This window comes from Python bivittatus, unplaced genomic scaffold (assembly GCF_059951505.1).
Source record: "Python bivittatus isolate LINGU-HERP-01145 unplaced genomic scaffold, Pbiv_v1 ctg000220_np1212, whole genome shotgun sequence".
NCBI lineage: Eukaryota > Metazoa > Chordata > Lepidosauria > Squamata > Pythonidae > Python > Python bivittatus.
This window is the reverse complement of record NW_028277048.1, coordinates 21,592,004-21,736,182: the sequence shown is the minus strand read 5'-3', so window position 1 is coordinate 21,736,182 and position 144,179 is coordinate 21,592,004. Positions and strand designations below refer to the sequence as shown.

Here is a 144,179-nt window from a genome sequence, read left to right as displayed (position 1 = left end):
AACAAGCCGATGCATGGTCAGTACTTGAAGGATATAGATGGAAAAGCCAATAAGAACCCCACATGGAGCTGCTTAAGATCAGGAGTGTTAAAGAAAGAAACTGAAAGCTTTATTTTAGTGGTTCAAGAACAAGCTTTGCCAACTAATTGCATGAAAGCAAAAATTCACCGTGTAACAAACGACAGTAAATGTCACTTCTGTAGTGAAAAGGATGAAGCAATTGACCATTTGATCAGTGGCTGCAGCAAAGGGACTACAAACAGCGTCATGACCGAGTTGCCAAAATTATTCATTGGAAACTTTGCCAGAGGTTTCAATTTGAAAGCAGCGAGAGCCACTGGGACCATCAAGCTGGGAAGGTTTTGGAAAATGAGCAGGTTTTTTGTCTTATAATCTTTTTTTAATCATCTTTATGGGACTTTAAAATCCAAACAGGCAGGCACCTAGTTCATAACATGCCTAATATAACAGTCTTTGAAAAGAAGAAAGTCTGGTGCACTGATGTTGCTATACTGGGTGATGCTAGGATTGAGGAAAAGCAATCGGAAAAAATGACAAAATACTGGGACTTGCAGATCAATGTTTTATGGAAAAAGAAATCCACTGTTATACCAATCGTGACTGGAGCCCTTGGAGTAATACCTAAGGACTCTCTTGATATTTGGAAATTTTGAATTTATCAGACCTGAACTGTAATTTTACAAAAAAATCACTGCTTGGAATATACACTGCTTATATCCTCAGATGCTACCTTAATAATTCTTAGGTCCTTGGTTAGGACTTAAATTATTAAGTTTTCACCAGTCTTTGACTATGAATCTAATCTGGAGACAGAAGAATAGAATTATTATATACCTGGAATATAGAATAGAATAGAATAGAATAGAATAGAATAGAATAGAATAGAATAGAATAGAATAGAATAGAATAGAATAGAATTATTATATACCTGGAGACAGCATAATAGAAGAGAAAGAACTGGAGAAAATCACAGAATACAAAGATCTGCAAATAGAAGTAGAATGACTGTAGCAAAAGAAAGCAAAGGTAGTACCAATACCAATAGGCGCCTTGGGTGCAATCCCAAAACATCTGGAGCACCACTGGAATACCATCAGCATTGACAAAATCACCACCAGTCAATTGCAAAAGGCAGCTTTACTTGGAACAGCTTATATCCTGCGACGATACCTTTAACACCATCAACCAAGAACATCTGCCTATCCCAGGTCCTTGGGAAGGACTCAATAGGTGAATAAAAATGCCAAATTCAATCTAAACATCTGGCTGACTGTGCGACCACCACCACCACCACCACCACCACCACCACTAATAATAATAATAATAATAATAATAATAATAATAATAATAATCTTGTATGTCACCCTATTCTCAACAACTCAGGGCAGCTAGTATCTGACCCAGTGTTAAAGTGAGGTTTTCCATCTTTCCCCAATACAAGCCTGCTAAGTGTCTGGTTTAGGGCACTTGGGCAGTGACTGTGGTGATGACAGTAATCATTTGGGGCTGTTGTGGGCATGCCCCCTCTCCTCAAGTTGCTGACAACTTCCCTTCATGGCCATTTTGACTTGGAGGCATGAGCAGTCAGGCAGCAGGCATCTGATGTGAAGCCATTTGGGGGGCTCCTTATCAACCCCTGTACATAATGGCCCTGATGTGACAGGCAGCTGGCCCAGCAGAGCAGCATTGGCTTAACTGGGAAACGTTGCCAACTGAGAGGCCCCCAGCAGCAGTTTTTAGAACAAAGCAAGATAGTAAACAAGACATTGAGCTTGAGTGAGAGCCACAGAGGGAGCAAGCATAATAGTCTGTGGGAATGGCCCTTGGAGACAGGAGGGAGAGCTGCAGACTGGACAACTGGCATGTAAAAGACATCTCAGCCCACAAAAGGGGGAATGGTGTTGGATACTTTTCAGAAGGGACCCTCCCTAGTTTTCCAGAGAGTAAAAGGAAAGGAGGGGAGAAATACTTTCCATCTTGCAAGATTCTGTTAGCGTAACCTTACAATGAAGATAGAGCTGGTACTCCTGATTGTGCTTCTTGCCTGGACTACCTTGCAGGGCTAACAGCAAGAGAGTGAGTGAGAGAGCGAGAGAGACCAGAGAGCAAAGAGCAAGACAGATGAGCAAGAGATGAGCCAGTGGGGAAACCAATAAAGCAGGGGCTGGGGCAGGCACGAGAGCCAGTGAGGAGCAACCATGGAACAGATGGTAGAGCAGATAACAAAGCAGGGGTGATACAACAGATGATGGAGCAAGTGCCACAGTAAATGATGAGGGTAGATGATAATAGAGCTGATGACAGAGCAGACCCCAGGGCAGCTGATGATACAGCATAGGACAAAGCTACCGATGGAGCCAATGACAGAGAAATGATGGAGCAGGTGGAAGAGTGAGAGAAGGTAATGGAGCAAGTGATAGAATGGGTAGCCAATAGAACAGGCAACATGATGAGTGATGAAGTGATGTGTGTGTGTGTGTGTGTGTGTGAGTTTCCTGGTGGAAAGCATACCCCCCCCCCGTCCCCCTTTACCCCACAGATCAGGTTCTGACAGACAATCTCCTTCCCACACCATGTTAGAGAGCACAATTGATGGATACTTTTCTCACCAGCAGGAATTCCATCCATCACGTTCCTTAACTTGCCCCAGGTTAAAGCAGTCAGGACAGTATCACTTACTGGCCTGTTATTGATGCAAAATAGAAATCATGGAATGGAGGAAAGCTTTAAACTGTTGCCTGGATGCACTCTGACACATAAAGGAAGGTGATCTTATATCCTGGGAATCACAAGAGGGAACCAAGCTCTAGGGAACCATGACTTTATAAACCACTATTCTCTTTTCATGAGCAATGAATCCAGCCCAGTAATACTAATTTAAATACAATCTGCAAGTGGTGTCAACTGGGTGAGATGGACTTTTACTATTCAACTATTCTTAGAGAACACCTTAAGTAACTTAAAGAGATTTTTAAAAGTGAAGAAAAGTGGATTAAGTGGCGAGATCGAGCCTTATAAAAAAAGGGGGGAAAAATTTTTTTCTTTTCAACTTTCCCTTTTTAGTGGAATTGGCAAGATGTTTTTCTCTTAAAAAAAATATATTTTTAACTGGATTGGCTTTTTCTTTTTAATACTCAATAACTCTTTATCTTAAGCCCTTTTTTTGATTAAGATTTCTTTATTGTTATAAGAAATTTATACTTTTTGATTTTGAAATGGGGAAAGTGGAGTTAAGAGAAAGTAAATGAAAGAAAGTTGCACTGCCATCTAGAGGCTCGACATAGTGCTCTTTTTCTTCTATTGTGACGCATGCTCAAGGACCCTGTGCTTTCTAAAAAGATAGTGGGATGTGCATGTTTATACAGGTGCCATCCGTAACTATAAACAAGAAAGTGGAGTTGAAAGCGATTTTGAAAATATTAAGATGGAAAGTTTGAGCTAGTCACAAGAGCCCTGATTAGTGGCAGTAGCTCTTCTTTCTGCTAGAAGCTCTGCTTTGCTCTCCATTCCCCCCTCAGTTGGATTTTTTTAAAGAGACTTAGTCTTTTCCCTCCTCTCCTTTTTTTTTTTTTTCTTATTTTTGGCAAGAACAAAGATAAAGAATCCTTTGACTCAATGAAGGTTTATCAATATAATAAACTATACGAGAAACACAATGCAGAAAAAGATCTTTAAACTATTGAGGATGACTATAAAAAACTGGAAGAAGAGCTGCAGAAATTCCCGCAAAAAAAAAAAGAAAAAAAGATATTAAAGCTAAAATGAACTTAATTAAACATAAAACGGGATCAATGGAAAAGGAAGAAATAGTACAAGAAATCAGAAACATTAAACAGAATTATTGTGAGGCTTATAAACTGAGAATTAAAAGGGTTAATCAACTGATAAATGAAGAGGAACAGACTTGTTCTTGGCACTGAGGGTGAGAAAAAGATTATACAAGATTATAATGGAAAATCGTACTAAGAGAATGCACAAAAAGAAGAAGTAAAACAATATTGAAAGAAACTACTTCAGATGTTTAAAGAAAAACGAGGGGAATACAACAATGATGGAACTGACAGAAGCTTCAAAAAGCAGAATGTTTGAAAGGACATTTATTATTGCTTTCTCTTATCCAATAATATAGAAAAAGGAATAAACAGCTAGATATTTTGGGATATTGAATGAAAAGGGTGAACTCAAAATTATGCAAGTGCTGGAATAAAGTATAAATCTGAGATATATAGTTAAAAATTGTATTTGATTGTAAATGTTTTAAGAGATTAGACTAAAATTTATACATGGTTGAATATAGTAACATATAGATTTTAAACTAGAGATATTTTTGTTGAAACATGTAGTGAAGAATCTGGTTAGAACTGTAACCCGGTTAGAACTGTAACTGATATTGTAACTGATATTGGTTAGAACTGTAACTTTTAAGAACTGGAAAAATTAAAAAGTACTTATGCAGGAGGAAGTTATTGAAAATTATGAAATGTGCAGAGATGAGTTAAATTGAGATTTGAAATTAGAGTAAGAAGATAAGTAACTTGTTTTTATTAATGATTGGATGAGAAAATATAGTAATGTAATGGATTAGGAAACTTTATAATAGAAATTTGATATTAATTATTATATATATACACATATAATCGATAGATGAAAATGTATTACTAATCCTATTGAAAGTTAAAATTTCTTGTAATAAATGATTCTATAGATTAGCTATGAATGATTAATAATTGTTAATTGATAAGTATACAAGTATATTTTGAATAGATGATATGAGAATTTAAGATTATGAAAGGGGCACCAACGAGTTGGTAACTGGTTGACACACGTTATAAAATGGAAGATGCTTTTTTTTAATGCCTTTTTATGGTTTTGTTTGTTCATGTATGTTTTGTGTTTGTTGTAAAAATAAAAAAATATTTAAAAAAAAAAATACAATCTGCAAGTCAAGGTATGCTTTGCACACACATTATTTTTTTTCTTTCTAAGGCAAGCCGGTAATTTAACTGACAACCCTTTTATGACACAGCCTCTCCAAGACCAGCCTCTGAATAACAGGTCTTAAGCGAGCTCCCTCTAGGGGTAATGCTTGAATGTAAGGAGTTAATGTATAATTTTGGCACCAGTTTTAGATCTTTTGTGGGTTCTAGGAAAACCTATTGTAGCTGTCAAGCAGCCATTGCATGGCTGCTGAACTCCAGACAAAATGGCACCATTAGATATTAAAAGTCCTGTGGCTGACCTCCCCTTGCATACATGAAGGCTCTGATAATTTACGCTTTCCAGTGACAACTTCTTGCCAAAATTAGATCTGAGTTAACTAATTAATTAATCCAGTTAATAACTCTTCCCTATGGCCACCATCTAGTTTTCTGGGTTTCTTGACTGCTTCTTCTAATCTTTTAGGAGGCATATGACCAAGGCTTTTACAAATCATAAAATAATCCCAACCCCATCACGTGCTGTGCATTTTTAGGGAGACATCTTCATAAGTGCTGAAAATTCCAAAACTTTCTTTTTAGTTTATTTGGTGGCATGGAAGATATTCCTAATGTTTAATAAGAATATTCTGTAATATCTGTTTACCAGAAAGGAATGTTATCAAATTTCCATCCTATATTCTGAAAAATTAAATACTTTTTCTTAGATGTTTTTCTACTATCCCTGCTACCACAGCCTACGTTTATCCTGCCATAAGCTTTCCTGTTCAGGTGGCATCTGAAGCACAGGTAGGCAGAGAATGCTGAATAAATTAGCCACCCTAGCCATCCTCTTTACTCTGGGCCTCAGGGTAGTGTGTGTTGAGTCTCGAAGACATTCTGGGATAATGACGTTAGCAGCAGTTATTACAATGGCTCGTTTATTGCTTTAGGTCAGAGTGCCAGTTTTTTAAGTTAAAAAAAAAGAGAGAGATGATGACTTCAGCATAAGTGAACCTGCAGAAGGCTTTGGACCCTGTCATTTCTGATACCAGACTGAGTCCGACAAGAGGAAAGGATTTCATGTCATCTGCGTGAATTTTTCCTATATTTCAGACAGATCTCTCCAAAGCCTCGACAAAAACAACCTACAAGCAACCTTGTAGAAGGAACCTTAAGAAGAAGATAAAACCGCGGTACATCCGAGTGAATAGGCCCATGACATCTCCCACAAACATCCCTATTCTGAATCATCAACATCAGACATACAGGACAAACTTGTCTTCACAACACGTGTGGAGGCAGGCAAGGCTAAAGTTGAAGCTGTTGGAAGGACTTCAAGATACAGGGATGCCATTAAAGGTTAGTTATGAGCCAGATGGATGGGCCTTTCCTCTGAAAACACCTCTTCCCTAAATGAGAAGACAGAACAGTGGCGGAAGTTTGGAAGAAAGATTCTGAATAGGGGTTCTTCTCTTCAATCAACAGCCAATACATCCCATGGAATGTTTAGCAGAGAACAGTGGAAGTTATAGTTGGCAGAAGGGAGCGAATGGGGAAGGGAGCAATGAAAACTTTTGACAACTTGATCACAGCGGATGTGTTTATACAAAACAGACCACATTTAGAAACAAGGGAAGAAAATGCCAAGACCAAATACAGAGAACAATCTGAAAAGCAATGAACCTGAACAAAAAGAATATATATTGTGAAGCAACCAATTACAATTAGGCACCCAAGGAAACAATGAAAACTATTCTGATGAGATGAATTTGCCATCTAAATGTAGGAGGATATAATTTATTTATTTGCAATATTTATAGCCCACCCCAATCAACAGGGAGTGACTCTGGGCATGGTACAATAAAATCATACACAAAAGAAGAACAAAGAAATAAAAATACGACATACAATTTTTGATGGAGTTCTCTGGCCCTGGGAAAGAAAATAGATATTTCCAAAGTATTGCAGAACATAATAGAATGGTCCCTTTTATTGTATTAAATGACCTCCCCATTCAACCAAGATTCAGTTAGAAAGAAAATCAAAGGGAAGATTGAATATCCCAATGTACTCACTGATAAATGAGAGCCAAGGTACATATATCCTATTTCTAAGATTTTATAACCTAACCCCTTGCTCCCTGCAGTTGACCTCCTCTTCTGAATCTATGAAAGTCTTGCTTTTTGGTAATAAGCTTGACAGAATTATTAAAAACTCCAGTTAAGAATCAAAAATATAATTAGACACACAGCAGCTTAAAGTATGCTAAGGGCTAGACTGCTGCTGAAACAGGACTGCTGGTAGTCCGGTACCTCTGAGTAAAGAGTGTTCCACAGAATGGGGACCACCATTGGGAAAGTTTGCTAACCTGGACCATGCCCCATGTACTTCCCAAGGAGGAAGAACCCATAACAGGCCTTCTCTTGATGTCTGGGCTGGTTGAACAGATTTGATTCTGGCAAGGCGTTGCCTCGTATATTCCAGTGTTGTGCAGTAAATGGCCTTAAAGATGATTATCAGCATTTTGAATTGGGTCCTGAAGCCTATTGGCAATCAAGGCAGTGACATCAGGATCAGGATTATTCTAACTTGATGGGACTATCTGGTCAAGAGTCTGGTTGCTGCATTTTGTCCCAAAAACAGAGCATTCTTTTTTAATCTGATTATTGCTTTAAAAGGATAACGGATAGTCTATGCTCTGACACAGGAAATATAAATTAGAGCCATGAATTTTGTTTTGCGAAGATTTTCCTTGAGAAACATTAGGGATTCTTTCACAATGTGCTTTACATAATGGAGAGTCACCATACATATCAGTTGTCCTCCTTAACTTCTGATCATGCAATCTTCCACTTGTTCAGTCTCCAAATCATATTTCAATAGCAATTTACATGTAACCTCTAGCAGGTGTCCTGTGTTTTGTGTTATAAGTATTTCAAATCCAGTCAAGTCTCTGAGCATACTACTTTGTTTTTGTAATTCTTCTGGATAGACTGCAAATATTGAAACTACAAAGGCGCTTCTGACCATTCTGAGAAGAGAGTCAGATAAAATCAAATTCTTTGTTACAGGTCAGTGACCCAGACTAAATAAAATTTATTAAATAAAACCTACATATTAGAGCCACAAGGTAGAACATACATAATAAAATAAAGCATACAAGATAAACAATCTACAATCTTACTTGCACCATCTTGTTGTGCAGAGTCTTGAATGATTTCATTTTTGTTTTGTTAACCATTGTTTTGCAAGATGTAAGAGTTTTCTCCCCACTGATTAATTTTTTTTTACCATATTTATCTTCATAAATATATTGTCAGCCTCCCAAGTAAACCAGACAGAAAACATGACCAGATGAACTAATTCTACTTTATTGTAAGCTACGTTAATAGAATCTTGCAAGTCTGAAAGTCCAAATCTCCTCCCATCCCTATTTACTGCCTGATCAGTTAGGGCAGGTCCTTCCTAAGTTTCTTTCTCTGCCCATTACTCACCTGGGGGCTCCTCCCCCTTTTATGTGATCATTCCCTATGCAACATCTCTACCCCCCCATCCCCTTTTTCTAAGGCCATTCTCACATTCCATACATACATACACAAACATACATACATACAAGTACATTCGGAAAGTATCCAGACCCCCTTCACTTTTTTCAATTTTCTTATGTTGCAGCCTGATACTACAATAGTTCAAATTCATGTTTTTTCTCATTAAACTACACTCAGTACCCCATAATGACAAAGTGAAAACAGAAGTTTAGAAATGTCTGTAAATTTATTAAAAAGGAAAAACTGAAATATCACATGTACTTAAGTATTCAGACCCTTTACTCAGTACTTTGTTGAAGCACCTTTGGCAGCAATTACAGCCTCAAGTCTTTTTCGGTATGACACGATAAGCTTTGCACGCCTGGATTGGGGGATTTTCTGCCAATCTTCTTTGCAAATCCTCTCAAGCTCAATCAGGTTGGATGGGGACCATCGGTGGACAGCCATTTTCAGGTCTCTCCAGAGATGTTCAATAGGGTTCAAGTCAGGGCTCTGGCTGGGCCATTCTGGGACATTCACAGAGTTGTCCCTAAGCCATTCCTGTGTTGTCTTGGCTGTGTGCTTAGGATCGTTGTCATGTTGGAAGGTCAACCTTCAGCCCAGTCTGAGGTCCTGAGCGCTGTGGAACAGGTTTTCATTGAGGAGATCTCTGTCCTTTGCTCCATTCAGCTTTCCCTCAACCCTGACCAGTCTCCCAGTCCCTGCTGCTGAAAAACACCCCCACAGCATGATGCTGCCACCACCATGCTTCACTCTTGGGATGGTATTGGGCAGGCGATGAGCGGTGCCTGGTTTCCTCCAGACATAACGTTTAGAATTGAGGCCAAACAGTTCAATCTTGGTTTCATCAGACCAGAGAATCTTGTTCCTCACAGTCTGAGAGTCCTTCAGGTACTTTTTTGCAAACTCCAAGTGGGCTTTCATATGTTTTGCACTGAGGAGAGGCTTCCGTGTAGCCGCTCTGCCATAGAGCTCAGATCGATGGAGGGCTGCAGTGATGGTTGTCCTTCTGGAACTTTGTCCCATCTCCACACAGGATCTCTGGAGCTCAGTCAGAGTGACCATCAGGTTCTTGGTCACCTCTCTTACTGAGGCTCTTCTCCCCTGATTGCTCTGTTTGGCCAGGTAACCAGCTCTTGGAAGAGTCCTGGTTGTGTCAAACTTCTTCCATTTGAGGATTATGGAGGCTACTGTGCCCTTGGGAACCTTCAGTGCAGCAGAATTTTTTTTGTAGCCTTCCCCAGATGTGTGCTTTGCAATAATCCTGTCTCTGACCTCTGCAGGCAGTTCCTTTGACCTCATGGCCTTTGCTCTGATACAGTATGCATTGTCAGCTGTGGGCCTTCTATAGAGAGGTGTGAGCCTTTCCAAATCATGGCCAATCAATTGAATTTACCACAGGTGGACTCCAATCAAGGTGTAGAAAGAGCTCAGCAACGATCAAGAGAAATGGGAGGCACCTGAGCTAAATTTCAAGTGTTGTTGCAAAGGGTCTGAATACTTATGCCAATGTGATATTTCAGTTTTTCCTTTTTAATAAATTTACAGGCATTTCTAAAATTCTGTTTTCACTTTGTCATTATGGGGTACTGAGTGTAGATTAATGAGAAAAAACATGAATTTGAACAATTGTAGTATCAGGCTGCAACATAACAAAATTGAAAAAAGTGAAGGGGGTCTGGATACTTTCCGAATGCACTGTACATACATATACTGTATTTGATATTGAAGCCAGAGTTGTTAAGTCTGGACTTATTCATTAAACTCTGTTGTTCTTAAATATTGTTGTTCTTCTTTGGATAAATTCCATGTAATCATTTGTGTCTTATTCTGTTGATCTGATATCCTGATACCATACTGTACAGTATTCATGATCAACTCTAGAAAATCTCTTGGGTGAGAAATTAGAAACTAAAGTATCATCATATAGTTTTAACTTATGTTATTGACTTGCCATATTAATTCTGAAAATTTACTATTTTAATGGTTCCAAAGCTAATAAAAACAGAGAGGGAGAAAGAGGACAGCCTTATCGTGTCCCTTTTGTGACAAAGTGTGTTTTTGATATGGTTTCATTGCTGTTTGTTCCTGATAAATAGTTTGAACCCATGCTAAAAACTTTGATGAGCCACAGTTCTTTTTTTTCAGCACAGAAAGTATAAAAGACCATCCCAAATTATTAGAAGGTTTTTCTGCATCAAGAAAAATCACCACTGTCTTGTTTTTCTGACTAATAAAAGTAGCCATTCTTTCATACCAGGGAAAATACAAGTGACTGAACAGGGACACCACTGGGTTGTAGATTAAAATTGTTGTGCCCAGTGACTTCAGCCAAACCAAATCTAATCTGTGCATGTCTGTATAGATCCACCCAAATTCTAGCCCCAGGTTGTACTGACATGTAATGGATGTTGGCAGAGCTGGGTGGAATTTTTATTAAAAACACCCCTTCTGCTACAATGGAAGAGGAAAAGCTCCCCACGATCCAGCTGATGAGTGGAGACCACGTAATCTGCTTGAGCCAAGTTTATTGATGTGTGCAGGGGAGAGAATGCAAAGTTCTGCCCACCGGGAGAGTGGGGAGACAAAGCTTACATAATGGTCTTGCTTATAGGAAAAAGGACAATATGATCCTTTAGTGACCTAGCCCACCCAAATCCATATCCATAGCAACCTAACATTTTAAGCCTTTGATTTGTTTAGCCAGCAAGCCTTGAGTAACTGTCAGGGGTCGACAAGGGATCAGCTTCCTCTTCTCCAGTACATAGGCCCTGAGATTGTAGTTTTAGCTCCTTAGTAAGCTATTTGTATTTTATTCTCCAGCATTAGACTACGCATCGAGGCCTTTCTGAAGCCATTTTTGTTAGGCCAAACTGTTCTATTAGTTATATTCTCCTTCACAATGAATGCTGAATGAACGCTAACTATCTTGGATCCATTTTGAGAATTTACGTATATTGTGATGGGAAAATAATAAAATAAAGCTGGAAGCTCTTCCCTCCTCCTCCTTGCCTCTCTTTCTGCCCTCCTCCCCCTTGCCTCTCCTGCAATCTCTTTTCTCCACTTCTTTCTGCCATTATTTGCTTATGCAAAACAGGATCAGCTTCAAGCTATTGCATGACCCAAGAGTGACCATGTTCCACTGCCAAAAATAGCCCTCTTAACACTATCATACTGAAACAATGGGAGGGCCATCACCTGTCTGCTTAAGTGTTTGCTGTGGTTCTTAGAAATAGAAAAACCATTTATTCCCCATTTAACACCTATCCAAACCTATCCTCCAATCAGATCCCCCAGATTTCCCACCTCTCAACCTCAAAAGTGTATAAATCCTATGCTTTTCTATTGTTCAGGGTCCCTCTTTCTTGAAAGCAGGCATCCAAGGATCATTGCAGTCGACATGGTTCTTCTCCTCGGCGTTGTGCTCTTGCCTTTGGCAAAAATTCCACAACAGTATATAAGTTGGTAAGAAAATAGTCACTGCAGATCAACTTTATTTATATCCATAAATGTGAATACTTTTGGAATTGTCAAAAGTTGTGTGTAGCTCTTCTTTCACTAACAGTTGAGTTTTTGTTGTCATAGACTTTAACCACAGCTATTGACACAGAAATTTAGGTAATTCAGGACTTCGGGGGGAGAAATGGCGAACTGAAGACGGCTCTGCTAAAAGCAGAGCTGATGACCATGGCAGAATGAAGAGTCAGCGAGTAGATCAGCTCTTTGTAATTCCTGTCTGGACAAGGAGAGGACTTGAGATCACCCACAAGTGCTCCAAACAGTTGCTCCTTGCGAGGAGACCTGGAGGGCTTAGCACTCTGGGAGACGAAAGAGTAAACATTTTGCTGAAACTGTGGTTGGTGCCTTCAAAGTGATACTGGGTTTGCATACTTCCTTTTCTAATCACTTTCGGAAGTTAACTGCTTTTCAGGTATTAGGAACCTTATATATAAGTTTTCTCTTATATATGATATGAGAGATATAAAATATAATTAATAAATGTATAAACCACATAAAATATTCACTATCTTTTATATAGGAAAGAAAGGGAAAAGAAAGGGAAGGGAAAAAAAGAACAAATAATAGTATTTTTTTTAATTGCAAAATTATTCTTGGGAACGTAGGAGGTGGGTTTATGACATTTAAGAATCAGTCACTTAGTACTGTGTGCAACTTACTTAAATGCCAAAATTAACTTTTTTCCTGAACATGACCCAAGAAACTAGATTTTTGCTCTGATGGACTCTCTTAATAGGTGTTCCACCATCAAAACACTTTTCTCATTATCCAGTCAAGGGGCAGGGAACACACTTAATAGTGGAGGGCGGGTTTCACCCATAATTCGTTCTATTCACATTGGAATAATTTGTGTTCACACTAGAATAGTTTCTGTTCACACTGGAACTATTCAAAGCAATGCATGTAGTTTACAGGAGAAATCTGCTACACTCAATTCTTCTACTCATGTGGGTTTTGTTATTCCTAGAATAACTAACTGAAGAAGATTCAGGCTTTTAAAAAAAATTCCAAGGAAGAAAAATCTCCAAGGAAGGATATTAACTTTCAGATTGTTCACTATATAGGGTTTTCTCAAGGTTTTCCTCCTTCCAATGTAGGTCTTAATTCTATGTAATGATCATTTGCTTCTTGGGACTCCAAAATAGAAAAATTGTTCTTAATCCTTCTACTGAACTCACTCAAGGATTTCTAAGGTCCATTTCATTTCATTTCATTTCATTTCATTTCATATGGAATGTTATGACTCTTTTCCTGAAAGAGAGTGTGTGTAGCATGCATCACCTATGGATGACAGCCAGAACTAGGTAAAAGTAATTCAAGTGTGTCAACTTATAAAGCACTTAGCACTTGTTAGTCATGCTTAGGGTAGGCCCATTGAACTAGATAAGATTTATGTTAATTGAAACCAGTGTGTTTGCTCTAAATAAGACTAAATCTGGATCCAGTCCTGTCTGCAAATGAATGTTCCATGAATGTTCCATCCTTTAAACATCCTTGAATAGCTCAAGAAAAATGGATGCATTGGAGACTGGAGAATCTAAGCCATGCCAGAGTGTAAGAGCATCAAAAGGCAAGAAAAGCTTACTCACTGGAGCAAACAGAGCATAAACAATATTCCTAAGGGATTAATACTAAATAGGCAAATTAAATTAAATATCATTTTAATGAAGGGAGAACACTGACACTGCAGTTGGGTGGAACCTTCAAGGATCACACCCACGCTCTTATTTTAGGACTGTAATTACATGCAAAAGTGCTTTCATAGCATTCTAGCTTTGGAGCTGACCCAATAACAGTTGCTATGGGTCAGAAGTTGCCTAGATAGGAAATTCCGTCAAAAAAAAGGATTACTAGTGATAAAACAGCAGCAATTTTCAGGGAGATCTAACAGGCTTCCTAACAGAAAGTTATGGTTTTTCTGGAGATCTTGTCAAATTGGATTGGTGCCAAATTTCATGAAAGTAAAACTTTCCAGGATGATGTATCTTCTGATTCCAAACATCTATGTATTAAATTTTAAGACTGTAAATCTGCCTTCTTCATTTCTGCTTCTTTTTCACTATCTGCCCAGTAGAGATAGCTGGCTGACCTTGATAGAGTGATCCTTTGGTGCAAGAAATGAAAGGGAGAAAATTGTGGTTCCTCCCAACACAACCCTCTATCCAAGGAAAATTTCCAAACTGTATTCCTCCCACTTCACTATAATATAATTAATGATGAAGCCACCACTGTACAAATGGCAACTGCATCATGTTTTAAAGCTATATTTTCAGTTTCAGGAATGTTATCTTAGATACAAGAGAAATAGACAGAAATGCATGATCATAGCAGGAGAGAATTCAGATCTTGATATTTAAAAGTTGTGATGGTTAAATAATTTGTAATGGAATGAATTGCAAATTTAAGATTGCCTACTGTTTGGAATTGCATATCTAAACAAGGAAATACAGGTAATTAAAGGCACATTTGATGAATTTGATATCACAGTCTTGCAAGGAAATGAAGAGGCAGTCATGGAATGTAAAAGTAATGGGCTTAGATAAATTGATTTGATTTTAACATAGGTATTAAATAAACATTTGTATTTATGAAGCATATTTATTTGGAATGTTCTCCTGAAAGTATTAAAACTGTAGTAAACTTACAAAGGCAGGAAACGATATGACGTTATTAGAGATGAAGACGAATTCCATCACCGATCTTACTTTGAACAGATCTGAGCATTTTGCTGCAGCAAATTCATGGCGGGATAAATACTACCTGAATGGAATTCCTTCCTTGGAAAAATGTCTGTAATGGGCAGATGGGAATTGCATTTACTCAGTGAACTTTTTGAGACAGCCTTGATAGTTAAGATGGGGCTGCTTATAGCTACACTGGGCTTTAGAGATTTTTTTTTCTCTAGTGCTGCCTGGAATTGCAATATGACCATGTAACATTTGTGATGACATAAAGGTTAGATAATGAGGAAGATGTAGAAGGGGAAACAGCATTTTACTTGATCAGTTACCCAGGAAGGTTCATGCAAAAGATTTCAATACATGAGGATTGGGTGACTGGTGTTATCAGGACTACATGCTGTCTGGAAATGTTGGGAATTGCAGGCTTAACATAGAGGGTGCCAGATTGGGAAGAATGAGTTACCTGGAGCAGGATCATTCCCTCTTTACAGTCCTTTTCCTGTTTTATTGTCTGACCCTCAATTTATGAGGCAGATAAGTGAGAGAACCCAGGGAGTCACTTGTTTAAGTGCAGGATCGAGAGGACAGTGCAAAGTCTATCAAAACAACTGTGCAGAAATTTCACTTTGAGCTTTCGAAAGCTGGAAGATGTGCAGGTTTCTCTTGTTTGCCTCCTCAACATATAGGACAAGTAGGATGGGGAGACAACGCTAGAGCAGAAAGACCAATAAAAGCACAGTGCTCACTCACATGTCCTATTTTCCCATCATTTGCTGATTTAAGGAGGCTGCTGGTCTTTCCCAAATACTGGAGCTGGCTCTAGACTTTCATACAGCATGCAGATGATGCATGAACACATTCACAGATGGAGTCAAAAGTCGACACATAAATTGTTGGAAGTACTGACACACCCGTGCTCCTAGTTAATCAAAGTGATGGGAGGATGAAACCTGTTCAGAAGAAATCTGCATTTGATAAAGCTTTATCATATCTCCTCCTGTGAAACAACAACCTGAAGAGTCCTAGTTTTCAGCATATCCTTGATTAAAAGTCATTCGAATATAATCCTTTTATAATTATAGGGATAGATGCTTCCTTGCAAAGTGAAGAGGCAAGAAAGAAATCAAATACCCACACACATATATACACATAAACATATATACATATACATACATTCATACATTCATACATACATACATACATACATACATACATACATACAGGTAGTCCTTATTTAGCGACCACAATTGGGACTGGCAACTTGGTTGTTAAGCAAAGCGGTAGCTAAGTGAAACTGTGACTGTGCTTATGATCTTACTTCAGCTTTCCTTTGCTTTACAGACCTGCGAAGGTCATAAATGTCAGGATTGGTCGTAAAGTTACTTTTTCATCACGGTCATAACTCTGAACAGTTGATAAATGAGGCAGTTGCTAAACAAGGGCTACCTGTACATTCTGGGTAAGGCACTGTACTCAGTGACCCCCACCCTGGCTACAGTCCAGACTATATATTTTCTTTGGTGCCCATTAGCTGAAAGGGTGATTTCTAAACATAACAAATATATCATTTCAGTTACTTGCCGAGTTTCCATTTGAAATCTGAATCCAAATTTTGAATATAGGATCTCTCTTGTGTGTGCAACTTTTAAAACCATCATTTTTCCTAATGAATATAATTATGGGTTATCCTTATAATAATAAAAACACAGTACAGTCCTATAAAGATCTACCAAGACAAAGCTCCATTAACTTGAATGATATATAATTATGGCATAGGAGTGCAGCCTTAGTGTGTCTATTGCCCTTTTGGGCACTGAATACATCCATTATCACTCGAGCAATCTTCTTGGCCAACTTGATTATCATTATAAATTACTGTAGTAGCTTTGTCTGACACTAGCTAATAAATGTGAGGCTGGGGTGACATTTGATTGGGGAATTTCCCATTCACCTTTTCACCATAGTTGGATTAAAGTTTGGAATTTTCAGGACCAGTCCAAGACATTTACGACTGAAGTAAAGGATAAAATGCTACATCCCATGTAGAAGCTGATTCAAATGGCAGTTGAATGGTGCCCTCTGCCACACACAGGTAGAGAGTGTAGGTTAACAGGTGTGGAACAAGCTATCAACCCCCATAGCTTTCTCTTTCAATACCTCATGCTGTCCCGCCATCTGCCACCTGGGGTAGCTGGCTTCCATTACCCAATGGTAGGGCCAACCCTGAGTACCCTTTCCCAGCCACTTCTGATTCTGGATTGAACTGTTTCCAAACATGCCATGGTGTCAAATTTATCTGAAATTGCTTCAGTGCAGTCCAGTTCACCAGAACAGTTCTTGAGGAGAGATTTCTGCTTTACCCTTGCTCCCATCTCCCCTCTGCACTTGTTTAGTCATGGCTGTCATCTAATCTGAAGACTGCCTTGGAAATGGCTGCACTATTTCTGTTGGCTTCCCTAACAGAAGAAGAACAGGAGCCTGTAGGTGGCATTGCTGGAAAATGAAGAACTTGTTTCATGTTGGTGCATGTTAGATATTAAATTACCCAACTACTTATACTATTTTCCTTCCTTCCTTCCTTCCTTCCTTCCTTCCTTCCTTCCTTCCTTCCTTCCTTCCTTCCTTCCTTCCTTCCTTCCTTCCTTCCTTCCTTCCTTCCTTCCTTCCGCACTTGGAGCAGATTACAACCACTTACTGATTTCCTTCCTCTCTTTCAAAGAACGCATCTTCTCTTAAGTGATCTGACAATGACAAACATGTTCCTTTCCCTTCTCCCGTTTTACAGAAAACATCTCATTTCTTGTGTATGCCAGTCAACATTCATTTCTCTGCCTCACATTAAACTAGTTGTTCTGGGCTCTGCAGAAATGGGTACTCCTTCCTATGCTGTGAGAGTCACAAGGAAAGAACCTTTGTTCACTTCAGCCAGGTTCACCTCCAGTTGGATGGTGGAAACAGGGCAGGGCAAGGGGAAAAAAAGGGGGGGAAGGGTTGGAAAGCCAGGGCAAAAATTTGGGTATCTTTGATCTACTGAGCCTAACGCTGCTATATTGTAACCTATATTATAATCTCTGCAATCCTTTTCATCTGTCTAATGCTATATCTATCACCATTAGTTCTATTTAGTCTTTTACAATAAAATCCTCCCAATACAAACCGTTGTAAATCAAAATGTAGTCAATATTATTTAAAAAAAAGAAATGTCTTTGTTGGGAATGGCCTGTGTGGCTGCAAAGGGCCCAGCAAAGCAAAATTTCCATTGCGCCCATTCCTGGACCAGGAGGCTCTGCTCACTGTCACTCATGCCCTCGTGACCACCTGTTTGGACTACTGCAATGCACTCTACATGGGGCTGCCCTTGAAGAGTATTTGGAAGCTTCAGCTGGTACAGAATGCAGCTGCCCAGGTTGCAAATAGTGTCAGCTACTCAGCACATGTAACACCACTGCTTCAAGAGCTACACTGGTTGCCAGTGTGTTTCCGGGTGCAATTCAAGGTGCTGGTTGTCACCTTTAAAGCCCTTCATGGTTTGGGACCAGGTTACCTTAGGGAACATCTTTTCCCAGTTGTTTCTACCCGTCCAATCCGGTCCAGCAGGTTGGACATGCTCCGGGTCCCATCAGCCAAGGAATGTCGGCTGACGAGGACCAGGAGATGTGCCTTTTCTGCTGTGGTGCCTGCCCTCTGGAACATCCTCCCTCCTGAGATTAGGATGGCCCTGACCCTTTTGGCTTTCTGGAAGGCCCTGAAGACCGGGGTTAATGCCCGGGCCTGGGGCCCCGAGCATGGAAAGGGCCCCGTTTCATGGTTGTGCTGATACCAACAGTTTTTAAAGATCTCTTGGCTGCATTTATTTTTATATTTAATTTTTTGTACTGTTTTAAATGTTGACTGTTTTTATTGTTGTTAGTTGCCCAGAATCACTGGTCTGAGATGGGTGGCTATATAACTTAAATAAATAAATAAATAAACAAACAAACAATCAGTGCCCCCTCCCCCCCTTGCCTGCCTTCCTCCTTCTCTTTTAAAGTATCCTTCTGCAGGGCAGTTGGTGTCTGTCCGTGTGTGTGTGTGTGTGTGTGTGTGTGTGAAGACTTCTCAGATGACTGTTGCTGTCTTCCTTTATTTGTCTCCCCCCCCCTTTAAAAAAACCTGTATTTAGCTACTTATGAATACTATTGTACCTGCATCCCACAGACTGGGATGGATACAGGCTAAAGCATACTTATAGTGGACTCACTAAGTCAGCATGATTTCATTTAGTTACAGCTAATTTAAATCCCACAACTGGTCTGTTCTGAGCATGGGATTCAAGAGTGTTTATTCTTTCCTGCCTTTATTGATTAAAACTCTCTCAGCTTTCCTGAGTAGTGCTTTTCCATTCACTGACATTTCATTACGCTTAATGCAACCTATGCAGTGGGATAATAACACACTGGGAGGGGTATTTTACAGGTGCTTCAGGGTCTGCATCTGGCTGGAGAGGGTTCTCCCTCTGTCAGACCCCTAGCATCTCCATGCCCCAAGCTTGCCAGCAAAACTTGCATTCCACGCCCAGGTCCTCCTGGGCTCATGTTTCCTGCTTTGGTGTCATCTTTCCAGGTGCTGACATCTGTTTGGCCAATCTTTTGATGCTAGAACCATATGAGCTGTCAGTATGCTTGTGTTTTTGTTCTTCTGAGAGCAGATGTTGAGAAGGGGACCATGAGCAATTGAAATAAGCTGTCCCACAAAGCTGTTCTTTGTCCCTGGAATAGCATTTCAATTCCTCTCTCTGTGTATGTTTTGCCAAGTTGACTGAAATATGATATAAATTATATAAACCTAACACCTCTCAAACAGTGATGTAAAAGAATTCTACTCCAAACAAAACTGGTGGTGAATTAGGGTGTCCCAATCCTACTTTCTTGTCATCAAATGAAGTCTATAAACCAAGGAATTATAAAAATGTGCATTAAGGGAGTGAAAAAAAGTCTGCCAGTGACATTGCATAGAAGGCTTCTCAGATATTTCTTTAGTGGCAATTTTTTACAATACTGGGAATCAGATTTATCCTCAGTGCCAGCAGACAGAAGAGTTGGAAGAGTTACTTATTGAGGTCTGGGCACTGCTAGTGTTGATGTCATTGCAGTTCAACAGGATCTTTGGAAACAGTCCCACTTTAGATAGGCTAACAGATAATGGATCTAGACTGGTCCTGACTAGGCTATGTCAAAATTAGACTGTACCCTGGAGGATTCTGGGATAATTCTTTACATTAGTGCATCGTAGTTTCACACTGATCTTCTTCAGCAATTTCCATCTCCAAGAGAACAAGGGTTCCTTCTCTCCAAACTTGCCTCCATTGGCTTGTATGCTTGTTTATCTTTAAAATGTTGGGGGAGGGCAGGGGGAGTGGGATGAGCACTTCTGTGAATGTGAAAGATAATGTTCTGCAGATGTGTAATCAGTGCACACATGCAAATTAGAAGGAGGCTGATTAGTATCATCAGAGAGAGTTTACAGTGCATTAGCATCCATTAGTATGAGAGACACACCCCACTCAGTTTATCTCTTAATCTATTTAGGACTCAAAGCATAACAAGATTGGTCAGGATTATATGCAATTTCTCCTTTTCATTTCCTTATATTTGTTGCTAGCAAATATATATTCCTTCCTATGTACTAAGGAATTGGAACTGCTGGTGATGGCTGTAAATCTTTAGAGTAAGAGAAGAGATGGGACAGTTTTTGCTAGAGAACCCTGGAACCTTGGACCAAGTTTTCTAGATCTGTTGTCAGTCCAGATCATTTAGTAATGAAGAGTTGCACAATAAAATGACTTCCAAAAAAGGAAAAGAGTTAGAGTCTCATGCATGAGTTGGTTGTTCCAAATATTCAGCATGGAATGACAGGCTCTCAACCATTCCTATATAACTATAGGTATGTTTACACATCCGTATCATCATTCCTATATACTGTGAAGGAGAAAGAAATCCCCATGGCCCAATTTACAAATGGAGACCACACAAGCTGCTTGAGCAGATTTGAACAGCGCTGGGGACAGACCACCAGGTTCTGCCCACTGAAGGAGGGTACAAACCACCTTTATATAGTTGTATAATAAATGCTAACCAGTGATGATGTCAAATGCCAATCATAACATGGGTTAGATGTTCTGCTTATAGGGACATAAGCTGAATATTAAGTAGAGGTTGACACTAGTCAGTTTTTGTGGTTACTTCCTAGTTCCCACTTAAAAATACTAAAAGTGCTAATTTAAGATAACTCATGAGCCAGCATCTGCAAATGCCTAAGCAAACTATTAAGGAGGCTACTTAGGTTCCAGGGCCTTGGTAATTTGGAGGTTCTGGTATAGGTATTTGTTTTACTCCTTCAACAGGCTGCTCATAGAAGAGAACGAAGAACCCACGGCATTTATATATAACTTCATGTAACTTGGAAATTCTTCCTTGTGAACTCTGGAACACTCAGAAGCTCTACATACCACTTAAAATGTATACATTACTATGTAAGGGCTTTATCATGCCTCAATTCCCTCCCTAATTGTCTTTATCTATCTAGTCTAAATATTATGACAGCAAAAATAAGAATGCTTTGTTCTTCGTGTAGGTATGCCAAGAAAAATGAAGATACTTTGTGACAACAGCATAAATGAAGCATTAGGTTGTTCATTATTTTTAATCAGTGTTATTGCTGTGATGATGTCGATGCTGATTAAAATTTATAATGGACAGTAGCTCATCAGTTCTACAGGTGATGTTCATATGCAAGGACAGGTGTTACCTGTAAGCTATACATTTTAATAACATAATTTCATTCTACTGAGAGAATCTGCATGCCAAGCCCAGGCTCTTTTTCTTGCACAGAGCTGAGTTTCCTAGGTGTTGTCCTTAGTTTTTGTGATAGAATTCTTTGATCAACTTTTACAATCCACCTCTTCATGCTGCTTCTTTGTGGCACAACCCTGCAATTTTCCAGGATTTTCAAACGGCACCTGTCGTTGTTGAAACTTCAAGGGGATGGAGAAAGATGGTTTTCTCTTTGATATAATTTTGTCATTTAGCACCATGTATGGATGGAAATTCCTATTTCCGACTACATGGAATCTAATTATCTGCAGTACCTTCCCCAATCAAATGCCATTCAGCTGTTTTACAATTCCTGCCCCTGACTTGATGTCATTTGTGGTCCTAACATAGGATACAGGGTTGATTTACAGGTATTTTTAAAATTTGCACATACCAGGTTTATTGCTGTTGCTTTCACTTGTGTAGGCAGCATTAAGTTTAGGAGTACTTCTGTGTTTTTTAAGAAGTGAACAGAAGAATGTCACTGACTTCAGCTTTTCCAATCAATAGATAAATCTGTCAGTGTAGATGGCTGAACAGCCCTGTTAAGGGCCCTTGATCTACAGAATAGGTGAGCAAGATCAGAGAAGGAAACATATGAAACTGCTTTATTCCATATTAAACTATAGGCCCTACTAGCTTTGAATTGTTGATTACTTAGCGATAGTCCTCCAAGTTCTCTGAGAACTTCCAAATCATACTTGGAAGTGCCGGGGAATGAACCTGGGTCCTTCTGCATGCAAAGCAGAACACTCTGCTATGGTCCTTTCCCAATTCTGGAGCTTTACTGCAGAAAGCAGTGAGTCCTCCTTCAGTGATGTGAAGGTTTATAGCAACTGTGTGGTGAAGGGGAAATACCAGCCTCCTTGTGAGTAAGCCACAGCTTCTGACCATAAGAGTCTGCAGACTCAGGGTTTGCTAAGCATAAAGGCTGCTCTGAAGAAAGGGCAGATGTGGGAGATTGGAGATAAAGGTGAAGGGGAATGGCAGATACCAGAGGATGACAAAGAGAAGGCTGGGGAGGAAGCACTTGCTGGAATGACCCTTATTGGGCCTAGGGAGAATAAATTATAGCAGATTTTCTATATCTTTGGAGAGTCCAGTGTTTGCTTTCTGTTATTCACTAGCCAGCTGCCCACCTCTCTGTCTTCAAGGGACTCTGCCACAAACTGGCTGAAGAAGGTTGACATCAACCAATTCATCATGAATTTTTTGGGCAGTTCTTAATGTGAGCTTAAAAGTTTCAGAGGAAGGATAAATCCACAAAACCTGAGTACAATATGCATTTCAGAGAGTTGTATTTTGAGAGAGGGAAATGGGGGGCGGAGGGGGGAGGAAGGAGCATTTTGAATAAGGAAAAGTGGCTTCTTTGTTATTCAAGGCACCATTGCTTGGATTATAAATACTTGGGCAATTAGTTTAAAAAAATATCTCCATAAAGCCCATAGGACATAAATATTGGTAGACTGCAGTATATGAGAACCTGGGAAGCCTTGCTGGTGTGTTTTGTATGCTTCCTCCCACTTAAAAAATGGCTGTGGGGCTTTAGAAGGAGAACGGAATAATCAGTGCATAATCAAGTGATATTCGCCTTTCCGCACAGCAAGGAAAAAAATAAATAAAGGTATGCCATATAGTTTTGTGGAAAACAGCTGCACTGTTGGATCCGATGTGATTTCTTTGCAAATCTCTCCGTGTATCAAGTTTGTCATCAGAGCTTCTTTCCCTTGCAGGGTCAGTATGCTTCAAGACAATATTCCACAAAAATCTCCCATGTCTCAGATCTAGGTTCAGGTAAGGTGCCTTCGGTGTATCATGCTGTGGGAGCCGTTTCTCAACGGCTTCGCCCCACGCTGCAGCTATCAAAGGCCTCACACTACCTGAGTGAGATAAGGTTTCCAGGGCCTTCCCACACATGTGTCTCCAGGCAGAGATCCAGGGGACAATCATGGGAAGGATCCATGTGATCAGCTGCACCTTGGGGTTCTTTGCTATGGCACCAGAGTAACACATAAAGGGATTTGAAGACTTGGCTCTGCCATCTGGCCTGGGGCGGGGAAGGAGGATGTCAGAAATGGGGTTGGCTAGCCCCTTAGCGGCCTGGTGTGGCCTCTATTGGCCTCTTGGATCTTTTAATCTTTTTTCTATCTCTGTAAGTGTGGTTCCCTTTTTATAACTTTTAATTATGTATTTATGATTTAATTTGATGTAAACCGCCCAGAGTCCCCCATTGTGGGGAGATGGGCGGGGACAAGTCCACTAAATAAATAAAATAAATAAATAAAGCCCGCCTCTTTGGATGCATGAGGATACCTTAGACTGGCTTAGATGGCTGGTTTCTATTGGCTACATCAATGGCTGATTGATAGCCCTGGGTATACGTGTACAACTTGTTTCATTTTTGTGGGGTCTGAACCAGGCAGACTCCAACTATTCAGCACCAAGATGCTGTGTTGTAAGATATATATGGAAGAGGAGCTGGGGGGAGTTTGCTTCCCTCCTTCCTGCCCAGAAAAAGAAAAAGAAAAAAAGGTTCCTGTGCTTTTTTCCCCTTGCTCCTTTATTCATCATATTACAGGTAGTCCTCACTTAACAATGATAATTGGGACCAGAATTTCCACCACTAAGTGACACGGTCATAAAGCATGATGTCATGTGACTGTGCTTAGCGACAGAAATTCTGACACTTTTGGTTGCTGTTGTTAAGCAAATCACTGCAGGTTGTTAAGTGAGAACTTCACATAGTTGCTGTTTGTGACCTCCTGCTGACTTCCCCATTGACTTGTAGGAAGCCGGCAGAGGTTGCAAATGGTGATCATGTGACCACGGGACACTGCAACTGTCGTAAGTTGTAAGTATCATTAGTTTAGCATCATTGTAAGTTTGAACAGTCACTGAATGGGTAGTCGTTAAGTGAGGACCACCTGTATAACTGTTAGGATGTGAACCTGTGGCAGGTCTTGTCTTAATAATATTTACAGTTTTCTAAGCATTCTGAACTAGAAGGACCCAGAGTGTTTCTGCTGTGATTGGTAGAACCCTTTCCATTCACAAGAAATGGTGAATTTCTGGTGGAGGAAAGTGTATGTGTGAAGAAGATGGTTTTTGTTACTTTCCCCTTTTTCCATGCTCCCTTGTACCATCTCTCACATGCACCAGGACAAACGGACAAAATTAATCCACCATGCTTCCTTGGCAAACTTAGCCTAATAATGAAATTAAAGCTGATGCTAGCAGAATCCCAATTATTACCAACTTGTTAGTATCAGAATATTAGCTGGGATCCATTTGTTGCTCTGCTTTGGAAAAGGAGAAATGGGAGAGAAAATGATTTGAGAACTGGTTTGGGCTTATTTTATATACAGTAGGTGTCCTTCTGTTATTGTTTATGCAGTCTCTTTAGTCTTGCCTCTTTATACAGTGGTACCTCGGGATACGAACTTAATCCGTTCCGTGACTCTGGGCGTATCCCGAGTTGGTCGTAACCCGAAGGAAATTTCCCCATAGGGTTCAATGTAAATCCGGTTAATCCGTTCTGCCCTCTGAATTTGGTCGCACCCCAAGGCAAATTTCCCCATAGGGTTCAATGTAAATCCGGTTAATCCGTTCCGCCCTCCGCCCGAATTTGGTCGCAACCCGAGGCAATTTCCCATAAGGTTCAATGTAATTACCGTTAATCCGTTCTGGCGTCCACGGACCACACGGAAAGCGGCCGGGCGCAGCGTGGTGCGGCGCGAAAATGGCCGGGTGCAGCGCGGCGCGGCGCGAAAATGGCCCAGCGCGGCGCGGCGCGGCGTGAAAACAGCCCGGCGCGGCGCGAAAACGGCCGCGGACCACGCGGCAGGGCCGGAAAAACAGCTGCGGACCACGTGGCACGGGCGGAAAAATGGCCGCGGACCACGTGGCACGGGCAGAAAATGGCCGCGGACCACGTGGCACGGGCGGAAAAATGGCCGCGGACCACGTGGCACGGGCAGAAAATGGCCGCGGACCACGTGGCACGGGCGGAAAATGGCTCGTACCCCGAGGCGGAGTTCGCAAACCGAGGTAAAATTTTGGGGCCAGAGCTGGTCGTAACCCGAAAAATTCGCAAGCAGAGGCGTTCGTATCCCGAGGTATCACTGTATTGTTGCATTTCTGCTGTTGAATCCTGATAGTAAAAACTCTCTTATTTCACAAAAGTATCAAATTCTACCATAATCTCCCAATATTCTGTTCCTCTGTAATGCACATTTGAAGGGATTGCTGGACCAGGCAGGTAAGAGTGGTCAGTCCTCAGTGGGTAAGTCCACTGAAATTGTCAGGCGCAGGTGAGTCCATATCCTGCTAGCGCTCCATCTTCAGAACATATTTTTCCTTTCTCTCACACAGCCAAGTTACTCCTGTAGCAGAGGATGGACACAATCATAGAATTTGAGTTGGAAGAAATCTTGGACATTATCTAGACTCGAGGTAGACAATCTAGTAGCCCAACAGATGTTTTGGGCTATAAATCCCACAGCTGCTTACACTTGCCCATGTTTATTGAGGCTGATATGCAGTGATGTCCAAAAACAGCTCCCTATCTGTATTGATCTACTGTATATTTGTAGTAAGAGCAAAGCCTGCTGTTTATTTATTTATTTATAAATCAAATTTATAAGGCCACAACTCATAGCAATTCTGGGCAGTGTACAAGTTAAAAGCAGACCCAATACAATAAAAGAAAAAAATGTGATAATCTGGGCGTGAACAAAGCCAACACATTCCTACAGTTCCCTCAGAAAGTACATACTGCTCTAACCCAGGCTCTGAGGAAAGCATCAGGCTTTTAGGGCCCATTTAAAGGACACGAGGCTCAAGGCTACTTGAACCTCTGGGGTAATACTATTCCAGAGGGCAGGTCCTGCAACCGAGGAGGCACAATAATAATTTGATGTTATTATCTGCAAGGCCCCAAAATCTTTGTCATAAGTGATGGATATTTTAATTTTGGCTTGATTTCTATTACTAGGACAGCTGAGGGTATATGTAGGGGACACCATCTTTTATGCTTGAGAGAGATAAATAACCTGGTGAAAAAACCTTCATATTTGATGAGATACAAATATATAACCACATGTAAGCAAAGATACTCCTGCCTCTTTTTCATTCCATCCTTCACTTACATGGTGAGGAGATCTCTAGACACAGCGTGCACTCATTCAGACAGGGGATAACAGACCAGGGAATAAGTAGAGATGAACAAATACATAATCTTTTTCATGAGGAAAATTAAAAGTCTTCCAGTCTAAACTCTACTTTGTGACGTTTAGGATATAAGTAAGTGAACAGAAAAGAAAGGCACACCTTTCAAAGGAATTCTTGGCCAAAAACATTCTAATTGGATCATGCTAGTAATTTACTTCATGCTTTTAAAACATAGAGCCCACATTTCTATGGAAGTCCAAGAACGTTCAGTAAAGCTTAAAAGAGATTCAAGAAGGTAAAGAGTCTGCTCTTCACAATTATATTTTGAAATTCATCTCCACCTATATGAGTAAATGATGTTGGCATTCCTGGTCAATTATGACAATATTCCAATAATCATTATTGTGGCTTGATTCTCTTGCAATAAGACTTGATGCATCCACGGAATTGACGAGACTTCTTGCTTAATGCCGTGGTGTGGTGACATCTCCCAAACTCTATCCAGACGTAGCCCAAAGATGCTATCAAACCTTGTTATTAATTCTGCAGCCCTCAATCTTGCCTTTAAACATTTTATACAAGGGATGGTCCATATGGCTAAAAGATCAAAAATACAATGCAGTCATGCAGAAATAAAAGCTAAAAGTGAACCACCTAATACAGCGAATATGATTTGTAGCAGAAAAAGCTTTGTTACATATACGTATTTAGTTTTGATTTTTAAAGATTTTTTCTTCAAGCCAATTTTGGCATGATGGAAATATTTCCTGAATACATCTTTTAATGATCTATTTTGTGCCATTATTTCCCTTGGCTTCCTTCACTGCTTATATTTGCTGACTTGCACACTCTGAATTCTGAGAAATGTTCCATTTTTTTCCATAGCAAGCGCTTTTTCTGAACAAGACCGTTACGTATGTGTGGATATCCCTATAAGGGAGAAGATTTTTCACTTGAATGTCACTCCTTCCATGAGCTCAGGAACCATATTGACTCACGTATCGCATCTCACATCCAGATGGTCCAAGAGAAGGAGGAATAGGAAGGTGATGACACAAGGGTTCACTTAGGGTGTTACAGCTGACTACTTCCTGAACATTTTGATACAGTTTGGGAGATGCCAAAAAGGCCAATTGCAAATGCCTTTCAGTAATGGGAGTGCCACAGTCTTCCTTCAGGCCAGACAAGCATTTTAATGATTACTCAAGGCTAATATTGCCACAGTTGAAAAACACATGAATCAACCAAAAGCTTGGGATAGAACTCCATTTTGCAAAACTTCCCTCACGAATCTGCATCACTCTGGGTCAGTGAGATTTCAGAGTATTCCACTTCTCAAGGAGAAGGTTCTCATTCTGGAAAGATGCCCATTTTGGGCATATGAAGGAAGAGCTCTCAGTGCAACCAAATACATTTGAATGTCTGAGGGAAAGGACAGTGTTTATACACAAAGGCTCAGAAATAAAGTAGGCCAACAAAAACATCCTATTTCCACAGTAGGCAAAGCTGCATCACTAAGAACGGTGGGTTTGATGTTCCTTGGCTTCATTCCAGGTTCTCACTTTTTATTCTTTGTTTTGTAGTGAAGAGCAAACAGTGTTTGTGGAGCTCCAGGCTGAACATCTGGCCTGTTTTCAAATCTTTTCTGACAGGTCACAGAATTTGTGAATAGAAAATTGGATTGAAATCTGCTGAGTCAGTATATTTTAATCCTCTTCAACTTTGTCTCCTAAGATGGCCATAAGACATTATTTTCTGGGATAACTTTAGAAACCCTTCCCCTCCCCATACCTCCTTGCTGCTGCACTGATACAAAACTAGCTTACAGAGTCATACAGTGAAAACTGCCATGCCTAACAATTAAACAATTACCACAAGCATATATTGGGTAACAGCCTATGAAATTATAGGGCAGGTGACAGCAAATGGTGGAAAACCTGTAAGTAACCTCCCTGGGAACGCCCAAAAGTTATTCTTCTCAAATTGGCCAATCAGAATCTAACAGATTCATTCTCTTTTCTTCCAGATGATGACTTATGTAAAAAGACAGACAGCGGCATGGCCTTCTTTAATCTGGAAATGTATAGCAAGCCTAGCAGACAGTATTATCGTCCCCAGTGGTGAGAATGGCAGAGTTGGGTGTGTAGCTTGCAAAGGATGTGGGTTTTTTGGGTGCGATTGCTCTTGGGACCATTTTATTCTTTCTGTTTACACAGTCATAAACCTATTATAAGACGTGAAAATTATATAAACTGAAGAATCAGCCTGTGGTTGAAAGTTTCAGAAAAGAAAACACAAAAGAAAATAAAGCTCAACATCAAAGGCAAGCAGTAACGAGCAATCAAGTTACATGACATCAAATTAAGGAATGGATGCATTTTACAAATCCATACAATGCACGTAGTTGATTTTAGATAAATGTAAGGGATGTTGCCTTTTAAGGGCCTTTAATATCAGTCTGATATTAACGTTGAGGGTAATAGACAATTTACATATCCACAATCAATACTAGCAGCAACTAGTTGCTATTTGTATTATATTTCACTCTGTTTGGTGTATTTGGCTAAGAGAACTGAGTGTCCAGGCCCCCCCCCGGGCCCCCCCCCGGCCCAAAGCACAAGATGCTATTATTCAGTCCTTGAAGAAGCCACATGTATGATTAAAAAAAAAAAAAAAGATTGGTACTTGTCAAACACAAATATTTTTATGCCTATTTGTTCTAGACATGCATTCAGCTTCTTTTAATTTTGGGAACTATCAAACAGTGACAATGTATTTAGAAAAAGGTTATGAAATATATCTGTTTATATACCTGGCGCTATATATGTTCTGTCTTGATTTTTTCTTTTTTAAACATACTAAGGCTGTGGCTCAAGAGACAACATGCTGGATTCCAGATTCAAACTGGTTTATTCTCTATTGATTGCCTGCCTAATCTCTAGTAAATATGCAGCTCTTGCCCCCCAAGCCCCTTTTTTTGACCCTCAGAGTCCATGGTTTCTGCAAACCAACGACACTGTTTTCCGCCATTTCGGGGTAGAAAATGCATAAAAACTGTAACATACACTGTAAAATAGGCAGAAGTTCCCAAAGCTTTCCCCAAACCAGGCTCACCCATATACAGGTGGTCCTTGCTTAACGGCCACTTGTTCAGTGACTGTTCAAACCTACAACGGTGCTGAACGAGTGATACTTACAACCAATCTTTGTACTTGTGACAGCCACAGTGTCCCCATGGTCATGTGATTGCGATCCGGGCGCTTGGCGCTCAGCTTGTAATTATGACGTTGCAGCATCCTGCGGTCACATGATTGCCATTTGCGACCTTCGCGGCTGGCTTCCAACAAGCAAAGTCAGTGGGGAAGCCAGCAGGAGATTGCAAATGGTGACTACGTGACGTCATGCTTAAGGACAGCATGGGATACGCTTAACAACGGCAACTGGAACTGCCAAAACTGCTGTCGCTAAGTGGCATGGTCACGTGACATCGCGCTTTACAACCATGTCACATAACAATGGAAATTCCAGTCCGAATTACCATCATTAAGTGAGGACTTCCTGTATGTAATTTGGTCTCACCCCCTTTACAGCTGGCAGCATCCTGTCCCCAGCAGTAAGCATAATTCTTAGCTCCTGAATGTTTGCCTGCTTCTGCATTAAGAAAAAAGCTTAGCCAACGGGGGTGCTTTTATAGGATTTTAAGACTGCCAATTTCAACTGTATTGGAAAATGAGAGCAGTTAAAAAATTGGGATGGGACTTGAGCGATCTGGATTCAATTGTTACCTCACCAAAAAAGTTTCTTGGGTGATTTGGAGCCAGTTGCTATCTCTCAGCCCAATCTTCCTCACAGAGTTGTCTTGTCTACTTTTGAGAATTGCTGTGGGAATAAACTGAAGGAGACCCCATGCTTTTCATCTAGAGTTCCTAGAAAATGTAAATGTAACAATAATAATTATTATTAATAACAATAATTGCAAAAGGCAGCTTTACGTGGAACAGCTTCTATCCTGCGACGATACCCTTAATACCATCAAACAACCACAACTGCCTATCCCAGGTCCTTGGGAAGGACTCGATAGGTGGATAAAAATGCCAAATCCAGTCTAAACATCTGGCTGACTGGGCGATCAACCATATACAGTGATACCTCTAGTTACGAACACCCATCCTTACGAATTTTTCGAGATACGACCAGCTCCAGCCCCAAAAATTTACCTCAACATGCGAACTCCGCCTCGAGATTCAAACCGGATCCACGCCCATTTTCCCTGCTGCCACGTGGTCGCGGCTTCCTGTGGGCGAGATCGCGGTAGCAAGGAGACGTTCGGTGAGGCTTGTGGTGTGTTTTGTGGCGTTTGGAAGGTTTTTGTGGCGTTTGGAAGGTTTTTGAGGTTTAAAAATAAAATGCATATGTTTCAGAACTGTTTAGCCGTATTTACATTGAACCTTATGGGGGAAGTTTACCTCGGGGTGCGACCAAATTCGGAGGGCGGATTAGCCGTATTTACATTGAACCTTATGGGGAAATTTACCTCGACTTGAGACCAACTCGAGTTGCAACCAGAGTCACGGAACGGATTAAGTTCGTAACTAGAGGTACCACTGTAATAATAATAAATGGGAAAGCTGTTGAAGGGTTCCAACTGACCTGTTCAAATCAGCTCTTGCTGCTTGCTCTGTACCCACGTCAGTTTCCAAGTAGTTTTGAAAAGCTGATCCATATCTAACATCCTGCACTAATGCAATCTGATTGGAAAGGCAGAGCAAGTTACTGGGAATATTCTAAGTTGCATAGTTTGACCATGTTTATCCTCTCTGCCTGGAGACTGGATGTTACTGCTTGCAGATGGATTTTTTCAGTGAATTCAGAGAGGATGACATATCCGTTGTAATGTATAAATACTGCAAATGCATTTACTTCCTAATAATAATTTGTTGCAAAAGGATCCCATTACCTGATACATGGAAGCTGAGAACTGTGGCTTGTCAACACATTCAGTGACAAAATAAACACTACATTTCCCACACATTGCAGTTTTTATGTTTTTACATGCCTTTTCCTATAAGGAGATAATCTCTATAAATGTCATGTCTGAATCAGCTTATACAGTATACACCTAGATACTATTCACTGGTATTTATGTTATGTTCAGAAAAATAATATGCAACTACACCCTAAAAGCTGACTAAATTACATTTCTCTTCATTTGGTTAACTTTTCATCACTTATTTTTTCCAAAATGTGAAATAGATTTTTTAAAGAGAGTAATGTTAGATGAGAATTGGCACAATGGAAACATAATTAATGTTCACAAAAGCTAGAAAATTTATTTTGAAGTAAAATATCTCATGGTATTGAATCAAACAGTGTATACTGTAATTTAATTAATTTAATTTAATTTAATTTAATTTAATTTAATTTAATTTATTATATAAATGCTACCTGACTCCTAGTGACTCTGGGTGGTTTACAAATTGTTAAAACATTTAAAAACAAGTAACAATACAAAAACCACAAAAACACAAAACAAAGCTTCTTCTGAAAACTCTTCTGGATTCCCAGAATGTAAATGATCTGGTTAATGGCAAGCCAGCCCTCTGTCATATCTGTGGGAATGTGAATCCTCATTTGTTCTTAAAAATCCTTCTCTTTCTCTCTTTCTCTCTCAGTCTTAGCTTTCCTAAAAAGGGGGAAAAACACTTTTGATGACTGAAGCTCTTCCCCTTTGAAGGAAGTTTTTGATGCTGTATCCCACTTTTCTTCTGAGATGCTCAAGAAAGCCCTTCTTCATTTTCTCCCTGCTATGAGTTATTTATTTATTTATTTTTCAACTTTATATATGCCACCCATCTCACTGTACAAGTGACTCTTAGACTGAGCATGGAGACCCATGATCACTCAGGGAGCATCTTGCAGTTAGCATTCAGCGAGGACTCATATGCAAGTTTTTCCAGCCAAATCTAGGTTTTTTGGGTTAAATCTTCTTGACCTCACTGGGTGTAATGGGGCTTCTTGTCTGGACTACCTTGAAGGGCTGACCCTGAGTCTCAGGGCTGCATGTCAAGACTGAGCTAGGTGTGAAGCACCTCATAGCCTTAAAGCCTGGCTCATGCAGCTGCTTCAGAGATCATCCCTGCTTTTTCTACAAGTGCATGCACAGTTAACACTTCTGTGGGATGACCAGCAAATTTAACATTCTCTGCAGAGCCTTCCTTTTCAGTGCTTTGTACCCACATGTGCTCCATTCCCACACAGAATTCTTGAAGGCTGAAGAAGCTTCCACCCTCGTTTCAGGATTGCTCTTTCCTGCTTGTAATAAAAGTGGACAAACAACAGTGTCCTCCCTCCCCCCCAGGTCTCCCACACTCCCATTTCACCTCCATCACTCTTAAGCAGGTGATTGTTTGCATCAGGGTCCCCTGACCTTGAGTGTTAACAGCCACCCTTGCAGCAACTTTGAGAGAGCTCTATGAACTCTCCTCCTGGAACATCTGCAACCCCTGGCAGCCTTTTGGGGAGGATGTGTTGACCAGCCATAGAGATCTGCCAGTTGTTGCCAGAGTGGCTCTTTAACTCTCAAGGTCAAAGATCTTTGTTCACCATCAGTTAACGCCAGCAGCACTGACAGCAAAGTAAATGTAACAGTGATAGCCGTGTTGTGAAAATGCTGTCAATAATTCCAGTTTTGCACGTTGGCCCCAAATCTTCCCTGCTCCTGTCCTAGGACAAATCTTGTTCTATCACCGCAATAAGATGAAGATGTAAAAATCCTTGTTTATTGAATCTCTAGAGGTGGAAGGTTGAGTGGATCATACTGTAAACATGGTAAATTGTAAGTTCCTTTTTATGTATTTTTATGCTATTTGTTTGAAAAGCTTAACCTTTCCCACTGATACCAATGCTAATTGAACAGACCTAGAATAATTATTTTGAAAGCGAATGAAAAAAAGAGATGGATGACCATATTAGTTTGTTTTTTTTAAGTGAGAATGAACTGAAATTAAAGAAAAGAACAGGGAAAACCCCAAGAGTCATTCCTCTTGCCCCCATTGACTGACTTAGCATTGAAGGTATTCTTTTATCGAAAAGGGAGAGATGGTTCTGTTTGCTTAAGTAATGATTAGGTTTGTCTGCATTTTTGCAATTCTTTTCCAATAGTGAACTTTTCAACATTTCTCTGAAAATGGGCAGGGTTTGATGTTTTGGGGCTGCATGCAGACATGAGGTGGTAGTATGGATGTATCCATACAGTGAAAAAGTAGAGTGAAAATCTTCAACTGAAGCAGGAAAGAAAAGCAATTGGGCCGTTTGTTTAACGTAAAAGGAATATTGAAGGGTGATAGCCTTTTAAAAGGTTTAGGAGCTCCTAATCAGCTATTTCAAATGAAAAAATGAATACAGTTTAAATTCGAAACACACTACCTTGAATGGAAGATCAAAATCACAATTTATTCCTTGCATACTTAACAAAGAACAAGAATTTCCCAGGCCTGCCTGTTTTCAACAGTTATTAAACTTTTAAAAAAATCTTTACTTACTTTTGATTAAGCCGTGTTACTATCTTCCTGCATCTTGTTTTGGTATCTAGCTATGCATTGTGTCAGTATAAAGCCTGATTAAGCAATCTCATTATGTGAGCTTGTACAGCCCTTGTCTTATGCAAGTGTCCCTGTGGTTAGGTTAACCTTCCCCAGCTGAGTGCCTTTCTAGTGATTGAAGGTGGTGGGAACCTTCGTCCAACACATTTTGGGAACGTCTCACCACAATGGAAGAAGAGGGCTGTATGGGACAGAGGAAGAGTCCAGTAAGAGGAAGGCTGGATACTTTGTGCGCTAATAAAATGGGAAAGCAAGGAGCAGGAATTAGCCAGGAGGACAATAAAGGTCTGTTGGGGCTGTTGGAGATTTTACCCAGAGCCAGTCAGACTGAGTCAGACTGATGGATCCACAGTGCCACGTATCATGAAGCACGCTGAAGGCTGTGCACTTTAAGAGTAGTTAACTCAACTTCCTGGAAATGCTTTTTTGCAAAATTTCCACTTTAAAACACAAAAGAGTTTCTTGCCATTGCTGAATTACATACAGAGCTCAACAGTGATCAAGTCTGAAAAGATACACTACTGAAAGTTGTACACAAACTATTGTACACACTCGAAAAAGTTTTTGACTAGATAAGGGGTGGGATATGGGACGAAGAGATATCTGTTTGTAACCTTATGGAGGTGAAAAGTAACTAAATTTGTCTATACTTGTGATGAAGGTTGGAAGTTGGACTTCTTTTCTTTTTCTTTCTTATATTCTTTCTTTTCCTTCTTTTCTTCTTTTCTTTCTTTTTCTCTTTTCCTGCACTTTTTATTCTTTTTTTCTCTTCTCTTCTCTTTCTGTAAGTTTAGGTTATATTAGTTTTTACTATCGTAATCAAAATAAAAACGATATTAAAAAAAGCTTTTGACAATTTTAACCAAAGTTTTCACATGAAATCTCCCACATTTTGTGAGATGCTTACTGATCTCCAGCAAGGTCGCCTGGGAAAACATTGAAAGCTAGTGAGATTTCAGTGAGATGATGTAAAATTTTGTAATTCTTATGCAAATTCTCAGAAGATTGCCAAATTTCATGAGATTACTTTTACAATCTCATGAGCTACTTTGAATTTAAAATGTCATCTCTTTATTTATTGAAGTGCAAGAGTTTGGGATCTAGTGGATAGACGGGTGTTCATAGGTGTCCCATTGCTCACCATTAGGATATGTCACCTTCCTTTCTGTGGGTACAGTTGGGAGCCTGTGATCCTCAGATCAGCAGAAAATACGCCAGCATAAATTGTACTGCCCCACCTGCTGAACCCTATTATACATTGTGAACCAGGACAGTGATTGGGACAGTCCTTAAAATTTTAATGTAATATAAGTTACAGAAAATGATAAGTGGCTTCTTCTGGCATTATTTCCCCTCTCAGTGTCACCTGCTGATGGGAAACACAATTACCTGTAGAACTCCTTAACATGCCTTGGGACAGAATTCAGTACGTGTGGGTGGGTGCCTATGTTTAGCTACCTGTAATGGCTCATTCCTGGACAGATAAGGTTCAGAAGACTGGCTGGTAAACAACCAACTGGAAGCTCCTTATTATTAGTAAAAAAACATGCCGATTCACTGGTTCACAGGAAGACAGTTAAAAAGGAAAATAAGGAAATCTCTATTCTGATGTCCTTTTGGGATATGTGGTTTTGTTGGAATTCTTGCAATCCCATCCCCATTTCTTTCCCTCAATAAGTCTTGCTAAAGAGACTTTGTGAAAATTGAGCTTGTAAAAGAATCACATTTGGATTTTGACAAATGTCAAAGAGCTTGACACCACCTTTTGAGTTGTCTGAGTGACAAGTCAGAGATGCGGTAGGGCTCTGTGTTTGTGTCCTGTTCCTTGGGATATTTTGGAAATGGGTCTAGCACTGTTTTGCAAGAGCATTAAACCTTCATCCCAAAATTGCCTCACTGACAAGTCACAGATACAGAGGAAGGGTGCAGGAGAAAATAGAGAAAGCTCTACTCAGAATGCTAGTTCTGTATTTCACAAGAATGCTAAGACCCATCTTTAAAAATCAGGCCTATTGATCTTTAAAAAGAGCACTAAACCTGTAGGTATAGGTGTAGATATAGATTTATGAAACCTGCAGAAAACCTGAGAAGTGATTTGGAAAGCACCCATCAGCCATTACTTGGGCAAATGCTTCTGTGGCAGCCAGATGTCTGGTGTCTCCTGTGGCCCAGGCTAAAATGTCCGTGGAGGGAAGTGCCTAGTGGCAGAAGGGGACAGTGTGTGCCTACAGCATCCCAACATCTGGCTGGGTCATCAGGGGTTAATAAATTGTCCTAGATTGTGTCTGTGGCAAAAACTGGGTCAGGAAAAGGAAAACACAACTTTAAAACAGAAACCGCTAAACAGCTAAACAGTTTAAGCTGCCTCCCCTGTGGGTTACGGATCAGACAAAGGCGATGTCATGTAAAAATGGTTAGCGAGGCATGTTCAGTTTGAGAGACATGAGGATAGCCTGTTTCTGTTCTCCTGGCAATTGAAAACCTTCCTTTTTAAACAAACCTTCAATTTTGTTGTTGCTTCATTGATAAATTTTGCTCTTTGTATTTTTGGTAATGTTATGATAATGATAGAGTATTAATTTTAATTTTTCTTGTTTATTTTAAGTATTTTTAGCTGCTATTTTTTAAGAGCAGAAACTCATGGGGCCTATTTTGTATATATAAATAAAGCCTTTAAAACTCCTACTGAATTGTATTGCAACCTAAACCTTGTGTCTCTCCTGAGAGGAATGCAGTGCTGGTTGCAAAAATCATATTTCAACATTTCTTATGGGTACCAGAATCTAACCATCTTGAAGTCAGCTCCTGAGGCTTCTTCACACTCTTCTGTGATCAAGTAGTAAAACTGGAGGGTGGAGTTACAAATATGCTCAGGTGTTAGGATTTTCCTATGAGAATAATAATGATAATATATATATATATTATCATACAGGATTACCTGTACCCTGAGGTTGGATGCCCAGGTTTCTATGGATCTGTGTATATATAGATAAAAATATGGCAGAAATGTACATTGTGTCTCTGTGAATGCTGTGCCACAACTAGAATGTCAACTCTGCTGGGATTGGACCATTAAAGGTCTGGGGGCAGTTCTTCACTTGACTTGACACAAGGCTTACTGGGCTAGTGTTGTGGGGAGCAGTTGGCCCTTCAAAGAACAAACCAGCCTTGTGTGTCCAGAGGGAGTCACCTGACCCTTGACAGCCAATAAAGGAAAAGAAGGGGTTCTCTGGGTGGGAAGAGATTTTGGATTGGGGGCGTTGGCTGGAGTCCTGGATGAGGGGGTGACCTGAGGCAAGGCTGGAAGCTGAGTTGTTTAGCTGAGGTTGGAACTGTGTTAGGATTGTATTTTATCTTTTTTAAAAAAATGTGTATTAGGGCTAGAACCGTATCTTCTTTTGGCATCTTTAACAACGTTGATTTTTGGTTAAATCCTGGGGTTGACTGGTGGCCTTCTAGCACCCGCCTCAGCTATTGATTCCCTGAAGTTTGGTTTGGTTTCCCCTCCCATAATTTAGCCAGACCCAGGGTGGGGTGAGGATATCAGTCTTCTCCGGGTTCCCCGAGGGCTGGTGGGGAAGGGAGAAACTGGCTTATAACGAAGGGGGTGGCGGTGGGGGTGGCAGCAAGAGGACTTTTCCAGCCAGTGCTCCTCTCCAGGTGTGGGTCACCTCAGAGCCAAAGGGCCCCAGAGGAGGGGCTGGTTTGACTTTTCCTTCATTACAGCTAGTTTCTCTCTCTCTCTCTCTCTCTCTCTCTCTCTCTCTCTCTCTCTCTCTCTCTCTCTCTCTCATACACACAGCCTAAATTTCCTCACACAAAGCCTTTGGATTATTTTTCAGTAGTTGTTAGACAGCTTGATTTCTAGTTTTGTTATTTTCATAAAACTCAAATTGTGTACTAAATTTTGGATTGTAACCAACTTGGGACAGGGACATGACTTATGTAAAATGCCATGTATTTTGGTGTTATAAAAATAATAGTAATAATAAGGTCTACATTTTATTTTTACATTCTTTTAATCTGTATAATTTATACTAATAAGTAATGCTGAATGGAAAGGCAGTTCAGGTAGATGGTGGGCTTCTCTTTGCTAGAGATTTTCAAGTGAAGGCACGTAGCACTTAGCAGAAATGTTGATGGAACAAAGTTTCTGCATTGGCAAGGAGTTGGAATAGATACCCCCCAATATTATGATTCTGTAATTAAGATTGTTTGTTGTGATTGATGAAATTGGGATGATCAGGAATGAGGTATGCTACCTTATGCTCCTTGTTGGAAGGGCAGGAGATAAACGTGTTCCCTTATCCTTGATGCATAGTATTGTTTATTTGAATTTGGTGCTGAGAAAGTGTTTTTTCTCCTACTGAGAAATCTGACAGATTGCTGTAGGATTTATTTCTTTTATTTCAAGGAATCCAGAGTGAGTGGTGCAATCATGGGTGTGGATTTTTATCTTTTTTTTAAATTTGAACCAAGCATGTCGGAGGGCTTCTGTTTGGAACCTGCTGAAAAGAACAATCTGCCATCAGGTTTAAGAAGAAGGGAGGGATTAAGAAGTATCTTACAGTATTATTTTCCCTGCAGGGCAAAAGAATGTTAAAGAAACTTGCCAAGCCCTACCATAGAGACAGGAGTCATAGCAGCATCTAGCCTCAGTTGACAGAAGGATGATGCAGGCAATCTGGGGTTGTCTGAAGTTCACAGCCAGGCTGTGGGTTCTTTAGCTCTTTGGGGTGTGTTTTAGGGAAGGTCAGTTTCTGGCACAGTGCAAGAGGGAGGGTTCCAAGCACACCTAAGCCCAGTAATACAATAAAAAATGAGCGCTTGATTTTCCACTCCCCTCTCACCCAGGCCAACTCTCTGAACAGATAAAAAGGTAGATTCTCGCCTTGCTGTGATAGGGGCTCAGTTGCACTCCGAACTGGGAACTCTTTCCTTGAAAAAGTCACTGCCATCCAGCCAGCCACCCCCTAACCATCATGTCTCGCCAGTCTTATGGGATAAGCATATCAGGAGGGAACAAGGGATTCAGCTCCAGCTCAGCTTGCTTCTCAGGTGGACAAAGAATGAGCTTCAACAGCGCCTCCACAACCCGTGGATGTTCTGTCCGTGGTGGAAGCGGAGGGGGTGCTTTTGGCAGCAGAAGCCTATATAATGTTAATCAAGGGGGCAACAAGAGAATCTCCTTTGGTGGAATTGGTGGCAGTGGCTTTGGTGCAGGTTTTGGTGGTTGTGGCCAAGGGGGTGGAAGCTTTGGAGCTGGTGGCTTTGGTGGTGGCTTTGGAGCTGGTGGTGGCTTTGGAGCTGGTGGTGGCTTTGGTGGTGCATTTCCAGTTTGCCCACCTGGAGGCATTAAGGAGGTGACTATCAACCAGAATCTCCTGCAGCCCCTCAATTTGGAGATAGATCCAGAGATCCAGAAAGTGAGGGTAGAAGAGAGAGAGCAGATCAAGACCCTCAACAACAAATTTGCCTCCTTCATTGACAAGGTGAGATAGATGCAAAAATTATTTTCTTCTTCTATACCTTTCCTTACTATTTTTAGTATTGTTTAAGATCATAGTATATGGAAGTTATAAATTCCTCTTTTTTTAACCATAAATCTCATGATATATGGAGTAATTTTAAAAGCTTTTTGACTAATTATGTTGTCACTAAATCTTAACTCAAGAGAAAAATCCATGTTTTATATGTTATGTATACTCTGGGGAGAAATGATAAAATGTGGTTCTTGTGGAGATAATAGGTGGCTTTTGAGAAATTTAAGTGAATAGGAAAAGAACCGAAGGAGAAAAATCATTGCTGGGCACATCTACTGTGATAAAATCTACAGCAATGTAACTGTTCAGTCCCCCAAAGAATCTTGGGAACTGTAGTTTGGTGAAGTGTTCGAAATTCTCAAAGATCACTATGTGTCTAAAGGCAGGATGCTGGGGAGAAATTTGACTATCAATCTAGTTGAAATTTATGCTGTTTATATGCCATACTATTTTCTTATGCTCTCAGAATTAACATATATTCAGTAAGACGTCAGCAGAGAAAAGACACTTCAATGCTGATATCAAGAAATCAGAAACGTTAGCTGTCTACTGTAGTGATCATTCTGTCAAAGGACAGAAAATGTAGATACTTCTGGACTGTAATTACTGGTTGTGCACTGGATATTTTTGTGACACATAGCTAGACTACAGATCACTAATTATGTTCACTAACTGTGCATTCACAGTAGTGATACAACACATGATCTTTCCAATGACTTTTATTTATAATTTCACCATTCTTATCTCTCCGCCAACTGCATGGACTCAAGGGTCTTGTGGAAGAGTAGGAGGTAAAACCTGTAATTCTGAATCTGAAAGGGGACCCTGATTGTGAGCCGTGTAGGGGAAAAGATAGAATAAATAAAACATCCAAAATAGTTTGGAGAGAGAAATGCAATTAGTGTTAGAAGGTGCAGTGATTGTGGTTATGTAGCAGAACTGGATTAGCAATCAGTGTGAGTGTTCTACAGAAGATCCAGTGCGCCTGTTCCTGTGGCTCCAGTTATTTGGGGGGTTAGTGATATGAAAACTTATTTTAGAGATGTGGTTGTTCTCATCATCAGACAGGCAACTCCAAGAAAAAAGAATCATCTCACCAGTATGAAAAGGAACAACAGATTGTTCCTACTGCAGAAAACATTTTAAGGCCATCAGTGCCAAGAACATATGGCATCATTTCAAATACCTTTTGTATGATCAATGCTCTGTTGTGTGCAATGAGCTTTAGCCACTTTGTTCATCAGTCCTGATTTTAATTGTATCGTTAGCAGAAAGGTTATAAGGAGAGAACCTGTTGAGGCAGGAACTGGTGTTTTCCAGGCTAGACAGCACTGTTATGTAAATGTAACATGGTCTCCCCAGACCATCAGTGGACCTACCACATGTTCTTTAATTCAAAAAGGCAGGAAGAAGAAACCTAGATTATAAACTCTAAGTATGCTAAGTAGTTTTGCATTAGTTGCTGCATTGTTTATCTTCAATAAAATGTCTAACCTTACCAAGTTGTGTGTGGGAATCTGTTGTAGAGTCTAATCGAGAAGTGAATTTTTACTGCCCAAAAGATGGCATTGAGGTGAATGAGGCTCAGCTAGGAAGACCTCGACAACTTTTGTAGTTGAGAATTTGTTGGTGTTGGAGGGAGATTTTGGTTGATTTGTTGCATTGGGGTCCAATAAGTTAATATATTTCCTCAAATCTTTCACTGGTGAAAATGAGACAGGCCCATCACATATCTGTATTCCATACTTAAGAACTGTTATTGAAATAACCTCCCTAATATTCTTTATGTATATATTGCTAATAGCTCAAAATATATATTGGCTGTGGCAGTAAATAAAATGGTACATTGTTCTGTATAAATTGCCTTTATGATAATGAGAAATCCATCCAGACATCTAACTTTTCCCATTGGGGTGAGGAATATTTGTCCATCTGGTTTAAAATTCTGCTCAGTGCTACCTGGCTGCCAGTCACTGACTGATGAGAATTGGAGTCTATCAGTATATAAAGGTCCATAAGTTCCCTATCCATGTTCTAGAGAGAGAGTGAAGAGGACTAAATTCTGACAATCAGTAATACTAAGAATTTGCAGAAAGAACATTTTTAAACAATCCATTCTGAATCACTCCAGAAGGCAAAAGAGATAAAATAGTATCTTAGGATCAGATCCAAAAAAATACAGAGGTGTCCTGTTACACTCAATCTATTGGAATATGAGTAAATAAACTTTTCTCTCTGCTTTTCTGCTCTCTGTCCCACTCTCTTTTTAGGTTCGCTTTCTAGAGCAACAAAATAAAGTATTGGAGACCAAGTGGAAACTCTTGCAAGAACAGGGCAGTGGTAGTGCTGGTGGTCAAAAGAATCTTGATCACCTTTTTGAAGTTTATATCAACAATCTAAGGAGGCAGCTGGATGGTCTTCTGAATGAGAGGCGAGGACTTGAATCAGAACTGAAAAACTTCCAAGATCTTGTGGAGGATTTCAAGAATAAGTAAGGGAGATTAACCCAAATTCATAGTTCTTGATATTCTTTCATACTACATTCATGAAAATTGGGCTTTGTTAGTAAATATTCAGTATTTCTTCTGTCTAATGAAGAGGCTGGGACAATCTACTCATGAAATTTGGAGGGGGTGTTTTTTCTTTATAAGAGGCATCATTTCCCTAAAAACGAGAATAACTTTTTCTCCTTACTTTCAATGGCTGTGCTAAGTTATCTACCACATGTATTGGAAATACATGCCTGTGGATAGAAAGACTGATCTTAGCTCATCTCTCTTCTTCCCTTCCTCCCTCCCCATATATCAGTGAAGGTTATCATCCACCATTTCCTACCAATAATCTGTTTTGTGAGACATTATTCATCTTGGCTGCTGTGCCAAGTTTTTAGGGACTGTTTGAGGGTTGGAGAGGGCTTGCTCCTTTAAAATGCTTATAATTCAGACCAATATAATATGACTTTGGTTGAATTCCAGAAATTCTTCAGTACAGTAGTCAGTATAGTATATTCAGCGTTGCTTTGTGAGATGGGCAGCTATATAAATGTGATGTATAAATAAGTACAATGAAACAAATAGTATCTTTTGCTTCATATTGCTCAAAACATAGATGTTACCTTCAGTTATAAACTAATGCTGTGCAATAGCCCAAGTTTGGGAAACCTGTCCCTCAACATCTAGAGGGTCATAAACTTTCTGTCTGTCCTATTGAACTTTCTGAAGAGAGTTGAGTTGGCAGAACAGCAAGGAATTTGACATTCTGCTGGGTAAAGTAATCTGGCATATCGACTTTTGATTGCACAAGACACTAAAAATAATACTTAAGCACTATGCTTGAGTCAGAATAGTGTTTAATAAAACTACTGTTATCAAAGGATGTGGAATGCACCCTGGTAGAAGAGTCAAAAGTAGGGAAACAATGAAAAACAATATGTGAATTACCAACTTGTAGAAGCTGAATAACTCACATAATAATTAAGGATAATTTAATCTCTCATTTTCTTTCACTTGCATGCCACAAACTTTTTAAAGAGCTTTGATTGTTAGGACATGTTAGAAATCAGGCAGTCATGGCTAATTGTAATCTATATTCTATATGTAGGAAAAAAAATTAAAAATATGGGATCACAAATATGAACACGTTGTGGTAAAATAAGAGTTTTTGATTTCTTGGTTAAATATTACATCATCATCATCATCATCATTATTATTATTATTATTATTATTATTATTATTATTATCCTCAAGGTATAGATTCTTAAAAAAATTGGAATAGTTTGGAAAGTATGGATGAATGAATGATATATTGGAGACCATATGTACCAGACACTCAAAAGGAGAAATCTAACCTTTCTTTCAATTTGTCAGATATGAAGATGAAATTAACAAGCGTACTGCAGCAGAGAATGATTTTGTGCTCTTGAAAAAGGTAAGTGCTTCAGTTGCAGTGATGAAGTGACAAAAATGTATTAGAGTTCAGGAGGGGCCAAGAGCAGCGATACACTCAGCATATAGAAAGTTCTAGGATGTCCCCTCATTGCTCTCACCATTAAATTATGCTTGCTTTCAACACTGTTTACAGCAAATACTACTCCTTCTTTATGGATTGAGGGAAAAATGCTAAGATGGTATCAGTTTCCTATAATATCCACTTCCATGCTGTTGCTTCTAAAAGACTGGGGATTTGCTTGAACACCAGGTTTGCTATTTTAGAGATTCATATAAAATGGCACCAACAGAGAGTAACTATACTGTCTGGGAAGCTGAAGGTGTCCATGGCAGGTGTTAACTAGGGAAAAGAAGTAAGATGGTATTAGTTGATATTGATTAGACATATAGCTGCTTTTGATGTCTGGTTAAGAGGCCTAGATGCTTTTGTGCCAGACTGAAAATTGCACCTCGAAGGAAGGCATGGAAATAAAGAACAGAGAATGGGAGTCTTCTGCTACTGGTCTCCTGTTTGTTCATGAGATCTTACAAGCATAACTGCTATGTAACAAAACAACACTTCCGGCTCCTTTGCTGTGGTTCCAATTCTGAGGCTGCCATTTTTAGAAGAAATAATATCCTTATTTAAATCAAGATCATCACCATCACCATCATCATCATCATCATCATCATCATCAAATGCGCAGAAAATTGAACCATCTTTTGTTTTTTCTCCCCCCCAGGATGTAGATGCTGCTTACATGAACAAAGTGGAACTGCAGGCAAAACTGGATGCCTTAACAGATGAAATCAGTTTCCTAAAGTGTCTGTATGAAACTGTAAGTAAGCATGCTGATCACTAATACAAGTAACTTGGCATATAATATAGTCCCTAGTTTTGAGGGACTGTGATCATGTTTGGAATTTCCAGAGCACACTGTGGGCACCCTTGCATAAGGACCACAAAATCTGGTCATTGCTCACACACACGCACACACACACATGCACACACACTTCCCAGAGATCAAATGGATGAGATTAAAAGAAAATGGAACCTCCCAAAGTTAAGGCAATATCTATATTCCAAAATAAACATCTGCTTTTTTGAACACATACTGTATATTTCTTGAGTTTCCTCTCTCACATCTGTGGGTAAGGTTCAGAGGCATGTAACTTGGCCAAAAAACTGAGAAAAAGACAAGGGTTGGATCTCAGCTCCATATAGCAAGCTACATGTTTTTGCTCAGAATATGGTGATGCTAAAAAAAGCATACACACATACCACACAAAAACACACAATACTTCCTCACTCCCTCCTACTACCCTCTAGCAAGCCAGACTCTCCCTCCCACACCCACTTCATCTAGCTCTTATTCTGACTATATGGGCATGTTTCAAAGCTATCAGTACCCATCATTTTTATTTGCTAAGAATCCCCTGGGATCAATGCAAGGGCAGGAAGCATTCTTGGAAACAAAGATGGCCTCTGGGACTGATGTTTACTTTGCTGCATTTCAGCTCCCCTATTAAAATAAAAATAAAAAGCTTACTTTACTCTTATTTTAAAAGGAGGGTCAAAGAGCCAAGTGGGCATTAACAGAGATCTTCCCGAGCACTTGGATGCTTCTAGTTGGGGACTTCAGGCCCATATCTATGCAAATGGGTTTGATGTAGTGGTTAAGATGCTGGAGTAGAAACTGGGAGGATGTGAGCTCTGGCCTTTCCTCAAGCATGGAAGCCAGCTGGATGGCTTTGGGGCAATCACTCCTTTTCAGCCCTACACACATAACAGAGTTGTCATTGTGGGGAGACGGGAGCATTTGGTATACCACCTAAATTGACACAATGAAGGGGGATATAAATCTAATAAATAAAATGGAGAAAATTAATATGATCAAGTTGGATTAATTGAGATGGCTGGATTCCCTTTGCAGGAACTGAACCAGATTCAGCAAACCGTTTCTGACACTTCTGTTGTCCTTCAAATGGACAACAACCGGAACTTGGACTTGAATAGCATCATTGCTGAGGTCAAAGCTCAGTATGAGGACATTGCCCAGAAGAGCCGGGCAGAAGCAGAGTCTTGGTATCAATGCAAGGTAAACTTTCAGGTGTTTGGTCCTTTCAAGCTTTGCCAATATAAAGTAATCCTCAGGTGTGCAATATGTGGTAAATCTGAATAAGCTCTCTTGTAGTGCTTTGGTCACTGAGCTGTGCATTCTTAGGAAATGCAGTAAACAGTGGGTAGAACATAAAAGGCTATCTTATATTGAATCAGCCACTGGGTTTATCAAAGACCTGAAGGACCAGGCTGAGGGCAGATCCTCCTGAAGAAAAATCTATCTAAATGGTTGCTAAGAAATGACACCAACTTGATGTCATATAATCAGTCATCAGTCAATCAGTCAATGGGTTTATCTGGCTGAGGTCATCTTTCCAGTGTTTCAGAGACAAGGTCCTACTTGTAGATATTGTGTATTGAATTTGGGACCCTCTGCATGCAGAGCACTAAGATGCCAAGTGCTCTATTGGTCAAACTGGCCAATAATCCATTAGTAGTACTTCAGAAAGTTGTGTGTAGACAAGCTTTGTTTGGAATAGTGCACTTGCTATGATCACACCTTTTTTGAGACAACTTGTAAAGGTATCAGAGCATCTGAGGAAATGTTAACTGTTGTTTAGTTAGGCCTTGCTGCCAAAGATTTTCAGATGTAACATTTGACCTTCCCTTTCTTGTGGAATACTAGTATGAAGAGCTGCAGATGTCAGCTGGGAAACATGGTGACAACCTACGAGATACTAAGGCTGAGATCTCTGAGCTGAGCCGGGTGATTCAGAGGATGCGAGCTGAAGTAGAAAATGTGAAGAAACAGGTAAGGCCAGAGGATTTTTGTAGGATTAACTTGAGAAAGGGGAAGTTTCTTTAGAATTTCCTACTGTGTAAAACACCATCTGGTTAGCCTGAGCCAGTATTGTTGATGCTTTGGTATATTTTCTGATGGTGCCACTGACCTGTTGCTCTGGAACCAATGGCAGAGAGCAGTAGGAATACAATTACAATTGTACTGTGTTTAAGTTTGTAGTTGAAGGACGTTTACCTTTTGTACACTGCTGGGAATTATAATTAATGCTGCAGTGTAAAAAAACCCACTAATAAATGAAATGCACTTTTTTATTTTCATAAATATGTGTCTTTTTTGTACCAAACGTTTCTTAATACATTTGGGGAAAAAAACCCAAGTTTGAAAATTCAGAATCGTTTACATTTTGAATGATAACTATGTTCAAGGGGTAAATACAGCTCAATTCTACTTAAGCACCTTGGTGACATTTCTGTTGTCCCTGCATAAATCTTCATTTTTAATGGTTTTGCATCAATGTATCTATTTGCAAGACAGGAAGAAAAGGATGGAATAATATACCAAATCTAGCTGCAAGGGCTAAAAAGATTCTCAGACCCAGTACCTTTATTTTCTGCATTTTCTCCAGAATTTTGGATTCATAATATAGACATAATGTAGGTTAACACTGTCACTGCCCCCACTTCATGGCCTCTGTAACTGGTACTACTTCCTGACTCAAACTGGAAGGAGTATAGGGTAGGCATAAACATTTCTTATGAATTTAGGGAGTGGCTGGATCCAGGAAGAAATACCTTCTCTATCTTCACTATTCTACAGATGCTTCCTTTATCTTTCAGTGTGAGAAGCTGCAGGCTTCTATTGCAGAAGCTGAGGAACGTGGTGAATTGGCACTCAAGGATGCCAGGGACAAGCTCTCTGAACTAGAGGATGCTCTGCAGAAGGCCAAGGAAGAAATGGCCCGTCTCTTGAAGGAGTACCAGGAGCTGATGAACGTCAAGTTAGCACTTGATATTGAAATTGCTACCTACAGGAAATTGCTTGAAGGAGAGGAGAGCAGGTGGGTGAAACATAATAGATGGACAAGTGTCCCAAAGAGACAATGACAAAAAATTATGACAAACTCTAACACATGTCCTTTTTATCCTGGCCCCATTTGTTACCTTTTGGGGTGTAGCATCCAGCAAGCCACTCAAAAATCAAATGCAGCTTTAGGCCCAGAAAAAGATTTATTGAATGCTCCGCTTGTGAAAAATCTGGCTGAGTGTAGCCTTTCAATGCTTAAAGATGATTGTGTTGAAAAACAGACTAAACCTAAAGTGTTAGGATGGCTTGAGAAAGGGAATACACAGTACAAATGTAGATGTCCTAGTGCAGATAAAATCTATTTAAGCATACTGGCATGGTGAGACTGTCCACTTGATAAAGAGAATTTTATCAATCACTCAGAGTCATGGCAGAGTAGTATGAGCTAAAGTATTACGCTTATCTGAACTGGAAGGGCTGAATCCTAAAAGCGATGAACTTCATGACCAAGCAAGGAGTTTGCAGTACATTCACTGTAGTTCTACAGCACACAGTGCTAGCAAAGTTTCAAGGGATTTGTTCATATTGACTGCATATTGTTTTGTTAATGTTTTGTATGATAGTCCAATTGGATATACCCATTACTCATTATAAATACTACTTTTCCTTCACAGGATGTCTGGAGAGTGCCAAAGTGCTGTGAGCGTCTGTAAGTAAAACTAGCTTTATGTTTTTATTTATAACCGACTTTTCATAATTAAAAGGAAAACCCAGGATAAACTATTATTCTCTCATGTGCATGGCAAACTTGATTTTTGCTGAGTATCATATGATAGTCATATGATAATTCATCTTGAAAACCCATTACAATTCTAGTCTCCAAGGGAGTCTCATGCAAGGTTAATGTAATAATTGAACTACACAACTTTGCAATAGTGCAGGGGTGGTGAATTAATTGTCCTCCATGTATTAATGAATTGCAACTACTAGCATTCCACATGGCCAATAATAAAGAGAAGCTGAAGTGATAATTCATCAAATCTTGTGGACCACAGATTCCTCACTTTTGTAATGATCTTTGCTACAGATACAACATATGTATTTATGGTCATGGTATGCTGAATCTGTCTTCCTCTCTCTCTCTCTCTCTCTCTCTCTCTCTCTCTCTCTCTCTCACACACACACACACACACACACACAACTTTTACAGAATCATTAATCCCTTACTAACATGTTGGGGTTCTTTGGTGGCTTTATGGCTACATGTGAATTTTAAAAATATTAAATCTGACATCTAGATACAAATTTGAGCTTTCCCCTCCCCACTTTTTCTTAACACAACAAAAAGCCTCACTTGGGCAAATTGAATTTCCTTGCTGTTTCCAACAATATTCAAAGCAATGGTTGTTTCCATTGTTATCATCATTGGGAAGTATTTGCTTTAATGAAACATGTAATAACTTTGGTTATTTTCTCTTCCAGCTGTGATAGGCTCTTCCACGACTTCTTCTGGTGGAGGATATGGTGCTGGATTCGGAGGAGGTTTATGCTATGGAGGAGGATCTGGTGGTTTTGGTGGCTTCAGTTCTGGAAGTGGGAGAGGCATATGCAGCATAGGTGGTGGAGGAGTTTGCTCTGTAGGAGGAGGGTATGGAGGAGGATATACTTCCAGCTCCGGTAGTGCCATTGTGAAAAAAACTACCACCTCCTCCTCCTCCTCTTCCACCTTCATGAGTACAGGCAGGAAATAACAAGTAACAGATGCAATGACAGCCTAGTGCTGGATAAAAGAAACATTCTTCTGATGATCTCCACCAACCATACCCAACCCAACCTTGGCATCTTTCAGAGAAAAGAACTTTGTCTCTTACAACCACTGTGTCTGTTTTCTCAGAATATATCTAGATCTTGCATTCTTTGCTCTTAACTCGTATTAGTCTTCATCCCCAAATTTCATTCTCCAGATGTCAGTCAGAATGTACCAGTCATAATAACAAGCGTTAAACATGTTCAGGCTGTGTTTGCATAAACTAAGATAATAAGCATTTATTCACTTCATAGAAGTTTTTGTCAAGCATGTGTGCCTTACGTTGTTCAATACACACATCTTTGAGCAATAGGAGTGTAAATCCCATGTTGTCCAGACAGGGAGAATCATGATTATTTCCAAATTCTGGGAGTTTTTCTTAGTCTTTTTTTTCCATGGTGAACTGAGGAAGAGCTGAAACAGGCTTGGATAGGAGTGAAAAAGATATTTGATTATGGTCATGTGTAAAGGGTAGGTTCCACCACTATTCTGTTCACATTTTAAGTCTGCTGAATGAGCACGAAAGAGAAAATAGTGTGATGGTAAACTATATCAAAGTAATTGTTGATGTGAGCATAGCCCAACTGGTGTTTTTCTGTGGTTATCTGCAGCTCTGCTGATTGACACTGGTTATCTAGAAAATATATATATTCACACACATAAAATAGCAGTAGTCAGAAGTTGTGGCCTAGCCAGGGTTAAGTGCTATTTTAGGGCCTTATCATTTCAGTGAAAAAAATTAAGCACTTGTTGAGATCATGTCCATTTAAGGAAAAAAAAGTGGGATTTTCACAGATTTAACTTTGTCTGAATTATGCCCCATTTTCCTTCCTTCCTTCTTTCCTTCTTTTCTTTCTTTCTTTCTTTGTGGCATTGAAAACTTCTTTGCTCATTTTAGTTTTTGAGATGATTCCCTTTCATGGGTATGTGACCATCTGCATCTCATTAAAGCCTCAGTAAAGACAATGTTGGTGTGTTCTGAATTTTTACCCTGGTCTTGTTTTGTGAGAACTGTACTGTAGAAGCAGAAACCTCAGCCCCTTACTGTGGGAATCTTGGAAAATGTAGCTGAAATGGAGGCAGAATTCTCAGAGCTCCTGGCATTTTGTAGAATTCTATTAGGGGCATCCATGGCAAGTGCACTTGCTGAAAATCACTATATGTTTGTAGTGCAGATGTCCCTAAAAGTAACTGACATTGTTATAATAATTCAGATTTCAGTAGTATTTCAGACACTGAAAATATTCAGAATATTAAACTATTTTAACTTCAATTTTTGAAAATGATTGTAAGGACTATATTAAAAGTAGGACACCAATTTATAATGTTGCACAAAAATGTTAGATATCTACAGTCCACTAGCATTATATTTATTTTCTTCACACTCTAAATCCTATAGCCTCCATAATCCAGGAAAACTGAAAAATAAATTAAAAAAAAAACACACCTCACAGAATTCTTTGAGAAGACATATGGCACTGAAGCCACATTACAGTAGTAACATTTGTGGTATCATGCCACAATTCTGCTCCGTATTCATAATGTCTCATTTAAAATTGCTGCATGTATTCATTTTAGAAGGTGACAGTCCTTTCCCAGGGATCGTATTTCCTTTGTTCTACGGCCTTCTGAAGTTACTCCCATATGAAACTCACAGAATTTCTGATGTCAGAATGATCAGATTTTGATGGAAAATAATTTCAGAGAAACACCTTCCCATGTGAAACCGAGGGGTTTCTTGTACAAGCATTTAGCCCTCATGTAGAAAGGCTACATATGAATTTTCCCACATTTCATTCCAAATTAAACCCAGGATTAAAGCAAATCATCTTTGGGTATTAAGAACAGTGTGCTGCAAGATCCTTATGCTTCATGGCTATTATGCAATCACATCGATCAGCTGATAACTCCTATGCTGTATCACATTCCTAGGCTTTTCCCCCTCTCATTCCTCAGCACCTGGTGGTACCTCTTTCATCTCCTGAGAATGGCATCTGTGAAATAAGAAATACCATTGCCCTTCTCTCACAACCCACTGCAGAAACAACCTGCTGGGCAGGTTGCCGATTAGCAAGCATTTCTCCCACTTTGTCACAAATCTCTTGTGGTACAGGGGACCCTCCCTGTCTATTTTTTCATCCATGCCAGGGAAGTGGGGTAGACCAGCTAGGCTTATGTCATGGCTGGGCAGGATTTAGCCCTTGAACAACTTTGCCAGAAAATGGAGCTCCTATTCTCCAAAGGCTCAAGTGTTGGGATTTCTCTAGAGTGCCTTAGGTTGCCACTGGATGATCCAGGTGGATTTGTGTGTATGGGAATGTGTGAGCAGCCAGATTTTTCCCTGGAGTGAGATGATAATACTGCATCTAATTCAATATCTGCTGAGACGGCTAAATGAAGGATAGTTACTCACTTCCATTTTGCAATTTGATGTTAGTAAGGGCTTAACCACCCACAAATAGAAATGAAAGAAATACTGCTTCCCTCAAGGAATTCCTTCCAATCCACTAGCTTGGCAAACCTGGAGTTATGTTCCTACCACAGCAGGTCCCCACAACATACATGATCTGATAATCAACCAGACAAATAAAACAGCAACACCATGGCAGAATTCTGAAAGGGGAAATGGGAGAATGGATTCTCAAACCCCACAAGGGAAGAAGGGACATAGATGTGCATATCTCCCTGACCTAAGATGCACCATGCTTATCCAGGCTTGATCATCTGCATTGCAGCTGAAATCAATACCAAGGAAGTGGCTCAGATGTGCTTTTAGCAGATCTTTTCAGGCTGATTAGCAATGGTGTGGGCTGAATTGTGTAGAGAGGGAATAAGTTCTTATACAAAAGTATAGCTAGGGCCGGATCATGGGGCCAAGGTTTAGGGGTACACAGAAGGGCTCAACCGCCAAGCCTCCCTAGAAAACAGTAGGTGAGAAGGGCAGCAGCAAAAAGACCCAATACAGATGTATTTGGGCTACTATGACTGCTGAGCTTATGGTCTAATGGTCCTTGCCATTATATTTTTATCTTCTTTCTCTAATCTAATTGCATCACTGGACTCACCCAGACGGTCCCATTTCCAGCCTCTATATGCCAAACAGCTCTATGATAAAATCAGAAGCTCACCAAAGATCAGTCGTATTCCTATGGAAAGGATTTGCAGTCAAATACAATTTTAATTTGCAAGACACACTTTTGATTGCAGAATTCGGTGGATGCTGGCTGCAAAGCCCGGGCAAATTTTAGTTAGAGAAGGCCTGTTTAGAGATAAAACAGAGGATGATTTTAAGGCATTAAGAACAATGCTCTTGGCATTTCTCTCCTTCCCTAAGGTTTGTCTGATTGCCTTACAGAACTGCCTAGGCTCTTCTGACAAGGCACCAATCGCTTGGTTTGAATTCATTGTGGAGAAAATGTTCTATCCTAAATTAGAGGTATCTCTGCAGCATATGGATGCTATAGTCCAACTTCAACAGACGGGACAAGACCTTCCCCCCACTCCCTCAGTTAAATTTCTCTAGCACAAAGCTGTAGCTAGAGAATACACACCTATTTTCCAGCAACTCAACATAAACTTGGGCAGAAATGGAAGAGGTTAGCCATCTGGCCAAGTCAGCCATTGCTGGCCATAAACAAGCTCAGAATTCCAACTTCTCTTTAAAAATAATTGCTTATAAGATCAGAGGCATGAGCACAATAAGCTGAGACAGTTTTCATTCTGCCCAATCGTTTTATGTGAAATGGGCCAGATTATTATCATTATCATAATCATTGTTAGCCAGTGAGAGAAGTTACAACTATGATTGACACTTAGGAAAGATGTATAGCTACCAAGACAGAAAGGAAGGGGGGAAAAGTATAATAACTAATTTTGTAAGAAAAGAATATCGAAGCCTCTCACACCCCCTCCCCACAACCCCACTATTTTAAAATTCTTCTCTAGGGCAGAATTCATAGCACTAAAAAATAATAGAGTAATCATGCTTAGTCCAGCTCTGAAAGGCAATACCTTGCCTTAAAAGGTAGCAGCCAAGATAAGAATTTATACTCTTTCTACCTTCATTGTCTTACATGGGGAAAAATAAGACCTTTTCTTTCAAATTTTCCCTGTCGAAATGAATCCAGATATTATTGCAAGTTAGGGAAGATGCTGTGACTGAGGAAGACAGCCCTGCCCTGCAATCTACCATTAATATTGTTGATAAGAAAGGATGACATTAATACGGATTTGGGTGCCTGGGCTCAGATCTGATAGCACCCCTAGATTCAGTGGGGAAGAGGAAGGGGGGAAAGTTGGATAGTACTTGAGATGAATACGACCAGTTAATTCACTCTATCTAAAATATGGGTCTCTTTTGTTAGGAAACGAAAGGGATCCAAGGATAGAAGTGGAAAAATATTAAGAAGCAAGTTGTGTGTGCACAGGTGTGTGAACACAAAAGGTGAAAAAATATCCTTTTATGGGAGAGCTTCTATGAGTTCAGAGGCACATTTCTAAAACTGGGAAAAAACATATCCCCCAAATCAGAACTGGTCCTCAAGGTGTTAATCATCATGTGGTTTTCTCAAACTTATCTGGAATTAGCACCTGCAGTTCAAGAGACACATTATCTCTTACTGTATTTATTGGCTCCAATTGTGACTCAGCTTTCCATGTGCTGACTTAAGAGCTTTAGTGTTCTTTAACGCATGAGCCTGGGAAATTCATGCTTGCTTTATTTCTGGATTCTAGGTGAACACTTGAATCCTTTTGTATTTGGGTGTGACACTGTTGCTGTTGGAACTTTGTCTTTCACGGATCAGAAGCAATATTAACATTTGTGGATGACAGGAACAATTTAGACTTATGAAGTACACACACACACACACACACACACACACACACGCTTTGTGTTGTTGGCTCATTAAAGCAGCCACATTTTTTTTCCAGGCTCATGTGGAAGCCAGAAGAAAGATGTTGCGTTGAAGAAGTGCTGAATTTGTATGTCAAATGTACACTACTATTCATTCTGAACGATCTCTTCCCAATTATATTAGAAGTGTACATAGCTTGCACATGCAGGCACACACATGTGCTAGCTGCCTTATTGGAACAGTATGTGGGAGGGAGAGCATCCATGGTCGTAGAACTAGATTCAATGAGAAGAATGTGACATCCTTGCCGAGGTGGTTTTCCTTCTGGTTTTTGATACAATACCTCCAGTTAGCCTCTGAAAGATTCCCCGCATGTCTTCTCCTTCCCATACCATGATTGGCCACAAGGAAGAACAGATGTGAACCTCTTTCAACCTACTAATTCAATCACATTTTCTTTTGAGGAAAGCATAGCTTATGGGCCTATAAATGTAGTAATTTGAGTGTTGGTTTCACAATTAGTGCTGTGGAAGCACGCTTACTGTACTTTTATTTGAATGGTGGGACCGCTGTGGAAGAATTTACTCTTTATTTACTCTTTATTTTTATTTAAAGTGGTAGTTCTCTGCAAGACTAAATTGTGTGTGTGTTTTCTAGCAGGATTCTACTGTGCATAGCAGTAATAGGATAACATCTGTAGTATCAACAGAATCTTCTATCCTTCCTCAAAATAATAATAATAATAATAATAATAATAATAATAATAATATATTAAATCTATATGCTGCCCGACTCCCAGCAACTCTGGGTACTTTACAAATTGTTTAAAACATTAAAAAAAAAAAAAGAAAAACAACAAGAGACAAAAATAAGGAGTAAAGATGGCAAGGATGTCAAAACTGGATGGGAACAAAGAAAAACAACCCCCACAATCTAAAGGGGGCTTCAGTCACCCTCGCCAAAGGCCTGAGTAACGAGCCAGGTCTTCAAGGCCTTTCGAAACACCAGTAGGGTAGGGGTGGTTTGGATCCTGGGGGTAGGGTTACCAGACATCCTTCCTTTTGTCTTCATGTCCTCTGTCTGATAGGCATAGCCTTGTCCAGCTTTTTGAGTATCCCTTCCAAGACCTTAATCAGTTACACACTGAAGGCTTTTGCCTCCTGACTGATTCCAGCTCATTCCTGCCATTGAAAAACCAGTTTTTCTGATGCTGGACAAGTAATTTCATATACATGTGGGCCTAAGTACCTTTTTTTTTTTTTTTTGCAGTTTTTCACTGTAATTTTTGTCACGGATGCCAAAAAAGTTAAACCGTGTGTCCTGCTTTCCCCCATTTGTCCTCCTTTCCAATTGTCCATGTCCTCCTCTGCCTGTTCAGGTATCTGGTAACTCTATGTAAAATAAATCATCAGTATAGCAAAGGCAAAAGAGTAATGAGGTTTACCACGAGAGGGGGAAAACACTGTCTGGGCTTCTGATTTTCATAAGGACTTGTATGCACGAATATGCACCTGCTCCACAATCCCCCTGTACCCATCAAAATCAATGTGATCGAAGAAGTGGCATCTGCACGGGGGGTCAAAATCTGCAAGATGGATGGCACAGCCTTGCAATCCAATCTGCACCCTTTTGGCTGTTCATGTGATGTTAATGCAGGTACAAAAGGGGTGATTGTGATGCTGCACCCACCGCCTTGCAGATTGTGACACTCCTGCAGACCCAGCTAGATTTCAGGATACGAAGCTGTGTGGCTGCCCTGAGACCAAAAACAAATACAAGCGGTCTTCCTCCTCCATCGCTGGGATAAAAAAATGCCTCTTCTACAATGTTTAAATTGATTTTCAGTCTGATGCAGGGGCTGGCTGCGGAGCAACAGTTGCTAGTTGTCTTGTGAAATGAATTGTGCTGGGAGAAGGCTGGGTGAATGCCATCCTTTTTCTTCTTTTTGGCTTTTTAGTAGCTTTCAGTAACTTTGGTTGTGGTCTTCCTCAGGAAAGCCTGGGTGAAATGGGATGGGGAGGCCCCATCCAGCAGTTGCCCAACTTGGATGGCCAATTCTGATAGATTATTATTCTCCCGGGGTTACAGGCATCATTTTCAGCATCTAACCAAAACTGTTGGGAGAGGTTACTCAGAGGTGTGGGCTAAGCTCTCCCTCTACCTAACCCAGGTGAGCCAACTGCTACTTTGAACTCCGGTAGGGTCATAGGCTGGACAAGGACCTATAAACTGAGACTCAGGACTTATCTGTACTGCCCAATTGCCCCTTATTGGAATGAGCCAGCAGATACTTTTGGAGGATAGGAATGGATGATGTCTCTCTGTACTCACCCCGCTCCCATCTCAAATGCAACCTCAGGACCCCCCCGTTTTTTTTTGCTTTGTATTTGCCGCCTTATGTCACACAAAGCGCTCCTGTTGTTTTGCGTTGGCGTGCCTTATTTTGTTACAGACTAAACCCAGCCATTAATTGGCTACTGAGCCAATGGCTATCATAGTCTCTTATGTTTTTTAGAGCAATTTTTACCTGTGACGCTGTAAGATTTGCCTTGTAAGTAAGAGGTGGTTGTCAGTAGATTTTTTTAAATTACTATTTTTCTTCCCTGAGCTGGCTACCCTTCCCTGTGCTTTTTTAAAAATAACTCCACTGGTACACTATTCCACTGTTTTTCTAGTAGCACCTAGCCAACCTTGGCTGACTTCCAAAAGCTAAGCAGTCCCCCACCATTTCGTATTAAGATGAGATACCAAAAAATACCAAAGCTTGGTGAGACTGGAAGTTGAAAAACATCACAGAAGAAAGCAATGGCAGGTCACTTCTGTCTTGTTGCTTAGAAAACTAGAAGGGTGTGTCCCTTAAAATACCAGGAGTCATGTTTGACTCAGAGAAGACTTTGCCTCATTATACTCTTAAGTTCAGTGTTATCATGTGCCAGATCTTTTGGTAATTCAGTGCAGGTAAAGGGGATACTTCCAGGGGCAACTGCCCTTGATATTAAAATGATTGGATTTGTGTTTGTATGTGTGTGCATGGGTGTGTGGGTGCCTTAGATGGTGTGCTGCATGTTAGAATTACTGTGCCCAAATCTGGTCTTGGATATTAATGTTCAAGTGTATAGAAGTGGGTACTGTACCTTGTACACTCAGAAAGTAGGTTTAAATGGAAATAGATTTTAAAACAGAAACAACTGATTGATGATGATGATGATGATGATGATGACGATGATGATGATGACATTTATTGATTATTTGGCCATTTTAATCAGAAGTTTTTTTAAAAGAAAAAGTAGGGGGGAAAAAAGGAAAAAGCCACACGGATCACACACACACACATCCACACACATCAAGTAAATGATAACAGCCTGGTATAGCTAAGACAGCACCTTCTTGATGAATTAATTTCATAATAACAACACATACATTTCATCATAGTTTTCTTCATGTTGGTGTCATAACTGTGAGGATAGGTACTAAGCGCCTGTGGGCTCAATAGCAACCTTGATCAAAGGTTTGCAGTCCCATCTCTACTCAGTGATGTTTAACAACTGGCTCTTCCAAGCTGGTATTAAAGGGAAAGAGCCTGTTCAATGTATTTCCTTCCTCTAGAAAGATGGCTGCTGGGAAATACGTTGCTGAGCTCCTCCAGAACCTCCAGGCCTCACCAACATCGCCAGCTCCATTGCCGCCACAGCGTCACTACATGTCAGCCATCGTGGCTCAGTTCTGCTCAAAACTGGCTTGCAAAATTCCAGAAAATTGAACAATCGCCTCTCACGAGCTGGTATGAGCTGGCTCCAGCACACCATGGTCTGTACCTCTTCCACACTTCTTTGTCCATCTCTGACCCATTCAGACTTCCAAACTACCTCCCTATCTTGGTTCTTTCTTTCATACTCTCTGACTCATGTCTGCTTGCACACTCATATACACTCTGAAGGCCACAGTTTCATCCTGCTTCACGAAAGAAGAAGAGGGGAAAATAGATTTAGCTACTTCACTGCAGGCAGGGCATGAAAACTGGTGTCACAAGCAACCAGTTGATTTCTCAGTAATCCCTTTACTGCTTTTGCTTAACCTGAGAGTTCTTTGTCATCCTCCTTTGCAGGCAGTTGCAGGCCTCCATTACTTTTAGGTTTCCTTCCAACTCACCATCCCAGTGCAGGGAAACATGTCACCCAGCCATGCTCATTACCTGTTTATCAGCAGCTGATCTTCATCTTTTGCAAGCCAGCTTCCCCCACCTAGGAGTCAGATTGTACTGAAGCTAGATCCTCGGTGCTCCTGGTATGAAGCTGTAGGGATTGCATCTGAAAAAGCACCCCACTCTCTCTATCCTATCCGGCAAAGCTGTTTTCAAACAATGATTTGCTGAGGCGATGTTGATGCTCCACAAATTGCAAGTTGAAAAACTGCTTTTAGGGTGCCATGGGCAATTTTCCATACTGAGGCATACTCAAGGTGTAATTGCGGGCGTGCTTTGGGAATTGTGAAAGCCGGGCTATTGCTTGGGAGTCTGCATAGCAGCTGCCGGCTTTGCAGTTTGAAAGGCAGATGGAGATGTTGATATGACTGCCACTGAGAATAAAGGGGATTGCTCTGTGTCAGGTCTACTCATCAGGTACAATAATCAAGCTTAGTCACTGAATATATTGCATGATCGCTGGTCCTCCTCCTCATTTTCATCTTCCCTTTTTTCTTTTGGCAAACCAAGGGCTGTGCTGATGGGTAGGGACAGTGTTTGGTAAACTGAAGATGAAGATCTGTTAACCACACCAAGGCATGAACACAATATAATGATATCCTCTTTCCCGCCCATGCAAAATCAGATCCAATGCCTCCCTGGAACAGATAAAAGGGAGGCTGTTTCCAGCTCCGAATCCAGAGGGATTTGGCTTCCGTCGGCTCAGCACTCTCCAGCTATTCCTTTTCTTTATTTTCAACTTTGGCCCAGTAGCTACTAGGCTTCTTCATTTTCTCTGTTACTCACTTGACTTGAACACAGCAATGTCTTTCCAGACCATCTGCCAAGGCTCCAAGGGGAGCAGAAAGGGCTACAGCTCGTGTTCTGCTCTTGGTGGTGGCACTGGATGTGGAATCAGGCGTAGCTATTCTTCATGCAGAGGATATAGTGGCGGTATGAGAGGCCAATATGGTAGCAGGAGCCTCCATAACTATAGTGGAGTTACAAGGATTTCCTGTGGACCTGTCTATGGAGGAGGCATCTGCGGGGGATATGGTGGTGGAATTGGTGGTGGGTATGGTGGAATAGGGTGTGGCTATGGAGGAATAGGAGGTGGCTATGGAGGAATAGGAGGTGGCTATGGAGGAATAGGGGGTGGTTTTGGCTACAGAGGACTGGGTAGCATTGGATCTGGAGGTATTGGTAGCGTCCAAGTGGACCCAAGTCTTCTGCGACCGGTCCGGGTGGAAATTGACCCCCAAATACAGCAAGTGAAGAATCAAGAGAAAGAACAGATCAAAGTCCTCAACAACCAGTTTGCTTCCTTCATTGACAAGGTAGGTTAACAGAACAGAAAGTATTGTACTTTTGATGTCATGGAATGCATGTCAGCTGGTAAAATGTGATTACATTTGTGCTTAACAATCCAGTAACATCTAGTGTTCTGGATATGGATTCATTTATTGCCACTCTTTCATTGGGAATTAGATAGAACATTCTGAGAAACTTCGATGTCATGAGGCCTACAAAGACTCCTAATAACTATTTAAAATGCTTCTGCTTATTGGGCCCTTGGCAATGGATGTTTATTGACGATTTGAGTAGACTCAGCTGGCTGGAAAGGAGTAGAGAAGCAGAAAAAACGTTTAGGGTGTTCATTAGCAGGTAGAATTTCAAAATGATTTCAGGATAACAGAAAGGGCTGCTCCTTCTTAAACCTAGTATGCGTGGAATTTATAAAAACAAAATGCAATTGCTTGGCTAACAGATGCCTGAAAATTTCTGTACGTCTGCTTTTAAAGGTATTTTGTATTGGCTAAGTCAGTTGCCGGCTCCAGACCCTCCTATCTAAGCTGTAACTGGAGATGCCAAGGATTAAAAATGGGTCCATGCGCATGCCAAGCCTGAAAGCGATCACAAGCTTCACAAACAATGATGTCTTGTTATTCAAAATGTTTGTGTCCATCATCCGTAGTCTATTAAAAAAGAGACAGCATTTGCATTTCTTGGATGGGTCTGCCTGAAATATTCTTGCTCAGCACAAGTAACCACAGAGGCTGTTGTATAAGGCTAGAGTGGAGATTGAAGGAAATGGGACAAGCCCTTCACGGATTTCCACTGGCAGCTGAAGGAAGTCTAATGAGACTCATGAACTTCTCAGAATGCCTGTGTCCTCAGGCTCTTCATCTTGTTCCCAGATGATCATGTTTTCAGTTTTACAAAGAAAAAAAATGTGAATTAGAGAGGGGACTTAATGAGTTTGCTCCTGTCTTTCTGGTTAAAGTTCATAGAGTTGGGAAGGGGCCAACTTTGTGGTTAATAAACCCCACAGTTACCCCAATGTGTTGTGATGACAACTTCCTCCAGTCATTTATCTAGCTCTTTTTTATAGGTCCGATTTCTGGAGCAGCAAAACAAGGTGCTACAAACCAAATGGCAGATCCTCCAACAGCAGACACCAGGCGTTGGCCCGACTTTGAATCTGGATGGTCAGTTCCAGCAATTTCTGAGTGCCCTGAGGAGTCAAATTGAAAGTATCCGCACCCAGAAGGTGCAGTTGGCAACAGAGCTTCAGAGTATGCAGCATTACGTGGAAGACTTCAAGAACAAGTGAGAACCTCAGAAACAACAGACAACTGTGTCCCTCTCAGCTGTTGGCACCTGCAGTCTAGTGATAACTTGTCCTCTAGATGGGCAGCAGATCACAATAATGCCACTGATCACAGTTCTTGAAAAACCTTTCCCCAAAGAATGCTCTATGGATATGTTGCTCCAAGCCCTGAAGAACATAAATATTGTAGTCTAACATATCTGGAGGGTATCAGGTTGGGTAAAATATTGCAACCATCATAGGAAGTTCCATGAGCAAGGTGGGAGCATTACGTTCTTAATGCTTCTTTGAGAAATTTGTTCATATTCTACTCATTAAGTTTATTGTGATAGCTCTGTATTTATCTTGGCATCTTGTATTTAGTATTTAGCTTGGCTTCTGCAGTCTTTCTGTGTGTGATTGTAATCATAGTCTACATAACAGTCTTGATCAAGAAATCTGTAAGCTCACTCTTCTTTTTCTTCTAGGTATGAAGAGGAGATCAACAGGCGTACAACTGCTGAGAATGATTTTGTTGTGCTGAAAAAGGTGAGAGGTGAAAACCTGGCAGTATGCTACAAACGTGGAAGGCATAATCTAGAGACAGAATGGAATCATTCTTCAAGATTTCTCCAACTTAATGGTCAACGTTTTGTGCGCCCTTCCGATGCAGGCCTACCTTTTTGTTGTTCCTGATGGTGTTGTCAAAAAGTGCTACATGATACAGTTATAGGATTATGTTCATCAGTATGACTACATTCCATATTAGAATCTCCTTCCATATGGAAAAGTAGCATGTTAGGGGAAAGATCAAACTATAAATTTCCTGAACACACTTGTTTTCCATCTTCAGGGAGATTGAAATATCAATGGGTATTTTGAAATAATATAGAACCATGAATAGAAATGAGCAAATCTGTAGATTTTTGTTTCTCTGTCAAGTTCCATTTGTCAAAATTAAGATGTTTTGTTAAGTTTGTACAAAAATGTGTATGCATAATATTTTGATGCACATTTCTCTTGTTTAGGGAAGTATGCATATTTGCTAGCAAGCTTGACCTGAAATATGTAGGTTTTGCAATCAGTTTCTTCTTACATAGTGTATATTATATATTTATCACTATATATAAGTTGTACAGATTTTTCCTAATACCCTTATATGGGTTTTATTATTAGCAAGCTGCACTGCAAAATTCAGAGAACTGGAAATGTTGAATAACTAAATTTTGGACCCTCTATTAGGCTGAAAGCGCCAAATTAAATAATTTGGCATTGAAATGAAAACTTATTTTTCCTCTATCATTAACCATTAAAGGACAGGACTATGCACCTGTTTATAAGTTCAGTAGCTCCTGATATGTCCTAGACAGCAGAACAGTACACATGTCCTGCCTATAATTCCCAGTGGATAGCTTGCACTAGTCAAAAAGATGCAAAAATATGTTTGTTCTGCTTCACATAAACTTTGCATGGAATCCATTGCTTCATTTATAAAATGCAAGGTACCATGTGTTCCAGCTTGCCTGATACCTGATTTGATCTGAAAGCTTCTGCTCCCTGTAGTTACTCAGTGAAGAACAGAAGCAGCAATTTTGTCCTGCTTAGATGTATTCTCTAGTGCACTGTTTCTTCCCATGTGACTGGTGTGGTCTCTGCTACTTGGAAGCAGAATCTCAAACTGAGCCCTGTTGAGTTATGATTAAACAACCTAACAGGAACATACAAAGCTGTTTGTGTAGACACGCTAAAAAGAGTTCAGGTATGCTTCAACTGGTGATGATACTTGCTGAAGATTTACACTGAGATTCTTCTGGATCCTTGTAGGATGTGGATTCTGCCTATCTGACTAAGGCTAACTTGGAAGCAAAAGTTGGTTCTTTGGCTGAGCAGATTAACTTCCTGAGAAGAATCTTCGAACTGGTAAGGAATGTTTCTGTTCCACTGGTTAGAGGGAAGAGGGCATCTTCGAGTCCCGCTGACTCCAAATTCAGATTTGGCTTTACCTCTATCCTGAGTCTTTTCTTTCAAGAAAGGATCTTATTTCATGGAGGACATGTTCACAGGACATATCCTTCAGTGACTGAGGTTACAAATGTAAAAGATTTTCCCATTATAACACAACAAACAGGACAAATGTTCTTAGAATAGCTCTTTGGATGAGACGGCTGACTTTCTCTTCCTTTTTCACCCTTGAAAACAAGGGGCTCAAATGTGTCTAGAGATCTTACACATGGGGTGGAGGAAAACTAATCCTTGTTCCAGCTCTTTTTTACTTTAAATAACCTTCTTGTACATCGAGAGGAAGTTCAGCCAAGCAGCTGCACTTTGCCACCACTATTGCCACACAGCATTATATCCAGTCACCGCAAGGTTCAGTTAACCCATCTTTAACTCTCCCTTCTGAGTCAGAGGCAAGGAGGGCCATAGTGAAGTCAGTAAACATGGTTCCAGCTTGTGATCAAGGTCCTCCACCTTAACTGTAATCCTGAGTCTGTAGGGAGTTTGAATGACATGCTACATTTAACCTTGTTAGGAGTCAGTGTATGGTACAAACAAGCCCCAGACACCTCCAGAGCTTAATAGGAAGAAGACAAAGCATCAGAGAAAGAGAGTGATCACTGGGGAGAAGACCAAACCTAGATAGCCATGATGTGACTTAGGCAGGGAATCCTCACTTCTGCTTTACTGAAAACCTCATTACACTCTGCTGTCCAGTTTTTTATTTTTTAACTGCATAGCAAATCCTTCCTGCTACTGTTTTTTTTTTTATTTGGATTAGAAAGGATCACTTAGGAATCCTGAGTCTAGTGTCCAAATGTCCACATTTCTCTTTATTTCCCTGAAGTTTAGACATTTAATTTATTTTAAACTGAAAGCTGTAATTCTGTTCTGGTGTCCATTTGTTTAAAAAGATACTTCTTTCATTTAGAAAAACTGCCATTTGCATTTGCAGTTTAAAGAACTCAGATCTGAGAATCTTTCAAGAGTTGGCCAAAGCTTTTTTGTGTTACGGCATGAAAGAACCTGCTGTAAAAGAAACCCAGGCGTGGGGCTCTGAATATGATTTATGAATTCAAAAATGTATCCTGAACTTCCTTAACTAAAATGGATGTTATGGGGATGATGATGATGATGATGATGATAATTAAAAAATTCATGAATGGTGAAACAGGGGAAAAGTGAGGCAGATTGCCAACCTAACTCATGCTTTTTGGATTCCCTATAGGAAATATCTCAGTACCAGATTGGAGGCCAAGACACCTCAGTAGTAGTCAGCATGGATAACAATACCTACTTGAATTTGGAAGGTATTATTGATGAAGTAAGAAGCCAATATGAAGAGATTGCTCGTTCTAGCAGAGCTGAGGCTGAGGCTTGGTATCACTCCCAAGTAAGTAATCACACTGAGACAAGGAAATAACTCCCCCCCCCCAAATTATCTTGTGTTTTTCCAAGAAGCAAGAGCCTTCCCTCCGAACCACACAATCACAGAAGACTGCAGCAGGGACTCGGTCTGCTTCTACTCATTTGCTGAGACTACTATTTAAGCAGTTATTCTCTTTCTCCATGGGGACGCTGGGACCTGGAGTTCAGTGAAGTGAGATGTTCCTCTGAAGACTTCTAAACCTGAATTTGTAATTCCCTCATCAGAGTACAACATGAATATTCTCTGAAGAAAGCCTTGGCAGCAAACGCCATGGTTGATATTTGTAGGACAGATCAGCTTTCCCCAATCTGGCACTTTCCAAAGTTGCAGAATACTTACTCTGTAAGTTCGCAGGTGTGCTAGCTAGGGATTCTGGGAAATGCAGTCCCACTTCATCTGGAAGAGGCCAGACTGAAGGAGGCTGGGGGTGATGAGGCCTAAAAATCCGGCCAGTGAGCAGCCAGTCAGTCCTAAAGATGCCCAATCTCAGCATTGGCACACAGCTAGGAATGAACATGTGTAGTGAGTTGTGGGGACCCTTTCTTCAGAATCTAATCTCTCTGAAATGCCATTTCAATCCATCTTTTTCAGTTCTTAAGCCTCTTCACTTTCTGAACAATATGACAAAAAGCTGTTATCAGTGGCAACAGACATAAAAAATGCAGTATTTAGTGATATGGAAAGGATCATACAAACAAAATGGCCCTTAATGATCCATGACAGACGTTGATGCATCATTTGTTTAGACTCTCCAACCATGCCCAGACCCAGCCATTTACAATATGACTAAAAATGATTTAACAGCTTCTCCTTCTTGGCCCTAAGAACATAAGCATGGAGTCAATACCCACTACATTTCACAGCATCCTTCCTGGGATGCCATGATAATCAAACTGGTGTCAAATCAATATAAGCTTGGAGTGTGAAAGCCATGGTTCTTTGGATGTGGCTGAACTACAACTTGAAGCATCCTTTCCCATTGACTATGCTGGCTGGGCCTGCTGGGAATTGTAATTTACCCATGTTTGGTGGGTCATCCTTTGCCTCGCTGAGCTATTCTGCTTCCATTGTGACCCACTGAGTTGATGCCCAACTCTTTCTGCCCAACAGTATGAAGCGCTGCAGAACACTGTAGGACGACACAGTGACAGTCTGCGCAACACCAGACAGGAGATTCAAGAGCTGACTAGGAACATCCAGAGACTGCGTTCAGAAATTGAGCATGTCAAGAAGCAGGTATGGGGGAAAAGGATTGTAATTCAAGAATAGCTTCTCTTTTGGAGATTCAGATCACTATATGGGTGTTGAAGCCACTTCTACAAGGGGAAAGAATCCAATTCAGTGACAGCTTGTGCAAAATCTTGCTCTAAGACATGAGGTATCTATTTTTTAAATTATTTAAGTTCCTAGATTTAAGATCTTGAAGCATTTCTGTTTCTCACATAGATAACATTCTGACTCAGCAACTTAACACATTTCACTGAAACCTGCCAAACTCCTTTTAAATTACTTCTCCAATCTCTTAACGTGGTGAGGTGTCAACAACAGCTCCAAATGTCTTGTTGCATCATCATAGCTGAGCTCTCTTGCACACAAGCTGAATTGCATTGCCTTTATGTAATTTCAGGTGTGACATTGTTGGAAATTACCAAAGAAGCTTGGGTAGCAAAATGGGCTGGATGTTGTAATGTGAATTATGTTGGTTTGGGGATAGAATCTTTTCTACACAGAACCAGTGGTTGAAAAGGAAGGGCTGCATGCCAAGAAAGGGCTGTAGAAGACAAGTTTGGCAGGCATAAGGTCCTAGGAATCTTCAGGTAGGGCTGGGGAAGAACCCTGTTCGTAAATCTTGAAGATCTGCTGCTTGTCATTGTCAGCAACTCTGAACTAGATGAGCCAATGGTTCAACTGTGTTCCTCATTCTTAGTCTCTTAATAATTTTAAGCCACTCTTCAGTGGATCATAGGGAGAACATGATGCAAATGGGAAGCTTAAGGGTTGATGTATATAACTGAAAAGAATCTATTGTACTACACATATTTATAGAGAAAAAGAAATCTCTTCACAGAGATTCTCCTTGGCTATGAAGCTGGCCCCACAATGGACCGGCCTCATTCAGAGCCCATGAATACTGCTTGGGACTGGGGAGGGAGCAATACGTCAAGCCTTGCTACACCAAGGGTACTTGAAAGCTTCTAGGAGGTGTCCCAATGGCTTACATGGGGGAACTTATATTTTAAAAGCCTACATTGAGAAAATTTAAGTTAACATAGAATGACATCAGGGAAATTGACAGTAGAGACTGATATTATCTTGAAATAATTTATATTAAAACTGTACATTAGAGGTAATTACATGGAAATGTTCTTGTGTTTGGACAGCTGAAAAAATGGGTAAGTTTTAATTGACTTTTTTTTTTTAAGTGAAACAAAACAAAACAATGGGCTCAGAACACTAACATGGATTAATTGTTTTTCTAATCTGGACATCCCTAGCTCCCAGGTGCTACCACCCAAGCGATAGTGCAGAAGTACTATATGCCATTATTTCCAACGTAATGGGTTTTATTTATGTATTGATTTAGTGCAGAGAGAAAAACACAGAACTATTGATGGAAGGCTTTAAATGGAAATGCACATCCTGCCCCTAGAAAAATTCCTAAATGAACTAGGACAACAGCATGATAAATGCTTCATCTAGAAGGAGTTATACAGAGTTAAAGGAGGTACGACTAGAAAGATGCCAGATAATTGGAAAAAAGCCTGGACTGTCTAAAATACTCAATGCCAGGCAAGTCTAGATGTTTTACTCAGCCTCTGATGGATATTTGCTCAATGTACAGTAGATGGTACACAAAAAGGTTGTAGAACAAAGAATGTAAAAAGAAAAAAAGAAGATCCAGTTCGAGGAATTGCCTGGCAGAAAGATGTTCATGGTGGCAACTAGAGCAGTTTGTTTCCTCCATTGCCTTGCAGTGTGCTAAGTTGCAGTCTGACATTGCTGAAGCTGAGGAACGTGGTGAATTGGCTCTCCGAGATGCTAAACAAAAACTGCAAGAACTGGAATGCGCCTTGGCAAAAGACAAAGAAGAACTGGCTCGCCTCCTGAAAGAGTACCAAGAACTGCTGAACATCAAGCTTGCTCTGGACATTGAAATTGCCATGTACAGGAAACTCCTGGAAGGAGAAGAGAACAGGTGCGTCTGCTGGTCCCTTTTGGCGGGGGGTGGGGGGGGGCTGGTTTTATGTGGGCCAAGCGTCCCCAAACTATATCTGGCTTAAAATCTAATAATAGATATAAATGATGCCTATTTAAATAACTGAATAGTCAGAGGCTGTCTTGTGAATATTTAACACCCTAATTTGGGGGAAGAAATTTGATTTGGACATTCTGGAATTCTGATTTGTCTTTGGAAATGTTGATGTGCTTGGCTTGTGCTTCATGGAACGTGGGTGCTCAGGGGCTCACTGTCCTCCTTACATCCCCAAGATGTTCCCTCTGTGGGTTAGTCCGCAGGTAGGACATGGGGATTTACGAGTGGAGGGATCCACCTTGTAAACAAGAAATTGGACTCGGCGACTTGTGCTTGCCAGTTTAAAGCTGTGCTCATAATTCTATGATTCATATATAGTAGACTATCATCTGGGAATATCACTAGGTCTATTGGGCAATTGTCTATTTCATGACGGAGAATTTTGTTCTAAAATCACCTGTGTTTCTTGCTCTTAAACAGGCTTTGTGGCCCAGGATCTCAAGTCCATGTCTGTAAGTAGCTTAGGCCTTCCCTGAATCCATTTACATTTTTTAAAGTTGTGAAGATGTGTATACACTAAACCTGTGTTTTCTTTACAGCTGTGCGGAGTACCAGTTATGGCGGTGGCGTTGGAGGTGGTGTTGGTGGCGGCGTTGGTGGCGGCGTTGGTGGCGGCGTTGGCGGCGGCATTTGTGGCGGCATTGGCGGCAGTGTTGGAGGTGGCATCAGTGGAGGAACCTGCGTCTACGGAGGGGGGAGCGGAGGCTATGGTGGTGCTATCTGTGGAGGAGGAGGTGGGTTCTCACATGGCTCAGGAAGTGGCTGCAGCACCGTCATCCGGAGAACCACCACATCCAGTTCATGCACCAAGTCAGGCGGAAGATATTAGGCATCCCTCCCAGTCCCCCCAAAGGAAAGAAACATCTTTTAGCTGCTTGGGTCAACCCAACTCCTTCAGCCCCAGTCTGGCAATCCAGAAAAGAACAAACTGTCTTTTACAGCCCAAGATCCAGTCTATTTCCCTCCCAAAGGAAACCTGCAGCAAGTCCCCACTAAGGGGGGGTCATCATCCTCCATCTCGCTTCTGTGGCTTTAGATGACCAGTCATGAAGTAGTAACCAAATTCCATGTTAGGATATCCAAGAGAGAAAAGCTTGAAAGAAGGGGGAGATGAATAAACTACGAATCTGGGCTCTGCTACTTTCAGTATGCTGTATATATTTGGCTTAGTTGGTGGCTGCCAAATTGTAATGTGCATGAAGGAGATCTTTCCTCGCCTGCCTGGAGTCTTCTTCCAACTGACAGTTCTCTTCAGTTTTGCTGTAGTTCCCTGCTTCATTGAAGAGATCATTTGTTTTCACTGTATACGTCTAGGTCGATGTTAGACACGTCAAACTTGTATGGCTAAATGAAATGTTAATTTTTATAATCATCCCTGTATTTTCACTCAACAGTTGGGTTTGCAGAAAGACAGGGTCCTGCAGAAGTCTGAGCAAGCAACAATTCATTATTAGGAAATCAGGAAAACAGGACTGTACTGTGAAAACATTCATTCTTGTGCCAGTTTTGTGGATTACACTGCACCTATTTTCATTTCTTAGGCTTTCTTTCCCATTTTCTTAGGAGCTGTTCAATTTCAATAAACTGCAGTCAAGTTAGATGTTGTCTTGATTTTTTAAAAAATTGTTGGGACGCTGCATGTCATTTTACTTCAGAAATGCTCATGGACCATCCCTGAAGTGGCTTGTACAAAACTCCATGTATGGTTATCTGGGAAATAACTCTTCATAAGATTGCAGTCTTTGTGTCTAATTCTATCTGGTTTATCTCAGAGTAAGTTTCATTGAATTAATTGGATTTCCTTTAGAGGAAACGTACATTAGGGATGTATGTTTCCTAAATTATGGAGACCCCATTCCTAAATATGGCCTCCATAAAGCAGCATATAGTAAGTCTGGGCAATGTAGAGTCAGAGAAAAAAGTTAATAATTAATTGGCCTATTCAGTGCTATTTACTAGGGCTATGGAGAGCTCTGGTTTCAAAGGGCATTCATGATTGGACAAAACATGGACATGTTATGTACCATCTGTCAGGAACACCTCAAACTACCTCAAAGCAGCTGCTCCTGGATCTGTGCATCTGCCCTCTAACAGTTGCTGTACAATCCTAGGAAAAGCTGTGATTGATTGATAGTATTCTTTCTTTCCCAATAGTTGGATTAAAGATTATATACAACAGATAAAACTAATATAAAAACCTAATACAAAATTACATTAAAATATATATAAAATATATCCAAAGAAAAGAAAAAGAACCTCCCCCAAAATAAAGAGACTTCCCCTTCATCCCCAGCAAGTATATGCAACATTAACAACTTATCACTGTCTCTTAAAATACTACAAAATACATCTTCATTCCATACTTCACCCCATTTTCTACAGACCCAACTCTAAATCCTCAGCTATCCTTATTAATCAACAAAAGATGTAAAGATTAACAGACATAACTAACAACAAAAGCATTTAGTCCCCCTTTCCATTTATACATAATCCCCCTAATAATCAAGATTTTATAATCAAAATCTAATCCCAATTAACAATTAAACATTACAACAAGGTAAAAAAAACCATTAACCATTAGCACTAGAGATACCAACCCATTATTATTCCCAACTAACAATTAAACTTGACAGAAAAATAAAAAACGTTAAACATTACCAGAAATAATAATTCCTTATTCATCTACCAAAAATAGTAACATAGATATTACAAACTATTCCATTGCACCCAATTAGACATTTCCAAAAAAAGAGTTATCCAGTCAAAATAACCATTAAACACCACCAAAAATAACGACCCATTACTTAACCATAATCAAATAAACCAGTTTTGTATTTTTTCTTCTTCTTCCTATCCATCCTTGAAACCCGAGGATAAAGTTCTAACATCTGCCTTCTTTTATGATTCTTGTCACTCCTCTCAAAATCCTTGTCATCTTTATCAAAGTCAATATGTAATTTGTGTGACCAGTTTTGTATTCAGAATTGTTAAACTAAAGCTGGCACGTACATTTCAATTTCAGCTCGGATGCCGCACCCAGTGTTTTTGACTGTGCCATCCACAGAAACTCAGTATTAGCCCTCCTTTCCCAAAATGATTTTTATTAATCCGTTTTATCTCCTCCCTATTAGTTGCATCTATTCTAAGAATCATAGTAGGGTGGTATCCAGGAAGCTGTCTCATACCACACTGTGCAGTAGGCCTGATTACTCCTGGGGTAGGTCAAATAGTTGAGCCCCAGTGAATGATACCATGTGCGCATCAGAACACAGGAATACAACGTGGCCCTGCGTGAGGATGCTGCATCCTATCCAATCTCATGTCAGCTTGTTTTGAGAATTAAGTTGGTGTTTGGCTGGCTCTGCATTTGTTTACCTGAAACTGCACTGAAGCCAGTGGGGGCTGTTCTTCTCAACAGTGGAAACTCAGCATTCCTGTCTCCTGCCTCACCAACATCACAGATGTGCTCTGTTTACCAGTGGCCTCCTTCTGCTGCATCGTCTGCTCAGAGCTACACTGGGGTGGGGTGGGGTGGATGGCTGCAGTGGGTCCATGACGGTTGCCCACACCATCCATCATCTTTTCTTTTCCAATAGTAGCTAGCCTCCTCCTTTCCCCAGCTACCTTTGCTCTGTCACTTCAGTCATTTCCCGAGAAGCACCTTCCCTTGTGGCATTTTCTAGAATCATCCAACCACTATTGTGCCAAAACAACAGGCTTCTGTGATAACTGGACGATGGTATGAAGAAGCTCAGCATCCCATCCTTGGCTGCTGCAGGTCTTGATTGGTGGAGTGCTGGATACTGTATATACAAACTTCCATATGTATATAAACAGAAATAAAAAATAAAAATAAAAATGCATACTGTACATCCCAGGAGGGAGACACCAAGTCTCTACAGAGGGAGTTGATAGTTGCAAATCTTCAGTCGTGATGTTCTTTTCCCCACTCTTTTTAAATAACTTTATTACATTCCACAAATGTTACAGCTGACATTTCTTAAAAGGGTTTACATAACAGTATATAATCTGTGGAAATTAATGTACATATACTTTAGAAAAAAAACCCTAGCCATTGTATTATAAATTCTTTGAATAAATAAGGAAAAAACTTGTATTAAACCACCTGAAACAAATAACAAAAATCATAGAAAACATAAAAAGAATAGATTTTAAAAATTCATAAGAAAAAAGTAACAGCTTAAACAATTCAACCAACCACACTAAAAAACTTCCATAAAGAAAAATAAAAAATAAAAATAAAAATGTCAGCCTATTTAAGTAATAAATTATCTTACATGTTTACTTTTAAATAGTAAATTCAATTAAACTTAGGCCATAAGGAATCATATTGTCTGGTCTGGTCTTTCCTTTAATACAAAACTAATTCAAAAGCTCACAGCTGACAAACCTCAGAAGGAGGTTCCAACCTTGAATTGGTATGCTAAAGGATGCCAATAGACAGATAGTAATTGATTCAAGGAGATCAAAGAAAGATGGAAAGAATATACTGTTCAGTAGAGATGTCAATATCCAAGATACCTTAGAAGATACTCCCTTCTTACAAGAACCTCTTAGAGGTACTAGAAGATGAAGCTAGATCAGCACTCTGGTCATTATCAAGTTGGAAAGCTACAGGAATTGATGAAATAGCTACAGAAATATGACAAGCAATGGAAGAACAATCAGTAAAGGTTCTAACCAAGTGATGTCAGCAAATCTGGAGAACGACACAGTGGCCAACCAATTGGAAGAGGTCAGTCTATATTCCAATTCTAAAAAAAGGAGATTTAACAGAGTGTGCAAACTATTGCACAATATCCTTAATTTCACATGCTAGCAAAATAATGCTTAGGGTTATTATTAGATTACAACCCTACATGGAAAAGGAGATGCCAGATGTTTAAGCTGGCTTTAGAGAAGACCAGGGAACATGAGACACTATCTCTAATGCACACTGGATAATTGAAAAAGCCAAAGAATACCAGAAAGAAGTCACTATGTCCTTCATTGATTATAGAAAGGCCTCTGATTATGTCAATCACATCAAACTGTGGAGTGTGCTTAGAAAAATGGGAAATCCAGAATATCTCATTGTCCTCATGAGAAACCTATATACAGTCTGGACAGAACATGGTTTCAGGTTGGCAAAGGAGTGAGACAAAGATATATACTCTTCCTTTATTTATTCAGCCTATATGTTGTATATATAAGGGAAGCTGGATTGGACAAAGATAAGCATGGTTTTAAACCTAGAGGAAGGAATATCAATAACGTGCTATGCTGATGACACTACTCTGATAGCCAAAACTGCATAGGATCTCCAAGCTCTAGTAATAAAAGTCAAGGAGTACAGTGAAAAAAGTGGGAATAAAATTGAATATAAAGAAGACCAAATTATTGACAATGGGTACGACAACCAACCTTAGAACTGATAATATACATTTCATGGTCAACCCATCCCCAACTGCTTTTCTTTCTTCTAATGTTGATCTTTACTACATTAGACAGAACCGGCCTTGGAGACCTGAAGGGTTTCAAGGACAACACTGGGAATTGCTTTGAAGTCCTGAACCTCACTGATAGAGAACTAGAGGAACTGTGGAATGAACTTAAAGAAGTTGTTAAGAATGAATGTGAAAAGAGACTGCCAAAAATGAAGAGAAGAAAGCCAACTGGGTGTCAGAACAAATCATGGAAATTGCCAAGAAGAGAAGAGAAGCCAAAGCCAAGAAAGACAAACATCTCAGGAAGGAACTTAACAAAGAGTTTTAGAGAGTTGTTAGAAGAGACAAGAAGCAGTATTATAACAATATTTACAGATATTCCATGTCTTTACAATGGAAGATGGAAATAAACATGGAAAAACAAGGAAAGCTTTCAAAAGATCTCTGAGCTATCGAAGTGGTAGATAGTTTCCTCCTTTTAGGATCAACCATCAACAGTAAAGTAACAAACATGATTAAATTTAGGCATACTTATTTCAATTATTCTAAATTAAGTATGGTAAAATCTGGGCCCAACTGATGAATTATTTAATGAAGCATTAAATAAGAAAGCATTAAATAAGAAAGAGCCTGTCCCTTCCTTTAAAATTAGGCTGTGGCATAAAGTAAATATATTAAAAAATATGTTTATTCAACCTATATACTGTATATATAAGGGAAGCTGGATTGGACAAAGATAAGCATGCTTGATAAACTACCCTGTGAAACAACAGCGATGATGAAATAACATTTGCCATTAAAGAAATCCCTGGCTGATCACCAGCTCTAAAATGTGGAACTCTAAAGTTTCCACAAATGAAATAGGTTCACTTCCAGATATGAGAATCAAGTTTTGTTTGGTTTTGGTATTTAAACCCAGCGAGAATTGAATGTGCCCCTGCCATGCAAACTTGGGTGATGCTATAAGACACCAGAAGTGAGTGGAGAGACTCCTGAAAGAAAACTTAAGCCAATTTTTCACTACTTGGTACCTCCCAGAAATGTAAGATTTCAACTCTTACAATCTCCAGCCAGCAAGCAACAGCGGTACATCTGTGAACCAATTCTATAATCCTATTGCATTTTGTTATTTCTTCTTTCTCTCTCCCTTTCTCCTTCTCTCTCTCTCTCTCTCTCTCTCCCCCTCTCACCATGTTTCTTTTCTTGGGCCTCCTGCATCCAATTTTTTCCCCACAATTCCCAAACCCTTATTCTTACATGTTTGTATGTGAGTACTGGGTACAAACTGTGATCATTTGGATTAGGCTCTGAGTCCCTAACAATATATCCAGGGGAACAATGCCCCCCCCCCCCCCCGACATTCCTGGCTCTCACAGTGCTGCCTGCTATCTTTAATTTTATTTTGTTAGATTCTTTCAATTATACAAAAGGAATAGAAATATCATATGAATTTCCAATAACACATCTGGTCACTACATAGACCCCAAATGGTGGGTAGCCGCAGCCCAGGACTTTGCTTGGTATATGGCGTTTCTGTAACTGATTGCACTCACAATGGCAACCACGTTGTGAGAAGGGCCACAACATGCTTTCACAAGTCCAAATGTGCATACTGGCTCAGAAGATTCGGGCCCCCTGGACAATGCTGTGCCGTTTCTTCTCAGGCTAAAGTTTGCAGAGCCAGCTCCAGTCTCTGGAGTTAGGAGAAAGCTCAAGATTATTAACCTGTCCTTACCAAAGGATCTGGTAGTGCCAAGACTAAGCTGTAATGCTAGAAGTGGAAGTGGAAGTGGAAGTGCAGCTGTTATCTTTTTCTCTTGCCTACTTCCTCTTCTGCAAAATATATATAATTCCCCTCTCACCCCTATGGGTGGTACGTGTCTTCCTCAATCTTGGGTCCTCTACCAGGTAGAGGATAATGCTACCATATTTCATGTGAACAGGCTGGTGTGGATGTTGAATTCGAGGAGGAGATGTCAACAAAGTTTGGCCAGTACCTATCCTCTTTCTAAGGACAACACACAATTTCCCCACAGCACACGTTGCTTTCCATCTAGGACATGTGCAACAAGCTTACTACAATTGTTAGAACACCAACAATGCTACTTAAAATATTGCATACAAAACAAAGGTTGCATGTAGTATTAAGTTGAGTTAATGATGTCCCAAATACACACAATGTACAGGTTGCAGTGAGAATGGAACAAAACAGCAATGTTACTGCAATATAACAGAAGAGGCACCCTTCAGATGGCAGACAGGATGGCTGAAAAATCCCACCCCGCCCCCCGCCCAATATTCTTAAAACCTCCCACCTGGAATAATTGCTTTATTGGGCCTAAGGTGTGCAGCTCTCTGGAAAGTCTTGCTACCCCAGTTTGGCACCTGTATAGGTCACCTGTGGAAGGTCTTCAGCAAACACCTTATGAAGTCTGATGCAAAAGCTACTGCCACTGCCCCCTCTCCATTCATCAGTTGACGTTAGGTCCATGGAGATTGGATGAGTGGATGCATTGCGATCATTGGAACAGAGGACTCAGCACACCAAATGGTGATTCGGTTGCGCTGCTCCAGGGAAGAACTATCAAGAAAGGGCAGCACGTAGACAATCAGAAAGAAGGAGACACTTGTTAACAGAAGGATGAACTGTATGTCTAGATTAGGATAAACCTAAAGATGAAAGGCAAAATGGGTGCATGTGGTGGCACTGATGAATGAGCAACTAACCCAGAACTGAAGATGAGCTACAGACACAAAGATCAAGTAGAACTTGTCAAAAGACACATTAACTAGAGATGTCAACATATCAAAGAATCACCATCAATAACAACAACACAGGGACTCTCCTTAACCTGATACAAAATTTACTCCCAATCAATTTTTTTCTACTTCTCCTTGCTCTGCTTGCCCATAGTAGGTTTCAGGTCAGCACTAGAATTTGGATTCCTGGCTGGCTGAAAGGCTAGGTTGATAATTTTAAAAAGGATTAATTTTATTTCAGGGGTGTACAAGAGGCAGAAACTTGCCATTAAGTTTTTCCATCATGCTAGTACAACAATAGGAATTTAAACCACAGATGTGAAGATAAAAATCAGGGGCTAAAGTTAGCAAGGGAAAAAGCAGAAAGAAAGGTGTGCATTCAGTTATTACATGGCCTGCACGGAATGGTTTCTTAGGAGTGGTTGCATACCTGTAAAGTTTCTTTTAATAGTCCGCCAGGCTGATAGACTTGTCATGCCTTAATTGGCTCAGAATGCAGGTGGAGGCACCATAAGATTAGTAAATTCAAAGCGTCTCATGACCCACAAAACCCAAAGAGATGCTCAAACATTGGGTCCCATCAATGTCTTTCAACCATTTATCCATTTCTCAGGGACTTCAGCTAGCCTGTCCCCAAGTCCTAATGTGCTCACCTACTACCACACCCTTCTTTAGCCATACGTTTAGCAGTAATATGAAGGGGCACATATGGATATATGCCAGAGAATCTATTATACTAAGATATTTCAGAAGTACATGGAGAAAAAAAAAACCCTTTCATATTTCAATCGAGAGGATAGCAGATGGGGGAGAGGGACATCATTCTCACTAGAAACCACATTTCTCTTTCTGTTTCAGTGGCAACCCATTACATTATGACAAATCTGTGTGTCACTTGAAAGAGATCCTGACTGCATAGCTGGGAGGTGGGGAGTGACTGAATTCCTGGAAACTTCTGAAACCCCATTTTCTGCTCAATCAGCAGAAAATTAAGGGGCAGCTGGTTCATACCACCCAGCAGAGCATTCTTTCGAAAGCACATTGTTGCCTGAGTTCAGGTACAACAGATCTTTTCTTTTTTTATATAATATTTTATTGACATTTTAAAGATACATATTTAAAAGTTAGAAATAGAAAAGAACATTTGAAATACAAAATATAAAGAAAAGGAAAAGAAAAGGTGAAATAAAGTAAAAGAAGAAAAGGTATGAAAAATAGATAACTTCCAATCTATCTCTGGTCTTAAAAATAATAAGGCTATCATAAGTGCTAGTTTTAAATACATTAAATAAGAATAATTCTTTGTCTAATATATCCCATTACATTTATAATCTAATCTTCAAATCCCCATATAAGCTTCACCCCACCTGCATTTTGCAAATGGTCCATCAACGGTTTCCATTCTTTAAGGTAGTAATTGTTTGAGTTTTCTTTTAATAAGCAAGTGAGTTTGTCATTTTCTGCCATGTCCATCAGTTTTAACAACCATTCTTGTATTGTTGGTAGTGTCTGGGTTTTCCAAAATTGTGCAAGTACAACAGATCTTGATATAAAGCCAGACAGAGCCTAGGGGCTCTCCTGCACTGCAGCCGCTGCTATCCATATGAGAACTGGTAGAAAACTATGACAGCTTAGAGAAGGGCTGACTACCTTTCCAATTCCCACTCTGCCTTGGCAACAAAGCAGAGCAGGGGATCTCTCTGCACCAGAAGAGAAGGAGGAGAGAGAAAGGGTGGGGAACACCTCCTTGGATGCCAACAGCCACATGGGATTGGAGTAGTGGCAACAAAGGAGTCATTTTCCCCACTTCTCTTCCTCCTCACCATCCCCCAGGTCTTTTTCTTGGCAGTAAACAGACCCACTTCCCACAATAGAGTGGTGGCTGAAGACCCACCTTCCCCAGCTTTAGGGAAAGTGGATCTTTATGGAGCCAGGAGAACTGGTGCCCAAAGGACCTGCTTTCTCTCCATCCCTCCCCATTTCTTCTGCCACCCATGGCAAGGAAGGTAGGAAAGGTGGCACGTTGGAGTGGGAGAACCCGTCTCTCCTGCTGCCAAAAGTCAACAGGTGCTAAGAATCAGGGATCAGGAACCAGTGAGACGTGTGACTCTAGAGTAGCCTCAGGTGGCTAATAGTAGAAAGGCAAGCCGCGCCTCAGAACAATTCACTGCAGACTGATGACTCAGCATGGCCTGAATGAGCTGAAGTAGAAATCACATTTGAGGAGGAGTAAGAAGAGATGGGGGCATCTGCCTTCGCAGTGGGCTGGGAGCGGCAGAGGAAGACAGCATGCGTTCTTGTAAGTTAGTGGAGCATCTTCTTACTAGAGCAAGCAGGGTGTATGGATGAGCTAAATCTATATTAATACATACATATATACATACATCAGCCAAACTTTTTGGGTTCTTTTTATTAGTGTGCTAATAAACCACCTTGTAATTTACCCAAATAACTAGTAAATATTTTTGATAAATAAATCACAGATTTTTTTTTAAAGAATACCATTAACGTATCAGCTTCATAATGATACAACCGATAACGAGTCTAAAACCAAAAATCTAAAACTGTATTGAAAAGCAGCAAGAAGGTTAATCTTTGGATGCACTGCATATACACTCCTCTTGACTTCTACTCATATCCTCAGGCTCACTGCTAATCATCTACTCTGGCTCCAGAGTTGAACTTTTCAGCATTTTCTTCCATTGATTTCAATGGGAGAGAATGCTGAAAAAACAAGAATGAAAAGAGGCAGGAAGGGAGGCATTTCATTCTCCCAGCTTCATGTTTGCTCTTAGCCACAGACATTTAGGCAGAGTAGCTAAGTTTGTTTTCTTCTTTGAAGGTCGGCATCATGCCAGTGGCAATCATTGACTAAACACCTTATCCCAAAGATCACAAAATCATCAACAAACAGCAAGCAAGATTGTGAAATTGTACCGTATGTTTCTTCCTTATGAGCAGAGATGAATGATTAACAAGCCATTTGCTGAATACCAAATGGTGTTTGACACACAAGTGCTAATTAAAGGTAATTAAAGCCCATGCAATTAAACCTGCCTTCCTAAGAGGATAAAAGGAAGGTCTAAGCATCAGTGCAGCATCCAGATGCATCTTAGATTGTTTGCCATCTCCTCTTCAGTCCCAAAGATGCTCCTTAGAGATGTTCCAACAAGTCAACAGCAAAGACTATGGAAGCAGGAGAGAAGGGTTGACTCAATGTCTGTGGGTAGCTTTGGGAGACATGGTACCAAATGTAATTGCAGCTCCTCTCTCTTGCTGAGGAGCAATTACAGCATGTCTTCCTTGTTGAGGAGCAATGAGTTAGAAGAAGGTGTGGCAATAAGGGAATCTCCAGACTAAATTTACAAAAGCCTATTTACTTAAGTGATAGCTATGGTAGAAGTCATAGAAGCAATAGTACTGGATCAGCAGCAGCCTTCCATCTTTTCCAAGTCAACCCAGCTGTTCTGAAGTCCAGTTAAAAAGTGACATACAGATTCCATGCGTGAAGACAAGGGAGCTGATCAAGACTCCTAACAATGAATTTCTCTCTTTGGTTGACAAGGTGAGGACCAGAGGATGCTTTTATTGGCTTCTTCCTTCTCCATTAGCTTAAAGGTGTTGGATACATTAAGTTGTGCAAACTATGAAGAGCAGGTTCTGATTAGAGCTTTTCTATAACAGCTACAAATGGGGCTATCACATTTGCCTTGCCTCATGCAAAGATATGTGGACTGTACTTGGAGAACATGCATCTGATCACAGGTGAAGTCTGAAGTAACCCTGTCTTTCAGAGACTCCATATAGTATGATATTAGCAATTCTGGCTGGTAGCATGGGTTAGAAATATGGCATGGGCTCCTTGGATGTGACCAGGAGTTTCTAATGTTAGCAAACAGTTCAGGAAGGAGCAGAACTGGCCTTACCATTAGGAAGTAGTCTATCTCCCAGAGAGACTACTGCAATGCGCTCCACATGGGGCTACCCTTGAAGAGTATCCGGAAGCTTCAGCTGGTCCAGAATGCAGCCGCGTGAGCGATTTTTGGGGTCCGAAGAAGGACCCGTATAACACCTTTGCTCCGTGAGCTGCATTGGGTACTGGTTTGCTTCTGGGTGCAATTCAAGGTGTTGGTTATCACCTTTAAAGCCCTACATGGCATGGGGCCAGGCTACCTGAGGGACCGCCTCGCCCCCACGATGTCAACCTGTCCCACCCGATCTCACAGAGAGGGCATGCTCCGGACCCCCTCGGCAAAAGAACTCTGACTAGCGGGGTCCAGAAGGCGGGTCTTCTCTGCTGTAGCCCCTGCCCTTTGGAACATCTTGCCCCCAGAGGTGAGACAGGCCCCCTCACTCCTGGCCTTTTGGAGGGATTTGAAGACTTGGCTCTGCCATCTGGCCTGGGGTGGGGAGGGAGGTTGTCAGAAATGGGGTTGGCTAGCCCCTTAGTGGCCTGGTGTGGCTTCCATCGGCCTCTTGGATTTTTTATCTTTTTTCTATCTGTGTAAGTGTGGTTCTTTTTTATAACTTTTAATTATGTATTTATGGTTTTAATTTGATGTAAACTGCCCAGAGTCCCCCATTGTGGGGAGATGGGTGGGGACAAGTCTATTAAATAAATAAAATAAATAAATAAAAGTGGACTGGACAGGAAGGAACCTTCCTGTCAATTCACCTTTGGCTCCAAAATTACCTGGGTCACTTGAAGAAGACGCTGCATTGCAGTGGCTGTCATATCCTTAAACTGCACGTTTCTCTGTCATATATATTTGGTTAATGCTGAGATTTTAGAGAATTCCTGTTATCTGCATGTTTGGGTTTTGGACATAGAATTTCTGCCCAACAGTTTGAAGCCCTGCAGAATTAACATACAGTAGAGATGAGAATGGTTTGCTTAACAGCAGAGTAGAGATTCAAGGACTCACTTGGGACCTCCAAAAATTACATGCTGAAATTGAGCATGTCAAGAAGCAGTTACGGAATATGAATCTTCCATCACCTTAAGGCTTAAGAGTGACTCGCCTTGGTGACATAGATCACCTGGATGCAATTTCAGTATGCAATCTCTAGAGGTCCCTAGTTAGATCTTGAACCTCTGCTGTGATGTTGCACTAATCTTTACCAATTTACCAATCTTTACTAATTATATTCTGAAGAGCTTCAAACTGCAGAGGGAAGGATCCCAGCTTAGTGGTTGCTCATAGAAATACTTGAAAAATCCATTATAGTACATTATAGTGGCCTAAGAGCCAGTGTACGCTCTTATGTTGAACAAAACCTGCTATCCATAACCTTCTTGCTGTGAATAATGTTGGGAATTCCTATAGCATTCATTGATAGATAGATTTGGTTTATATCCTTCCTTTTATTTTATTCTGTATACATAGAATTTCCTCCACCTATTTTCTCTAAAACAGCAACCCTATGAGGTAGATTTGGCTGAGAGAGAATGACTGACCCAAAATCACTCAATGAACTTCTATGGCTGAGGGTGGACTAGAACCTGGGTCTACCCCCTTCTAGTCCAAAACCTGACTAGTACACCACACCACAGTAAAACAGGGATCTTTTGCAGAAACTCTAATGAACATGCACACAGCAGTCAAGGAAATGTGGATGCCACCTATACATGGTTCCTAAACCCTGAACTCCTGAAAAATATTTCTATTTTTTATCATTAGGCTACTTTAGAAACATGCTATTCCACTGCTAATTATCACAATCTTCAACCAGACATTTAAAAATCAGTTCAGGAATTTTTACTACATATCTTTTGGAAGGAAAGGCTAGAGAGATCAATGCCATAAATAGTTGTTCATTGCCATAGATTATTAGTCAGACCTGTCAAGACTGACTTCATTGCAGAAAATAGGAAAATCAATAATAGACATTTCAAAGCTTTCCAAAAGATTTATAGTTGACCAATTTAATACCTATCTAGTCAGTTAATTACATAGAGGCAGTTTCTTGAAGTTAAAGTGTTTGTGAAGATCTGCTAGGAATGAGTGTTAGGTAGTCTCAGAGAAAGTTATGTTTGGTATTTCATCCATATTAGCTAGGGGTGAATGCAATATTTAGTGGGTTTAAGTAAAAATGGGCTGGTGCCAGACAAACCAAGCCCATGAATAGTTTGAATTGCTTTCATTTCACTCATCCAGTTGAGTCTTGCTTTGGGTAGTCATATAAAGGAGAACTTCATGGGGAGACTATAGAACTGCATATCTCTTTGTGGGCTGCTAGCATCACACTACAGTGAGTCGACAATTAAATGCAAAAGCTTTAGGAAGAGGGAAGGGGTCCTGTCCTGGCTCTGTCATTATTTTTGGAGGGGACAGAAGCAATGAAACCTCTCCAAGCTGCAAAAGCAGGGAAGGAGTAAGCAGAAACCATGGTTTTTATAGCAGAAACCTCCACAGTCTTGGGGGGACAATAAGCATTTCCCAGGGTGTGCTTCCAGGAGGGGTACAACATGGAAGAGGATTTGGTGGTGGCCCTGGGCAGATAGATGGATTTGGGTGGATTTGTCAGGGTGGCAATTTTGATAATGGATGAAATGGCCTCAGCTTTTTTAGCCGCTCTGGTGGGTGGCACTCAAGAAGTGATCATTAACCCAAGTCTGCTAGCACCACTTAACCTGGAAATTGATCCTGAGATTCAGAAAGTTTGCAAAGAAGAAGAACAGCAAATCAAGAACCTCAATGACCAATTTGCTTCTTTCACTGACAAGGTGGGATACAGTATTGAATATTATGCTGGTTGTTTGCACATTATGTTAAGCCAAGCTTATAGTTCAATTGGGAAATTAGCCTAGTCACACTTACCTACCTGTTCAGCTGCCTGTTTAGCTGAATTTCCAGGGTTGTATGAATTGGGCATACTAGTTTATTCTGCCATGAACACATAAGAGAAATAAATCTGAAACAAATAATGTTCCAGGAGGAAAAAGCAATACAACACAGAAAGATAGGTTAAACAAGCTTTGGAAGGTTCTTAGCCACACCTGTTAGTGGGCAGGGGTGTGGGTTTGTCACTGAGCCACAAGCATGCAAAGATCAAACATTTTTGTTTGTGTCACAGAAAATATTTAGCAATACTCCTGACTGATGCGCCCATGATTATGCGCTCTATTTTTTAAAAGGTTAATCTGTGTATTTTATATTATGAATATTTGTCTGGCTTTCTTCTCAGAATCCAGATGACATCTTATCGTTCTCATCCATGGTTCAGTATGCATTCACTTTGGCTAATTATTATATGAATCTGTGAAAGAAAAACAGGGCTAAGGTTTCTTAAATTTTTAGCTATCTGAATTCAGAATTGCCATAAGAAGAGCTAGGCTGGATCACACCAAACACTCATCTTGCCCAGCATTCAGAGTGATACAGTAGCCAATCAGATTTGATTGTGGAATAACTGCTCCTGATGCCCTTATTCTCCAAAAGTTTGTCTAGTTTCTTCATCAAGATTATACTTGATGGTAACACATCTCCTAGTTTAACCATGATTTGGTAAGGAAATGCTTCCTTTCATCACTCCTCAAACTTCCTATATTTAGCTTCAAAGGATAATTCCAACAGCAGAGGAAGAAAAAACTTACACATTTTCCAGACCAGGCATGATTTTTATTTCTTTCTCATGTTACCCCTTTCCCTCCCGTCTTCTAAACTCCCAAATCCTCCCAACCATCCAACTTTGCAGTATGGTATGGCTAGAATTATATATGCTATTCCAAGTGTGATCACACTTTTTTTTTTTTTTTGCCTTCAAATCAGTCATGACTCCTGGCAATGACATGGATAAGTTCATGGAGTTTTCTAGGCAACATTTTTGGATGTGGTTCCATGTTTTCTGCTCTACTCTAGGAAGATTTTCTTTACTTGGCAATTTTCTGCTGGTTCTCTCCCCCTACCAGAGGCTGCGGTCCTGTATTTGTGCAAATGTATATATTGCTGATCTTTGTGCTATGAACAGGTATACTACACATGGGTTTGGTGCTATTCTGCTATTTGGACTACTGCTAATCCAGTACTGCTTCAGGATATGGGTATTACAGCACAATTCTGGAAATGCTAGAGAGTAATATTCCAGAACAATTCTGGAATTGTGCTATTCCAGAACAGGGTTGAAGCTACATCCCAGAGAAGCCCAACTATCTGTTGATATTTGAGCTCCTTTTGAATGAGCCAATGCAAAACACTTGCGTAAATCCAGCGCGACTTCTGACAGATTATTAGAACTGCTGCTCTAGCCATCTGTCAAAACCCAGTTTCTCCCAGCTGTAGCTCACCCCATTCCACATTAAGGGAATGATTGGCAGATTCTTTTTCCCTAGATGGTGATATAATTCAGAATCTTCCTATAATCCAAAGGGAAGATGATCTAGGAGCGAGAGGGTGTTTGGTGAGTCCTATTTGCCCTAGACCTGGCCAATTGGTTTCTAGAAGGACAGGTGATGGTAGCCTGATTACTGAATCAACCATCTTGCCACTAGGTAAAACCAGGACAGAAAGTTTTGACAAACCTGGAGGCCTAGCCACATCTCCCTGGCCTGCTGATTGTCACACTGTTGTTATCATCATCAAGATTTAAGATTATATACAGACCCGCACCCCTTCATGGATCACTGCCTTGTCGTGGCGAAGGGGCTTGCGTAACTCAGTGAAGCCATGAGCTATACCGTGCAGGGCCACCCAAGACGGACAGGTCATGACAGAGAGTTCTGACAAAATATGGTCCACTGGAGAAGGAAATGGCAACCCACTCCAGTATCCTTGCCAAGAAAACCCCATGGACAATGTTAAAAGGCTAAAAGATATGACGCTGGAAGATGAGCCCCTCAGGTCGGAAGGTGTCCAATATGCTACTGGGGAAGAGCAGAGGGCAATTCCAAGTAGCTCCAGAAAGAGTGAAGCAGCTGGGCCAAAGCCGAAAGGACGTTCAGCTTGGATCTATCTGGAAGCGAAAAGAAGGTCCGATGCTGTAAAGAACAATATTGTATAGGTACCTGGAATGTAAGATCTATGAACCAAGGCAAGCTGGATGTGGTCAAACATGAGATGACAAGATTGAACGTCGACATCTTGGGAATCAGTGAATTGAAAAGGACAGGAATGGGTGAATTTAATTCAGGTGACCATTATATCTACTACTGTGGCCAAGAAACCCTTAGAAGAAATGGAGTTGCACTCATAGTCAATAAGAGAGTGGGAAAGGCAGTAAAGGGGTACAACCTCAAAAAGGACAGAATGATCTCAGTGCGTATCCAAGGCAAACCATTCAACATCACAGTAATCCAAGTCTATGCCCCAACCACTGATGCCGAAGAAGCTGAAGTTGACCGGTTCTATGAAGACCTACAACACCTTCTAGAACTAGCACCAAAAAAAGATATCCTTTTCATCATAGGGGATTGGAATGCTAAAGTAGGAAGTCAAGGAGTAATCGGAATAACAGGCAAGTTTGGCCTTGGAGTACAAAATGAAACAGGGCAAAGGCTAATAGAGTTCTGTCAAGAGAACAAGCTAGTCATAGCAAACACTCTTTTCCAACAACACAAGAGACGACTCTACACATGGACATCACCAGATGCTCAATACCGAAACCAGATTGATTACATACTTTGCAGCCAAAGTTGGAGAAGCTCTATACAGACAGCAAAAACAAGACCAGGAGCTGACTGTGGCTCAGATTATGAGCTTCTTACTGCAAAATTTAGGCTTAAATTGAAGAATGTAGGGAAAACCACTAGACCACTCAGGTATGACTTAGATCATATTCCTTGTGAGTACACAGTGAAGGTGATGAATAGATTTAGAGGATTAGCTTTGGTAGACAGAGCGCCTGAAGAACTGTGGACAGAGGTCTGTAACATTGTACAGGAGGCAGCAATTAAAACCATCCCAAAGAAAAAGAAATGCAAGAAAGCAAAATGGCTGTCAGATGAGGCTTTACAAATAGCTGTGGAAAGAAGGAATGTGAAAAGCAAGGGTGAAAGGGAAAGATATAAGCAATTGAATGCAGATTTCCAGAGAATAGCAAGGAGAGATAAGAAGGCCTTCTTAAATGAACAATGCAAAGAAATTGAGGAAAACAATAGAATGGGGAAGACTAGAGATCTCTTCAGGAAAATTGGAGATATCAAAGGAACGTTTAGTGCAAAGATGGGCATGATAAAGGACAAAAAAGGCAGGGACCTAACAGAAGCAGAAGAGATTAAGAAGAGGTGGCAAGAATACACAGAAGAACTATACAAGAAAGATCTTAATGTCCCTGATGTCCATGCTGGTGTGGTCACTGACCTTGAGCCAGACATCCTAGAGAGTGAAGTCAAGTGGGCCTTAGGAAGCATTGCTAACAACAAAGCTAGTGGAGATGACAGTATTCCAGCTGAGTTATTTAAAATACTAAAAGACGATGCTGTTAAAGTGCTGCACTCAATATGCCAGCAAGTTTGGAAAACGCAACAGTGGCCACAGGATTGGAAAAGGTCAGTTTATGTTCCAATTCCAAAGAAGGGCAATGCCAAAGAATGCTCAAACTATCGCACAATTGCACTCATTTCACATGCTAGCAAGGTTAAGCTCAAAATCCTACAAGCTAGGCTTCAGCAGTACGTGAACCGAGAACTACCGGATGTACAAGCTGGGTTTCGAAGAGGCAGAGGAACTAGAGATCAAATTGCCAACATCCACTGGATTATGGAGAAAGCACGAGAGTTCCAGAAAAACATCTACTTCTGCTTCATTGACTATGCAAAAGCCTTTGATTGTGTGGATCACAACAAACTGTGGCAAATTCTTAAAGAGATGGGAGTACCAGACCATCTTACCTGTCTCCTGAGAAATCTATATGCGGGCCAAGAAGCAACAGTTAGAACCGGTCACGGAACAACTGATTGGTTCAAAATAGGGAAAGGAGTACAACAAGGCTGTATACTGTCACCCTACTTATTTAACCTATATGCAGAGTACATCATGAGAAATGCCAGGCTGGAAGAATCACAAGCCGGAATTAAGATTGCAGGGAGAATCATCAATAACCTCAGATATGCAGACGATACCACTCTAATAGCAGAAAGTGAAGAAGAACTAAAGAGCCTCTTGATGAGGGTGAAAGAGGAGAGTGCGAAAGCTGGCTTGAAACTCAACATTAAAAAAACTAAGATCATGGCATCTGGACCCATCAATTCCTGGCAAATAGAAGGGGTAGAAATGGAAGCAGTAACAGACTTCATTTATTTGGGCTCCAAGATCACCGCAAACAGAGACTGCAGCCATGAAATTAAAAGACGCTTGCTCCTTGGGAGGAAAGCTATGGCAAACCTAGATAGCATATTAAAAAGCAGAGACGTCACCTTGCCGACAAAGATCCGCATAGTCAAAGCTATGGTTTTTCCAGTAGTAATGTATGGCTGTGAGAGCTGGACCATAAAGAAGGCTGAGCGCCGAAGAATTGATGCCTTTGAACTGTGGTGCTGGAGAAGACTCTTAAGAGTCCCCTGGACTGCTAGGAGGTCAAACCAGTCAATCTTAAAGGAAATCAACCCTGATTGCTCATTGGAAGGATTGATAATGAAGCTCAAGCTCAGATACTTTGGTCATCTAATGCAATGAGAGGACTCTTTGGAAAAGACCCTGATGCTGGGAAAGATTGAAGGCAAAAGGAGAAGAGGACAGCAGAGGATGAGATGGTTAGATAGCATCACTGAAGCAATGAGCATGAAACTGAGCAAACTCAGAGAGGCAGTGAAGGACAGGAAGGCCTGGCGCAATATGGTTCATGGGATCACGAAGAGTCGGACACGACTTAACGACTGAACAACAACAACAGACCCGCAACAAAACATGCATTTAAAATTCAAATATTGTGAGCCCTGTAATATCCATCTATTATGAGAAGATGGTCCTGGATATCCAAAATCCAGGCCATTTTGGTGTTAAATCAATGGATTAACATAACTTTATTAACATAATATCATTTCAATGCAACTTTGTGCCTTTTTTAAAAATGCAGAAACTGGATGGAATTATGTGAACATGTGCAAAAGTGGCACGGACTGGACTAAAACTGAGTTATTCATCTCTATTACCAGCAGGAAAAGATATTCACTGATTAAGATTTTTGTGACATATAGGAGGTAGCCCATATGTATGGGAAGATAAATGACACCAGCATCATTTTCTCCATGGACAACAATTGGGACCTGGACTTCAGTGTTCTTTCTACTGAAGTTAAAGCTCAGTCCTGTATGAAGAAATGGCAAATAAAAGTCGAGCTGAAACTGACACCCTGTACCAGAGCAAGGTGCATGCCACTGGCTTGAATCTGTTCCTTGGGTAAGGCTCCAAACAAAATGTCACCGTATTTTACAAAAAAGAGGATAATGAACATACTGACTACTTTGGGACATTAGGTGTTTCAGGGTAGAAATAATCAGAATTTAAAACTGAAAATAGTTTGAGATCTTTGAATTTTCTGACCTCTTTTGAAACTCAGGAAGCTAAGCAGGACCAAGGTCAACCATTTGTCCTTTCAGGCAGTGTTACGTACTCTCGCTGGCAGTGGCCCTCCAGTTCATAAGGAAGAAAGAGTCTTGCTTATCGTAGATGACTTGTTCCTCTTACCTGGAGATGCAGGGATTGAATGTGGAATTTCCTGCAGAGGGAGTCTCTTCACATGGGAGAGGATCTACATGGCTATATGAAAAGCATACAGTATGTACTCTGGATAAATAAAGACCAACAACGTTAGTTTAGGGGTCATTGGCGGGCCCCATACTTGTTTGTTTCAGGTAGCTAGATCTGGTTAGTTCCTGGTTCCTCTTATAACTTTATGTCACATAAAATCAGGTTCAGGAACTTCAGCTCACTGCTGGAAAGCACAAAGATGCTCTGAAAAACTCCAAGGTACAGATTTCTGAGCTGAATCAACTGATTCAAAGACTGAGAGCAGAAACTGAGCATGGGCACAATTTGGGCAATGGGCAAATATTGCAGTGATTTGGGTACATTTGTTTTAACTGGAAACATACTTTTAACTTAACTCGTTAGGATAATTAAAAATGAACACAGAAGGGCTTGGGGGTTGGGGCTTTTTTTTGGGGGGGGGTGCCTGTCTTTTTCTGCAATAATACTTTATGGCAAAATCCCTCAATTCAATTTGTGTTGAATTTGCTGTTTGTGATTCAGCTCCTCACTTAAAAAAAAAAACTTTATTCAACTCAGTTTATGACAGAATGAGGTGTATGAGGTGGGGCACATGAAGGAGGCAAGAGATGATAGGCAGTATCTTGCAATCAGCCCTGTTCCTGTCAAGGTGTTGCAGCCATACCACATTAATTAATGCTTTTGTCACCAAACCTCATACATTTTTTCAAAGTTGCAGTTGACTTGGGTTGCACCTAAGCCTTGCATAACACACCAGTGAAGTGCACAGAAATGTATCCCAGATGAATCATACTTTTAAAGAGCTGAAGGACCTAAATGGCTTTTCATTAGTGAAATAGATCCTTGCTGTAACACCCACGATTTGTCCGTTCTTTTCACTGCAGTGTTCCCATTTTCAAACAGTGATAGCTGAGGATGAAGAACATGGAGAGAAAGCTGTCAAAGATGCAGGAGATAAACTGGTGGATCGGCAGAATGCTATGCAGAAAACAAAGCGGGAGCTGGTCCACCTTTTGTGGGATTACCAGGAACTCCTCCATATTAAGCTTGCACTGGATATTGATTGCCATCTATGGGACACTTTTGGAAAGAAAGCAATGCAGGTGGGTGTAATGGGATCCAAGTGGTATGGCAGCATTCCATATTGGAAAGCCCTGCTCCCTAGCCATTTCCTTCCACATCTGATTCATTAATTTCATTCATCTTTTTTTGAGAATCCAACAGTTGAACTGTTTCGTTTCTATGTTTCCCAGTTATGATTCGAAAACAACAACGCACATACGCACTCCACCATGATTCCAGCTGATGTGAACTGATTGTAGCCTTCCTGTCTTATGTGGAGAGGAAGAGTGGTTTTTCTGTTTGCTAGTTCAGTGCTCCTTTGCACTGCCCTCTTCCAAAGAGTCATTCTTTGAGGGAGAAAGAGAAAGAGAGAAAGTAGTTAAAAATGAGAAAAGTATTCTGAAGGGATAAAACACATCAAATTTCAGCTTTCTCAAGCCATGCCCACAACTTTTTTTGGGGAGACAGAATATGGTAAGATTTGCAGCAAAAATAGCTCCTATAGCTTCAGTTCAAAAAACAGCATCATCAAACTGCGAAGGACAAGAGACTTGGAAACCATAAGCAGGAGGGAACTGATAAAACTAATCCTCCGAAGATCTTTTCATCCCTCAAAAGACTTATTGAGTGCTGGTGATCCTATCCCAAGAGATACTTTGAGATGAAAACAGATTACTGTTAATTACTGAACCCGGTTTCCTTCCTCTCCCTTACACAATAGTCCTTTTGATGTTGTTGTTGATGTTGCACCTGCCACAGTATTTGCAGTGACTACAATGACAATAAAGACTTGAACTTCGCAGACAGCTTTGAATTAGGACAGGGCGGGCTAAAGTTGTCTTTATTTAGTTACTTATTTGATTTATAGAACCACCCATCTCATAGCAGTGACTTGGGCAGTGTATAAAGATTAAAGCCACCGTAACAATATAAAACCATGATGACAGGGTTAAACAGTAGCCCCCCCCCCCCCCCAGCCAAACAAAAAGCCACATCACTAACAAAGCTCACCTAACTGCCTGGCCCAAATGCCTGGGGGAACAGCCAGGTCTTCAGAGCCTTATGAAAGGCTAACATGCTTTGCCTCCTGTGAATGTCAATCTGTTCCAAATTATGACTATGTGCTTCAGAATTCAGGCTTTGGATGAGTCTGATGTACAACCCAAGATGTTATTTCATACACAGTTGTATATAGCAGGGTTGGGAACCTGCTCATATCTTCTACTCCCAGCATTATTTCAACGTTAGCCTGACCAGGGGTAGTTCAGCAATTCTTCATGTTCTTCAGTCTTGCTATACATGAAGCAAGTCCCAATGAACTCAACTGGGCATTCAATAGAGTGGAAAGGTACAAATTTATATTATGCCAATTTAATAGTACAGTGGTACCTCGGGTCACGAATGCTTTTGTTCACGAACAATTCGGGTCACGAACAGCACCGTTCGCAAAATTTTGCTTCCGTCCGCGAACTCCGCATCAGGTGACAAACAGGATCCGTGGCCATTTTCCCTGCCGTGACACGTGGTCGTGGCTTCCTGTAGGGAGGGGGACTCTCCCTCCAAGCAATAACTGCCTCCCCACCCGCCTTCCTGTCCTCCACGCCAGAAGTCGCCTCGAGCAAGGTTAGCGTTCTCTCTCTTCATACTGTACTGTACTGTACTTTGTTTCATATTTTTGTGGTTTAAAAAAGAAAATACATATGGTTCAGAACAGTTTAACCGTATTTACAATGAACCTGATGGGAAAATTTGATTCGGGTCACAACCAAAATCGGTTGGCAACCACATTTGTAGGGGTCAGAATGGATTAACTGTATTTACATTGAACCTTATGGGAAAATTTGATTTGGGTCGCGACCAGAGTCGTGGAACGAATTAAGTTTGTGACACGAGGTACCACTGTATATTATGCCAGTTTTGAAAAGAAGATGAGGAGTTTGTAGTTACTCAGTAGTATTCTTTTGCTGGCTTCCCAACAGGATATCTGGGGAATATGGCAGTGCTGTAAATATATGTAAATATAACTGAAGATTTTCTGCTGGTGTTTTGATTCTTAAGAATGGCATGTTTCTGAAACACCAGTGTTTTTATGCATTACAGACAGTTATGGATGTTCTCACCAAGAGAACAGTTAGGTTGGCAGGCACAAAATATAAAGTTTCTCAGTCCTCACCCAAAGTTATAAAATTCTCTCTCTTAGCAGGCACATTTAGGACCCACTCTGCACTGAGATTTAGGCAGATAATTTTAATTGAGATTGTAAGGATTAGATGCTTTTGATTTCCTTACGGTTTAGTTTTCAGATTTTCAGATAGACTTTTAGCTCAGCCAAAATGAGTTTCTTTCATTCCTTTTTTACAATCCTGTTCTCTTTCTTTTTTAAAAAATGCTTTAACATTTTGAATGGTGATTGAGAAATGTTTCAATTTGAAGAGCAAACAAACAAGTTAAGTTCTGAATATTCTCAAAACTATTCTATGGGACTGCAACTTTGCCCATCCTTTTCCCTCCTCCAGTAGCATGGTTGTTGTTGCTGTCAACACATCTAGAGGTGTAATGGTATGTGGGAATGACCTTGGGAGGCAGAGGGAAGGACCACAGCCAGGGGAATGGTCAGTCAGAGAAGAGGCAGCTTAGCCCACAAAAGGAATGTGGGTCGGGTAAGCAGCTCAGAAGGGACCCTCCCTAGTTTCTTGGGCTGTAAAGGCGAGGCAGGGAGACATGTACTTTCAGACTTGCAAGATTCTGTTCACGTAACCTTACAATAAAGTAGAATTAGTCCATCTGGTCACGCTTCCTATCTGGACTACCATGCTAGGCTGACAAGAGGAGAGAGTTTGAGAAATTGTCCTTTATTTTAATAGCAATTTTATTTTCAGACACTTGGCCCTAAATTATAAAAATCACATTATTAACACTTATGGGAGATAGCACCAAGACTGGGAGAACCCCAAGTTTTTCAGAAGTATAAAAAAGGGTTATAAAAATTCCTAAAACAACTCAGTGATGAGCGAGTATGGGAATGTTGACTTGCTGTTTGAAATGGAAAATAGGAAAAGTGGGATAGGAAAAAGAGGAGATGGGACTGAAATGAAAAAAGGGTATGGTCACCTGGCAGCCTGAACTGGAGCGCTCCTCACCTTTGGTGGTCAGTCCCATTGTTTCATATATTATGCAGCATAATAAAGCCAGGACTGAGCTTGGGATATGGAAGGAACAGAATGCATTCCTGTTAAGATACTGATAACTATGTGTCTGCTTATTCTTACAGCTGTAGTTAGCAACAGCAGCACTGTTAGAAGGAACTAGACTGAGCTGTGGAGGAAGGCTGAGTTCTGCAAGGCATCATGGGATACTGTTCTGGGGGCGGGGCCTTGAAAATGACATCAACAACCTCAAAAAGTAAAAAGACCTCTCTAAAATGAGTTACATTGGTATTTTCCTGAAGAACCATCTTGACCACTATTAAATATCTGCTGTGGAGTAATACGCCCTTTGCACGCATCAAGTTTGCTTTTAGTAATTTTTCAGAAGTTTTGTTCATTCAGCAGGCAAATTGGATGCAGTGAATGCATCGCCAGGAATATATTTGGAGATCTAATCTAATCTATCTCCAAGTATAGAGAAGTAATTATCAGAACTCAGGGTATATCTACACTGCAAACTTTCATGCTACTTCAACAATTATGGCTTTTCAGTCCGCTAAAATCCTAAAAATTATAGAACAGCTCTCTGCTGCTGCTGCTGTGAAACTGCTTGTCCTCTCTGTACATTTCCTCAGTGAACTAAAATTCCCAGGGGGCTGCATTGGAAGAAACCAAGACAGTTTCATCTAGTTTTCCTGTCCTTCAGGTATGTTGCTTTTGAATTCTGGGAATTTCAGCCCCCCAAAATTGGGAGGGCACCAGGTTTGTACAAGCTGTATTAACTAATGTCAAGTCTGTAGCTTGTAGGCCTATAGATAGGCCTACATATCTATAGATACCTTCTGCTTAACCCACAGTTGAGACACTTGTGACACCTACAGTAGAATAAAATAGACAAGACAGGATAAGATGTAGTAGTAGGTCTACTAGATCTGGGTTGCAAGAATTTGGACAAACTGCCATCTAGCAGTCTTCTGGATTTTTGCAGCCCAGATCTAGTAGCTGTATGCAGTAGTGTCCTATCTTCATTTTCTTCATCTCCATACAAACAATTAGACAATATAAAACAGGGTTTATTTTTAGAAGGATCAAGTCTCTGTTATTAATAATCCTTCAGGTTGTCATACAAGAACGTACTTTGTATTCTGTCCTCTCCCTGCCTTTACAGAAACTCCCATGCTTCTCTAGTGAAACAGAGGACCAGATATTCCTCTTGGTTGTGATCTTTTCCTGTATCCCCACATTTGTAAGATACAGGCTTCCTCAACCTGGTGCCCTCCATATATCCAGTGTGGACCAATTATAAATTTACTTTGAAATGTCACAATTTTTATATCAGCATTTTTCCCCTACAATTTCTATTTTTTGACACATTCATCCTCAGTTACTATCTATAATGAGATGTCAATGGACCTATAGTTCACTCTTTCCTCTTGGGTACAGAACATAGGAGAGGGGCTATAGTTCCATGGTATAACATTTGCTTTGCATGGGAAAAAATTTAGATTTAACTCTTGACATCTTCTTTTGTTAAAAAAAGAACTTGCATTTAAGCAGATGGTATCAAAGACCTCACTGCTATTCCAAGCAGACAAAGCTGAACTAAATGGACAAATAATCTGACCTCACAGAATGTTATTCTATATTTCAGTAACTCCTGTCCTCAATCTCCAGCTGACATGTCTATTTGCCATGTTGGCTGCAATTATGAAAACAAGATTCATATCAAAAGACTGGATAAAGCCATATTTTGTCACTATAACATTGCCTTCTGTTCCAACACATAAAATTCCTTGCAAATAGTTTTGTAAAAACCCATGATGGATGCTGTTGAATATAGAAAAGATAATGCATACAATATTGGATTTATCAAGTTAGTATCTGACAACATTCATTTAAAAAATGGCTGGCACAATAGAGCGAGGGTAGAGCAAATAATTTGAATCTACACTTCCCAGTGAGAAGTATGATAAAAGATGCAGGTATATGACAATCTCATCTACGCATGAGCATTATGGCCTGAAGAGAACAGAATGCAATTTTCCTCAGAATGTTGAGAAAGCTCATAAAATACGAAGCCAGATTTAAACTGAAATAAGGGGAAATTCCTTATCACTGTCCAGTAACTTTGGAATTCCCCATGGCTTCATAGAAGTGGTAGATTAATCCAGAGATTTCCTGGTTACAAATCAAGGCACATCGTTTAAAGTAATGCCTTTATTTATATTTATGCAGACTAGCCACACTAACGACTCTTCCTCATGGCTGTGTTGAAATGGTTTTCTGCCTGGCCATTGTGGCAGAAGAACAATATGCCAGCGTGCTAGACAAACCGAGCTCTATTCTGCCTCACTAGAGAGCACTGCAGTCCTTACAGTTTCAATGAGGGAGACTCACTTAAGGAAAATATTTGGTGAATTCCTGTCTTTATTTCTCCTCCTATCAAATATCACTAGCTGGTGGGGAAAAAAACAACCAGTCATTTTCTTTAAGCAGGGCCAGGTTGAGGGCTGGGGCTGCAGAGGAAACAAGTTTGAAAGATGATAGGGCAGTAGGTTTAGCCATTGATCAAACCTTCCTTTGTTTTGCCCAAGTATTTTATATGGGTGTGCTCAAAGAGAGCCTGTCTGCCAGATGATAATCCAGGTCCTTTTGGACACAGGTTTAAATTTAGGGTAGCTCTTCTGGAATAGCTCAATTCTGAACAGCACCATTCTGGAATAGCCTTAAACCCATGTTTACAATCCTCTTTTGCAGAGGTCAGATCAACAAAAATGTATTACTAACTAACTGAACGTGTGCGTGTGTGCGTGTATGAAATATAATACAAAGTGGCTGTTTCTATACTCTGTATCTGCCATTCCCCATTCCAAATCTGCACCCTTTTAAAAAGGGGATGCTAGGTAAAGGAGTCCAAGGATAGTATTATTTCCAGCGTGTTCATTTTCTATGAACAAAGAGTTGTTGCTTTTTCATATGGGAGGGAATCTGTCCCTGTGACCTTTTCTCCAGTACAGTGTGCTTTTGAATCCAAGGTGGTAGGATGAAATGCCACTGTATTGAATTGCTACTATGTATTTTGGGCTTAAAGCTCTCCTTTATTATAGTCTTGCTTCCTTTTCTCCTCTTGAAAGAAACCGAGGGTTTTTTTTGGTAAGCTATTTACTATTTACTAATATTATTACAAAGAGCTGCAGGCAAACACAGACAGCACTATGTTCATATACATAAAAAAACATTTCCTGGAAGGAACAAACCCACTGTGTAAACTAATTAGCACAAACTGAGCAGCGGATTCAACATAACCAGCCCTTCAACGAAAACCGCAGGTTTGCTTTGATTCAGATCTATAAACCTCCTTGGTTTACCCCTTCTTCCTCTCAAGGGCATGAAAAATAAGGGCAGAACCATAATTAGGGAGCTCAAACAAGCTTAATACATTAGCTACGTGTGAGCACCTTTCACCTCGTGTTGTCGTTATGAGTCGTATTGTTTTTTAGGCAAATCCATCCCAGCTCTAAGCCACAGGTCAGTTTAAACCAGTGTTTCTCAACCTTGGCCACTTGAAGATGTGTGGACTTCAACTCCCAGAATTCCCCAGCCAGCGTGGCTGGCTGGGGAATTCTGGGAGTTGAAGTCCACACATCTTCAAGTGGCCAAGGTTGAGAAACATTGGTTTAAACAGCTGATCCAGGGATTTCCATGGCCCACCTCTCACAATGGTGGTTGAAGATTGTTAGCCTTGTATGCCCTAGAAGTCTACCAGGCCTAAAGGAGGGTCTCCCTCCTCCATTTCTCCTTTGGTTAGAAGGGCACTGGGCTTGCTCCTCACAGGGTCCTTGCAACGTAGCTCAAAACCTGCCCAGCCTCTGCGCTCTCTGCACCAAACATTACAAAAAGCTCAGATGGAAAGGTTGGGGGGGACAAGAGCCATCTTCCAATAGATTGCGGCAAGTGGGGAAACCCCACAAAATGGAGAAAGGAACCCTTCTCAACCCTCTCATTTGGTGACCATCGTGCCTTGAGGGAAGGAAGCGGGTGTCGTTGAAATCATAATTAGCAAATATTTGTTGCCCAGAGGCTGTCCCAATTAAGCAGACAACAGTAGGAAAACAGCTAGAATAAGAGGCAGGAGAATTAAGTGTGTTCGCCATCTTGAGCTACCTATAAAAAAGGTGGAATATAATAATAATAATAATAATAATAATAATGCTGCAATAATAATAACAACAAGAAGAAGAACTTTATTCAGCCCCTGTTAACCAGAAACATTTAATCAAATGTGGTGCCTCACCAGCACCAGGCTGGGTGAAGTTCCCCTAATAGAAAGTAACTTCTGCTCCTATGCTAAATAATATGCAAATGAAGTTACTTCATGGTTGCCATAGTGAAATCAGGCAATAGCCAAGAATAACAGTTTCTACCACTGTAGTGACCTTTCAGTTTTAACTGCCATGTATTTGCTTGCTTGTTCATTTTCAGCTCCTCGTAAGGTCAAAATGCCAATTCCTTAGGAAGTGAGGACTTTTCCATACAGCAAACCCAATATTCTCATAATTAAGACCGCTAGAGAATTTGAAGATGGCATCAGTTAGGTTACCTCTAGGTAAAAATAAAGTTCATGACAGTTAAGGGGAGCCTTGAAACCTAAAAGTCAGTAGTAAAACATGCTACTTCTGGAGATAGCCCCACTTTACCTTGGAAACCATGATGCAATGTATTTGCATATTCTGTGGCATAAAATTTTAGGTGCCTTTGTATCAGGGGACCTTTACTCAGCCTGTTTGCTGGTGAGGCGCCACGTTTGATCAAATGGTTATGGTTTACAATGGCAGAATAAGATAGTGGTTATTTTCCTACCATTGTCTTGTTAATTGGGACAGTTGCTGGGCAATGAAGTGAAATTTGGAAACTCTTATTTCGGGGTCAGACTTAGCCGAACCAGCGCCATCTTGGAATTCCTTAACAGGGGCAAGATGCCAAGTAGTGGGAAAGAAACCGTTCCCTCCAAACAGATCCTGCCAATCTTGTGCAGTCACCAAAGGGTCCCGGCCCCATGAAAAGTAAAGGGGACGTGGACTTAAAGAAAGGCCTTCCCTGAAGTGGCCCCAGCGCTTCGGAATAATTGTCCCCAGAGCTTCTTGGTCTCTTTGCTATTGGTCTTCTGCAAAGTGGGTAAAATGATCTTGTTTGGACAAACTTTTGAATTGTAGGGATAATACTTAGCTGCTGTTTTTGGCAAGGATTTTACCTTGTTAACCTGGGTTTGATAGCGCAGGTGTTTTTGTATGCAGTATTTCACGGCACTTTATAGTGTTTTATGCTTGTAAACTTCCTGAAATCTCAGGAGAGGGACAGTACTGTATATAAATAAATGGATCAAACACACACATTCATAAGAAAGAGATTGTGTGCCGGACTAGCCAGACATAGCAAAACTGCTATGCTATGATGTCAGGGAGCTCAATGCGTATGGCAAAGTCTCCATCTTTGTCATTAGTGATTTTTCTCTCCAGAACTTTTGATAGGAGACTTCACAAACCAGAAATAAGTAGTAAATGAGTATTGGGTCTGATTCCTTCCTTCCTTCCTTCCTTCCTTCCTTCCTTCCTTCCTTCCTTCCTTCCTTCCTTCCTTCCTTCCTTCCTTCCTTCCTTCCTTCCTTCCTTCCTTCCTTCTTAAAAGAAACATTCCACCTCCCCACAGGAATTTTAATAAAACTCCTTCCCCTTTGCTACCTGAGGCAAATGGCAGTTTGAAGCAGCAAAATGGCCCCAGGGTCTGGATGATATCTGATAGGACTCAGCTGCCCCAGATAGTTTGGTCTCTGCCCCCCGGCTTCTGATTGAATGCATGCCGGGTTAAAATTACTGCCAACTCAACAGAAGTATTGCCAAAGGCCAGGGTGCGTTTCCTCAGTGATATTAATTTCCTGCACTCTCATTGTCAAGGAGAGGGATTTCTTGCCAGTTTTCAGAAATAATTTGGCACTGATGCATTTGCCTGTTGCCTTAAAAAAAAAGGCCAGAGGTGCTAGTATATAGCATTAGAAGTTGGTTTATACAGGGTGCAGATGTTCTGTATCTGGTCTTCAGAGTTTTAGGTGCACGCTACAAGCAAAATGGATATATATGTGTGTCTGTGACATGTACATTACTGATCAATGGGTGCGAGAAAGAAGCCTTGAGAAGCTGCAATTCTGATTCTTAACATTCTTAATCCTTTCCCTGAATTGTTCCCCAACAATTATTTTCCTGCCGTGACCTTCCATATGTGAGCTTTCCAGAAGCCATCATGGAGTAGTGAGCATTGGAACAAATTTGTGCATTTGGAGGAAGGTACCACATTTCTTCTTTCTCAACTCTCCAATTCCAAATCTCTCTTGATTGAACTTTCCATTTATAGTCATTTGCTTGTAATGTCCACTTTGCCCCTTAAAGCAAGTTTTAAAAGGCAAATTTCTAGCTTTTATGAGGTAACTTATAACTTATAGGAAAGCATATAAGAAAACACAAGAATAAGTCTGCAGTGCAATACCTCGTGAAGTGTCAGAAACCAAGAGAAAGTGGAAAAGGATTTCTACTGCATGCAACAACATTCGTTTGTGCAAGACATGCATAGGCAAGGGATGACAAATGACAAAACTTGCATTGCAATGTCATGCTGCAAATCACATTACTTACCTACTTGTATCCAACATCACAATGCAAGTATGAAAGGCCAGGGGTTGCATCATGATATTGCAACACATGTATCATCATTTTTTTTCATCTGGATCTGTACCTAGTACAGCTTGAAGTGATATAGTCCAAGCTGTGGCAGAGTTGATAGTTGATAACATTTTCTGTGCAGCACTTTCTAAACACATTAGAAACACTGCACAGCTACCAACGATAACAAGAAAAGATCCAGCTGTTTGAAGACAGGTGCTGTATTTGCATCCTAAGTGCTCCAAAGCAACTTTGAGGAATTGAATCTGAAACACCGCACAGCCCTGTTAGCTACTTGTGAGAATTAGCTGGGCTGGAGAGTGAAATTTGTAGGATCTCTGTAATACTGAATTATATATCATTTAGAAACTTACGTTTTTTAAAATCAACCATTTTTTTAACCTTTGATTATTCACTGACCTTCCTCTTAGTAATGCTTCTACCAATTCATTTTGCTTTGATTACATTTCCTTCAAATGTAAGGAAACCAGGCTTCTTGAAGCAATAGGTGTCTTAGAGTGACTTAACAAAGATCAAATATAAGATACAGACAGTCCCCTACTTATGAACAGGTTATGTTCCAAGAGGTTGTTCGTAAGTCTGTTTTGTTCGTAAGTCCAACCAAGTAAAAAGTACTGTCAAAAGTTAAAAAAAAGAAAAAGAAGAGGAGGCAAGAAACAGGGCAGTGGTGTGGGTACAGGAGTCCTGTCTTTTGCTGCCAACATGAGAAGCGATAGCTTGCAGACTGGAGAGCTCAGTGGGACGAGCCAGTGGGGCGCGTGTGCTCTGTTGTCAGGCAAGGCAGGAGAGGCAGTGGTGGCTCCCTAGGCGTAGGGGGCAGCTATGCGGGAGGCAAAACTGCTGGCCCTTCGCAAGGCCTTGCAGGAAGAAGGTTGAAGATTGCACCCTCCCAAAGTGCACTGTAAATTCCAATACAAGCTTCCAACCTCCCAGAAGGCAGGAGAAGGCAGGAAAGGATTAGTTTGCAGCACACTGGAAACTAACCCTTTTCCTCCTCCTGACTTCCTGGTCCATCTTGTTTGTATCGGTGAAAGTTTGCAACTTGAAAGTTTGTAAGTAGGGGACTGTCTGTAGTACCTGCCTTCAGGAATAAAATTTAAAAGTCATGGCACATAAGAAAAACAGATGAGGAAGGAGAAGGGGAAAAAGAATTCTTAAAAGTTACAGTTCTTATCACAACCACCTGGAATTAAAACAATTGATGTAGAATGATCAAATAGAATAAAGTGAAGTGAAGTTGAAAAACATCCAAATACGTGGTCTTTCAGCTATTGTTTTCTTTTCCAACAGTACTTCAACCTGATGAAACGGTTGCTTTGGTTTTTCTGGCAGATTATTTCAAATGTTCTTGAAATAATTGCCAACATATATTGATACTGAGGGATATCTAATACAGTATTCATATTTCTGGAGTATTTTTAGAAAAAAACATTCCTTTCCAAAATTTGAAAAGGAGAATTTGGCCTGAGAACAAAGTGTTCAAAGCTGAAGTATTTCTGATAAGTTTAAAAAACAACCCCACCCCCAACTTAGATCTAGAGCATGTGGGGAGCAGTGTTACCAATGCATAACTTCATGAGGATGAGTGGGGATGGTTTGAAGAAATTGTTTCTTGGGTCCCTAGGAACTCACCCAATTATTTACAGTATATTAACTCTAAGGAAGGAGCAGTAGGTTCAATATTTTTCTTGCCTTTTGTACATAACATGAAGATTCAAATTCAGGTTACCTATCTGTCAGAAACACTGGCTGCAAATTGCTATCCTATTTTATTTACTTAGTGGCTGTTTGGGATTTCCACATGAACCTGATGCAGCTACAGAGACCAAAGGATATATCCATCTTTGGAATAGTCAAATCATATGAAGTTCTTAGATTAGCCAGGTCTAATATTCTGCTTCTAGAGCTATGTTTCCTGCATGCTTCATTTCAGGGCTGCAGCTCCTGTTGCTTCCAGCTGCAGCTCCTGTGTTCTTGGATAAAAACTCTTTTAAAAAACAGTAGCTGCTAATCAGGTCCTGTCATGCTCTTTGTCAAGGGCATGGTATTTTGCCTCTGTGCGTTCTGAATAGTGAATTATGCCTAATATATATGAAAATATTTAGATAGTATATGTGATCAGGGTTAGGATTTCGCTAGCTCCTGAGATAAAGTTGGTTGCAGAAATGTACACAATTGAGCTGGAGGAAGAGGATTGCTGCATCATTCTTTTGAGAGGGTTGGCAGGGCTGAAGAAGGGTGGGAGATCTCTGACTTGTAGCCAGTAATGTTTTAACATCTCAGAAAGTCCCTATGCTGCTTCCTCCCCACATATAAGGCTGCTGGATTCTGCTGTTCTGGGTCCTTGGTTTCTTAAACAAGCTACATTACCTTTCCTTACAACAGTCTTTTCCAAGCTTTGGACCTTAAAAGATTGAAAAGAATTGATGCCTTCCCTTTGTCCATTATATTCCAGTTATCATTGTTGCAATTATAGACAGCAGGCCTCCAACTGCTGCCTCATCCTTTGTGTCAAATTCCCAGTGGTCCTGTCACTGGCTGGTGGCTCAGCATTGCAGGTTTCACAGGGAGAGAAAAATCTGCTCCTGCAGTTGTGGGAGGAGGAGTCTACATGTAGACAGTTTGACGGGTGTAAGGTAGGTTCAGCTGGAAGATTAGTTTAGGCTTGTTTGGGTCATTATTCCCCCAAATAAATTAAGAGGGGATTCTGGAATAGATGAGCCATTTTCTTGTAGCTGCATCATATATGGCTAAGTTACAGAACCTGTGACCCCAATACTTTATGTGCCCTTCTCAGAAGACTTTCAAAAGTTGCAACAACTCTTGATTTTTAACATGACAGAAGGAGAAAATTCAGGGAGTAATCATGGTGTTAAATAAATTTAAACAATTTTAGTTTTTGGCCTGACCACAAAACTCTTGAAAAGTAGCTTTCAGTCTGCCAATTAAAGACCAAGTGCAACCCTCAGATCCAAAACAGGTGCATGCTGTCGTTCATTATAAGGGAAGATCAGAAGCAGGAAATGATCTGTTTGGCCTACCACTACTGATCTTCTCAATGAAAAGGTACCAAGGGTTGGGAATCCTTCCTTTTCTGCAGTTCATCTAAACAAGTTTGAGGGCTCTATAGGATCTAGCTGTGGTTGAAGTAAAAGTCCCAGCGTTCTTCACCATTGACTATACTCTACATCTGCTGGGAGTTGTAGTTCAGCAACAGCACAACGACTGAAGAAAGAAACGAAATGAAACGAAAAGAAAAGAAAAGAAAAGAAAGAAAAGAAGCATGTATTTGATGGCAGTGCTGGAAAAAGATAGCCTTTCTCAATTACAGGACCAGAAGCAGGGGTTTTGTTGCCTAAAGCAGTTGGGTGAGATTGGCCTAGGGCTAGAAAAAGAACTGTAACTGTTCCTGTTCCAAGAAATGATGAGAGCTCTTCCATACTTGTCTTGAGGAGAAAGCAAGAGAATTGCATCAAAATTACCTCAGGGAAGCAATGATCCATCTGCAATATCTCTACCATGCTATAGATTTTAGAGTTTAAACCAATGGTGGCAGGGGGAGGGGGGAACCTCTATATAGCTTTGAAGTATGGCACTGAATAATAATAATCCACAATTAAAGCAATTTTTTTTTTTTAAGAACTAAAAAAATCATTGTTGTCAGCTTTGTTAATTATGTTTTGGTTTATGTGTAGAGGCAGTGGTGGGAAAATTAATTTGTTAGCTTACATGGGTTTTGTGCCATTTAAGCATTTTAGCCTGCAAGCCAAGCAATTTTAAGGCAGCGCTTCACTTCAAAGGAACCTTTAAGAATAGTTGGAGGGATTTTTGTTGCTGCCAGATATAACCCAGCCCAGTAACGATCTTATTCTTAATTAATTACCTAATTCCAGCCAAGCCCATCTCCACGTATAGATGTATATATAGAGAGGGGAGACCAAATTTGCACCTCAGAGAGGGGTCTGCTGTCCTTCTCTCTCTTTGTTTCTTTCTTCCTTCTCTGTAGCACAACGTTTGCTCAACTGTCTTCTGCACTCTTTGAATTAGACACAATGAGTAGGCAATTCAGTTCTAGATCTGGCGGAGGGATTAGGACTTCCCGGGGATATACGTCTTCCACTGCTATCATTCCTGGTGGGACAAAAGCTAGTTTCAGCTCAGTTTCATTATCCCGAGGTGTGAGGGGAAGCACAGGATTGGGTGGGGGCTTTGGTAGTAGAAGTCTCTACAGTCTGGGGAGTAGCAAACGAATCTCTCATGGAATTGGCCATGGTGGCATTGGAGGAAGCTTCTGGAGTGGTGTAGGACTTGGTGGTGGCAGTGGATTTGGTGGTGGTGGTGGTGGTGGATATGGATATGGATATGGAGCCGGAGCTGGATATGGAGCTGGATATGGAGCTGGATATGGAGCTGGAGCTGGAGCTGGAGGTTATGGTTTAGCTTTAGGAGTGGGAGGCTACAGTGGTGGAGGAAGAATGGGTCCCATGGTTCCTCCAGGGGGCATCCAGAAAGTGACCGTCAATCCCAACCTCCTGTCACCACTGCACTTAGAGATTGATCCTGAGATTCAAAAAGTGCGGGAACATGAAAGGGAACAGATCAAGACCCTCAACAACAAGTTTGCATCATTCATTGACAAGGTGAGTCAGTTAAGTCAATCATCAAGTTCTTTGCAGGTAGTCTCAAAGGGAAAGTCTGTGAATGAGACTGCAAGAGAGGAATGGATAAGTGAACCATCCAAGTGCATCCTGGATGAAAACAAGGTCAGATATGATTCTTCCAAACCAAGCATTTAGTTTTTGAAAAGACAGAAGGGGTTAAGCAATGTTTTGACATCCAGGAGACTGTACTTAATGTTGTATGGATGTCCAAGACCTGCAGAGTTTGGGTAATAATGCAAACTGGACAGAGCCAAGACTTTCTGGTTTGGGGGTTTCTTTTTCTTAGAATTTATTTATTATAATATTATTATATAGACTATTTAAGAGTTATAATTGCACATCTCAATACTAATCTGAACCCCTTGAGCTGCGAAACAGTGTGAGCTGGGTGCACAGGTTTTGAATCTTGCGACTCAGGAGCCCTTCTGCAAAACATTTTCAAGATTCTGAACCCCAGTTCCTGCAACCAAGGCTGGGGCAATGAATCCAGGATTCCCACAGAACACTGTTCACAGAATGCTCCAGGAAGCTGTTCAGAGATTCAGCGGCAAAATTCCCACAGTACACTTATCTCACGTATCTTACACAAGACTACAACTCCCAGAGTTCCACAGGAAGAGGGGTTGGCCACAAAATCAGTTTAAATTTATAATACAGAACTGCTTGTTTTATTGTCTACCGTATCCTCAAGCGGCAGTTGCTGGGTTTCATTCCAAGTATCTTTTTGCAAATTTGTATACAAGTTCTCCTGCACAGATTTTTGACTCAAGCTTGAAGATATCTTAGGGCCTGCAACTCTTAAAATAATGTAGCCAGTCTTAGCAATAGTCAGAAGGCCTTTTGAAACAAGAATTATAGTCCTCTGCACAGAAATTAGGTCCCTGTTCACGGATATGATTGTAGTAGCATGGTGCTGCTGCTGTTTACTCTCCATCTCAGTTGACGAGATGCAAATCACTCCAAGACAGGGGCAGTACACTAATTATACTTTTGCAAGACTTTTACACTTGATGCTGATTTTGTAAAACTGAAATACGCAGCTTTTCAACTGCCCTACGAGAACTTTGATGTGAGATGTCAGTAGGTAATATTCATGCTGGGAAAAGGGCAATTCTGCACATTAAGTTGGTGCTAAATATAACAAGAATTTTGTTATATAACTTCCATTTTTTTCTATAGTTACTTGGCAATCCTCCTCGCACTGCAGCCATTCGTATAGTGTTTAGACTGTCATGAAAATGGTACAGGTGGTTCTAGATTCAGAACATAAAGTACGATCTATACCTTCATTTTTGGGTGGCCAATTTCTCATATATTGATAGAAAGGAAACAACTGTTTATAGCAATTTGCTAGTACCATTTTTTTCCCTGGTCAGCTAGCAGCACTATTTGTGCCAAACATTTTTACAAAAGGTGACATAGTAATTCAAAGCAACTTTGCCCAGCTCTGTATTTTCCAGAATACTGGATTACTGGTTGGGGTGACGGGTGCTGTAATCTAATTTTCCTGAAGGACACAGGTAGGAGTCAGCAAAGAACAAACAAGCGCAGAAGCAATCTATCTACAACCTAGCAATGTAATATATTTTTGGGGGGTATGCATGATTTAAGGATAGGGCTATAAGACCTGAGCTGCAACATCTGGATGACTACTAGATGGCAGAAAAGAAAGGTAGAAAATTCTGAATCTTCGCTGCTGTCTCCTGGTTGCTCAGATTTTTGAGCCTAGATCTGGTAGCCCTGTTAAGAATTTGGGTGGCCTATTGGTTGTCTTGCCACACAGGTGGCACTGTGAGTGCCATCCTTTGATTTGAATGCTGCTAGTCCTCATTATATAACAAGATGTAGATTCCAGTTTAAAGGTGCTTCTGAAAGCATTACTTTGTCTCTCTCTATGGATTTCAGGTACGGTTTCTCGAGCAGCAAAATAAAGTGCTAGAAACAAAATGGAACCTTCTGCAGCAACATGGCAGCACAGCCCCAAAGGTCAACGTTGAATCCCTCTTTGAGATTTACATCAGCACCCTTAGGAGGCAACTGGACTCCTTAATGGGCGATCGAGGGAGGTTGGATGGAGAGCTAAGAAATGTGCAGGACCTTGTAGAAGACTTCCGAAGGAAGTAAGTGAGATTCCGAGGCCTACTTAGCAAAAACAGCAGGTTGGGAGAGGTCAGGAGGATGGCAAGAGCTGTACTGTTCAGTCTGCAAGGGTGTATGTAGGGAATAAAAGATGTAAGGCTTTCCCTTATAAAAATAAACACAAAATGCAAAACCAAAGCAAGCAGAAAATAAACATATTAGGAGCTCCCTAACCACGTTCTTTGTCTGGTATCTGCAAGAAGAGTTTAGTAGAGCAGTGATTCTCTAACATTTTGGTCTCAGGAGCCCTTTACATTCTTAAAAATGATTGAGGACCCCAAAGAGCTTTGGCTTATGTGGACTACATCTATTGATATGTACTGCATTAGACACTAAAGCTGAGAAATGTTAAACTGTTTATTTATTTGATTTTGCAGACCTCCTGAAAGGGTCTCAGGGACCCCCATGGAGCCCCAGACCACACTTTGAGAACCACCGTAATAGAGTGAAATATTCTTGTGGATCAGGAAGAAGCAGTCTGAGATGCAGCTCTGAGGAAGCTGCAGCAGCCCATCCTACCTCTCTTCCTTGTAACTGTGCCCAGCTGTGGCATCTTGGCATGAACTCTAGCTTGTGGTTTAGGGTGGAGACGTTTTTGGTTTATCAAAGAAATGAGGACATTAAAGCAAGCAGTTACAGGATCATAAAAATGCCTCTTGGCACATAAAATAAGGATCATAAAATCTTCTAACAACAATTAAATCAGATACGCTGAGGAGACAGTTACAATAAAATGAAATGGAACTGGCATGATATTTTTAAAAAGCATGTATATGGAATAGTCATTAACTATAATAATATATATGGAACAGCCAATGAGAAGAATGTTAATAACAAACATTTGCACTACAACTTTGTGTAGTGCAACCAAACTATCTACATGCCTACCAAGACTTTCAATTGTGATTTATCTGACAAAGTTACTCATCTCCTCATTTAATTTTATTTTAGGAGGCTGCTATTTAAATGAATAGCGTTCAGATGTTGTTTCAGATTAAATTAAGAGTATTGGTGCACACTGAAGACTGGTGAAACCCCTCTCTCTCTCTGTGTAAAAAGTACTATACACACACACACAGAGCATAGACAAGATATATATTCATGGTATAAGTGCTTATTCTATATGCATATGTTATAGGGCTGTTCTTAAAAATAAAATTTATTGCTTTTTTTACAAGTACCACAAAAATTTTAAGGGCATAAATATAGTTCAAGCAAAACAAAATTTAAGACTAATCCGATAACATAAAGATAAAGAAAAAGACAAGAAAAGATAGGAAAATGAAAAAAAAAGAATTTTTCTACAGTACTATTTTTATACATATGTAACCATTATAACTGTACAGTAGTATTACAGAGCTCATGTTGTGCCATCCCAGTCAAAGATGTAATTGACTGACGAAGTTGCAGCAGGATTATTGAGACCTTTGAATTGGGAGCGCTGCACAGCCTTGATGTATTACAGAAGTACATATGAAGCAAGAATAGCCCCTTCCTTTATGGTTTTTCAGAAGCTTGTGAAATCTCAGCTATTGTGCAAGGCCTAGGAGACCACATCAGTTAGATTGCAATGCCATGAATTAATGTTGATGGATGCTGACTGGATTGTATTGTGATAATTTCTGTACTATAATTGCTTCAGTATAGTTTTTAGATTATCGGTTATTTTTACGTATATTCTTAGACAGTCAAACAGCTTAGAATCAACTGTGACTGAAGTGGTATAAATAAGTAATAAGTAACTGTTTATTTAAAAATTGCTGTCCAACACTTGTAATGAGCTGCCATGGACAGCAATGATGGAAGAAAGATGACAAGCCTGCACACACAGAAATGCTGGCCAGGCTCCAGTGGTCAACTTAATGGTGTGAGAACTTAAGGCAGACACTGTTTTAGAGGAGAGGAAGTATTGAAACCCAGGTTTCTCAAGCATGTGATATAAAATGGATGCTGGTGAATTCAGTGAAATGTCCTCTCTGTATGGCAATTAGGAGTGATATTTACAATTCATACTTGATATTCCTTGCAGATGGCTTGACTCAGATAGTTTTGTAAAATGGGTAAGAGTTTTCTTCTTTCCTTTTACACTGCTGCTGTGCTGCAGATTAATTTAGAACTGATGTAGACAATTTGTTTCCTAGAAGAGGAGCTTCTATGACAGTCTTGTCAAGGCCATTGTAAGCCATTGATTGGCATTCTTTTATATGTCATCTTCTCTGTCTGGCTTTTTCTTTGAAGAGGACTGAAAATCTAAACAAGTTCCTTCTCTTCACAGATATGAAGATGAAATTAACAAGCGCACTGCTGCTGAAAATGACTTTGTTGGTATCAAAAAGGTGACTGTCCTAAAACAAAAAAAATTAAGTTAGGAAAAAAAAAATTAGTATTTGGGAGATGTTTACACATAAGGAAAAAAAACACCTTGGTTCAAAGTACCATACGTTTCTTAGCTTGGCTGAGAAACATACAGCATTTCAGCTATTGCTGCACCACAGCTCCTACAATTTCTGATCCTTCGCTTTGGTTGATGGGCATCGGAGCCCAACAATATCTGCAAACCCACTCCCTTTTTACTGTGCTAAAGCAAGAAACTGGATCAGGATTGTATGATAATTATCAAAATACTTTGCACGGCCTTTTCATTGGAAGGACAAGGTTGATTACACTTTTAAATTTGAACCGATTACTGATAAAGCAACAACCAAAAAAGATGCTCTAGATTTTACATCACTGTAAAAAAGCACTTACTCATTATCTTTTGACATATAATATTGAGCTCGTATCAATTTACTAGGCAGTGAGCTTCTGGAGGCATATTCAGAGCAAGATGCTGAATTAAAAGGGACAGTTATAAATAGAAATATGCATCATACAGAACTTTGCAGCATGTAGAACAGGACTAAACACTCTGTAGTCTTCCATATATGATAAACTACAATTCCCAGTATTGTTTACCATTAGCTATATTGGCTGGAGCTGCTGGATGTTGTAATTCAGCCACATTTGAAGGACCTCAATTTCTCCACCCCTTTTCTGTGGTGTAAAACATTTGGAGGACTCCTGTCCCCAACCCCTTTCTATGATGTAAAAAGGCATTAAGTTCAAGCCCAGGTTGTTAATTAAAAATAAAGGGCTAGAAGCCTCCATGTGACACTCTGAAGAAATGCTGCCAGTTGGAGTATGCTCTATGGGCTAAATAAATGTCCAACTTGGTATGAAGCAGCTGTCTAGGAATCCTTGAACTGCTTTTATGTAATTTTGTTATGTGTTGCATTCTTTCAGGATGTTGATGGTTCATTCATGCATAAAGTTGAGCTGCAAGCAAAGTCTGATAGGCTGTCAGATGAGATCAACTTCCTGAAAGCCCTCTATGAGGCCGTAAGTGTTGAATGTTCTTGTCATATAATTCAAAGCAATGAAAAGTCCATCAGGGCTAGAAATCACACTGCATTTTGGGAAGAAATGGAATGATCTTGCTTGGTAAATACAGCAACTGTGATTTATTGACAATCCTATGAACTGCCATGTTCTACTTTAAATATTTCCTGGGGAGTTAAATCAAAGCCATGTTTTTTTCGGGGGGGGGGCGCTCAGTATTCACTGCACAAGCTTAGGAGTTCTTGACTGGATTCACACATCATGCTGCGGTGTGATTTTGCTAGCCCAGGTTTGTGATTAAGCCACAATTGGCTGGGTCAATATTTTGCAGTAAACTGTAATGTAATTTCTTTAGTGCTGGCATAGTGTAATCTACAAACGTAACTGCAGTATTGCCGCATATTACTTCTTTAGTTAGTAAGTTTTGAATAGGTTTAAAGGGGTGTTGACTGACACACAAATCAGAGATATCACTGAACTACAAAGGAGAAAGAGGAAATCAGAGTCAGGTCCTCTAATTAAGTAATGTCTCCTTGGAACAGTAAGCAATTTGATATACATGAGGCCTACCAGTATTAGAAACAGTGATAGAGAAAGTGCTGTCTTTTTTAAAAGTGTACTTTTTAAGTGATGCTTTAAATCAGAATATTTTTAATAATGTGTTCCTAGGCATGAGGTGGTCAGTTGGAATGGTCATACCACATTCTCTTATACCACCTGTTTTCATCCTCAGGTTAAAAAATCCACTTCCTCCCATTCTGGTCATGTCGTTATAGCACTGGCCATGTTCTCTGCTACTGTGAAAGCTTGGGAAATGTCTAAAAAGGTTGCCCAGGTTTCTTTAAGTTAAACTTTGTTTGAAATGAAAAATAAAACTAGACTAGAATGAAACTACAGTATGAAAAAGATCTGATAATGAAAGCCTATATCCAATGAAAAATTAAGACTTACAGGGTTTTCTGGAATAAACTTCTAGGTTGTGGCACCTAGAGTCAGTTTTAAGTCAGTTTTCTTAATCTCGTCCTCACCTGGAGACTGACTGAAATTACTGGTTGCCCTGTGGGCCCAAGAGAAGAAATGGTGTCAGAATTCATTTGTGAGGATTGGCTTGCTTGGTTTTTAATTAAAAATGGCCCAAAATGCAGTCTATACTCCAGATTTAATTTATAATTTTAGAAGTGCCTTACCAGATTCCAAAAGAAGCTACAGAAAAGCATGTCATGAAAAGACATGAATGTGAGATGGATGAATGTAAGCTGCACTTGGTTGGCATCCATGATGTTACTGGCCCATGTCAGTGCTAAGAATGTGCAATTAGTAAAAACCCTATCCTCTTTGCTCTCTTTGTTATGCAGCAGTATTCTGGTCTGGTGGTTTGTTTGTTTTGTTTTGTTTTAGTTTTCTTTTTTAATCAAAGGAAACTGTGCAATATATTGAACTGTAACTGTCCATTCAAGAGTCACTGTTCTTGCCCAGAAATAGAGGCCTCCTCTGAGAGGCACAATTCACATAAATTGATAGAACATTTCCTGAAGGCGCTAGTCTTATCCTGCTGAACTTTGCGAAGTCTCTTGTGAGATTTTCTCTAGAGGATCTTCCAAGTGAATCCAGACAGACCATATCTAGGCTGCAAAATCCTGAATGACCAGCAGATAGCAGCAAAAAGGCAAAAACTCTACATTTTGGTTCCATCTAGAGGTCATGTGGATTTTGATTTTGCCCAAATCAGTTGGCTCTCATTATGTGGCTTACCCTGGCCCCAGTAATTGGCCCATGTTCTTTAACAGGGAATGGCTATGGCTTAATAGTACAGCACATACTATGCACACACAAGTTCCAGGCTGAAATACTACTTTTCTAGATAGGACTGGAAATACTCCCATCTACAGCCTCAAGGAGATGCTATGGTCAGTGGTGACAATACTGGCTAGACAGCCTGGTGGCAGCTTCCTTCTTTGCCATAATGAGGCATAATCTTTATTTTGAGTTGACTCCCACAGAACTTTTTTTGTATGATTCAATTGTTAAGCAAAGGTGTGGTGGGCAGACAATGGGAAATATCTTGATGGACTGGTGGATAGATGGACGGACAGATGGATAATAGCATCTTGTTTTTCCATAAAGGAATTGGCTCAAATCCAAGGACAGATTACTGACACCAATGTTGTCTTGCAAATGGACAACAACCGAGATCTAGACCTCAACAGTATCATTGCTGAAGTGAAAGCACAGTATGAAGACATTGCTAACAGGAGCCGGGCTGAGGCAGAAGCATGGTACCAAAGCAAGGTAAGGCTTTGTATAAGTTTCTCATTGGTGCTGGTGCAGTTAAGATAAGCTTATCCTCTTAATCTGGAACCAATGTTCTTCTTAGCCAGTAGGAAAGCCTGAAGTGAGAGGGCTGGCATTCAAACCACGGAGAGGTTTCCTGGGTTTACACTTCCAACGGGGTCTTCTTTTTCCTTTAGGTGAATTGAACCTGAGTGCATGGCATCTGCCTCATGTCATAGGTTCCTTTATAATGGGGTGGTAACAAGGACTACCTTTTGGACTATTGGGAAGAACAGAAAAATCCTAGGCATGATGTTTGAGAAGCCATGCTGGCTGGACATGATGGGGTTTGCAGTCTGGAGTCTGATGAGAAATAATGCAACGACAAGTTCTGTAACTACCATTTTAACCACAACATTTCAGTGCCTGCAGAGCCTCTGCTGAAACACAAACTGCAATGCCATTGATCTGATACATAAACCATAATCTTGGAAACTTTTTTTTTTTTTTGCTTCTTAATGAGAAGCAAAAATTTGGATCCCTGTTTCTGTTTTGAATCAGATTTAGGTCTAGAGGTTAGGGGTGGCAAGGTTGGCAAATTCTTCATTTGCCTTTTCCAAGGGAAGGTGACACACTGAGGTCACCCCATACCCAAGGCCTCTTGCCCAACTCCTGAAGCTGGTACTGCTTCCTGCCAGTTCATGACTATGACATCTATTTCGGTGTTACAGTTTCTGGAACTTCAGAGCACAGCTGTTGGTCATGGGGATGACCTGAAAAACACCAAGAATGAGATTGTGGAACTGAATCGGATTATCCAGAGACTAAGAGCAGAAATTGATGGTGTGAAGAAACAGGTAAGCAGGCATTTGAATACAGTAATAATCTTGCCTGCATGGGTTTGTCTCTTTTTCTATCTTTGTTACAGGTTCTTCAGCTCTCAGCTTTCATATTTTGAATACTTCATTTTGCAATTCTATCCATGTATGCTAGGGAGCACTCTCCCACTGAATCTTAACAGGATGTATTTCTGTGGAAAAGTGGTCAAACATATGCATTCATGTTGGATGGCTTCTTGGTTAAATGATCACTGCCAGAAAATTCAGGATATTATTTTTCCTGTAACTGTTTATAACTCAGGCCTATTGGATTGAGACAGAGTGTGCAGAAAAATATTCTAAGCTGCTAACTATTTCTTTTCCTATAGCAGAACTTCAGCAGGTCTCAGATATATTGTAAGAACTATTACGTGGGGGTATTCTTTGATTCTCAGGCTTACCTGTCAGTCATGCATTACCGTCTTTGACTGTGTGCCAGCTGCTGCTCTGCCTGGATAAAAATAGCTTCACTTCATTAATCTACACCTGGTAACCTCACATTTAAATTGCTGCATACTTTTTTTACATGAGTCTGCTCCTAAAAATGCTCTTTAATCTGAAACTGGGTCTTGTGACCCTATTATGCCAGTGTTAGTTCATCTCCGCTGGCTTCTATTTTATAGGCTCCTACAAAATGCCTATAAATGGACTCACTAGCTCCAGAAAGGCTATAATTTGAATGAAGCATTACTCAAAGTTGAATATATTATATAACTTGGAATATAGAACTAGCTGCCTGATTCCTTGGTTCAGTCTCTCATTTGCAGGAAGATATTGCATTTGATAATTTCCTGATTTTGTATGCTTTACCTTTTGTGGGATATGCTGACAAAAGCTCAGAAAACATCCAGAATCAAAACCCCTGCACCCATTTTCCTAAATGCAGTGAATGATTCAAGATGCAAGATCTGTTTTTGTTATGATATTGTATTGTATTTTCTCAAGATTTTTAGAAAAAATGTACTGGTTGAGAATTTGAATTAAGCCCTAGGCCAGGAAGATGTACTGGTAAAAGAGGACTTTGAAAGACTTTATCGGCATTTGGCACATCAAACCATTTAACTATCTAACCTAAAACAAGGCACATTTTCATGTTATTATTAAACATAAATAAATCTTGCCCTGTAAGTCTCATAGCTGGAAATTGCCTGGGAACAGAAGGTGGCAATCAGTTTGAACTGGTTTGCTGAAGAACAGATTTACTGATGGAAAGCGATAGTGAAGGAGAGAAAACATTACAATTCACAGAGGGATCCCTTGAGTTACATCTCGCTTTTGTTGAAGTTCACTTTGCCGAAACTGAATTTGACCAGTCAACTTGACTTTTCACTGGATTTTTAGCTTGTCCACTGAACGACATGTGATTCCTGTAGAATCTGTCCACCCTATCAGTTTCATAACCCATTCTTTTATCCATGTCCTTGTTGCAGTACGGATTTAAAGAGTAACTGGGACAGTTAATTGCTACCATCTAATTGTTTGGGATCTGAGATCCAAATAAAAGCCATTGTACGATAACATGATCCTGGGATCATTACCGTTCCCTTGTAAACACTTAACTGCCTGCTGCTGTAGCAGAAATGTAGGAAAGTGCTGATTCTTAGTCAATGGATTCTTGAGACATCTGTATTTAATACTTCATACAGTAATGCATACTATGACATACGCATATCATGAAATCAGAACCTAATTAATATATGAATATATCCAGATTACCAATATCCAGGGAGCAATTGCTGATGCTGAACAGCGTGGGGAGATGGCCCTGAAAGATGCCAGAGTGAAACTCACTGACCTGCAACAAGCTCTGCAGAATGGGAAGGATGAGCTGGCACGTCTCCTGCGGGATTATCAGGAGCTGATGAATGTCAAATTGGCTCTGGATATTGAGATTGCTACATACCGCACCCTGCTAGAAGGCGAAGAATGCAGGTGGGTACCATCTTGTGTTGTTTCGCTTTCCTATCACGTATTTGAGTGAAACATGCCTGTTTAGGTATGCATGACTCTTATGTGTGGATTTGTATCCAATCTTAAACAAAGGAATATGCAAATAGATATCTTTCATTTTCTGAAATAGATATCTTTCTTTTCGGAAACTGTGTATGAAATACAGCCTGTGCACCCAACTATCTTTAGAGATCTTTACCAGTAAAATATCCTGCTTGTCCACCATCCTTTTTCCAGCCTATAATACAAATCTTTTCCTATGTTTGGAGCCTGCTTATTTTTTTGTTGATCCTCCTTTCATATGTCCTCACTTCTCTGCAGGCTTCCTGCACTGATTGTTTTCTTAGGAAATTCCCAGAATTTCCAACCGGACACAAATGGTATATCTAGCAGATGCCTGATCAGGGAAAATGGCCTCTGGTTCATTCTTTTTAGAATGCTGTCTTTCTTCAACCATCCTGCCTCTGGGTGTCCTGATCCTTAGCTCATTTACTTCTGAGCAGTTTGCCCTCCGTCCTCTTTCGCTCTCTTTCAGTTTCCTTTCGCAGCAGCAATAAACAGCCCTTTTCTGCATAGAATAATTCAGGGCATAGGATAAAGTTCCACAGGGCTCCATGGTTGTATTGGAGAGGACATTATGCAGGTGAGATTTTCCCCAAACTCAGCAATAACCAAAATTTTCAATGGGAGCAACAAGAATCTTGTCAATAAAAAGCGACAGGAGATATTTTGATCAAAATAATTTTTCTCTTTCTGCCCCTAAATAGGTCCTCTCCCTAAACATGATGTCTAGCTTTATCCCAAAAGCCAACTTCTTGTGCAGATAGTATTCATGGACAGTATATGTTATGGTGTATTCAGCCAGCAGATAAAAGTGATTTTCAAGCAGTCAATAGCAAGTTTAGAATGTGGCACAATCCACCATGTGTTAATTGTGCAAGAGAATTAGGCAGCCATTCCTTTGTTACTTGCTTTTTATTTATATATATGCAGACATTAACATTTGTATGGCATATTTCCAATAATGTTGAAATGTCTGAATGCTCAGTTTGCATATTTAGGAAGTGCTACATGCTGTTCAACCTCATCAGTATAGGAGAAAACATTTCCACACATCCATAATTTGCATTCTTATTAGCTGAGAATGCTTCTAGGGTGGGCTTTTAAGAATGTTTTCTACTTGATCTGGAACTAATTGCAGTTATTACACATATCATAATACTGCTTAGACATTAATCATAGTAAGAACTGGTTGCTGACTAGGAGACGGACATAAAGTTATCCTTCATCCCCAATATTTTAACTGGTTGTGAGAAGAGAAAATACTGCACAGATATAGAAGCAATCCTTAGTCAAGCGTTTCTTCATGTTTTATGAACAAAGTAAATATGCTTTAGGCCTGTATTCTGCATAAGATGCGTGCCTGAAATTAAATCTGGTTCTCTCTGCAGTGTCTTTACATTTTAAGATTTCATCAATTTGCAATCCAATCCGTTGTGTATTTACCCTAAAGTAACTCCCCTTGTGTTTGACAGATTTCCTTCCAAGTTAGTTGCCTCACTTCATACCATAGCTCAGTCTCCCACAACCTAGTGCCTTTCAGATGGGTTGGACTTCAAATATTTTAATTTCTTAGGGCTGATGGGAGTTGGCCTAAGAAAGCTATCCTAAGCTGCCAGGCCAAGAGTTGCCTTGTCTTCAACCCAGTGATTATGGTGGTGGAGGAGGAGAATACAGCTATCCTGTCCCTCCTTAGAAGTTCAGCTATGGCTTTACTAATCCCTTTCCCAGCTCACTCAAATCAATGGACTTTTGGGGGGGGGGAGGAGGAAGGTAGCAAGAAATGGTAGAAGGCACCTACATAACTTGTGCTGTACCAAGATTTTGCAAGGCAGGGCCAAGACATCTGGGCAAGGCTTGAAGCCCATCATTTATGTCTTTTTAGACCAAAAAAAAAAAAAAGATGTGAGGTGGGAGTTCTCTTGTCCTTTCAAAAGAAAGACAGCAACTGCACCTCATCTCTTTCCCAGTTGAGACCATAAGGCAAGACAGTGGGAGAAAGATGGAGTTTAAAAGCTTTGACTTCTCTGAAAGGAAATTAGCTTCTATTAACCACACGAGGAAAAGCTGTGTTTTAGGTATCAAGAGCTCCTACTTTTCGTTTGGTCCTCCAGTTCTTCTCTTAACAGTGCTTTGAAGCATGATACAAACTACTGGTTGAAGGACTTGCTGAAAGGCAACTGGGCAAAGTGACCTCTTGTGGCCACCTCTTTTCTTGGTGTGCTTTAGTGAGCTTAGCTGACTGTGCCAAAGTGCTCCCAGCAATGCCAGGGCAGATAAGCTGTTCATTTTCTTTATCCCTCTGAGACAGTGTGATTCCATGGCATTCTGGGAATTTAAATGACGACTGGATTCTGCTACTTAGTCTTGGTTGGAGCACTAGCTTGAATTTTGTTGAATAAGAAGCCCAGGGGTAGGCATTAGTTGTAAGCCCACTCCAAGCACCAGAACCCTGTCAGCTACTGAAGGGGGGCTGGCCAGTGTTGATGCCAAACCTCACTGTCCTTTTCTATGTCCATAAGATATAGCTGCAGGTAGTTCTGGAAACCATAAATCAACCCTGGTGCAGCCAAGAGTGGAATTCAGGGCTCAAAGTGTTGTACAGCACAGCTGCCCCTCAAACAGCCAGTCTGAAATAGCGGAGCATAGAGCATGGTCATCTGATGGAGGAAGAGGCAGGGAGTACTTTTAGATAATGAAGACCATGGTTTAGCGTTACTTACCTGTACCAGCTAAAGTAGCCCAGGGTCTAAAATTACTGAGTTACAGACTGGAAGAAAGAATGACTATGAAATGGATCTGTATGCAGAACACGTATTGTCACCAGGCTCTGTGTGCTGGCATGGTGTGTTTCTGAGCCTTCCTCTAGGCCACTGTCTGATTCAGCAAATTGGGAAAGGACAATGCTGCGCTAGCCCTTGAACTACATATGTTATATTCTTGAGGTGAAGTAGTTGCCAGTAGTTACACAGGCGTAAAAAAGGGATAATCTGATTACATCCAAAGGCACACAGATATATTTAGCATCATTTGTTCACATGCCTCAGGTTAACTTCTGACCCTGAAGAACAGCAGATGCTAAGGTGGACTCCTCTTGCAATCTAGATAAGCCTGAAGGGCAAGAAGGGTCAGGGTTGTTTTCCCTCACAATGTTTTTCTGCAGAGTAGATGAGCACTCTGGCCTCAGGAGGGCACTCTTAAGACAGTTACACTAGAGCAGCTGTTTCTGAGAGTGAAAGGGTAACTGGATGCTGAAGACTGGTTTTGCACCTATGAGAAGGTGAGGGAAGCTGACAGGGAGGTTGCACCACCTGTGTTGCAACACGGTCACAACCAGTTGTTACAAAATGCTTTCTTGTGGGTTCCCGGCAGAGCCGCAGAGTGGGTCCAACCATTTTCAGGCAGCCAGCTCCTTCAGTGCTGAAACGCAGGTCCTGCCAGCATGAGATGCGCATCCTTCTCTTCCTCCTTCCCAGTATGTTGGAGATGTGAAATCTGCAGTTGGCAAGCACCGATAGGAACTTGTTCTTCTCAGGTTTGGAGGGCAGGATCCCCTGAGGCCAGGATAAGGGAGGGTGAGCCGCTGCAAGACTACTGGGCAGCCTGTTTCGGTTCCCTCCCAAATCCTAATCCTTCATGTGACCCCTCCAAGCTCAGGGGTGTGTTTCAGATGGTGTATTACTATTACACAGCTGCCCTGCCTCTTGCATGATACTTTACAAGGGGATGCAGGCTCTATTGTGTAATCCTCACAAGTTGCCCCAGGAATTTTTTTTTCTTTTTCTTTTAATTTGTTTAATATTCAGGAAGGAAAGGCAGAGTAGCTGTAAGCTACCTTGGGCTGGCAGAGATAGGAGCCAATTATACCAAAGAGGCCAAGCCCATCTAGTCCAATCTACTTTTCTTTTTTCCATTCAGTCTAAGGCCAGTGACTTTTCTGCAGTAACTTCTCAGAATTAGATTGTAAATGAAAGGTCTCCTCTCTACTTGTAGCACATCCAATCCTGGACATTCTTTTGAACTCCCCTATCTCTAATGGTATATGCCGAATCTCTGTTTTATGCACTGTAAAAGAAGAGTATGATTCTGCAACTTTGTTCACTCGTGGTACTAATCCATAATGTGATTAGTTGGATGTGGGTTCTTCTTTTCAATAGTCCATGGTCAAGCTTCACATGGCTTAGTTATATTCGGTCTGTTGAATAACAAAAGATGGGAGGGTCAATCAAATCAAATCTTTATTACGGTCATAGACCAGCATAAATGGGAGGGTCATGCTGGTTGAAAAATACTTAAAGAGGTAGCAGGAGTCAGTAGGTGAAGAAAGTATATCAATTGTTGGAGTCTCCAGGAGTGGCAAACTGTTTAAGGCAGTTTTGGGATAAGAGCCCAAAGCAGGAAAGAATAAATGCAGCAGACCCAGCTCCTCAATGAGCTTACCTTCCATAGGTATTTCCTTATACTTCAGGTCTCGCTTCCTTAAAGAAGGCCATTTCCTAGTTATATATTTGCTCTGTTCAACAAATCCTGTGTCTAAAGTCATCTTCTTCAGCCTGGCAGACTTCTGATGTTTTTGACTTCAGTGCCCAACCAGCATGATCAAGGGAGTTGTGGTCTCAGGAGAGAACTAGACTGAGGAAATGTGGTTCATGGTGATCAGCTGCTAAGAAGAGTAATTTCTAGAGGGGTTTTTCCAGGAGCAACTTACATCTCTCACCTAAATACATCAATGTCCCCCTACCCAAACTCCCATCCTTTACAAAGATGGAAGGAAGTAGGGACAAAGTTTGTTTTCCTTTATTTTGTCACCCATCCTACAGAGAATTTAAGGTGACAAGATGTTTTCTGGTTTCCACTTGATACTTTCTCCCCAGATCTTTATTTGCAAGGACAGGGTCTTATAGGCTTGAGCTACAGTGACGAATCTAGCTGACTTATACACACTGTTTCCTCTTTCTTGGTTATAGGATGTCTGGAGAACTCACTACCCCTGTGAGCATGTGTAAGTATTTCATTTATGTTAATTATCTTTGAAGGCCCATGATAATGCATTTGTTTGCACAGACTTTATTGTTTAATAATAATATTGAACAATTTAGAAATCTTGGAAGAAAAGAAATCTCTGTCACTATGACAAGAGGTTCAAATAAGAAATGTTACTACTGTGGGTGTGGGTATCTACCCTATTGGTGAAAATAATAAATTCGATAAAAAATCATAAATTGGAGAAAAAATGAGACTAAGTTGAGGTCAGTTCAGGCTGAAACAAAGACATTATATTTGTTAAATATCAGAAGGAATGGAGATGGCAGCCTTATAAGGTAGACCAGACTAAGAAACAGACACCGTGCAGACCTAAAGCTACTTTTATTAGAACAGCTATAGTAGCAGAATCTTGCAAGTCTGAATATGCTTCCCTTTCTCCCTCTTTTATCTTCATGTGAATTAAAGTTGGGGTGGGGGTGGGGGAACTATCTGAGGTATTTTCATAAACCACTTTCCTAGCCTGGGCTCAAGTCTTGTTTATCTGATTGTTGTCTTGGTAGTAGATCTTCCGTTTATCCTCCAAGGCTATACTCATTATAGGAGTATATCTATACTCATTATAGGAGATAACCCTTGATTTAATTTTGAATGGTGCCCCACACTAGATGGAATTTTTTTCAAACTGCTTGGAGCGAGCAGTTTGGCAATAGTGCCAACTTGGCTAACCTTAAAAAACTAAGCAGGGTTGCACCTAGTTAGAACGTGGATGGGAGACCATCCGAGAATTTCAGGGCTGTGGACTATCGTGGGGAAATCAGTATCCTAGAAGAAGACACTGTACTGCTACCAAGAGAATGACCTGGATATGCCCTTGTAGTCCCCAAGAATTGGATATGCCCTTGTGGTCCCCACCCATGCCTTCTTATTGGCTACGGCCAAAGGCTGGAACATAGCCCAGTAACATACCTGTGTTTTTCTTGCAGCGGTGATCAGCAGCTCATCTACCATCAGTGGAGGCGGTTACGGCATCGGAGGTGGTGGAGGTGGTGCTCGAGTGAGCAGTGGAGGATTTGGTCTGGGGGGCGGTGGAGGAGTGGGAAGCAGTGGTGCTGGAGGCAGCCTGAGCCTGACAATGGGAGGTGGCAGTGGTGGTAGTTATGGTATGAGCAGTGGGGTTACTACTGGCGGGAGTGGTTACAGTACTGGAAGCTATGGTGGGGGAATGGGCATTGGAGGTGGAGGAGGCTCCTCGAGTATGAAATATGTCTCAACCACAACCTCATCATCCAGCAGAAAAGTGGTCAGATAAAGACACACATGTCCAACTGGTTCTAAAAAAGCCCTTACTTCTAACTGCCAGCAGCGGCACAAGTCCCCAAGCTAGTCATTCTTCCATTTTTTCTGAGAAGTTTAATAAGGACAGACATTGTCCCTTGCCTCCTGAATGAACACATCTGAGCAGGTGTTGGCTATTCATGAGAAATGGTTCATGTCACCCCTTCACCAGGCAGTTTCAGTGCTACAAGTATCTTTCCCAACCAATATGATTTGTGGCTGTCAAGGTATCCCTGATTTTCCTTTCTCTGTTATTATAATTCTGACTTCAGTAAAGAAGTACCACCTTGCCAACAGTCTGAATGAATCAAAGTTCCCCCACATCGAACAGGAGTGTTTGTTTCCTCCCACAGTCTGCTTCAAAGAACTAAAGGATGATGATGACAATTTGTGATAGGAATTGGCAATCAAGTTTTAAATCTGAAAAGGAATCTGGTAAAGGCTAATTTTAGTCAAAAGCAAACAAACAAAAAGCCAAGTACAAAACTTCTCAGAATAATTTTTTAAAAGGAAAAAAAAACCCCTTAAATACCATTGTTATAGCACAAACCTTTAGGACTACACATAAAGCATTTTAACACCCTGCTGATTTCAGTGGGAGACGTAAGTACTCAATTCCCATCCCACATTTGAAATCAACAGGATGGGGAAAATGCTGATCTTTTGTTTCAGCTGTTTTTAAATGCTAAAATTACTTTGTTTCCAGCATAGACATTCATTTTTTAGTCATAGTTTCGCTTCCACTTTCACATTTCAGGGAATCCTTATTCTGCTGTTTTTCTTCTAAGCTTTAACCACCAAATGAATGCTATATAATGACATCCTCTTAAATCCCACTGAAAGCAGGAGGAAGGTGTAACCACAACTGGACTGCACCATCAGGGCCTGTACTTTTTCCACTTAAGCCCCATTGTTCTCTTTCTGTTGTTTGGTATATTTTTGGTCTTCCAGAGCATTTGGAAGTATGGAATCCTTCTATTAAGATGGCATTTGAGAATGGAAAGGGCCATTTAATGGGTGGGCTGGTTGAAGCAATATGACCCCAAATTCTTTCCCAAGAGAAAAAAAAGAACTCCTGCGCTTTGATTCAATTATAATGGTAGGCAGGCCACTTCTAACACCCTGAAGAATACGCACAGTCAAAACAGCACATCGTTTAATAGGGAATTAGTAAACTAGGTCAGACATCTTTTTAAGAGATGCTTTTTGATGTTCTGTGCCTGGAAGAAGCATAGAATTTGACTTCATCCACCACTGAAAAATCATTGTGGTACTGTTTTGGTGGACCCCTTTGCAAGGTGATGATTTTTACCTGTTTAAATACATTTTCAAATTGATGAAGAACATTTTAAAAATGCATAATGCTTTGTATGGCTTGTTTTGTAAGTGCCCCCAAATGCTTATTGTAAATAAAATAGCAACGGTTTGGCTTTCCTGCCCTGTCTGTTGTTCTCCACAACTTCATGCTTGGAATTGCCAATAAACTGCATTGTGATACTTGCTTCTTGCTGGTGTCGTCTTTCTTTTTGCCTGTGGGCTCTCACTATAGCTAAAATGATATTTTTCTCCATCAAGAACTCAAACATTGAGGATCCATATCTGAAGACAGGAAGATTTGCTTTACAACACTTTTTTCTTGCCAAATGATTTCAACTGACCAGCTCATTTACTGTTCACCTCACTTGCTGGTGTCTCATTGATGGGCAATACTACAAGTATAAGAGAGTCCTGTCATTGTTTAACAGGTATGAGGCACTATTTCATACCCGAAAGTGCTTTTTCTCATATGACAGACCGGGCCTGAGTAAAGCAACAGCTCCAACCAAGAAAAAAAAAAAAAAGAATTTAGTGTAAATTATGAGAAAACCAGACATGGTTTTAAAATGGTAAACTGATAACAGATAACTTTTCCCAATTAAAGCAATTTCTCATTTCAGAGAGTAGGAACAAATGCTCTTCCCCAAATAGCCTGAGAGGACAAATCAGATAAAAGCTGGGCACAGTTGAATCTTTCAAATTCCCTTCCAAACTGGTGGGCAGAGACATTGGGTAAATGATTTTTCAGATTTTCTCCAGGAGAGTGAGAAATTGTCCTGTAGGTTCTCAAGGGAGGGTGACAGTAGTATTCCTTTCAGAAAGATAGTCATGATGTGCTCCCTTGGGATTTAATAGGAGTGGAGGAAGCCAGGAAGACTACAGACCCCCAGCATAACGATGGTACAGTGAAAGGCTGGATATCAACACAGACCTCTTGGTCACCTTGTAATAATATAAACGCAAGAGCACCTGTTTTACCCATGAGAAGTTTTCCAAAATCCTTTTCTTAGGAAGACTTTCAAAAGCAAATTCTCTCATCAAATTGAATGAAAGCTGGTAGGAAAACCAGGAAAATTTCCCTGGCATTGAATCAGATGTTACAGCACCATGTGAGAAACAGCCTCATGCCAAATGCTGATAAAGCATGTAGTAGGATAAAGCACAGCAAAAAATCAGAAAGGGGGGGTGTTATTTCTTCCCCCACGCTTTTCATCTCCCAAATTGCCTTGCTGAGGGGGGTTTCCTCCCACGAGGAGTTATTTCTAATCCTAAAGCCTCAACTGGGGGTGGAGGGGAGGGGAGGAGGGAACCCTAGGGAGAAATATCTATAAAAGGAGGGGGGTGAAGGGAGGGAACACGCAGGGAAGGGAAAGAGCTGTGTTCTTATGCTTTCTTGCTAAGCTTGCAATCTATTGTAGAATTCAGAGGGAAACTAGTTCCAACATACAGGTCTGCCCCCGAAACTTCACTAAGAAATGCAGGAACATGACATAGCAAGAACATGGAGGAAATCCATGTCTGCAGAGTTAAAATGAAGGTTAGGAAGGTCCTAGCTGAAGCGGTGTTTCCCTAATGAATGCCACTCTTACGTTTTGGGATGTGGTGGTGCTAAGAACATGGTTTTACACAGTAGACAGGGTGAGAATTACATAGATTCTTCAGAAGGAAAGGCTTTGTTCTTTCAGACATCTTAAAGGGGAGTTTTAAAGCAAGGAATAATAGATTTACAGGGTGGTAGGTAGGGGAGAATCTGTGTAGACGGGGGATCAATTGCCAACCTCAACTTGGAGGTGGAGTTGTGACTGTGGCTGAGGAGACTTAAGAAACCTTCTGTGTTGGGACAAAAGGGAATCCTTGACATCCAAGTAGGCTAAGTGTGTGCTTCATAAAGTTGTTGAAGGCCAATTAAGATGAGAAGAGGAGGTTAACAGAAGAGACTTTGACTTATCTCTGAAGTGGGAGGATTGTCTTATAATCAAGACAGTTAAAAGCAAGAGGATGAGTGGGAGAATGGAGGCACCTAGGTGCCAATGATACAAGCAGGTGGCTGGAACAGACGCAGAAAAAGGTGTAACAAAGGTGACACCTGCTTCCCGTTCATTCTCTTTTTATTTCATCTTCCTTGTGGAGGGTAACAGGAGGGGTGGGTAGGGCTGGTATACAGTCATCCTACTCCCTTTTGAATAGCTTTCATCTCCCTCGATGGATTTCACAGTGACCGAACAGGTCTTATAATCCTGAGCATATTTATTTGGAAAAGCTATTGATCTCAATGGGATTTGCAACTGTGTAATCATGCATAGGTTTGCATTTCCTTACAACCCAGCACAAATGCCTCTGTCAAAGTGTTTTCTTATTGCAAATGGAAGTGTGTATCTGTGTGTGTGTTGAGGGGGCGGGGGGACAGGGAGTTCTTTCTCCAATACTCCAAGAATTTGAACCCTAACCCTAGCCTGTTTCCATCGCTCCACTAAACTGATTCATTCCCAGCCCAGTAGCAGCCTACAGACTGAATTCAGTAAGATTTCAAAATTACTAAAACACACCTACTGTAGATTTGTACTTGCTGTAGATAGTCCAAGTACCTGATGGGCCTTCTGTTCTCTTTCTCTGTTATTTTCTTTCCTTCCTTATCCCCCTTGTTTCCATCCCATTTTTCTCCCCTCACCACCTCTCCAGCCTCCCTCCTTCTTCCTCTTCTTCTTCTTCATCTTGGACCTGCCCTTTTTTGCAGCGTGACCTCTAGCCAGTATGTGCACACATACATGCATATATGCACAAACATATACAAAAGTATCACTGTATAAAAGTATATAGCAGCTGTTTCAGTTGAAGCTGGCAATCCTCGTTTGAAACTGGGCACTGCAGAGGACTTTTGTATATGTTTAAATTTCTTTTGGTCTAATCCTACTTACTTTTTTCTTTTTTTTTTTAAGGATTATCTTAAATTCAGGATTGTCTTCCTTTCAAGTAAATATGATATGTCTGATACTCTTTGGTGCAGGGACTGTACAAGTAAAGCTAAAGGCCATATGCAAAACAATAGCTAAGAGTTATTTATTTATTTATTTGTATTTCAAATGTCGATACCGCTCATCTCATGAAAAAGCGACTCTGGGCGGTTCACAATAAAACCACAATAAATATTAATTAAAATACAATAACAACAATTTAAAAATACAGGAAAAATAGAATAAAACCAAACACGTACGCAAATAATAATACTTTTCTTGAGGATGAATCAGGAAATGGCTCAGTCTATTTTTACTTTGAATCATTCTTTTATGTGAGCTCACCTGTAAATTAATTCACCACATTTGTTCATTAATCTCTATTTTCAATGTACCTGAAAATTTGCATTAAAATCCATATTTAAACTAGGAATTAGTTCAGTCAGTCTACTGCTGATCCATTTTTGCTAGTATTAGTTATTTAAATCTCTCAATAGTCAGTTCTCTTGCATATATTGAATCTTAAATCTGTTTCTTCCTATTTCTGCATCAGCCTGCAAATTAAAAAAATGCATAGTTTCATTTAACAGAAGCTAATTTACATGCAGTTTCCCTAATGCACAGATCAGTGTAGGCATATGCATTTTTCTATGCATTAGAAAATTTGAATAAACAGTTTCACTGAAAATTAAATCAGTTTCTTCAAAAATGCAGAAGAAAATTCTACTATATTTCTTATATTTCAATACATTTCTCTTAAAATACATATTCCTGTATTTACCTAAGAATATATGCTTTGCTACCTTTTCGAGACCAGAAGTTTTACCTGAATTTCAAGGAACCGCATAAAAAGGTAGATATATTCCCGTATGAGCTGAGAGCTGCCAATCAAGCCAGCTCTTATTGGTTTGTATCATATCAGAATCAACTGAAAGGATTTCTCATACAGGCCTCTAAGAATTGGATGGAGTACAGATACTACAGAACACATTCTGTTTTATTGCTGTGACCTATATGCATACCAAATTTTCTGTGTGAACCTTCTGGGAGAAAATGGATTGTGGCATGAAGCCTTTTCTGCAATGGATACACCCACTGGATGATTTGGACACAATTCCTTTGAAGCCTGTTATATTAATTATAAGGTTTTGTGATGCCCACAGCCATACACGTGGTACTCATCAATGATACACAGTACTCCCAAGATACTAGTTCGGCCTTGCTGTACCAAACCACTGGAATAAAAAGTTACCTAGGGTCCTCTTGCTTTCTTCCATTTTGCTCATGGTGAGTCTGGAAGCTGCTGAAAGGAAGACATTCAGGTCATGGTAGCTTAACTGGAAATCCAGATGAATTGGCATTCAACCTAAACTGCAATTCCTATGTGCTGAGAACTTGTGGTCTTCCAGATGTTGCTGAGCTATAGCTCCTTCAGCAAAATTTGGATGGCCACAGGTCCCCTTTCTCTTGAACTAGTGTGCTGGAACAAATAGCTTAATATGAGCCTTATGGTTCATCCCTGTGCTCATGTCCTCACTCATAAATCTATGCCATCTAGGTTCTGCAATAATCTGTGAATTTAAAAAAAAAGTCTGCATAGAAATACCATATTAAATATTTAAATAAATGCATACTTGAAAAGATCTCGTCTTTGTTTCTAAACATATTTTTCTTTTTTTAAAGCATTTTGATACGTTTTGGAGCCAACAAGTACTGTGTTGGCTCATTCAGAAGTTCCAAGTGGGGAACTCTGCATATTCTGAGAAATGCAGGACTATATTGTTTCTAATTTATATTATAATACACGGAAATCTAATTTCTCAAGTAGTTTCTAGTTTGTTTTTTGGATCTTACTGAGCAACTATGTCATGAAGATTAAAAAGCACTACTTTATATTTAAAAATCTACTGACTACTTCACATATTCACAAGCTCCCAAGTTGTACTCTTACGTACAACACCAAGTCTGTGTTCTATAACCCAGTCCTCTGCCAGGACTATTACTGTTCAAATTCATTGGACAGAGGTTTGCATCAGAGAGCAACTAGAGATGGGCCCAGAGGAGGAAGAGGAGACAAAGCTGGGCAAGGGTAGCTCTACTTGGAAGGGAAGGAAAACAAAAGGAGGAAACAAAATAGAATGGGGGTGAGATGAAGGAAAGAAATTACTGAACAGGGAAGTGTTAAGGTTCACCAAGGAAGTGGCCCTTCAAACCTTTTAGTAATTTTTATAAAACCATAGAGTTGATTGGTTGATTGATTGATTGATTGTGTGCCATTTTTGACACCTAATGACCACATAGATAGATTTCCTCCATGACAATCTGTCCCTAACCTGGTCTTTCAGGTCTTCCAACAGTGCCCTCATCACCACTGTAACTGAATCCATCCACCTTGCTGCTGGTCATCCTCTTTTTCTTTTCCTTCCACCTTTAGATGCCATTTAAGTCTAATCACCAGCTCACTGCAGGGATCTGAATGAAAGCAGGCCCAAGCGTTGGCCGTCTCACATCCACTTGAGCCATTCCGTTTGTGAACAGCAACTATTTATAGCATGATAGCCATTAACAGACATTTATAACATGATTGTCAATGCAGATTGACAGTACAATCCTCCCCCAAATATCCTGTAATTCAGGGCCTTTCCTGCATCTGATACAGTGGATAGCAGTCTACGAAGATTAATAGGGTGATAAATATATTAGTCTTCAAACCAGTCATCTTGGGGTACATCTCCAGAGTTCTCAACCAGCATATTGACTGGGATTCCAAGCATGTTTTGAAACAACCAGCCTGGTGATGGCTGCTTTCAGGTGTCAGAAAACTCCCTTTTATTTTTGTTGTAGGAGACTGGCATCATTCCCCTACCCAGAAAGTCCTCCTCCATAATTTAATTTCCAGGATCAGCAAGAGGACATCGTATCGCCCTCCCATTATGCCTATTTTAATTTCCATGTTTTTAAAAATACCACTCCCACCATATTTGACAGACCAAAATCTCTCCAGCAGCAAAATATTGGAAAATGGTGTGTTTCCCTGGGGCATCTTGGTTTCTCTCAGATTGCAACCTGCATCTGTTTCCAAGAGTAGGAAAACATCTAGTTTTGTTTTAAGGAGTACAACAAATCTTAAATGAATAGGAGTTATTTCTTTTTCTTTCCTCAAATGATGAAATCAATAGAGAGGTAAAGAGGGCTTTTACCACTTTATGACACCATCAGCCATCCTTGATATAAATACGATACTAAGCCATAATGTGGTGGTTTCCTCTGGCTTAGGATGCTATGTGAAGGTGACTAACTGTGACTAATAGGCTGCTATGCAAATCCAAAAAACTGCAGTTTGTCCATTCTGGCTTATGAACTCAGACAGTAGTAATTCACTAAAAATCTTACTTGCTCTTTGTTGACCATCAGTCTTCACGAGGACATAAACCATCTTTCTGTGTAATGGAGGTTCAGGCTACAGGTATTGGTTGTTGAAAGCTTCTCCTTCTAATTGCTGGTTTCATACATGCTTTGTGTCCCCTACTGCAGCTCTATGACCAAGTCAATATTCTGAAGATCCATACAGTACATCAACAAGGAGCAGGCATGAACAGAGTAACATTACAGAGGAGATTGCCTGTAGTCAGGTGTTCCTGGATATGAATGTGGTTGATAATTACTACAGGGACAGTGGTTAATTAATGTGTGTTGTGCTGTGGTATTCCAAAACTGTTATAACCTCTGGATTTGACAAGGATGCGGTAGCATCTCGTTTGATCTGAGATACCCGTTTATTTTAAATATATATATATATATATATATATATATATATATATATATATATTTAAAGTTTTTAAAGCCTTGGGGTCTGTCCTAGCCTTGTCATATCACTGCCACTCTGGGCACTGTATGCTTGCAGTGCAGAGATCACTTCAACCCAAGACTCCCATTTTTCTGTTGGCTAGAGACAGAGCATCTGTTTCTCCTGCAGTGTCCATAGAGCCCATGAGTTCTCTGTGGAAGAGCATTAGAAGCCACAGAGGAGCCTTGGGCAAAGGTGACTTTCTGGGCACAAACCCTCAGATGCAAGCAGTCTGCGGCCTTCCAAGGTGCCAGGCACCTGTAGCACATCGAGTTCATGCCACCTCTTCAAGTGGCTGGCACTGACAACTGTTTTCCACTGTCTCAGTATCTATCTTGGAGTCAAACATGTACAGGCATGGCCAGAAAGTTTCATGGTTGAAAGATTTGATGCTATCAGGGCAGCACTTTATATTTTTCAATCATGTTCAGTCCTGTATTATTAAGCAGTTATCTGGCTATTAAGCTGGCCGAGGATGAATGAGAATGCTCCTGTTCACAAGGGAAAGGGAGGCCCAGGTGGCAATGTCATCAGTTCCCATCCTGTCCTGTATCAGCCGCCATAGATTTGTCGTTATGACAAATAGCAACCTGGCTTTTGACCAAAACTATAGATCCAGATGTAGTTAATGAAAAGGGCTTTTTTTTTTCTATCTTAAGGATTGTATATAATTATATATTCCACCCCCTCCAAATATGTACATATCAATAGTAACAGCAATGGGTTCAGTCTTGACACTGCATCCTTCCACTGGTTTATAATTTGGGGAGGTAGACCAGTCCACCTCTCCTTCCCTTTGTCTCCAATTTCTTTCTCCTTCCTCTGCCTCTGTTCAATTTGTGGCAGGTAAGTCAGTAACTGGACGTCGAAGAAGCAGGATAGGAAGAGTATTGACACTTTTCAACTTTGGCGTTGGAGAAGACTTCTGCAAATACCATGGACAGCCAAGAAAACAGAACAGAACAAAACAAAAAATGGATCATAAAACAAATCAGTCCAGAGTTCTCACTCAAGGTACAAATGACCAGCCTCAAATTATCCTACTTCAGACCCATTATGCGAAGACCCAGCTCTCTGGAAAAGGCTCTAATGCTGGGAAAAGTGGAAGGAAAGAGAAGGAAAGGGCAACCAGCAGCAAGGTGGATAGACTCAGTTACAGTGGTGATGGGTGCACTGTTGGGAGACCTGAAAGACCAGGTTAGGGATAAATTATCATGGAGAAAATCTATCTATGTGATTGCTAGGAGTTGAAATGACTTGATGGCACATAATCAATCAATCAATCAATCAATCAATCAGTCAGTCAGTCAATTAAGTCAGTAACAGCTTGAGAGATGTTTCAACATTCATAAAAAGGGTGGGATGTGTTTCTCTTGTACATTCATGTGGACAGTTCCTCCTAATAAATGAAAGTTCTAGACTGCCTTATCTCTTCTCACATGCATGGCTGTTTGTACATTGAGATTAGGGCGGGTTCTCTCCTCTGTTGGGAAGGGCCATAAACAGCAAAACGTATACATTACACCACAGGGCAGAAACCATCCCCACCTCCATAGATGCCAAAAAGAAAGAAAACAGACACCTGAGGACAGCCCTTAAGGCCTGTAGGTATCCAAATTGGGCCTTTATTAAATCCACTTCTAGATCCAACAAAAAAAGGGCAGACAGAGCTAAGACCCAGAGTCCATGGAAGAATCTCATCATTCCATACATGGCTGGTGTGTCAGAGAAAATAAAACGGATATTTGGAAAACACCACATACCTGTGTTTTTCAAACCACTAACACACTGAGACGGAGGCTGGTACACCCTAAAGATCAAACACTGAAACATAAGAAGAGCAATGTAGTATATGCAATCCAGTTCAGTGAGGAGTGTTCAGAGCTCTACATTGGAGAAACCAAACAGCCTTTACATAAGGGGATGGCCCAGCACAGGAGGAACAACAACTCAGGACAGAATCAGCAATTTACCTTCATCTAAAGGAAAAAGAACACTCATTTAAGGACAATAATGTTCACATTTTAGACAGAGAAGATAGGTGGTTTGAGAGAGGAGTGAAGGAATCCATTTATGCCAAAGTGGAAAATCCTTCCCTCAATAGACATGGAGGCCTCAGACACAACTTGTCTCCCATTTTTCATGCTGCTCTTTCATCGGTCCCCAGGAAGATTAAGACCACTTCACAAGGTCACCAGGGAGGCAGCACTTAAAGACCCACTTGGGGATGAGGGAGGGATTAGGAATAAGACATCCACATCCCAAAGACTCTATTAATCACTCCTATTGTCCCTTCAACAAGCCCATCATGTCAGTGAGGAACGCAGCCACCCTGGAAGACATTTATGGGGTCCCCCCAACCAACTTTCTAGACTGAAGAAGCTGCTGGGACAAGCAGTGAAACATCAAACCAAAAGAAAAGAAAAGAAGTCCAGTTGCCATGACTCAACCTCCAGATAATTCCACCTGGATGACTGAGAGTCTTCATCAACATGGTGCTGACCTTATTGCAGTGGTGTACTGACTGGTGCTGACCTTATTGTAGGGAATGGTGCACATGACATGGATGTGACTAAGGTTGGTGACCTAATGATATGTAAAAGCTTCAGGTGACCAAGCCCATCATGCGCTGTGGAGATCAATATCTATAGGGCCATCTGGCGATGACTCGGGATTTTGAAGAATGTAACTTGGAATGTAAGGAAAGAAGAAGGACATAATAAACTTGAACGAAGGTGGCCTGCTCTTGTGAACAGGAGCTGATGAATACATGAAGAGAAGGGAAGGTGTAATTATAATTAGAAGGGCTGAAATGTATGTAAAATTGTTGGAATTGGTGTCATCTACTATATTATAGATTCTTATGAAAGTAGGACCATCATTTATAATAGTTGCTTTTCAATGAATGGTGATAATGGTAGACCCAAGAATAAGTTGGGACAAATTGTGCAACATTGTGAATGAATCTAATCTATGGGAAAAATTATGTCAGGCAAAATGAATGGATGAATATGGGACAAGACAAAAATACAGGGAAAAAAAACAATTGAGCCATTGAAAATGACAAAAATGAATGACAATTGTGACTGTCGGTGGGCAACTGATGGATCTGCTTCTTTCAGATACATGGTATAAGTCTATTTATCTGAACACAGGAATAAAATATTAATGAATAAAAATAGGATTAATTTGAATTCTTATTATGAAAGATTGAGAGAAATAATGAAGGATAAAGAGTGATGAGAGATTTTGAATGTGGGACAGACAAATTTTTGATAATATCAAGACAAGAGTTTGGGAAAAAATGGACATATAGGGAAAGGAAAGATGTGAAAGAAGCTAGAGTGAAAGTAGAACCAATGCAATATGGCCTTGTATGCAAAAAATATTAGTTGATAGATAATCTCCTAACCGAATGAATGGAAAATGATTGTAGGGAAAGAGGATGGAGAAACTCCCTGGAACAGAATGAAAAGAATTATATTCCGGAGTGCCACAGAAAGGTATGGAGTTACGCCAAGGGGAAATATAAAGGATGGGGTGAAAGAGGCTATGGATGACAAAGAAAAATGCTTATAAGAGATTGATTGTTGCAGACAGTTAGAATGAAATTTACTATATAACATTTATAGCAGGGGTCTCACACTCAAATGAATACCTGGGCCACATTACATAAAATGCATTCATCAATGGGTTGCATTCATACACATGCAAAAATGCAACAGATATTACATATGAATACTAATTAATAAATGAAATAATTACATTAAAACAATTTAGTATTGTTATAATTAATCATAATTCAAAAATTAAATTAAAATGGTTAACAAAAGCAAAAATATGTTGCCTCCTATAAACTAAAATATTGTATAGCCGTGGGTTCTCATGGGGAGCAAAAACAAAGCAGGTGCATGTTTGATCGCCCCTGGCTGCAATTTCTGACTTGTCTATCATTGTATACCTCAGCCATTGTGTTGTTCTTCACCCACACCCTGGTTCCAGCACCATCCCGCCTGTGCACAAGACTCGGTCTCCTAACAAAGCTGACCCAGTCTGCAAACATGAACAGAGCGCAGGACAAGAGGCCGGCCCGTGAAGAAAGACCCACGGTAGAAAGGGGCAAGGCAGGGCCGTGATGGAAAGCAGGAGCCTCCAGAGGCAAAAGACAGGTGGAGAACTCAGCATGCCTGACCCCCACCCCCACCCCCAATGCAGTCCAAGAGTGCATTTAAGTGAAGATTAAAAGAGACAGAGAAAACACAGAATGATGTTGATGGAAATAACAAGTAGCTCTGGAAATGGGTGAAATAAGCAACCCTCCAGCCAAGTACCTGGAATGAAACGTTCAGGTCATGAAACTGAAGTGAAGGAACCTTGGAAGGAGATTTCTTAGAGATTGGTAGGGGAATGGTAAAGATATATTTAAGCGTGGAGTTGAAACAAAAGCTGGTATCCAACAAAACACGATGAAAAAGAAGTTAGAAATGCTGCAAGAGTGTTGAAAAGTGGAAAGGCTGAAGATGTACTGTAGCCTAGGTGGTGAAATGTTAAAAGGTGGATGTGATCAGTTTATGGAGTGGCTGTGCAACTTTTTTAACATGCAGGCGAAGGCTGCATCTGTGCCTGGTGATGGGAAGAACGTCATTATCCCTCTGCATAAAGGGAAAAATAGCAAGAGTGGATGCCGAAAGAGGGAGAGGATGAGTTTCTTAAGTACGCTTGGGGAGGTGTTAGACTGAATTCTGATTGAAAGAGCAGGAGAGGTAATAATGAGCAAAATTTGGGATTTGTGGTCTGGCCTTATGCTGGAATGGGTGGGCAGCTTCGATTTCTGTTTCTCAGCAGGTCTTAAAGTGTGCATGAATGCAAGAAATAAAGTTTACTCTCTTGGTTGAGTTAGAGGAAGTGTGTGATAAATTGAATGGGCTTGAATTTTGGAACGTTCTGCATGAATATGAAGTGGAAGATTGGATGCTGAACGTGATTGGAGTAATATATGATGGAAGGAAAGCGTGTGTGAGAATAAATAGAATGCTTAGTGAATGATTCAACACAGAGCAGAGCACGAGACAAGGATAAGTGATGTCTCCTTGGTTGTTACTTGTATTAATGGAATGTTTGTGGTGACATTCGAGGCGTGTCAGCTGGGGTCATGACAGTACGTGGATTTTATATGCTGATAATACCATGTTGTTGGCAGAGAATCTGAATGATCTGCAGCAAATATTAGATAGACTCTACAACGTACTTAGGGCAGATCTGAAAAATACTGTACAAGAGGCAAGGTAATTGTGTTTCACAGGGAAAATGGAGAGAATTTGGTGGCAAGTTATACATAAATGACAAAAATGAACACAAGCAGCTGATTCATTTTGTACCTTTGCAGAAAGTTTACTGAAGACGGTGAAGTGGATGGAGACATTTCAAGATGCATCAATGGTGGTAGAAGAGTATTTTATGAACTTCTCTAAGTATTTACTCCATGGTGAAGAGGTCCTATGACAGCACTCATTTTAAGCTTTAGAGGGGCAGATGTATCTTCAAAAGAGAAATGAATGCAAGGCGTCTTTTCCTAGACCCTTGATGCGGAGACCTTGTTGCTGAGAGAGAAGTGAAACTTTTGAGATGCATACAGGCGATTGGGTTCTTCACAATACTTGAGATAATACTAGTCAGATCTAGGCTCATGGTCAGATTCTTTTTCAAGTTTAAACATTCATCAATTAACATAAACATCCATAATTTGCCCACCCAGATCATGGCTACTCTGAAGGTGTGCATGGCCTATGGGGAAAGGTGTGAAAAGCAAGTGTACACTTGTAAAGCTTACAGTTATGAAAGACTAGTTAAGAAAGACATTTGGGGAAAACTGAATGGATCTGGTTCTGAAGAGGACATGTTACATTTTTTTATTTTCTTTCTCCCTGTTTTAGCTTCTCAGGTATTCATCCAGCCATCCTAATTTGTTTAGTGAAATTACTAGCAGAACATCATAATTTGATCAATGGAGAGAGTTGGAGGATGGGTGGAATTGCTTAGGAATATTTGTTCGTTTGTCACATTTACAGTATAAGGCTACTGGACTCCAAAAAGACTCTGGCCACCATAAAACATTAAAAACATCAAGAATGTTCTAACAATAAAAATAACGATGTGTGTCCAGAAGAGAAGAATACATTTAAACTAACATGGAAAATCCTATAAGGGGCCCCCACCCACCATAGTACAATGCCTGGGGGGAAAGCCAGAATATAGGTCATATCGTACATAGACCTTCCAGCTTTTGCTAATGATGCATTGTGCTGCCTGTATTTGTTTCTATACAAGCTTGGGAAATGAGGAGAAGAAAAACAGGGCTTTTAAGGTTTCTGCGAAGATCCCTGCTCATTGCATGTTGTGCCCACGCAGGCAAGGATCATATTTCGGATAGATACCATTTCAGATGCAAGACATTTTTGCTCTTATGTTTCTTTACAATTAAGGGAATTTTATTACTGCAGGTGTGGTTTTCGTAGAGAACTTTTTATTGCTTGAAAATAAACTGCAAACGTTTAGTTGAACGTGGTTTTCCAAACCACCCCAAGGTCCTAAAATCACCCTTGAAAATAACTTGTTATTTAATTTAAACACATTCACAGTATTCATTAAACCAAGGTTCCCACCTTGTAGCGTTACATGAAATCTTCTTAGACAGAGAAGCCCTAGATAAATGTGGTGTATCAATGATGCTGTGGCACTAAGAAAAGCATGAGCAACTTCACATGGATTCAACTCATCCCCAACTTGATGCTCTCCAAATATTTACCCTAAGACTCCCATCATCTCTGAACATTGTCCAGGCTAGTGGCAGCTTATGGAAATTGTAGGTCAACACATCCAAAGAAACCAATGCTGGGGAAAGCTGATGTTGAGGTGCAACACTGTTAATTCTTCTTTTGCACATTCCTCATGACAACATTTGTGTATTTCATAACACCAAGACACAAAATGCTCATAAGGGATTTCCCTCTAAAATGAGCCTCCAAAGAGCCTTCTAGAGCTGAACGTGTACTTAGAGCTCTCTATGCAATCCTGTTATGGGTTCAGAAGATTTCTACAACTTCTACAGAGCATCACACATCCAAACTTGTGTTTCGCTCTTTCTGTGCAACAGTTTTTGTTGGCACAGAGACAGGCATCCTCAGTCGTACCCCCTTGCATTAATCTTGAATTGTGTACCGTAGCTTAAAGCTCTTTGAAGAAAGCAGAGATGGTAATGGTGAACATGAAAGGGATGTAAATAAGCAGGGATTGCAAGGCAAGCAATTTGGACAAATTAAAGCTATCGGATAGGTGTGTTGTACTTGATGTTGGGCCGTTACTGTAGATCTCATTGCTTGAAGGCAAGCCAAGCCCTTGAATATTTTGCCTTCCTGTTCTCGTTCCCATGCAACCAAGCCCAAGACTTCAAACACATATAAGGAGATATTTCCCGTTCCCATGTCACAGGGGGCTCTTGGTCTCCTCTAACCTCTGCTCTCCTGTTTCTGCTTCACAACCTTGCCGTTCTCCCTCTCACGGACCCACAATGAACCGGCAATTCAGCTCCAGATCATTTTCAACTGGGGGAAGGAGGGGCTACTCTGTCTCCAGCAGTGGCTTCCGAGTGGGCAGCAGCTCATCCTGTCTCGTACCAGTCGGAGGAGTGGGAACTTATGGTGGTGGCTTTGGCAGCAGAAGTCTCTACAACCTTGGTGGAAGCAAGCGGATTTCTTTTGGCCTAGCTTCCGGTGGTGGTGGAGGAGCTCACTTTGGAAGAAGCTTGGGTGGTGGTCTGGGATTCAGCAGTTATAGCACAGGATATGGAGGTTTGGGTGGCGGGGTTGCCCTTGGCAGCGGCATTGGTCTGGGCAGTCACGTTGGAGGCTTTGGTGGTGGTGGTGGTGGAGGAGGATATGTACTTTCAGGCTCAGTGCCTTGCCCACCACCAGGGCGAATCCACAATGTTATAGTGAATAAGAACTTACTGACTCCTCTGCATGTGGAGGTCGATCCTGAGATTCAGAGGGTTCGGGTGCAAGAGAGGGAACAGATTAAGACCCTCAACAACAAGTTTGCCTCTTTCATCGACAAGGTAAGACGGAGAGCTGGGAGAACATTGTATTGCAAAAAGAACATTGAGGGGTTCTAGAATAGTTTGTAAACAAGAAACAAGGGAAATTTTGCTATAGGACACGGAGGTAGAATGAGGCTGCTCAGGATCTGTATAGCTTATGAAAATCTGACTTCATAGGGATGGCAAAAAATGAACAGGACTGAAGCCATAATGTTTAGAGTTTCTGCTGTTTTAATTCTAGGACAACATTCCCCAACTGGGTTTCCTCCAGATATATTGGGCAATGATTTCCATTGACCCCTTTGGCTATGTTAGCTGGGAATAATGGCATTTGTCATCTCTCCTACCTGGAAAGCACCAGATTGTGGAAGGCTATGTTAAGACAAGAACCAGTAACTTTATTCAAATTGTACATTTAAACTAAATGCTAGGAAGAAATTCCTAAGTTTCAGGATATTTCAGTAATGGAATTAACTGTAAATGTGAACGTTGTGGTATACTTTCCCTTGGAAATTGTCAAAGAAGGTTTGGCAGACATTTGCCAATGATGCAATAGATACAGAAGGATATCTTGTCATGGAACACATGGTCATTTGAGACAATTGCTCAGTACCCTTCTAACTCTAAGACTGTATTCATTTATACATCTGTAAAATAACCTGAACCATATCTGAAAGTTCTGAACTGATAAAGTTGTTTTATTGGGCCCAATATACTTTAAGTTGTGACCTGCTAACTTCCAAACAGTTGGGTGCATAGTACATGCTTTATTCAATTGGTACCATGTTTATCAAGCTCAGGTCCAAGACTGAGCGTTCGTACCATATGGTTAGCTATTGAAAGCTGTGTTTCTCAACCTCAGCAACTTTAAGATGTGTGGACTTTGACTCCCAGAATTCCCTAGCTAACACCCATGATTCTGGGAGTTGAAGTCCACACATCTTAAAGTTGCTGAGGTTGAGAAACACTGATCTAAAGATTAGTGTCTGGTGTGGCATTCTACTGCATAATTTATGAGTTAAACTCAGTGGCAGAATGTATGTACAAGTTCCTCCTAATTGCAATCCTTCTTATTTCTAGCACAAGAGCTAGGAATGATTTCTTCCAGAAATACTTAAGAAACCCTAACGATACTAGTCAAATTCATTGTTGGCTTCACTTAGGTTTGTATGGCAGCTTCTTTCAAATAAAGTGTTACAGTGACATTGATATAGATCTATTCTAGTACAGGTAGTCCCCAGGTTAAGAAAGCCCAGTTTAAGGATGACTCATAGTTAAGAAAGGAGCCTATTGTAGTGAAGTTCGAGTTAAATACACAATGGTTCGAGTTCATTACACAATACATTACACAATACTATTTGCTTACATACAAATTCGACTTAAGGACAGACCTTGGGGATGGAACTCGTTCTTAAACTGGGAACTACCTGTACATCTGATAAATAAACATGTTTGCTTCCTGAAGAGCTAACTGTCTCCAGAATGAACAGGTTCATCATCACTGCTTTCAAGAGAAAGTTGATTTCTCTTTGGAATATTCCTAATATGTGTCTGAACATAGCCCTATTGGTCTTGAGATGAAACTGTATTTTAAGTGACTTTTTTTTCCATAACAGGAAAGCACACTGGGTAAACGCAAGCTGAATTTTTGTGAGGCCAACCCACAACTGTTTGAGATAGAGGTTACTTTCCACATGTTAAAGAACTATGCAAGCTGTTTTAAACAATGGCTGCTTTGCATGCATTTCAGATGGATTGGAAGTGAACTATTGTGATTTTTTAAAAAGATGTTTAGACCTTGAATGTTAAAATGTGGAACTGTTGAAATTGGTGGAATCTGGGGGTGAGGGAAGTAGGAATGTTTCATTTTAAAATGGAGATTACAACCATTCTGGATTAATTTGATAGCAGGAATTTGAAGACTCACTTGGTTAATGTAAGTGGTTCTAAGGAACTATACTGAATAATATATTCCTATTGACATATACAGCTTCATCCTTAGGTGTTTCTTAAGCACAGGTTTGTTCTAACCCTGTGCAGGTGAAAATCATGTTTTATGCTCCTCTTCATAAAATGTTTTATGAAATATTTATTGCTAGTATTTATAAACCACTTTCCCAAGGTGGTGGTGGTATTATTATTTCGATGATGATGATGATGTAATAGAAATAAATGACAGCCAATTTGATGTAGTAGTTAAGGCACCAGGCTAGAAACTGTACTAGTCCTGCCTTAGGCATGAAACCAACTGGGTGATCTTGGGCCAGTCCCTCTCTCTCAGCCCTGGGAAGAAGAAAGCAAGGGCATACCTGAAAACTGCAAGGACTAGTCCAGGCAGTCACCATGAGTCAAGACTGTCTTGGAGATCCACACACACAGAGTAATAATATATAAAACATATTTAAAAATTAAATTATTTTAATGACCTACTCCTTGCAAACTGAAATCAAGTGTCCAACATGAAAGAGCTTAAAATATGCTATTCCTTCCCTTCCCCCTGCATAAGAAGGTTAAAATGGAACAGGCCTGGAAGGGCTATCTGTACAACATAATATTCTGAAATGTAGTCCAGCCCTGTGCAAATCTAATTAATACTTTGAGCTTCTCATCATTGGATTTTTCTGTATAGCTTTCCTCTAAAGCCTTGTACCATATACTCCAGAGGGGCATATCACAGTAATAGCTAAATCGCTGTATTTCTCCCCTTCATGAAATCTGTACTTGACATGTGCCTGGTCAATTTTCTGCCAAGCATTCATTTTGTTGCTGTCCAAAGTGCTGGCAGATACCTTTATCCAAGTCATTAGTACATAGAATTATAGGGTTGGATGGGGTCATTTAGACCATGGAGTCCAATCCGCTGCTCATTGCAGAAATCCAAATTAGAGCATTCCATATGAAAGGCTTTCCAGCTTCTGCTTGAACATGGCCAGTGAAGAGTAAGAGTGAAGGTTTTGATCCTACACAGAGTAGTTATAGCTTTGGGGGTAGGGAACACTGCTTGCCTGGTGAATTTAACCCTTTTCTGTCTAATTATCTTTTCCCTTCACCTCATATCAGCTCAGTTGTGTTCCCCCTTCCTTTTTCTTTCCCTTCCCAGCCCAGCTACCCTTTTTCCTCACCCCATTTCCATTCTGGTTTTCAAGAATTGTATTTAGTTACCCCTTTTCTAGGTTTCATCATCAAACTATTCAATTGTCAAACTGTTCTTATTGTTATAGGACTTTTTTTCCTTAACACATAATTAGAATCTACCTTCTTGTACCTTTTTTCCATGTTCTGCATTCTGAGTTGATAGATGACAAGTTCTGATCTTCTTCTCCATGACATTTCTCATACTCTGTTCATAAGATTAAATGCAACCCATTCCTTCATTCTCTCTTCATAGGACTTAGCTTATAGATGCCTCATCACCCTTACTGCCTTCTTTGAATCTGCTTCAATTTGTCTAAATCCTTCTTAATGGGTCTGTCCACAAGTGGATACAATAATCATACTTGGATCTCACCCATTCATAATGTGGGATTTATTTTTTCTTCAACCCACCAGAAGAGGTTCACTGCTTTCTGATGGCATTATGTAAATGAAGAGATGCTTTCCTACCTGTGCAGAAGAACAAAATCTATAGCTCTGTTACACTGTTACAATCAGAATAACTTAATCTAAAACTATTGAGGGGGAGCAAAACGATTTAGAATGGAATAGTTGTCTGCTTCCATTATCAAATGAGGCCCCCAGAAACAGAATGAATGAGAGTGATTTTTCCTGCACCAAAGCCACTCATGCATCCTCAAAATTTGTTTGAGACCCTCTTTTCTCTGGAACAGAGACCCTCCCTTCTCTTAAGGAGACACGAAGGTGGTAGAGAAAGAAAGTCCTCTCACATTAATGGCAGTCTGGAAATACCAAGATGGATTCTACATGTCGAATGTAGTCATGGACACTAGGGTGAGAAAACTGGCGCCACCAGATGTTGCTGAATGATACTTTCCAGCATCTTTAATAGGTCTTCTGTTTGCTGGGAGTTGTAGTGTCATGTCTGGAGAGACTTCACCTTTGTCATACATCTTAGCTGGGGTTATCTCAGTGCAATCACCCCAGTGATAGAACAATTTCAGTGAAGGAAGAACATGACTATACATGTTTGCTGTGCCATTTATTTAGTTCAAAAAATAATGACAAAGTTCTGGAAATGTTAACATTTGTTCAAATTCTGCTTTGAATAAATCTTACATTTATACTCAACTCTTGTTTCAGCCCCTTGAGGCACTTCTACTGTTGAGGCTGATAAGCCTGAGGTGAGGAAGACAATACACCTAATCAGGGGTTTCACACTGAGGATAAAATGAAGATGGACACCAAGTGCTGTCAGTCACATGACTTTTTGTATTTCCAAGTAGCAGTACATATCTCTCACGGTTGATTTCCCAATGAACATTTCTGGCAAAAAAGAGAGATGCAACTACTAATTGCAAAACGTCACTGGCCAAACCTGTTCTGGATTTGCATATATCAAAATGTAATGGGGAATATGGCCCTTGTGATTTGGTGCCATGTTTTATCCACAAGGATGTAACATGTGACTTCAGAGATTCATGGGAAACAGCTATCTTACTTTCTACAGGATGCTCTGTCCTTTCAGTCAGGATGAACCAGAATTCGGGTGGGACAAGCTCATCTATTTCACTTTCTCTAGCCTACGATTTTTTTTTAAAGTTTAATCCATCCTATTTCTGCATCAGTCCATCAAAATTCACACACACTTGTATATCCCAATATAAGCGTATTTATATTTAGTTTCTGCAACATACCCATTTTTTTGGAAAGCAACTGTTGTTTATTTTGCTTCCTCCTCTTTCATTCCTTCTCCCTCTTTCATTTACCCTTGAATATCCAAACAGGAGAGGCGCAAATGTTGCATTTCGGATTTGACATTACTGTGGAAGAAAAGCAAAACCTACTGAACTTTGTCACAACTTCTTCCATATATTTAACATCTGATTTACCTCACAGCTGAGTATCTGCTTTTTCCAGTTATTTAGCCATACCTGTATCTTTTTAAGAGCTGCCATATTCAGTGCTTCTTTCAGGCCCAAATTTCCCTATTAAGGTACATACAGCCTTTCCTTCGAGCTAAATGGAGAAATATCATCTTTTCCCCTGCAAACTCCAAAGGTTTATGGGCCCCATAAAGAGAATCATCTGGCAGCTGTACCACATGCTTGTGCCAAGTTTGAAAATCATTATCTCATTAATTCTTACAACATCCCTCAAGGCTAAGTTCCTCATTACAGTATTATTCTTGTTTTACAGATGAAGGAGCTGCACTGAGGAGATAAATAGTCAGTTGCCCAAGGCCACCCAGGATGTCTGGCAAAATCACACTACACATTTTGTTCTCACAGTTTAAAAGCCTAAATTTTGGGTGGGGGGGAGAACACGTCAATTAGAGCACTGATAAAGATATATCATTCTACAGTGAACATGAATATATACTCCCTTCCAAATAATGTGAGAAAGGCCATTCTCACTTTATCCTAAAGAGGCTTTAGATATGAATAAGAAAGATAAGAGCTAGTGTTTTGATCTTTGATCTTTTTCTCTTTCTCAAATGTATTTCAAGTACGTCTTCGTTAAAAATCATTCCCAGGTCTTATTCAGCACCAATCCAATCCAACCTTAAAGTATTATAGTTAGAGAAAGCCATCTTATGCTTTGTCCAATCAGTTGATTCATTAAGGCAGCCACACCATTAATGTGACTTTTAAAGCAGCCACATTTTTTTTCAGGCTCGGCTTGGGTGGAAGTTGGAAAAAAAACCCGTAGCTGATTTAATGAATCGGGGAAGGGTACGAGTTTGCACAGCTTTTGAAGCCCTTTTGAATAAACTTTGAAGCACACACAGCCTCAAAACATAACATCTGGCATTCCTTAGATTTACTTTAACGTTTTACACAGTTTGCAGCAAAATAATAAGGAATCATTAAGTTTCTGTCTGTTAATGTTGGCAGATCATAAAATAAAACAAAGTGATTTCAGGCAGTATTCAGCAACTTGCTTGCTTGTATAAGAACTGGGGTTTTCCAGCTAGTGAACCAGCGAAATAAAAATGCAAATAAAAAGTGAGCATTGATAAACCAGTTTTAAAACCTTAAAAAAACGAACAAAAAGCAGCAAAAGCGATTCTAAAACATCTGGTTTCCGATGTTTATGGAGATTCTCAGTCATCCAGGTGGAATCAACCTCCAGAAATCTGGTGCCCTTAAAAACTATAATGTAGGGATCAGATGAGCTTTCCACAGATGAAGATCCACCACTGGAAAGACTTGCTCTTGGTTTGTCACCTACTTCCTTTGCCTACATCTCAGCCTAAGTAGCTAGGCAAGAGTGGAATGTGACCTCTAGGGCTCATGGTCTCCAGCCCCACTAATCCATTTGACAGCCTGATATGCAACTGTAGGTACAGTGTTATACTGAATGGGTTGGGAGTGCAGACAGGATTGCATAATTCTGATTTTTATACTTCCAAAAAGATGAATATTTATGCTTCCCTGCTTCATTTCATGTCCAAATCATTCCTAGTAAAATATATTGTGGGGTTTTAGAAGAACAAAACATAGGTGCAAAATGTGGCAACATACTATTTACTTCCTTGAAAGAAG

The 144,179-nt window shown here is 40.4% G+C and overlaps 4 protein-coding genes and 1 pseudogene across 6 annotated transcripts in view; all 5 read left to right on the top strand.

Annotated features, from left to right (window-relative positions):
* Positions 1-39,232: 39,232 nt before the first annotated feature.
* On the top strand, positions 39,233-50,441 carry LOC103050672 (keratin, type II cytoskeletal 4-like). The gene is made up of 9 exons (XM_007442295.3): positions 39,233-39,801; positions 42,123-42,343; positions 43,719-43,779; positions 44,522-44,617; positions 45,713-45,877; positions 46,526-46,651; positions 47,479-47,699; positions 48,340-48,374; positions 49,148-50,441. Exons 1-9 carry the CDS (start codon positions 39,292-39,294, stop codon positions 49,414-49,416), a joined length of 1,704 nt encoding a protein of 567 aa, XP_007442357.1. The 5' UTR covers positions 39,233-39,291; the 3' UTR covers positions 49,417-50,441.
* Positions 50,442-59,332: 8,891 nt separating this feature from the next.
* On the top strand, positions 59,333-68,667 carry LOC103050429 (keratin, type II cytoskeletal 7-like). Its single transcript, XM_007442294.4, has 9 exons — positions 59,333-59,845; positions 60,901-61,118; positions 61,587-61,647; positions 62,923-63,018; positions 64,325-64,489; positions 65,636-65,761; positions 67,501-67,721; positions 68,259-68,290; positions 68,378-68,667. The coding sequence occupies exons 1-9, from the start codon at positions 59,333-59,335 to the stop codon at positions 68,665-68,667; spliced, it is 1,722 nt and encodes a 573-aa protein (XP_007442356.2).
* A 13,471-nt stretch (positions 68,668-82,138) lies between these two features.
* LOC103051531 (keratin, type II cytoskeletal 75-like) lies at positions 82,139-91,800 on the top strand (annotated as a pseudogene).
* An 11,901-nt stretch (positions 91,801-103,701) lies between these two features.
* Positions 103,702-121,281, top strand: LOC103051061 (keratin, type II cytoskeletal 6A-like). 2 transcript variants are annotated; one of them, XM_088138530.1, is made up of 10 exons: positions 103,702-103,987; positions 104,024-104,289; positions 106,216-106,430; positions 108,725-108,785; positions 109,732-109,827; positions 111,952-112,116; positions 112,830-112,955; positions 114,688-114,908; positions 119,954-119,988; positions 120,956-121,281. In XM_088138530.1, exons 1-10 carry the CDS (start codon positions 103,702-103,704, stop codon positions 121,279-121,281), a joined length of 1,797 nt encoding a protein of 598 aa, XP_087994656.1. The 2 variants fall into 2 exon arrangements, with proteins under 2 accessions (XP_087994656.1, XP_007441333.1); XM_007441271.3 differs by having other exon boundaries at positions 103,702-104,289.
* Positions 121,282-136,989: 15,708 nt separating this feature from the next.
* LOC103051299 (keratin, type II cytoskeletal 75-like) overlaps positions 136,990-144,179 on the top strand; it is a 13,663-nt gene continuing 6,473 nt past the window's right edge. For both annotated transcript variants that reach the window (XM_025175058.2, XM_088138529.1), the window contains exon 1: positions 136,990-137,535. In XM_025175058.2, the coding sequence (XP_025030826.2) occupies positions 136,990-137,535 (546 nt within the window). The remainder of the gene's footprint in view (positions 137,536-144,179) is intronic.

Bases quoted from the DNA above. Each gene is read 5' to 3' on its own strand.
- LOC103050672 (XM_007442295.3), top strand. From the start codon at position 39,292: ATGTCTCGCCAGTCTTATGGGATAAGCATATCAGGAGGGAACAAGGGA. The intron at 39,802-42,122 runs GTGAGATAGATG...CTCTCTTTTTAG, and splicing joins TTGCCTCCTTCATTGACAAG to GTTCGCTTTCTAGAGCAACA. The intron at 44,618-45,712 runs GTAAGTAAGCAT...TTCCCTTTGCAG, and splicing joins TAAAGTGTCTGTATGAAACT to GAACTGAACCAGATTCAGCA.
- LOC103050429 (XM_007442294.4), top strand. From the start codon at position 59,333: ATGTCTTTCCAGACCATCTGCCAAGGCTCCAAGGGGAGCAGAAAGGGC. The intron at 63,019-64,324 runs GTAAGGAATGTT...GATTCCCTATAG, and splicing joins TGAGAAGAATCTTCGAACTG to GAAATATCTCAGTACCAGAT. The intron at 68,291-68,377 runs GTAAGTAGCTTA...TTTTCTTTACAG, and splicing joins AGGATCTCAAGTCCATGTCT to CTGTGCGGAGTACCAGTTAT.
- LOC103051061 (XM_007441271.3), top strand. From the start codon at position 103,702: ATGAGTAGGCAATTCAGTTCTAGATCTGGCGGAGGGATTAGGACTTCC. The intron at 108,786-109,731 runs GTGACTGTCCTA...GCATTCTTTCAG, and splicing joins ACTTTGTTGGTATCAAAAAG to GATGTTGATGGTTCATTCAT. The intron at 114,909-119,953 runs GTGGGTACCATC...TCTTGGTTATAG, and splicing joins CTAGAAGGCGAAGAATGCAG to GATGTCTGGAGAACTCACTA.